General features: G+C 42.1%; 1 protein-coding gene across 7 annotated transcripts; it reads left to right on the top strand.

The window, feature by feature from the left end:
• The first annotated feature begins 50,790 nt into the window (after nt 1-50,790).
• IKBKB (inhibitor of nuclear factor kappa B kinase subunit beta) lies at nt 50,791-129,005 on the top strand. Of its 7 annotated transcripts, none has more exons than XM_010592427.3 (22): nt 50,793-50,953; nt 51,612-51,734; nt 70,754-70,848; nt 71,841-71,958; nt 75,033-75,102; nt 88,652-88,740; nt 90,995-91,084; nt 94,043-94,167; nt 101,616-101,723; nt 102,954-103,083; nt 103,863-104,057; nt 104,931-105,045; nt 106,150-106,273; nt 107,058-107,209; nt 107,383-107,444; nt 108,701-108,822; nt 110,041-110,090; nt 110,199-110,298; nt 110,739-110,886; nt 113,406-113,533; nt 117,659-117,749; nt 118,795-129,005. In XM_010592427.3, exons 2-22 carry the CDS (start codon nt 51,630-51,632, stop codon nt 118,858-118,860), a joined length of 2,283 nt encoding a protein of 760 aa, XP_010590729.2. In that variant the 5' UTR covers nt 50,793-50,953; nt 51,612-51,629; the 3' UTR covers nt 118,861-129,005. The 7 variants fall into 7 exon arrangements, with proteins under 7 accessions (XP_023406841.2, XP_064128849.1, XP_010590729.2 ...); XM_023551071.2 differs by having other exon boundaries at nt 108,686-108,822; XM_003412506.4 differs by having other exon boundaries at nt 50,794-50,953; nt 108,713-108,822.
• Nucleotides 129,006-144,179: the final 15,174 nt, after the last annotated feature.

Raw genomic sequence — 144,179 nt, 5'->3', positions numbered from 1 at the left:
CCTTCTTTTGTTATTTAAATAACCTTAAGGATATTATTGCTAAAAGTATATTTAAAGTTTAATTTAAATTCTGTTTTAAACAACTGACTATCTCTAGGTGGAGTTTGCCTCTCTCCCCTAGTAATAAATCCTCTCACTATTTTGCAACATAGATGAGCTCATTCTGTTAATTTCTCCTGAGTTGTTCATTTACTTACGGGATTTTAAACTGATAAGATTTTGTAAGTGTCGGTCTGGTTAATTCTTTATGCCAACGATGTAAGATTTGCTGTTTGTTAACTTTTACAGTTGCTTATTGTTTGTAATTTTCTTATAGCAGTTTTCTAAATAAAGACCCAGTATGTTTTTCATACTTCAGTATGGATTTCACCTCAACATAAAGAAAACAAAAATCGTCACAACTGGGCCAATAAGCAAGATCATGATAAACGGAGGAGATTGAAATTGTCAAGGATTTCATTTTACTTGGATCCACAATCAACCTCCATGGAAACAGCAGGCAAGGAATCAAATGATGCATTGTATTCGGCAAATCTGCTGCAAAAGACCTCTGTCAAGTGTTAAAAAGCAAAGATGTCACTTTAAGGACTAAGGTGTGCCTGACCCAAGCCATAGTGTTTTCAATCACCTTATGTGCGTGCAAAAGCTCTGGGCAATGAATAAGGAAGACCTAAGAATTGAGGCCTTTGATAGAGGCTTCTCCTGATTCACATAGCTGCAGGGGCTGGCAAACCCAAGATCAGCAGGTCGGAGAGTAGGGCTCTTGCTCACAGGCTGTGAAGATCTATGAATTCCAAGATTGGCAGGTAAGCTGATAGCCCAAGTCCAAAAGCCGCAAGTCAGATGAACAGGAGGCAGCTGCGGGATCCAGAGCTGGCAAAAGCCAGAATGTCGACTTATTTTGGGATGCAGGCCACATGCCTAAGGAAACTCCCTTTCAACTGATGGGCTACTCACAGCAGATCCCATCATGGGGGTGATCACATATAAACACTGAGAATCATGGCCCAGCCAAGCTGACACACAATCTTAACCATCACAATCCTTAACGAGATGGATTGACACAGTGACTGCAGCAATGGGCTCAAGCATAACAATGATTGGGAGGATAGTGCAGGACAGGGCAGTATTTCATTTGGTTGTATATAGGGTCACTATGAGTCGGAACCAACTCGATGGCACCTAATAACAACATGTTTTTCATTTCTATGAGTGAACATGAATGTTTTCGGTAATGTTAAGTATGGTTTAGTTAAACTTAGGGAGGGCCTAGGGTGAGTTCACAGCGATCAAACCAAACCAAACCCCATACTGTTGAGTTGATTCTGACTCATAGAGGCCCTGTAGGACAGGGTAGAACTGCCCCATAGGGTTTCCAAGGAGCAGCTGGTGGATTCGAACTCCTGACCTTTTGATTAGCAGCTGTAACTCTTAACCACTGTGCCTCTTGGGCTCCTCAGAGTGAACTTGGTGCTTGGATTAAACTGAGTCATGTCGATGTAATTCAATCACGTGAACCTTTCAGTCTGCTTACCATGTTCTGATTCATCTCCTCTATAATTTCCAATAATACACATCATATCATGAATTACAGGTTTTTCACTGAGGAGTGGGAGAGAGCTAGTGTATGTGTGCTTCACAGACTGTTCTTAATGAATGATTAATCCCTTCTTTGGACTATTTCACCATGGAGACTTTCACAAACATTGTACTCTAAACTAGAAAGTGTAGTCTTTTTTTTTTTTTTTTTCTTAACCTAAATACTTTTTCTAATGTTTTTATCCCTAGTACTTACTCTTCTACCCAGGCTTTGCCGACATAGTAGGGAAATAAGCTGACGCTTATAGATCAGTTATAGGGCAGACTCTCGGATAAAAGCACCACCATTGTTTTGAGTTTTAAGTCATAACTAGCACAGTTTGCGCTGGACTGTTAACCTAAAGGTTGGCAGTTTGAACCCACCTAGCAGCACTGCAGAAGAAAGGCCTGGGGATCTACTTCTGAAAAGGTTATAGCCAAGAATCTTTGGAGCAGGTCTACTGTATAACACATGGGGTCATCAAGAGTCTTCATTGACTCAACAGCAACAGGAGTAGTGCTCTGGGAAAAAAATGCTTGTCTGTGTTAGTTTAGGGTGAAACACATTATTCTTGTCAGGGTCTTGACTTAGGCACTCTCTACTATTAAAGTCATTTTCTTAAAATGCAACCCCTTAAAATTGCAGCCCCAAATGTGGTAATTTAATCAGTCAAGGATCATCAATAGATGGTGAATCCGTTAGGTGAAATGTTGCCGGTGAACAGAGTATTCTCAAGGCACCAAAGTAACTCCAGAGATTAATTATGAATTACAAAGAAAAAAACATACCTTTATACAAGAGAGATCTGGTGGCCACCGTTTTAATCAAATGATTAAAATTAACCTCACAAAGAACGGGACAACCTGACCTTATGTGCCCCTTAGTGTAATACAGTAGGTACACAATATAATCCCATGAAGTATTCTTTACCAAAATGTCTGGCCTGAGTCTAATGAACCCTGTAGGGCCAACTTACTGTATACAGGAAGTACAGGGGATAGAAAAGAAGTGAAAGGATATCAAGAGACCAATTAGAGAAATCTAGGCAAATTCAGACTGTGGAATATTCCACAAGATAACCATTTCGAACTCATCAAAAAGTCAAGGTAGTCGGGAAAAAATAAAAATGGGAGTATTCTTAGATCAAAAGAGACACAACACATAATAAGCAATTGCAAGGCAATAAAAGCTATAAAAGACATTCTTGGGAGAATTTAGGAAATTCAAGTACTGATTATATATATAGATGCTATTGGAGCCCTGGTGGTGTAGTAGTTAGGAGCTCAGCTGCTAACCAAAAGGTCAGCAGTTCAAATTCACCAGGTGCTCCTTGGAAACCGCATGGGGCAGTTCTACTCTGTCCTGTAGGGTTGCTAGGAGTCAGAATCTACTTGACGGTAATGTATTAATGGATTTTTCTAGACATTATTAAGAATTGTTATTAGTTTTTCTAGGTGTGATTGTAGTTATGTAGGAGATTGTCCTTATTCTTAAAAGATTTGCTGGAATATTTAGGGATAGCCTTTTATGATGTCTACAACTTACTTTCAAGTGACATAGCAAAATATAAACATAAATTATATACCTATATATCTCTATGTATCGATCAATTGATCAGGCTAGAAAGAGAGAAAGAAAATGAAAAAGAGAGCCAGTGTGTGCACAAATGTGGCAAAATGCCAGCAATTGTTGACTCTGGGTGGGGATATTGGGATATTTTCATTCTTTCAGCTTTTCTGTATGTTTGAAAATTTCCAAAGTAAAAAGAGAAAAAAAAAATTATTTTCATTTTTATTTCAACTGCTGTTCTCCACAGTTTAGCTGAATTTTAACTTAACTTAAAAAAAAAATCTTAGGCATGCTTTCTCTACATGGGGAATATTGGTCTAGTTGATTATGTGGAATCAAACGCTAGGATGAAATTTATCGCTCTGAGTATACCTTAGTTAAACCTTCATTTCCTACTTGACTTTTTTGTTGTTTTGTTTTTTGCTTTTGTCACTGCTGAGTTCATGGAGCTATGGTCAGATAAGGCCTGGTGAACTGCCTCACGGTGTGCTTATGCTAGAGCCTTTTCATTTTCAGTGAACTGGAGGACCTTCTCGTTGGTATGCAGCTGCTTGCATGTGTGTGATTCTGCAGATAATTAACAGTACAGCCATGCCCAAGCCTTTATGTGTATGGGCCTATAAAAGCCCACCTGGGCATTTTCATTGCCCTTCTACAATATAAACTAAATTAACAAGAGGAAGCTTTTGTGTGTTATGTCTGTACTGAAGTAGAAAAGCAGGTAATTTACATGTACATAAATCCATGCTAAAAATTTTATATGATGCATTAGTAATTTTAACATTACTTATAGTTTACAAATTAGTCTTTAAACACAGGCTAATGGCTACTGCTGTTGTATGTACTAATCTTTGTTTGATGGTTTAACCAGATATAAAAAGTAATTCACGGAGGCAGAAGGGTTTGCAGTAAACTGTTTTTTACCTAATTAAATTAATTTGTTTGTATTTATTTCTAGTTTACACTTGGCTAATTGACGTGCATTTGTGCCTATGCACATACCTTTGCGAAAGTAAGGATTTATCGATAAGCATTAAGCAAACAGCCTTTATAGATTGCATGCTGCAAGTTCTAGGACTATATTTAGGTATCTATGGCCATATCTAGGAAACCCTGGAAATGTAGTGGTTAAGAGTTAGGCTGCTAACCAAAAGGCTGGTAGTACGAATTCACCAGGCGCTCCTTGGAAAGCCTGTGGGGCAGTTCTACTCTGTCCTATAAGGTCGCTATGAGTTGGAATCAGCTTGACGGCAATGGGTTTGATTCAGTTTGGGTAGCCTTATCTAAGGAGCCCTGGACGTGCTGTGGTTAAGTGCTCGGCTGCTTACTGAAAGGTTGGCGGTTTGAACCCAACCAGAAGCTCTGAGGGAGAAAGATGTGGCAGTTTGCTTCCGTAAAGATTACAGCCTTGGAAACCCTCTGGGGCAGTTCTACTCTGTCCTATAGGGTTGCTATGAGTCAGAATCAACTCAACAACAACGGATTATAGCCATATACGGGTTATAGCATCCTCCTTATTTGATAAGATACCATGTGATCTGGGTGACGTTGAGTTGTACCCTTGTGATTTGAGCACTTTTCTGTATGTATGTCTTGTTGTTGCTGTGTGCTGTCGCGTCAATTCTAACAGCAAACCTACGTAACAGAGTACAGCTGCCCCATAGGGTTTCTGAGACTGTAATCTTTACGGGAGCAGATCACCAGATTTTTTCTCCCTTGGAGCCAACGGTGGGTTCAAACGGCTGCCTCTTTGCAGAGGAGCACTTAACTATTGCGACAGCAGGACTCCTTGTATATATGTTGAGGTTACGTTAAAACAAAACAAAATAAACCTGAATTAACTCAAAACTGAAGCTACTCCTGAAGTTCACCCTTCAGCCAAAGATTATACAGGCCTATAAAACTAACAATAACACACTTGAGGAACATGCTTCTTAGTTCGATCATGTATACGAGATGAAAGGGAACATCTGCCCAAAAGCAATGACTAGAAGGCAGGAAGGGAGAGGACAAATGGACAGATGGAAACAAGGAATTGGGGTGTGGAAAGGGAGATGTTGACACATCTCAGGGACTGCAACCAATGTCACAAGAAGTTTGTGTATAAATTGTTGAATGAGAAAATAATTTCCTCTGTAAAGTTTCATCTAAAGCACACGCACACACACAAAAGAAAGAAAAAATCCTTAATGAGAGAAACCTTGTCATGGATTGAATTGTGTCCCCTCAAAACATATGTCAACTTGGCTAGGCCGTGATTTCCAGTATTGCAATGATTGTCCACCATTTTGTCATCTGATGTGATTTTGCTATGTGTTGTAAATCCTGCCTCTAATGATGTTAACGAGGCAGGATTAGAGGGAGTTATGTTAATGAGGCAGAACTCAATTTACAAGATTAGATTGTGTCTTAAGTCAATCTCTTTTGAGATATAAGAGAGAAGCGAGCAGAGAGACATGGAGACCTCATACCATCAAGAAAGCAGTGCCAGGAGCAGAGTGTGTTCTTTGGATCTGGGGTTCCAGCACAGAGAAGCTCCTAGACCAGGGAAAGACTGATAACAAGGACCTTCCTCCAGAGTCAACAGAGAAAGAAAGCCTTCCCCTGGAGCTGGCACCCTGAATTTGGACTTTGAGCCTACTAGACTGTGAACGAAAAAACTCCTGTTTGTTAAAGCCATCCACTTGTGGTATTTCTGTTATAGCAGCACGAGATAACTAAGAGACACCTGGGGAAAAAAAATCCAAAAAAAAGATAACCTACTGATGAAACCATAGTTACATGTGATCATAGACCAATTAGTCATGAATTCATTGTCATGATGTTTTATTTAAGAGAACCCTCAATGAGATGGATTGATACAATAGCCACAACATTGGACTCAAACATACCAATGGTCATGAAGATGGCACATGACTGCAACATTTCATTTTATTACACATAAGGTCACCATGAGTCAGAGCTCACTCTGTGGCAACTAGCAACAACATATACGTGCAATTTTAGGTTGCATGGTGCTAGAAAGGAAATCCTGGTGGTGTAGTGGTTAAGTGCTACGGCTGCTAAGCAAAAGGTCAGCAGTTCAAATCCACCAGGCACTCCTTGGAAACTCTATGGGGCAGTTCTACGCTGTTCTATAGGGTCGCTATGAGTTGGAACCGACTCAATGGCAATGGGTTTGGTTTTTTTGGTTTGGTGCTGGAAAAGGCAAAATCCCCACGTCTCCTCTGTCACCAAATATATGTTGATCAATCCAAATCAATTTATTATCAATCCTGTCCCCCCCCCTTTCCACTTCTGTTCTGATGCCAGCTGCACATGCAGCAAATTTCTCTGCTGACCCTAATCACCTGGAATTAGGTTAGATCTCACAAACTACAGGGCACAGTCCTCCAGACTGCCAAGTCGGCCCAAAACCTCAAATGCCAACTGCAAGCTTGGGAGTCCCCATAAAACCCTCACTGCTGGCCTGCTGTTAGGTTGTTTGGTGCCGTTGAGTTGGTTCCGACTCATAGCAACACTATGTACAACAGAACAAAACACTGCCTAGTCCTGCACCATCCTCACAACCCTTGTTATGCTTGAGCCCATTGTTGCAGCCACTGTGTCAATCCATCTCGTTGAGGGTCTTCCACTTTTTCACTGACCCTCTACCAAGCATGACGTCTGTCTTAGTCATTTAGTGCTAGAGTAACAGAAATACCACAAGTGGATTTCTCTTAACAAAGAGAAATTTATTCTCTCACTGTCTAGTAATCTACAAATCCAAATTCAAGGCTTCAGCTCCAGCAGGAAGCTTTTTCTCTCTGTCGACTCTGGAGGAAAGTCCTTGTCATCAATCTTCCCTTGGTCTAGGAGTTTCTCCGTGCAGGAACCCTGGTTCCAAAGGACATGCTCTCCTCCTGGTGCTGCTTTCTTAGCTGTATGAAGTCTCCATGTCTGGCTTCTTTTATATCGCAAAAGAGATTAGCTTAAGACACAATCTAATCTTGTAGATGTCATCAGCGTAACTGCTGCTAATCCATCTCATTAACATCATAGTGATAGGACTTACAACACAGGAAAATTACATCAGATGACATAATGGTGGACAATCACACAATACTGGGAACCATGGCTCAGCCAAACCAATACACACATTTTTGGGAGACACAATTCAATCCAGGACACTGTCCTTCTCAAGGGACTGATCCTTCCTGATAACATGTCCAAAGTATGTAAGACGCAGTCTCGCCATCCTTGCTTCTAAGAAGCATACTGGTTGTACTTCTTCCAAGGCAGTTTTGTATGTTCTTTTGGCAGTCTGTGGTATATTCAATATTTTTTTGCCAGTACCACAGTTCAAACGCATCAATTCTTCTTTGGTCTTCCTTATTCATTGTCCAGCTTTCCCATGCATGTGAGACGATTGAAAACATCATGGTTTGGGTCAGGCACACCTTAGTCTTCAAGGTGACATCTTTGCTTTTTAACACTTTAAAGAAGTCTTTTGCAGCAAATTTGCCCAATACAATGCGTCTTTGGTTTCTTGACTTCTGACCTGTTGGCTACAAATTCAGGGGTTCTCTCTATCCAATCAGGATACTAACTGTAAGCTCAGGGGTGTTCAGGCCCCCCTCACTTCTGACCTGCTGGCTCCCACTACTCCCCTGGGTATGATAATAGGCTAGAGCAACTCACAGAACTCAGGAAAACACTACATTTATAATTATAATTTTATTATAGCAAAAAGGGTACAAATATAATCCACCACGACCAAGTGGGATTTATACCAGGTATGCAAGGCTGGTTTAATATTAGAAAAACCATTAATGTAATCCACCATATAAATAAAACAAAAGACAAAAACCACATGATCTTATCAATTGATGCAGAAAAGGCATTTGACAAAGTCCAACACCCATTCATGATAAAAACTCTCACCAAAATAGGAATTGAAGGAAAATTCCTCAACATAATAAAGAGCATCTATACAAAACCAACAGCCAACATCACTCTAAATGGAGAGAGCCTGAAAGCATTTCCCTTGAGAACGGGAACCAGACAAGGATGCCCTTTATCACCGCTCTTATTCAACATTGTGCTAGAGGTCCCAGCCAGAGCAATTAGGCTAGACAAAGAAATAAAGGGCATCTGGATTGGCAAGGAGGAAGTAAAATTATCTCTATTTGCAGATGACATGATCTTATACACAGAAAACCCTAGGGAATCCTCCAGAAAACTACTGAAACTAATAGAAGAGTTTGGCAGAGTCTCAGATTATAAGATAAGCATACAAAAATCACTTGGATTCTTCTACATCAACAAAAAGAACATCGAAGAGGAAATCACCAAATCAATACCATTCACAATAGCCCTCAAGAAGATAAAATACTTAGGAATAAATCTTACCAAAGATGTAAAAGACCTATACAAAGAAAACTACAAAGTACTACTTCAAGAAACTAAAAAGGACCTGCTTAAGTGGAAAAACATACCTTGCTCATGGATAGGAAGACTTAACATAGTAAAAATGTCTGTTCTACCAAAAGCCATCTATACATACAATGCACTTCTGATTCAAATTCCAATGACATTTTTTAATGGGATGGAGAAACAAATCACCAACTTCATATGGAAGGGAAAGAAGCCTCGGATAAGTAAAGCATCACTGGAAAAGAAGAAGAAAGTGGGAGGCCTCACTCTACCTGATTTCAGAACCTATTATACAGCCACAGTAGTCAAAACAGCCTGGTACTGGTACAACAACAGACACATAGACCAATGGAACAGAATTGAGAACCCAGATACAAATCCATCCACATATGAGCAGCTGATATTTGACAAAGGCCCAGTGTCAGTTAATTGGGGAAAAGATAGTCTTTTTAACAAATGGTGCTGGCATAACTGGATATCCATTTGCAAAAAAATGAAACAGGACCCATACCTCACATCATGCACAAAAACGAACTCCAAGTGGATCAAAGACCTAAACATAAAGACTAAAACGATAAAGATCATGGAAGAAAAAATTGGGACAACGTTAGGAGCCCTAATACAAGGCATAAAAAGAATACAAAACATTACCAAAACTGACGAAGAGAAACCAGATAACTGGGAGCTCCTAAAAATCAAACACCTATGCTCATCTAAAGACTTCACCAAAAGAGTAAAAAGACCACCTACAGATTGGGAAAAATTTTTCAGCTATGACATCTCTGAACAGTGCCTGATCTCTAAAATCTATATGATTCTGTTAAAACTCAACCACAAAAAGACAAACAACCCAATCAAGAAGTGGGCAAAGGATATGAACACGCACTTCACTAAAGAAGATATTCAGGCAGCTAACAGATACATGAGAAAATGCTCTCGATCATTAGCCATTAGAGAAATGCAAATTAAAACTACGATGAGATTCCATCTCACTCCAGCAAGGCTGGCATTAATCCAAAAAACACAAAATAATAAATGTTGGAGAGGCTGTGGAGAGATTGGAACTCTTATACACTGCTGGTGGGAATGTAAAATGGTACAACCACTTTGAAAATCTATCTGGCATTTTCTTAAACAGTTAGAAATAGAACTACCATACAACCCAGAAATCCCACTCCTCGGAATATACCCTAGAGAAATAAGAGCCTTCACACAAACAGATATATGCACACCCATGTTTATTGCAGCTCTGTTTACAATAGCAAAAAGCTGGAAGCAACCAAGGTGTCCATCAACAGATGAATGGTTAAAAAAATTGTGGTATATTCACACAATGGAATACTACGCATCGATAAAGAACAGTGACGAATCTGTGAAACATTTCATAACATGGAGGAACCTGGAAGGCATTATGCTGAGTGAAATTAGTCAGAGGCAAAAGAACAAATATTGTGTAAGACCACTATTATAAGATCTTGAGAAATAGTATAAACTGAGAAGGACACATACTTTTGTGGTTACAGGGGGGTGAGAGGGAGGAAGGGTGGGAGAGGGTTATTTACTGATTAGTTAGTAGATAAGAACTACTTTAGGTGAAGGGAAGAACAATACTCAATACACGGAAAGTCAGCTCAAGTGGACTGGACCAAAAGCAAAGAAGTTTCCGGGATAAACTGAATGCTTCAAAGGTCAGTGGAGCAAGGGTGGGGGTTTGGGGACTATGGCTTAAGGGGACTTCTAAGTCAATTGGCAAAATAATTCTATTATGAAAACATTCTGCATCCCACTTTGAAATGTGGCGTCTGGGGTCTTAAATGCTAACAAGCAGCCATCTAAGATGCATCAATTGGTCTCAACCCATCTGGATCAAAGGAGAATGAAGAACACCAAGGTCACACGATAACTAAGAGCCCAAGAGACAGAAAGGGCCTCATGAACCAGAGACTTACATCATCCTGAGACCAGAAGAACTAGATGGTGCCCGGCCACAACAGATGACTGCCCTGTGACAAGGAGCACAACAGAGAACCCCTGAGGGAACAGGAGAATAGTGGGATGCAGACCCCAGATTCTCATAAAAAGACTAGACTTAATGGTCTAACTGAGACTAGAGGAATCCCGGTGATCATGGTCCCCAAACCTTCTGTTGGCCCATTCCCGAAGGAACCGTTCCCGAAGACAACTCATCAGACATGGAAGGGACTGGACAATGGGTTGGAGAGAGATGCTGAAGAGTGAACTACTTGTATCAGGTGGACACTTAAGACTGTGTTGGCATCTTCTGTCTGGAGGGAGAGAGGAGGATAGAGAGGGTTAGAAACTGGCAAAATTGTCACAAAAGGAGAGACTGGAAGGGCTGACTCATTAGGGGGAGAGTAAGTGGGAGTATGGAGTAAGGTGTATATAAGCTTATATGTGACAGACTGACTTGATTTGTAAACGTTCACTTAAAGCTCAATAAAAATTATTAAAAAAAAAAAAAGGATACAAATGAAGAAATGCATAGGGCGAGGTCTTGGGAGGGTTTCCAACATATGGAGCTTCCATGTCCTAAAACGGATGTTCTACCTTCTGACATACATCGATGTCTTTTGCTGGCCAGGAAGCCCATGGAGCTTCCATGTCCAGAGACTTTATTGGAACCTCATTACATAGGCATGACTGATTGACTCACACCCCACGCCACATCCCCGAGGGCAGCTTATGTCATAAACCCTCAGGTGTAGCCTAGAGGCCTCATCAAAGCAGGGCATTGAACCAGTTTGTTCTGGTCCAAACCCCTGCTGAGAATTTGCATTTCTTACAAGTTTCCAGGAGATGCTAAGGCTCCTGGTTAGGGACCAATTCTGAGAACCACTAGTCCAGTAGTGGTTCTCAAAGTTTATTATACATAAGAATCACCTGGTGATCTTGTTAAAATGTAGATTCCAATTCAGTATATCTGGAGTGAAATGCAAATACTCAGCAGAGGTTCTAACCAAAACCAACTGATTTGAAGCCAGTTGCAGCAAAGACACTTCATTCACTGGGGAAGTTGCAAAGTTTTAGCAGTTATCTCTCAGGAAATAAGGATAAAGACCAAATTCTTTGGGTAAAGTTAAATTCATTATCTCACGCATGGTCTTGAAAAAGAACCAGGTACCAGCTATCTATACTTTAGTCTATAAACCGCCTTAACCAATGGGCTAGTATCAAGGAGAAGAATCCTCTCCAACAGGATTGCTGGTTTTCTGGCAATGCTGAGTAAGGAAAGTTAAGATGATATAAACGGTGAGAAGGCTTACAAAGAACATGTGATATGTCCCATCAAATGTGCAATGTATCTTTTTTTTTTTTAATTTTTATTGTGCTTTAAGTGAAAGTTTACAAATCAAGTCAGTCTCTCACACAAAAGCTTATATACATCTTGCTACATACTCCCAACTGCTCTCCCCCAATGAGACAGCCCGCTCCCTCCCTCCACTCTCTCTTTTCATGTCCATTTCACCAGCTTCTAAACCCCTCTACCCTCTCATAGTCTCAAGTGTCCACCCGATCCAAGAAGCTCACTCCTCACCAGCATCCCTCTCCAACCCATTGCCCAGTCCAATCCCTGTCTGAAGAGTTGGCTTGGGAATGGTTCCTGTCCTGGGCCAACAGGTCTGGGGGCCATGACCACCGGGGTCCTTCTAGTCTCAGTCAGACCATTAAGTCTGGTCTTTTTAAGAGAATTTGGGGTCTGCATGCCACTGCTCTCCTGCTACCTCAGGGTGTGCGAAGTTTCTTACCTTCTAAAAATGTAAATAAAACAAATACAGCAAAATGTTAGCATCTTTTTGAAAATTAGTGGTAAATATATGGTTGTCATATTGTTTTCTCTACTTTCCTGAGGGTTGAAATATTTCATAATTAAAAAAAAATCAAATAAAAGAGAAAGGAAGACAATACTTAGGGGACACTGAGCTTCTGTTAATGGTAGTGGAAAAATTAGGAAATGGTTAATGGTGATGGTTACTGAACTGTGCATGCGAAGATTGTTAAAATGGCAAATACTTTGTTAACTATATATTGACCATTATAAATAGACAGAAGAACAGTCACCTAAAGCAAGGCTATCAGTTACTAAAGGTAACAGAGCAAAAAAGGATGAAAATAGGCACCTTGTCTTACAAACGCCTTTTTCATCATTAAAGGTATGATTAATAGAGCCAAAGCATATGAATAAAATTGCTTTGAAAACAAGCATGTGTTTAGATGAAAAGATTTTAAAGTTGGTTTGATTAGTTTCAGTTAACGTCATTATTAGTTATACTAGCAATGGGCTGAAAACTGAAAAAGCAATAATTTACAATTTTTAAAATGCAGTTTATAAACAGAACATAGACTGCTGTGAGCAGTGTTGCCTTGGTTCTTAAACAGTGGTTTAAGATTTAAGTGTTTTGTTTAGTTTCGTTCTGTTTTCTCTAGAAGACAGTATATTCACTTTTGTTTGTGTAAACAAACCCTGTTACTACTCTTGCTCTGGAATGAAGTAAGGCTGTTAATGGTGGAAAGAGTCTACCTTAGAAGACAGTCATAGCCAAAGGCCAAACCCGGGTGATTTCTCAGGTGCTTTGAGTATTTTTAGAATGGGTAGCCAACAATGGGTTGATGATAAAAAATAGTGAAAAGCTTATGAGTTAGGCTTAATTATAAACTCTTCAATACCCAATTCAAAGCTGATTTTTGAGACAACTACAGAGCACTCCTGGGAGGAAATGCTGTGTTTGCATCTGTTTGGCCGCATCATCAAACTAATTAATAACGTGACATGACTTCTATAACTTCTTACCCAATAAAATTTTTTAAAAATATTGTTAGGGATAAGTTAATAGTGTGACCATAAATTAGTGTAAATATTTTAAATAATTAATATCTGAGTAAGCATGTTGTCTTGGTCTGGGTTCTCTAGAAGAGCAAACCCAGTGATAAGTACATATCTTACTCTTACTATATTATTCATAAAAAAAAATTATTCATACCATCTAACATTTATAAGTTTTATCAATATCCAAGTTATCTTAAAATAGTTATTTAATATATCTTCATAACTGGTCTTGTTCCTGGCTGTACATCTACTTCCTATATATGTATAGAGAAAAAAAAATTTTTTTATTTAGAAAGGGAGAGAGAAATTCACTCTAAAGGAATGGCTTACGCTATTGTAGGGGCTGGTGAATCTAAAATCTGCAGGTCACATAACAGGGCAGAGACTTCTATAGGCTATGTCCCAGGAACCACAGGCCAGGCGACGAGAAGAGTGTAGGGTCACAGGGTTGAGAGAGAGAACAAGTTTTTTCAGTACAGCCATTTGCATACTAGAGGCAGGTCATACCCCCAAGGAAACTCCCAGTTCAACTGATTGGCTGATTACTTGAGATTACATCATGGGAAGTGATTACGTTATGTCACATTATGGAAGAGCAGCCCATCCAGTGTCTGCCAAACCATAGCCTAGCTAACTTGACACTTAAAATTAACTATCACACGTGTATGCATAATTTTGGAGATTTCATAATTGACCATGTTATTAAAAGGGTAATACAAATAAAGATTCCTGAAATATGATTCAATTTAACATTTGTTAATAATCTGAATATTTGTATTATTGATCAATGTAGGTTTGAAATATTACTTATCTGACCAGTACTAGTAGATGTAGGGCCAGGAATAAGACTGATTATAAAGAAGTATGAAATAGCTATTTTAAGATAACTTTGATATTGATAAGACATATAAATGTTAGATGGTCTGAATAATACAGGAAAGGGACCATCAGGGTTATTACTATTAAAGCATTAAACATATTATTTCAATTAGGAGTATCCCCAAGTTTCTGGCTCCTAAAGCCAAAAAAAAAATTCTTTAAAACCTGAAAAAAAATACACTGTTACATAAAGTAATAGGAATTAGAAGTTCTTCAAAACTTTCTTAGTAAGTAAGAAGTAATGAGGTTCTCTTAGTAGAATCACAATCCAAAGTTTAGTTTAAATTTTAGTTGTTTAATTTAAATTTTTGTTGTTAGGTGCCATCGAGTTAGTTCTGACTCATAGCGACCCCATGTACAACAGAATGAAACACTGCCCAGTCCTGTGCCATCTTCAAAATTTGTTGCTGTTTGAACCCGTTGTTGTTTGATTTATTGAATGCTGCTTCCATAGGCGTTGACTGTGGATCTAAATAAAATGAAACCCTTGACAATTTCAATCTTTGTTTATCAAGGTGTTTCTTATTGGTCCAGTTGTGAGGATTTTTGTTTTCTTTATGTTGAGATGTAATCCATACTGAAGGCTGTGGTCTTTGATCTTCATCAGTAAGTCTTTCAGGTCATCTTCACTTTCAGCAAGCAAGCTTGTGTCCTCTGCATAAACCAGGTTGTTAATGAGTCTTCCTCCAATCTTTATGCCACATTCTTCTTCATGTAGTCTAACTTCTCGGATTATTTGCTCAGCATATGGATTGAAAACTATGGTGAAAGAATACAACCCTGGCGCACACTCTTCCTGACTTTAACCACGCAGTGTCCCCTTGTTCTGTTCGAATGACTGCGTCTTGGTCCTTGTACACGTTCCTCATGAGCACAATTAAGTGTTCTGGAATTTCCATTCTTCACAATGTTATCCATAATTTGTTACAATCCACACAGTCGAATGCCTTTGCATAGTCAATAAAACTCACGCAAACATCTTTTTGATATTCCCTGCTTTCAGCCAAGATCCGTCTAACATGAGCGATGATATCCCTAGTTCCATGTCCTCTTCTGAATCTAGCTTGAATTTCTGGCAGTTCGCTGTCAATGTTGTAATTACAGTACTTAAAATCAGGAATAACTTGAGGGTTAAATTATAGGAATAGAAGAGAGATTACATGCAAATTTACATGGGTATACTCACATATGAAAGATTGTTTAGTACAATTGAAATGATGTATACATTTTTTACATTCTATTATAAAAACTCTATATAATTAGAAAGAGCTATAATTACTAAATTTGGGCCCATTAGTAAAACAGTAATGCTTGATTAAAAGACAAAGAGTGTGTTATAAAGTTGCCTCAATTAGATTAATAGGAGGGAAAAAGGGAGATTTGTTAAGCCAGCTGGTAGTAATGTTTATAATTCTCATATTAATAAATAATATGACTATAAATTCTTTCATAATTTGAATGAATAATAATAATAATAATATGGGAGTTAAACCATGAGGGATCGTAACAGCTTTTGCCCCAATAAATCCTCATATGCCTGATTTAGTGCTGCTACTTATACTGGCTGCTGCTATTATTGTTGATGAATAAGCAATTTGTGATTTTTTTTAAGTCTTGTTATAAGTATATACCACATATTGTTGTTGTTGTTAGGTGCTGTTGAGTGGGTTTTGACTCATAGCAACCTCACGCACAACAGAAAAAAACACCACGCAGTCCTGGCCCATCCTCACAACGTTTGCTATGTTTGAGACCATTGCTGCAGCCACTGTGTCAATCCATCTCGTTGAGGGTCTTCCTCTTTTTCCTTGGCCCTCTACTTCACCAAGCATGATGTCTTTCTCCAGGGACTACACCCTCCTGATAACATGTCCAAAGTACATGAGATGAAGTCATGTCATTCTCACTTCTAAGATTCTGGTTGTACTTCTTCCAAGACAGGTTTGTTCATTCTTCTGACAGTTCGTGGTATATTCAATATTCTTCTCCAACACCATAATTCAAACGCATCAACTCTTCTTTGGTCTTCCTTACTCAATGTCCAGTTTTTGCATGCATATGAGGCAATCGAAAACGTCATGACTTGGGTCAGGCATGCCATAGTCCATAAAGCTGTGAGGATTTTTTTTTTCTTTATGTTGAGGCATAATCCATACTGAAGGCTGTCGTCTTCATGATAAACAGAGAAAATATTGGCATTGTCAAGGATTTCATTTTACTTGACCCACAATCAACATCCATGGGAGCAGTAGTCAAGAAATCAAATTATGTATTACATTGGACAAAGTTGCTGCAAAAGACCTCTTAAAAGTGTTGAAAAGCAAAGATGTTACTTTGAAGACTAAGGTGTGCCTAATCCAAGCCATGGTATTTTCAATCGTCTCATAGGCATGAGAAAGCTGGACAATGAATAAGGAAGATCAAAGAAGAATTGATGCGTTTGAATTTTAGTGTAGGAGAAGAATATTGAATATACCGTGGACTGCCAGAAGAATGAACAAATCTCTCTTTGAAGGAGTACAACGAGAATGCTCCTTAGAAGTGAGGATGGTGTGACTTCGTCTCACATACTTTGAACATGTTATCAGGAGGGAGGAGTCCCTGGAGAAAGACATCGTGCTTGGTGAAGTAGAGGGTCAAGAAAAAAGAGGAAGACCTCAATGAGATGGCCTGACACGGTGGCGGCAACAATGGCTCAAACATAACAACAATTATGAGGATGGTGCAAGACTGGGTAGTGTTTCATTCTCTTGTACGTAGGGTCACTATGAGTTGGAACTACTCAATGGTACCTAATAAAAACATCATGATATTGCTTATTGGTTCAGTTGTAAGGATTTTTGTTTTCTTTACCTTGAGGTGTAATACCTATTGAAGGCTGTAGCCTCTGGTCTTCATCAGTGTTAAAAATGGATAGGCTCTTCTGCTTCCTGGAAGTTAGAACAGATTAGAAACATAGACATTATCTATAAAACAAACATTCTTTTCAGAAGTAGACTTCCGGGTCCCTCGACAGTCTGGAAGCTCAGCTGAAACCAGTCCTTCATGGGTGACCCTGCTGGTATCTGAATACTGGTGGCATAGCTTCCAGCATCACAGCAACATGCAAGCTCCCACAGTATGGGAAACTGACAGGATTAGCCAGTAAAAACGTTATGAATAGCAGCGGAACATTGTCTGACATAGTGCCAAAAGATGAGCCCCCCAGGTTGGAAGGCACTCAAAGGACAACTGAGGAAGAGCTGCCTCCTCAAAGTAGAGTCGACCTTAATGAAGTGAACAGAGTAAAGCTTTTAGGACCTTCATTTGCTGATGTGGCATGACTCAAAATGAGAAGAAACAGCTGTGAACATCCATTAATAATCGGAACCTGGAATGTACGAAGTATGAATCTAGGGAAATTGGAAATCATAAAAAATGAAATGGAATGCATAAACATCGATGCCCTAGGCATTAGTGAGCTGAAATGCACTGGTATTGGCCATTCTGAATTGGACAATCATATAGTCTACTATGCCAGGAATGACAACTTGAAGAGGAATGGTGTTGCATCCACCATCAAAAAGAACATTTCAAGATCTATCCTGAAGTACAATGCTGTCAGTGAAAGGGTACTATCCATATGCCTACAAGGAAGACCAGTTAATGCAGCTATTATCCAAATTTACACACCAACCACTAAGGCCAAAGATAAAGAAATTTAAGATTTTGTATCAGCTTCTGAAGTCTGAAATTGATCAAACACGCAATCAGGATGCATTGATAATTACTGGTGATTGGAATCCGAAAGTTGGAAACAAAGAAGAAGGATTGGTAGTTGGAAAATATGGGCCTGGTGATAGAAAAAATGCCGGAGATTGAAACATAAAATTTTGCAAGACCAAGGATTTCTTCATTGCAAATACCTTTTTTCACCAACATAAACAATGACTATACACATGGACCTCGTCAGATGGAACATACAAGAGTCAAATCAAGTATATCAGTGGAAAGAGACCATGGAAAAGCTCAATATCCATCATTCAGAGCAAGGCACGGGAATGACTGTGGAACAGACCATCAATTGCTCATACGCAAGTTCAAGCTGAAACTGAAGAAAATTGGAACAAGTCCACGAGAGCCAAAGTATGACCTTGAGTATATCCCACCTGAATTTAAAGACCAGCTCAAGAACAGATTTGACATGTTGAACACTAATGACTGAAGACCAGACAAGTTGTGGAATGACATCAAGGCCATCATACATGAAGAAAGCAAGAGGTCATTGAAAAGACAGGAAAGAAAGAAAAGACCAAGATGGATGTCAGAGAAGAGTCTGAAACTTGCTCTCAAATGTTGAGCAGCTAAAGCAAAAGGAAGAAATGATGAAGTAAAAGAACTGAACAGAAGATTTCAAAGGGCGGCTCGAGAAGACAAAGTAAAGTATTATAAAGACATGGCCAAAGAGCTGGAGATAGAAAACCAAAAGGGAAGAACACACTCAGTGTTTCTCAAGCTGAAAGAACTGAAGGAAAAATTCAAGCCTTGAGTTGCAATAGTGAAGGATTCTTTGGGGAAAATACTAAACAACATAGGAAGCATCAAAAGAAGATGGAAGCTTCTGGGAGGTGGAGCCAGGATGGCGGAATAGACAGACGCTTCTGTTGAGCCCTCTTTACAGCAAAGACCTGAAAAAACAAGTGAAACGAGTATATTTGTGACAAGCTGGGAGCCCTGAGCATCAAAGGCAAGCTTAGACAACGATCTGAGGGGCAGCGGGAGGAAGAGGCCGTTCAAAAGCGGAGAGGAGTTGCCAGACCTGAATCGTGGGGAGCCCTCAGGCACCATTCCTGGAGCAGCAATGGCAACGGCGGTGATGGCGGGCTGGTCCTGGCATTTGGCCGCAGTTTCCTCAGGAAGAAGTAGCCAGCCACACAGCCCACTCACACCTCCAGAACCTGGGGAGAACTGCGCGCTCTCGGCAAAAGCCAAGTACTTGCGTACATTTTACCGCACCTCCCACCCCCAAGCCGGCTTCAGTGGCTGTATCCCTGGGCCTGAGGTAGACCCTGGTGAGCACCTAGAGCCGTCCTCCCAGCCTTGGGGAAGGAAAAAATTTGCAACTGTGGGGAAAAGATAATTTGCTAGCTCCATTAACTGGGGCTGCTCAGGCCAGAAACAGCTCCTGTCCAGGCATAAACCGTCCATGGACCTTGAACACCTTTCCCTTCTGCATGGGCCTGTGTGGGCCTATTTCAGGCGAATGGGCCTATTTCAGGCGAATAAGCCCTTGTTGGCAAACTCCAACCATTTCAGCTGTGCAGTGGAGAGGTGGGTGTTTGACTTTTGACATTGGTTTGCCTGTTAAACAAGGTCCTCACCTACCCACAACAGGAACCTAAGGACTGGTAGCTCCACTCAGGTCACCCAGCCACCCGTGATTCGGGTCCAAAGATAACTGGTACCTCCCAGTCCTTACAACAAAAACTTTGGGTGCCCATGGTCCTTCTGCAGAACCCACCCTCCAGCATGCTCTAGGGAACAGAGACGCGTTTTCCTCAGAGACACTTGGGGGTTGGAACTCAGCCCCCTGCCTTGTTCAGAGCGTGACCCCTGCTGCAATCAGATACCGGTATATACGCCAATCACCCCTGCCCCTCTAAGACTGTAGGACAGAGCCTGTACCACACACTTGATATCAGCTACCTGGAAACCTGAGCTGCATTCATACAAGAAAACTGAATGGACTCCTAGACTGATATACCTGATAACAGCTCTAGCCAGCTGCGGACAGGACACCAGAGCTCCAAAGGCGAAAATAATCAAGCTAGCTCACTCAAGCAACCCAGAGGGGTATACCAAAGCAAAACAAAGCAAGCAGCTACGACACAGTAAGCAAGCACAAACTAATACGATAACTTATAGATGGCTCAGAGACAACAGTCAATATCAAGTCACATAAAGAAACAGACCACAATCACCTCAACGGGCTCTCAAAACAAAGAATCCAGGGATCTTCTAGATGAAAGTGCATTCCTGGAATTACCTGATGCAGAATACAAAAGTTTAATATACAGAACCCTTTAAGACTTCAGGAAGGAAATGAGGCAATACGCAGAACAAGCCAAGGAACACACAGATAAAGCAACTGAAAAAATTAGAAAGATTATTCAGGAACACAATGAAAAGTTTAATAAGCTGGAAAAATCCATAGATAGCCATCAGAAATTCAGAAGATTAGCAATAAAATTACAGAATTAGATAACTCAATAGAAAGTCAGAGGAGCAGAATTGAGCAAGTAGAAGCTGAAATTTCTGAACTCGAAGATAAATCACTTGGCACTAATATATTTGAAGAAAAATCAGATAAAAGAATTAAAAAAAATGAAGAAACCTTAAGATTCATGTGGGACTCTATCAAGAGAAATAACCTATGAGTGATTGGAGTACCAGAACAGGGAGAGATAGCAGAAAATACAGAGAAAATTGTTGAGGATTTGTTGGCAGAAAACTTCCCTGATATTATGAAAGATGAGAAGACATCTATCCAAGATGCTCGTCGAACTTCACATAAGATCTTAAAAGAAAGTCACCAAGACATATTATAACCAAGCTTGCCAAAACCAAAGATAAAGAGACAAGTATAAGAGCAGCGAGGGATAAAAGAAAAGTCACCTACAAAGGAGAGCCAATAAGAATAAGCTTGGACTACTTGGCAGAAACCATGCAGGCAAGAAGGCAACGGGATGACATATTTAAAAATTGAAGGAAAAAAATTGCCTGCCAAGAATCATATATCCACCAAAACTGTCTCTTAAATACGAAGGTGAAATTAAGACATTTCCAGATAAACACAAGTTGAGGGAATTCATAAAAACCAAACCAAAACTACAAGAAATACTAAAGGGAGTTCTTTGGTTAGAAAATCAATAATATCAGGTATCAACCCAAGACTAGAACACTGGGCGGAGCAACCAGAAGTCAACCCAGACAGGGAAATCCAAAAACACAAAGCAAGATTAAAAAAAAAAAAAAAAAAAGCCCAACACAGGGTAATGGAGATGTTATTATATAAAAGTAGACAACATTAAAATAATAAAGAGGGACCAAGAAATGTAATCATACATCTTCCATATGGAAAGGAAGATATGGAGATACAAAGAAATAAAAGTTAGTTTTAAATTTAGAAAAATAGGGGCAAATAATAAGGTAACCACAAAGGAGACAAACTATCCTACTCATCAAAATAAAATACGAGGGAAAAATACAAACTCAGCAGAAACAAAATCAACAACAACAAATATGAGGAAAGGACAATATATAAAGAAAATCTACTCAGCACATAAAATCAAGTGGGAAAAAGAAACTGTCAACACACAAAAAAAGACATCAAAATGATAGCACTAAATTCATACCTATCCATAATTACACTGAATGTAAATGGACTAAATGCACCAATAAAGAGACAAAGAGTGGCAGAATGGATTAAAAAACAAGATCCATCTTTATGCTGCCTACAAGAGACACACCTTAGACTTAGAGACACAAACAAACTAAAACTCAAAGGATAGAAAAAATATATCAAGCAAACAACAATCAAAAAAGAGCAGGAGTGGCAATATTAATTTCTGACAAAATAGACTAAAGTTAAAACCATCAGAAAGGATAAGGAAGGCCACTATATAATGATTAAAGGGACAATACACCAAGAAGATATAACCATATTAAATATTTATGCACCCAATGACAGGGCTGCAAGAACATAAAACAAACTCTGTCACCATTGAAAAGTGAGATAGACAGCTCCACAATAATAGTAGGAGACTTCAACACACCATTTTCAGTGAAGGACAGGACATCCAGAAAGAAGCTCAAGAAAGACACAGAAGATCTAAATGCCACAATCAACCAGCTTGACCTCTTAGACATATGCAGAACACTCCACCCAACAGCAACCAACTATACTTTCTTTTCTAGTGTACATGGAACATTCTCTAGAATAGACCACATATTAGGTCATAAAGCAAGCCTTAGCAGAATCGGAAACATTGAAATATTACAAAGCATCTTCTCTGACCATAAGGCCATAAAAGTGGAAATCAATAACAGGAAAAGCAGGGAAAAGAAATCAAACACTTGGAAACTGAACAATACCCTGCTCAAAAAAGACTGGATTATAGAAGACATTAAGGGTGGAATAAAGAAATTCAGAGAATCCAATGAGAATGAAAACACTTCCTATCAGAACCTTTGGGACTCAGCAAAAGCGGTGCTCAGAGGCCAATTTATATCAATAAATGCACACATCCAAAAAGAAGAAAGGGCCAAAATCAAAGAACTATCCCTACAACTTGAACAAATAGAAAGAGAGCAACAAAAGAAACCCACAGGCAACAGAAGAAAACAAATAATAAAAATTAGAGCTGAACTGAATGAAACAGAAAACAGGAAAACAACTGAAAGAATTAACAAGGCCAAAAGCTGTTTTTTTTGAAAACTCAACGAAATGGATAAACCACTGGCCAAACTGATAAAAGAAAAACAGGAGTGGAAGCAAATAGCCCAAATAAGAAATGAGATGGGCGATATTGCAACAGATCCAACTGAAATTAAGGGAATCATATCAGATCACTATGAAAAACTATACTCAAACAAATCTGAAAACCTAGAAGAAATGGATGAATTCCTAGAAACACACTACCTACCTAAACTAACACAAACAGAGGTAGAACAACTAAATAGACCCATAACAAAAGAAGAGATTGAAAAGGTAATCAAAAAAGTCCCAACAAAAAAAAACCCTGGTCCAGACGGCTTCACTGCAGAGTTCTACCAAACTTTCAGAGAAGAGTTAACACCACTACTACTAAAGGTATTTCAGAGCATAGAAAAGGATGGAATACTACCAAACTCATTCTATGAAGCCACCATATCCCTGATACTAAAACCAGGTAAAGACACCACAAGAAAATGAAATTATAGACCAATATTCCTCATGAATGTAGATGCAAAAACCCTCAACAAAATTCTAGCCAACAGAATTCAACAACATATCAAAAAAATAATTCACCATGACCAAGTGGGATTCATACCAGGTATGAATTAGAAAAACAATTAATGTAATCCACCACATAAATAAAACAAAAGACAAGAATCACATGATTTTATCAATTGATGCAGAAAAGGCACATGACAAAGTTCAACACTCATTCATGATAAAAACTCTCAGCAAAACAGGAACAGAAGGAAAATTTCTCAACATAATAAAGGGCATTTATACAAAGCCAACAGCCAACATCACCCTAAATGGAGAGAGCCTGGAAACATTCCCACTGAGATCGGGAACCTGACAAGGATGCCCTTTATCGCCACTCTTACTCAACATAGTGCTGGAAGTCCTAGCCAGAGCAATTAGGCTAGACAAAGAAATAAAGGGCATCCAGATTGGCAAGGAAGAAGTCAAAGTATCTCTATTTGCAGATGACATGATCTTATACACAGAAAACCCTAGGGAATCCTCCAGAAAACTACGGAAACTGATAGAAGAGTTCAGCAGAGTATCGGGTTACAAGATAAACATACAAAAATCAGTTGGATTCCTCTACACCAACAAAAAGAACGTCGAAGAGGAAATCACCAAATCAATGCCATTTACAGTAGCCCCCAAGAAGATAAAATACTTAGAAATAAATCTTACCAGAGATGTAAAAGACTTACACAAAGAAAACTACAGTACACTTCTGCAAGAAACCAAAGGAGACTTACATAAGTGGAAGAACATACCTTGCTCCTGGATAGGAAGACTTAACATTATAAAAATGTCTATTCTACCAAAAGCGATCTATACATTTAATGCAATTCCGATCCAAATCCCAAGGACATTCTTTAATCAGATGGAGAAACAAATCACCAATTTTATATGGAAGGGAAAGAAGCCCCAGATGAATAAGGCATTACTGAAAAAGAAGAACAAAGTGGGAGGCGTTACTTTACCTGATTTTAGAACCTATTATACGGCCACAGGAGTCAAAACAGCCTGGTACTGGTACAAGAACAGATACATGGACCAATGGAACAGAATTGAGAATCCAGACATAAATCCATCCACGTATGAGCAGTTGATATTTGACAAAGGCCCCCAAACAGTGAAATGGGGAAAAGACAGTCTTTTTAACAAATGGTGCTGGCAAAACTGAATATCCATCTGCAAAAAAAATGAAACAAGACCCATACCTCACTCCATGCACAAAAACTAACTCAAAATGGATCAAAGACCTAAATCTAAAACGATAAAGAAGATCATGGAAGAAAAAATAGGGACAATGTCAGGAGCCCCAGTACAAGGCATAAACAGTATAGAAAACATTATAAAGAACGTAGAAGAAAAACTAGATAACTGGGAGCTCCCAAAAATCAAACACTTACGTTCATCCAAAGACTTCACCAAGAGAGTAAAAAGACTACCCACAGACTGGGAAAAAGTTTTTAGCTATGACATTTCTGATCAGCACCTGATCTCTAAAATCTACATAATACTGCAAAAACTCAACTGCAAAAAGACAAAAAAAACCCAATTAAAAAATGGGCAAAAGATATGAACAGACACTTCGCTAAAGAAGACATTCAGGTAGCTAACAGATACATGAGGAAATGTTCACGATCATTAGCTATCAGAGAAATGCAGATCAAAACTACAATGAGATTTCATCTCACTCCAGCAAGGCTGGCATTAATCCAAAAACACAAAATAATAAATGTTGGAGAGGCTGTGGAGAGACTGGAACACTTCTACACTGCTGGTGGGAATGTCAAATGGTACAACCTCTTTGGAAATCGATTTGGCGCTTCCTTAAAAAGTTAGAGATAGAACCACCATACGATCCAGCAATCCCACTCCTTGGAATATATCCTAGAGAAATAAGAGCCGTTACACGAACAGATATATGCACACCCAAGGTTTATTACAGCACTGTTTACAATAGCAAAAATATGGAAGCAACCAAGGTGCCCATCAATGGATGAATGGATAAATAAATTATGTTATATTCACACAATGGAATACTACAGATCGATAAGAACAGTGAGGAATCTGAAACATTTCATAACATGGAGGAACCTGGAAGGCATTATGCTGAGTGAAATTAGTCAGTTGCAAAAGGACAAATATTGTATAAGACCACTATTATAAGAACTTGAGAAATAGTTTGAGATGAAAACATTCTTTTGTGGTTATGAGACGGGGGAGGGTGGGAGAGGGGTATTCACTAATTAGATAGCAGATAAGAACTACTTTAGGTGAAAGGAAAGACAGCACACAATACAGGGGAGGTCAGCACAATTGGACTAAACCAAAAGCAGTTTCCTGACTAAACTGAATGCTTCGAAGGCCAACTAGCAGGGGCAGGGGTCTGGGGACCATGGTTTCAGGGGACATCTAAGTCAACTGGCATAATAAAATCTATTAAGAAAACATTCTGCATCCCACTTTGAAGAGTGGCATCTGGGGTCTTAAACGCCAGCAAGCAGCCATCTAAGATGCATCAATTGGTCTCAACCCACTTGGATCAAAGGAGAATGAAGAACACCAAGGACACAAGGTGATTACAAGCCCAAGAGACAAAAAGGGCCACGTGAACCAGCAACTACATCAACCTGAGACCAGAAGAACTAGATGGTGCCCGGCTACAACCAATGACTGCCCTGACAGGGAACAACACAGAGAACCCCTGAGGGAGCAGGAGAGCAGTGGGATGCAGACTCCAAATTCTCATAAGACCAGACTTAATGGTCTGACTGAGACTGGAAGGACCCCGCTGCTCACAGCCCCCAGACCTTCTGTTGGCCCAGGACAGGAACCATTCCCGAAGCCAACTCTTCAGACATGGATTGGACTGGACAATGGGTTAGAGAGGGATGCTGGTGAGGAGTGAGCTTCTTGGATCAGGTGGACACTTGAGAGTATGTTGGCCTCTCCTGCCTGGAGGTGAGATGAGAGGGTGGAGGGGGTTAGAAGCTGGAGAAAAGGACACGAAAAGAGAGAGTGGAGGGAGAGAGCAGGCTGTCTCATTAGGGGGAGAGTAATTGGGAGTGTGTAGCAAGGTGTGTATGGGTTTTTGTGTGAGAGACTGACTTGATTTGTAAACTTTCACTTAAAGCACAATAAAAATTATTAAAAAAAAAAAAGAAGAAGAAGAAGATGGAAGGAATACACAGTCATTATACCAAAAAGAATTAGTCGACTTTCAAATATTTCAAGAGGTACCATATGATCAGGTACCGATGGTATTGAAGGAAGAAGCCCAAGCTGCACTGAAGGCATTGGGAAAAAACAAGGCTGCAAGAATTGACGGAATACCACTTGAGATGTTTCAACAAATGGATGCAGTGTTGGAAGTGCTCACTCGTCTATGCCAAGAGATATGAAAGACAGCTTCCTGGCCAACCGACTGGAAGAGATCCATATTTACGCCTATTCTCAAGAAAGGCGATCCAACCGAATGTGGAAATTATAGAACAATATCATTAATATCACACGCAAGCAAAATTTTGCTGAAGATCATTCAAAAGCAGCTGCAGCAGTATATCGACAGGGAAATGCCAGAAATTCAGGCCAGTTTTAGAAGAGGATGTGGAACCAGGGATATCATTGCTGATGTCAGATGGATCCTGGCTGAAAGCAAAGAATACCAGAAGGATGTTTACCTGTGTTTTATTGACTACACAAAGGCATTGGACTGTGTGGATCATAACAAATTACAGATAACATTTCGAAGAATGGGAATTCCAGAACATTTAATTGTGCTCATGAGGAACATGTACATAGATCAAGAGGCAGTTGTTCAGGCAGAATAAGGGGATACTGACTGGTCTAAAGTCAGGAAAGGTGTGCATCAGGGTTGTATCCTTTCACCATACCTGTTCAATCTGTATGTTGAGCAAATAATTCAAGAAGCTGGACTACATGAAGAAGAACGGGGCATCAGGATTGGAGGAAGACTCATTAAAAACCTGCATTATGCAGATGACACAACCTTGCTCGGTGAAAGTGAAGAGGACTTGAAGCACTTACTAATGAAGATCAAAGACCACAACCTTCAGTATGGATTACACCTCGACATAAAGAAAACAAAAATCCTCACAACTGGACCAATGCGCAACATCATGATAAATGGAGAAAAGGTTGTAGTTGTCAAGGATTTCATTTTAGTTGGATCCACAATCAACAGCCATGGAAGCAGCAGTCAAGAAATCAAAAGACACATTGCATTGGGCAAATCTGCTGCAAAGGATCTCTTTAAAGCGTTGAAAAGCAAAGCTGCCACCTTGAAGACTAAAGTGCGCCTGACCCAAGCCATGGTATTTTCAATCTCATCGTATGCATGTCAAGGCTGGACAATGAAAAAGGAAGAATGAAGAAGCAAGGATGGTGAGACTGCATCTTACATACTTTGGACACGTTGTCAGGAGGGATCAGTCCCTGGAGAACGACATCGTGCTTGGTAAAGTACAGGGTCAGCAGAAAAGAGGAAGACCCTCAATGAGGTGGATTGACACAGTGGCTGCAAAAATGACCTCAAGCATAACAAGTATTATAAAGACGGTGCAGAACCGGGCAGTGTTTCGTTCTGTTGTGCGTTGGGTCCCTATGAGTCAACTGACTCGAGGGCACCTAACAACAACAACATAAAACAAACATAAGAAGACTGTGAAAAGAGGAGAGAAAAAGACAGGCTAGGTACCTCTTGGAACCGAAGTAACAACATAGTGGTGAGTTTCCTGAGTTTTCTTCATACATGCCAGACCTGGGGCTGATGACTTAGGCAGCCCAGAAATGCCAATAGGCCTCCCCCCGCCCCTTTCATAATCCTGTTTTCTCTATGCAGAAGGACCAGGAAAGAAGCAGCCTAGTGAGACAGAAAATTTGTAGACAAAAGCCACTGTACTCCAGCCAAACACTACAGAAAAAACTGATCTGACCCCCATCCATGCCGGTAAAGAAAGGCCTAGTGTGGAGGCCTAGACTTCTACCCTTGCCAGCTGTAATGAGGTGCAGCACCTCTTTGCTGAGGGGTGTCAGAGGACATGTAGCAGAGAGTCAGGACTTTCTCCACCACCCAGTGGCAAGGAGGTCATTCCCCACCACTATTTGGTGTTATTGGAGACCATGTGAGAATGGTAACTAGGCACTTCTCCTCCTCGCATTCAGGGAGGTATGGAGGTCTAGTGGGGAGCAGAAATTCCCACCCCACTCGTCAGTAACAAGGAGCCTCCACCTCGTATCACTGTTGGCCGAGTGGGAAACCTGAATTTCTACTCCCACCGGTCTCCATGGTGCAGCACCCTCTTCCCCTGCTCGAGTGGTGTCAGAGGAAGCCAGCTAAAACAGCAAGTTTAAGTAAGATCCAGTGTCTCATAATGTAATACCCAAAATGTCCACAAGCATCAGGAAGATCTCAAACTGAATCAATAAGACAGTTAATAGATGCCAACACTGAGACGACAGAAGTGTTAGAAGTATCTGACAAATGTTTTTAAGCAGAAACCCTGATCACGTAGTGGTTAAGAGCTAGGGCTGCTAACCAAAAGGAAAGCAGTTCAAATCCACCAGGGGCTTCTTGGAAACTCAGCCATCATAAAAATGTTTCAAAGAGCAATTACAAACATGCTGAAAACAAATACAAAGGTTTTAAGACTCAGTCATTTCTAGTAGAAAATAGGAGAATTAATATGGAAATATAAGCTCCTTTGCTTATAATGTAAAACTAGCTGGCTACAAGTAGTACTGGTAAAGCCACGTTGCTAATACTGGTAAGAGAGCAGAAAGAGAGTGGGTAGAATCTGTCAATGTGAAATCCAGCTTAGATCAGATAGCTGATTTACTGGTATCAGGCTAGAGAGGCTAATTAATATGACAAAATAAAGAGCATTCATTTAAAATAAGGACAGTCTAGAGCATCATTCCTGTTGTTAGGATAAAGATTTCTAACACTGAAAAACCATTAAGATCTTAAGGAGAATCAATATTGTAGGTGTTATACGCTATTACTTGTTGTTGGTGGCTGTTATTAAGTTGATTCCAACTCATAGTGACCCCATGAGACAGAGTAGAACTACCCCATAGAGTTTTCCCAGCTGTAATCTCTACAGAAGCAGAAAACCGGGATTTCTTCTGTGGAGCTGCTGGGTGGATTCTAACTGCCAATCATTTAGTGGGCCCTTATGACTGGAAAGGCAGTGCCTCTAACGCGTACAATGCTGCAGATTATGTTTTGGGTAAACCGGCCTGATTTTAGTGTGTCAAGTTCCTTTTACTTCTTTTAATGTTGTCTTAATGTACTCCTGTGTTGGATTAACAATGATTTGAAAAAGTAAATTATAATTTAGTTTTATCTGTTAATTTGTCAGATATCAACGGATTATCCAGTTACACTGGGCTCCTCCCTATAATTGGCCCAGGGATTGGAAGACCCAGGAGATGCAGGAACAGCTGATTCCTAAGCCATCCCAGGTTGGACTACACATCAGCACTAACTTTGTACTCTATTTTATACCCAGCTAAAGAGGATGAAGGAGCCTTGGTGGTGCAGTGGTTAAGAGGTTGGTACTAACCAAAAGGTCAGCAATTTGAACTAACCAGCTGCTCCTTGAAAATCCTATGGGGCAATTCTACTCTGTCCTATAGGGTCACTATGAGTCGGAATTGACTCGATGGCAACAGGTTTTTTTTAAAAGAGGATGAAAACAAGGGAAACCCTCAACGAGCTGGATTGACACAATAGTTGCAGCAGTGGACTCAGACTTAACAATGATCATGAAGATGTGCACAACTAGGCAACATTTTGTTCTGGGCAACATTTTGTTCTGTTACACATAAGGTCACTGTAATGGTTAAGGTTGTGTGTCATCTTGGCTGGCCCATGATGATTCTCAGTGGTTTGGCAGTTATGATGTAGTTTGGCAGCTATGTAATGATGTAATCACTTCCATAATGAGATCTGATATAATGTAATCACCTCCATGATGAGATCTGTTATGAGTAGTCAATTAGTTGAAAGGGCATTTCCTCGGGAGTGTGGCCTGCATCCAATATAGGAGGACTTTCTGGCAAAGCTCACTGGCTTTTGAACTCTCTGGATCCTGCAGCTGGGTCTTGTTCATCTGACCTCCAGTTCTTGAGACTTGAGCTAGCAGCTTACCTACCAATCTTGGGATTTGTCAGCCTCTACAGCCTGTGAGCCAGAGGGCTGCCGTCTAGCCTGACCTGCTGATCTTGGGTTTGCCAGCCCCTGCAGCTATGAGAGCTAGGAGAAGCCTCCAGCCTGACCTGCAGCCTTGGGACTTTCTGGTCTCTACAACCATGTGACCCATTTCCTTGACATAAATCTCTCTATATATTCATATGATGCACTGGTTTTCTTCTCTGGAGAACTCAGCCTGACACAGCCACCATGAATAACAAAGAGGATCTTCTGCTGCACTTAAGAAATTGATCTGAGAGCGTGTTGTTGTGAAAATGATTAACTTTAAGAATACCAAGATGATACTAATTTATATTTGTATACCACCTTTTATACCACCTTAAAACAGGGTATTTTCTCACTTCGTCCTCACACCAACCCTGTGAGCCAGGTATTTTTCTCCCATTTTATCGGTTTAGAGAGGTTAACCTGATGTGAAAACTAGGTCTGAAACTCAGGTCTGCTTTGTACCAGGCCATAGCTCTAAAGAAGCATCCTGAACCTCTGGGTGAGGGCAGCAGAGGCAAGGAGCTGGCCATCCACAGACCCTGCCCGCGGTGCAAAAATAAGATGGTGTTGTGTTTCATTTTGTTTTCCAAATCGCAGCCCTCCCTTTTCCTGTGCCGATGTGTGGGCACTAGAAAGTACCTTGTGTTCCCCATGTCGGCCACTTGGTTGCAGAGCAGTGATTCTCAAACTCTGATGGATTTGGAAATCCCCTGAGCTTGTTAACAGACAGATTTCTGGGCTCCTTTCCCTAGATTCTGATTGCATAGGCTGACAATGGAGCCCATGAATTTCAACTTCTAAGACACCGATGGTCTATGGGGCACATTTTTGAGGAAAGATATAGGCCCTACATTGAAGGGAAACTAGCATGGCCTTCGGAATCAGTAAGATATGGGATCAGATACTGGTCCCCTGTCTGACCTTTCCAGGGCTATGGGAGACCCACAGGAAAATCTCCTACAAATGAATTTTCCCTCTGAAGGGACATCAGTGGGATGTACAGGCTGTGGTCTGTCTGATTCCTAAGCCAGGTGTGCCAAGGTCTGTGCGTCCCTTCCTGAGACAGAGGACACACCTGCAGCGAAGGGGAAGAACCACGCGACATCTGGAAAGGCCTGGCCTAAAGGGGCTTTTAGGGCCCTTGTTTAGAAATCACACTTTCTGTGATTTTATACAAGTCAGGGGTCCTGGTACCGTATGCCCTCAGTACCCCAAAGAAATGAGGAGCACTGTGATTAGATGGCATCATGAGCCTAAAACTTCTGATCTGAAGAAAGTAACAAAGTGGGTCAGGACAGCTCATCCCCTCAGTCCTGCAGGCCGATTATGTTTACCAAGGCTCATCAACAGGGATGGACCACCTGTCGGCTGTGTCCAGGGAGCCACCACCGAAAGGAGTAATAAGATTGGACTTGAAGGGCACAGAAGCCTCTGAGTGCTTGAGAATCACACCGCAGGTAGAGAGCAGGATCAGGGCGTGTTTTATCCGGACACCACTTGGCATGCATTTGATGCAAATGAAAACCAGTTACCAACAAGATAATCCCTACTCTGGTGACCTGATGTGTGTTAGGGTAGAACTATGTCCATAGGATTTTCAATGGCTGATTTTTTTGGACACAGATTGCCAGGCCTTTCTTCTGAGGCACCTCTGCATGGACTTGAATCTCCCAACATTTCGGTTAGTACCCAAGCATGTTAACCATTTGCACTACCCAAGTGAGAGTGAAACCCTGCCTCTAGGAGTCTGGTAGTTTCATCTTATTATGTTCACAACAGAATCAAGTACTCTCGACTCAGAGAGGAAAAGCAGCCCTTAGTTTACCAGGCTCATGAGCCCTGAGCAGTGGATCACTTATCTGGAAAATGTACATAAAACAAACATTTTGGCTAACAATTTGGCAACAACTATTATAATAATTGCTTCTGCATACTTTTTGAACCAACAATTCCACTTCTAGGAATTTCTAGGAAATTCTTGATATATGTGCAAAGATACACATACAACAATATTTGTTGCAACACTGTTATAATAGCCAAATATAGAAAGGTCTATCTGAATTATGATGTTGATGAAGAATATAGAATATACTATGTGTCTTAGTTATCTAGTGCTGCTATAACAAAAAATAGCACAAGTGGATGACTTTAGCGAACAGAAGTTTATTCTCTCACAGTTTAGGAGGTTAGAAGTCCAAAATCAGGGCACCTGCTCCAGGCAATGGCTTTCTCTCTCCGTCAGCTCTTGGGAGAAGGTCCTTGTCATCAATATTCCCCCGGTCTAGGAACTTCTCAGTGCCGGGACCCTGGGTCCAAAGGACGTGCTTTTCTCCTGGCTCTTCTTACTTGGTGGTAATGAGGTCCCTCTCCTCTCTGCTTCATTCTCTCTTTTATGTCTCAAAAGAGAGTGACCCTAGATACAATCTATTCCTGTAGATTGAGTCCTGCCTCATTAACATAACTGTCTCTAGTCCTGTCTCAACATCACAGCAGTTAGGATTTACAACACATGGGATAACCACATTAGATCACAAAATGGTGGACAATGACACAATACTGGGAATCATGACCTAGCCAAGTTGACACACATCTTGGGGGGACACAATTCAATCCATAACACATGAACTGCCAGAAAAATAAGCAAACTTATCTTGGAGGAAGTACAGTGAGAATGCCCCTTAGAAGCGAGTGAGGATGGCGAGACTTCATGTCGCTTACTTTGGATGTGTTATCAGGAGGGACCAATCCCTGGAGAAGGACATCATGCTTGGTAGAATCAGTAACAAAGAGGAAGACCTTCAACAAGTTGGATTGACAATGGGCCCAAACATGCCTACTATTGTGAGGAAGGCCCAGGACCTGGCAATGTTTTATTCTGTTAAACATAGGAAGAAGGGAACTGACTGGACAGCACCTAACAACAACAACGTCCATGGGGAAGTGGTTAATTAAGAAGTAGTAGATCCATCCAATGGAATTTGATGCTGCTGCTAAAATGAGTAAGAACTGACATAACTACATTTCCAAGACATGGTATTAAGTGGAAAAAAAAAATGGCACAAGAGTTCATCTTTGGGAGTGGCCTTATCAGGGTTTTCACTTTCTGTATTGTGCATTTCTGTACTGTTCTTCCCCACTCTCAAGATATATTGCTTTACATTCAGGAAAATAAATGTATTTAAATGGGATAAGTGTGTATCATAATGCTTATACGTGAGATTTATAAAGGTCATAGGAAGCAAAGATCAGGCATAGAGTGAGTGCTTACTGCAACATTGGTAAAAATTTAGGTGCAAGTAGATACTTTCTTATTCTTACTGTAGAAAACCACAGCCTCTCAGTGAGAAGGGCCAGTGGAAAACAACTTCTCAGAAGTTTTTCTACTCTTTGACGCTCTTTACCTGGAACTTTCAAGTTTCCTGCCTAAGGAAGATGAACTGGTTTCTTAGAGCACTGATACTATCTATCATTGTCTTGCTTATCATTTTTGTTAGACAACTCTTCAGTGAAAATCAGATGCTGGTGGGATAGGAAGAGAGACGTTCTCTAGGAAGCACTGATTTTTGCCTTCCAATCCAATCTTATTACTCCTTTCACAGATATCTCTGGTCTTCACACATACCTGCCATAATGCCATCAGATTGTAGTAGGGCAGGTATGCTTCTTCTTCTTCCTTTTTTCTTTATTGCGCTTTAGGTGAAAGTTTATAGGGCACATTAGTTTTCCATTCAACTGTCTAGGCACAAAGTGTTCCATAGCATTGGTTGTAATCCCTACCATGTGTCAGCACTCTCCCCACTTCCACCCTGATTTTCCCGTTGACGTTTGTCTGGTTTTCCTGCCCCTTCCTGCCTTCTAATCTTTGCTTTTGGGCAAATGTTGCCCTTCTGGTTTCATACAGTTGATTGTTCTAGGGAGCATTTTCCTCACCGGTGTTAGTGTTTATTTTATAGGTCTGTTTGTTTATTATTTCGTTGGTGTTTATTTTATATATCTGTCTATTAAAGGTGATCTCGGGGAATGGCTTCAGTTCCAAGTTAGAAGGGTAACTAAGGGACATAGTCTCGGGTTCCTCCAGTCTCAGACCAGTAAACCTGGTCTTTTTTTTTCTTTCTTTCTTTTTTTAATTGTACTTTGGATGAAGGTTTACAGAACAAACTAGTTTCTCAATAAACGGTCATTAAACATGTTATTTTATGACATTGGTTAACAACCCCAGGACATGTCAACACTCTCCTTTCTCAACCTGGGGTTCCTTATTACCAGCTTTCCTGCCTCCTCCTCCCTTCTAGTCCTTGTCCCTGGGCTGTTGTGCCCCTTTAGTCTCGTTAGTCTGTTCTTTTTTTTAATTTGAATTTTGTTCTATATTTTTCTCCCACTTCGTTCAAGACCACCTATTGGGATCCTGGTCAGAGTGATTGGTAGTGGTAGCCGGGCACCACCTAGCTCTTCTGGTCTCAGGCTAGTGGAGGCTGTCGTTCATGTGGACCATTAGCCCTTTTGATTAATTGCTTCCTTGAGTCCTTAGTTTTCATCACTCTCTTTTGCTGTGGACAGGAAGAGACCAATAGTTGTAACTTATATGGCCATTCACAAGCTTTTAAGACCCCAGCCACTACTGACCAAAGTAGGATGTAGAATGTTGACTTTATGAATTATGTTACGCCAATTGACCTAGATGTCCCCAAAGACTACGATCACCAGCCCTCAAGCCTGGTAACTCAGTCCTGTGAAGTGTTTTGTTATGTCTAAGAAGTTTCCCTGACTGTGCTCCATTGTATATGTGAATATACATGTAACGTGTACAAATATGTATGTAGAAATATCCACAGCTTAGTCTATATATGCATGCAGGTGTATTCCCATATGCCCTCCCACAGGTATGCCTCTTTTTAAGAGACCCAGATATCCCCTCCAAATCTGAGCCATGACACAGATAAATGAAGGAGTAAATTTTACAATGGCAAAAGGACTCTACTAGAAGTTCTTTGAAGAGTTATTTTAAACTGAAGCCCTGTCTGGTTCATTTGAAAAGGGGTTTACTTTATAAAAATGTGGTTAATATAACTTTCCAAAAACATCTATTACATAGAGCAAAAATGTTTTTATCAACAGGGACTCTCCAAGATTGGAGTCCCCTGGGTGGTGCAAATGGTTAATACGTTCAGCTGATAAGCAAGAGGTTAGAGGTTCGAGTCCGCTCAGAGGTACCTCAGAAGGAAGCCCTGATGAGTGTCTTCAGAAAAATCAGCCATTGAAAACCCTGTGGAGCACTGTTCTGCTCTGATACACATGGGATCACTAAGAGCTGGTATCTAAAATTAACACGAGTTATAACCTGTAAGATCATTGATTATCCCAGGGAAACCTGATGACACTTTTGAGTCCTAATAAGATGTCAGAACCTAGTAAGCTCTGCTGGAAGGCAGTGCCTTCAAAAAAGCCCTGAAGAGAAATGAGAGGCCGGTGTCTTTTCCAGCATCACTACTAACTTCTCCACAGTCTGGGACAAGTCGCTTCATCTCTCTTCAGTGTCTTTATTTGCAATGATGGGAGAAATAGTTTTCTCCCTGAATCATTTTTTCAAGGAGAAAAAAAATAGATGAATTAAACAAAATAGAGTTCAGACACAGACTTAAAACAAATGAAAATAAAGTTTACGATAAAGGTAGCATTTCGATGTATTGAGAAATAAGACGGATTTCTAAATAAATAGTTGGAACAATAGGAAAAATCTGGAAAAAATAGTGTTGAATGCTACCTTATGCTTCATACAAAAAATAAGTTCCAAATGGATCATTAAACCCAAAAAAGAAACTACAAAAGTACAAAGAGAAAAGTTGGTTGAAATCTATTTATAATCTTATAGTAGGGAAGGCTTGACTAATCAGCATATAAAACCCACAAGCCACAAAATATCCATAAATTGGTTATCATAAATGTCTCAAATTTTTTTCACAGCAAATAATAACAACACAATAAACAATGTTAAAAAATGATAAACTGCTAAAAAAAATTTTGTCACAAGGCTAATTTTCTTAATTTACAAGGAAGGTATGTATATTAAAAAGAACAAAGAGAATAACTCTATAATATTAATGATAAAAGAATTTGACCAGGCCATATAATATGCAAATGTCCAATAGACAAATGAAAGTTACTCAACATCACTCATAATGCAAGAAATACAATTCAAAACCATAATCGAGCTGATAAAAATTAAAAATTTCGATAGTGCTCAGAGATCAAAAGATTTGCTTTAACAGGCTGTCACACACCATTGCTGGGAATGTGTGAATTAGTACAATTTTTTAATCTTTTGAAGAGGAATTTGGAAACATCTATTGCATTTTAGAACACATGAAACTTTTGGTTGCATTTTACCCCTAGAAATTTGCTCTGCAGACACACTCCCAGTGTAACCAAAAGCATATGTGCAAATATTCACAGCAGCACTTTTTTTTTATTGGAATGGGTTTTTTTTTTAATTGTACTTTAGATGAAGGTTTACAGAACAAACTAGTTTCTCATTAAACAGTACACATATTGTTTTATGACATTGGTTAACAATCCCACAACATGTCAACATTCTCACTTCTCAATCTTGGGTTCCCTATTACCAGCTTTCTTGTCCCCTCCTGCCTTCTAGTCCTTGCCCCTGGGCTGGTGTACCCCTTTAGTCTCGTTTTGTTTTATGAGCCTGTCCAATCTTCGGCTGAAGGGTGAACCTCAGGAGTGACTTCATTACCGAGCTGAAAGGATGTCCAGGGGTCCATACTCTCAGGGTTTCTCCAGTCTCTGTCAGTCCAGCAAGTCTGGTCTTTCTTTTCGAGTTAGAATTTTGTTCTACATTTTTCTCCAGCTCTGTCAGGGACCCTCTCTTGTGATCCATGTCAGAGCAGTCAGTCGTGGTAGCCAGGTATCATCTAGTTGTACTGGACTCCGTCTGGTGAAGGCCGCAGTAGATGTGGTCCATTAGTCCTTTGGACTAATCTTTCCCTTGTATCTTTAGTTTTCTTCATTCTTCCTTATTCCCAAAGGGGTGAGAGCAGTGGAGTATCCTAGATGGCCGCTCACAGGCTTTTAAGACCCTAGACGCTACCCACCAAAGTAGAAAATAGAACATTTTCTTTATAAACTATGTCATGCCAATTGAGCTAGATGTTCCCTGAGAGCATGGTCCTCACAGCCCTCAGCCCAGCATTTCAGTCCCTCAGGGAGTTTGGATGTGTCTATGGAGCTTCCATGGCCTTGTCTTGTACAAGTTGGCAACGCTCTTTTGTAGTAACAAAAAACTGATAACACTCTTCCCCAAGAGTATGGCCCCCCGACACTCTCTTTTAACTGAGTACTAAAGTCACTCCTGAGGTTTACTCTTCAGCCAAAGATTAGACAGGTCTATAGGGCCAACAATAACACACCTAAGGGACGTGCTTTGTAGTTCAATCGTGTATGCGAGATTAATTAGCACACCAGCCCAAAAGCAAAAGTCAAGAAGGTGGGAAGGGACATGAAAACTGGATGAATGGAACCAGGGAACCAGGGGTGAAGAAGGGGAGAGTGTTGACACATTGCGGAGCTGGCAACCAATGTCACAAAACAATTTGTGCATTAACTGTTTAACGAGAACTAATTTGCTCTGTAAACTTTCACCTAATTCACTATTTAAAACACAAACTGATAGCACTCTACAAGTCCATTAACAGGTGACTGCTTGTATAATTTATGCTACATACATATAAAAGAATAATGCCCAGGTAAAAATATATGAAGGAGCCCTGGTGGTGCAAGAGTTAAGTGCTCAGCTGCTAACCTAAAGGTCAGCAGTTTGAATCCACCCATGGCTCCACAGGAGAAAGCCCTGTCTATCTGCTCCTGTAAAGATTACAGCCTAGGAAACCCTACGGGGCAGTTCTACTCTGTCACTTGGGGTCACTGTGAGTCAAAATTGACTCCACGGTACCCGGCAAAACAACAGCAACAACAATGTATGGGCTGCTAGCACACTAATCTTGATTATTAAATACCATTCTCCACTAAAAGGAACAAGGGCTCCTTAGAGAAAAGACTGACTCTAGGGCTGGGGCATGGAAGTACAAGAGAAGCCTGGGCTCAGGGTGGATTTGGGCCTGGTAGCTGAATTGCAACACAGCTCAGGCCTCTATATAAAGTTCCCATCTCTACTGGCTTTGTGGCCTTTTCTACCCCTCCTTCTTCTGAACTGTTCACCCTGCTCATTTCTGGGCGGGTAGCTTTTTTTCTTTTTCTCTCTGTTCCTCATTCTTGGCACAGGCTTTGCAGGCTCACTGATTAGCAGTCCTTCCCCGCCACAGCTAAGTCAGCTCCGTATATCCTGGAGCCGACTACACAGGCCCTTCCCAGCTAGGTCAGCCATTTGGTCATCTCCCTGGCCTCTGTCGCCTCTGTATGAGAAATCCAGCCCAACCCCACAGTCTGGACACATCTTGGCAGTTCTCTAGAATTATAGCTATGAAGCTAAATTGAAATTGGCCAGTTGCAAAACCATTGTGGCTGCAGATCTATGGTTGCTAGGGGCTGAGGTTGGGGACGAAGAGAAGGCATTGACAGCAAGTGGATAAGGGAACTTTTCCAAACCAAAAAAAAAGAAAAAACATTGCAGTCTAGTTGATTCCAACTCATAATGACCCAATAGGACAGAGTAAAACTGCTCTGTAGAGTTTGTAAGGCTGTAATCTTTATAGAAGCAGACTGCCACATCTTTCTCCCACAGAGCGGCTCTTGGGTTCAAATGGCCTACCTTTCAGTTAGCAGCTGAGCCACCAGGATTCCTTCTGGGAATTTTTCAGGGTGATGGAAATGTTCTATAGCATGATTTTGGTAATAGTTACAAGGCTATATATAGTTGTAAAAAAAAAAAACTCATTAAATTGTGTACTTAAAATTGGTAGGCTTTATTGTATGCAAATTAAACCACTTATAAACCTAACTTCCTTTAAATGACCAAAAAAAGCAAGAAGATTATCTATGAATTTAAATTATGTGCTATCCTCTGGTAGTGACATGAGTAGGCTTTTACAGTTTCTTTCCCTAAGAATCATCCTTGTAAACCAAACCCGTTGCCATTGAGTCAATTCTGACTCATGGTGACCCCATGGGTTACAGAGTAGAACTACTCCATAGGATTTTCTTGACTGTATCATTATGGAAGCAGATTGCCAGCCCTTTCTTCTGCAATACCACCGGGTGGATTAGAATCATCATCGTTTAGGTCAGCAGCCGATCACCAACTGCTTGCACCACCTTTTTATCATTCTTCCAAGTCCTGCCACTTTTTACCCTCTTTGCCTAACCTCTACTCGACCAGTGGGAATTGGCTCAGATTGGCAGTTAGTGGTAGTAGTAGCAGCAACAGAGAGAAACTAATGTTATTTAGGACCAAAAATTGTCAGTGTTTATTCCTTCTAAGGGGAGGCATAATTCATATCAAATCGCTTTTTCTTAGAGGTTGGTGGCTAAGGCAGGGACAGAGAGTGAAATCAGACAAAGGCCCTTGGTTAGCCTAGGGCTTTAATGAGTCTTTGGTCATGCAAAGGCGGTCATCTCATCCTCTAAAGTAGGTAATGTTGACCTGAGACCCAGTAGCCTGTGAAACAGTGGGGCAGGACAGTCTTTGGTAAACCAGAAGGCCTTGGCAGGTAGCTTAAGGCATTCAAAATTGAAAAAAGTTAGAACACTGTGCTGGCCATCTCAGGCCCCCTGACTGCTGGTTCATGTCCCTGGCTCTAACCAAGGGAGGCAAAAAAAAAAAAAAAAAAAAAACCCAACCCCTTCCCATTGAGTCGATTCCGACTCATAGCTACCTTATGGGACAGAGTAGAACTGCCCCACAGGGTTTCCAAAGAGCTGCTGGTGGATTCAAACTGCCCCCCTTTTGGTTAGCAGCTGAGCTCTTAACCACTGTGCCACCAGGGCTCCCCCGAGGCTAGGAGTTGTCAAAAACCAGAATTGCTCAGAGAAACACCAAAAATGAGTACAGCAATATATTTATTGTGAGTAGATATGATTCAAATCTGCTACCAGACCATGTTGGGAAGACTAGGATGAGGGGACAGTGAAAGTGGGTTATACAGATCATTGTATGTTAATTTCCCAAGAGACAGCATAAAAGCACAGGGCAGGATACAGAAATAGTCACCAAAGACATACCTAAAACAGCTTCTAGTCAGACTCTAGACTTCCTGCTTCTAGAAGCTGGCTGCACATAGATAATTTTGCAAAAGAACCCAATGCCTAAGGCAGAACACTCTCCACTAAGCTGCTTACTAAGCTATTGTTTGACTTGAAGGTCAACCTGTTTCTTCAAGGTTCAGAAGGACACCAAAGGGCAGATAGCCTAGGTAGGTCACCCCAATTCTGTGAACCCAGAAATCTGGATTCTAGGAGAATTAAGATGATTTTGTCAGAGTTGAGGCTGAAGAGAGCTGGCTGCTCTGCATGACAAATTGGGAGAGATCTGATTCTTTGCTGAGTTGCTGAGCAGGAGAGGGGAATGGTGAGGGAAGCTGACTGGGACCAAGTGGTAGAGATGAGGACTGCTGTAGAGAACTTGTCTGATGTTCCATTTGAATTTGTTTGTGGCACAATGATGTACTCCCTTCCATCTCTCCAAACTTTCGGGAAAGTCTGCGAAATACCAAGTCCTTTGAATGATTGTTGAATGAAATCAAGGAAAAGGACTGCCTTCCATGCTTGAGTAAGGAACAGGAATTATAAGCCCAGGACGGCCAAAAGATCCAGAAACTGGTCAAATTCCTTCCATAAATATTTATTGAGCACCTACTATGCAGCCAATAAATGCTTGCTATTGCTTTTATATCACCACCCATCTGTCAGTTTGCTGTACTGGACAGCTTGCTTGTGGATATGATGCTGAAAATTATGCCACTGATATTTTAAATACCAGCAGGGTCACCCCGGTGGACAGGTTTCAGAGGAGCTTTCAGACTGAGACAGACTAAAAGGAAGGCCTGGCAATCTACTTCCAAAAACTCAAAAAAAAAATAACAATTTCTTTGCCATGGAGTCAGTTTTGACTGGTGATAATCCTGTGTGTTACAAAGTAGAGCTGCTCCATAGGGTGTTTTTGGCTGTGATCTTTACAGAAGCAGATCGCCACTCTTCTTCCTCAGGGCTGCTTGCACTACCCGACCAATGAAAACCCTGTGGACCACAACGGAATACTGTCCAATACAGTCGCTGCAATAATGGGCAACATTTTGTTCTGTTGTACCTGGAGTCGGTGGCAACTAAGAACAACAATAATTGTTTTTATAATTACATTGTAGCCATCACTGGGTGATGCTTGAACAGTGAGGAACAGAATAGACAGGAAGCTGACAGTATTGGGGAAGACAGGCAATAAACAGTAAATAAGTAATATATTAGATGTAGTGATAAGTGCTATGAAGGACTAAAATAGAGTATGGTGACAGAAAGTAACTGGCTATGGTGGGGAGGAAGAGGAGGAGCAGAACCAATTTAGAAAGGGTATTTACAGATTTCGCAAAACTAGGAGCTCAAGATGAGAGATGAATAAGAAACACACCACCATTCACCCACCATCACATACCAGCGCCACCACCACTTCCATCAAATTCCTGGAGAGGTCTGAAAGGTGAAAGGACAGGGAGCATTTCATAGCAAGTGGGATGGGATTTGAGCCAATTTCAATTGAATCATGAGGGACAGGGATCTGAGCTGATATCTGGGTTACTGGGTTACTGAAGCTAAGAAAAAACAGCAAAAAGACAGATAACCCAATCATAAAATAGGCAAAGGATTTGAATAGGCATTTCACCAAAGAGGACATTCAAATGGCCACCAAAAACATGAAAAGATGCTCAGCATGAGTTATCAGAGAGATGCAAATCAAAACCACAATGAGATACCATTTCACTCTCATGAGATGGACTGACAGAGTGGCTGGAACAACCAGCTCAAGCATAACAACGATTGCGAGGGTGGCTTGTGTTCTGTTCTGTTGTACATGGGGTTGCTATGAGTCAGAACCGACTCAATAGCACCTAACAACAACAACAACAGAATGGTTAAGATTAAAGCAAAAACAAAAAACAAAAAAAAACCTGAAAATAACAAATGTTGACCAAGATGTGGGGAAATTGGAACAATTAACCCATTGCTCAGCTGCTCACCAAAAGGTTGACAGTTGGAATCCACCAGCCACTCCTTGGGAATCGTATGGGGCAGTTCTACTTCGTCTTAGAGGGTTGCTATGAGCTGGAATTGACTTGATGGCAATGGTTTTTTTTAATTTACTCATTTCAGGTGGGAATGCAAAATGGTACAGTCATTGTGGAAAACAATGTGGCAGTTCCTGGAAAAACGAAAAATAGAATTACCATATGACCCAGTAATTCCACTCTTACCCAAAAGACTTGAAAGCAGAGACTCAAAAAGAGACGTGTACACTAATGTTCATTGCAGCACTATTCACAATAGCCAAAAGGTGGAAACAACCTAAATGCCCACCAACAGATGAATGGACATACAATGGAATACTACTCAGCCAGTAGGAGAAATGAAGTCTTGACACATGCTACTGGAAGGCATTATGCTGAGTGAAATAAGTCAATCACAAAAGTGTAAGTATTGTAAAATCTCACTTATATAAAAAGACAAGAAAAGGCAAACGTATAGTGAACAAAGTTTATTAGTGGTTATCAGGGTCAGGAGGGTGCGGGGGAGGAGGGTTAACAATGATGGAAATATCATGTTGATTAGGGCAGGGGTGCACAGCCAATTAATGTAATTGCTGTCAATAAATGTACAACTGTAGGAAGTTGAATTGGCAAAACTTGTGTGATAGATATATCTATAACAATGCCAAAAAAAAGAAAAAGAAAGAAAGAAAGAAAAGCCGCAGAGTCTGTTTATGCACAGCCAAAAACCTCATGGGATTTAGTTTCTTGGTTTGGAGGTTTAGGGTCATGGTTTCATGGGAAATCCCAGTTAATTGGTCTAATAACATGTTTAGTGCTTTCGTCTTACCTTCTGGTTCACTGTGCAGTGCCCGGGGTCTTAAAAGCTTGCAAGCAGCTATCTGAGCCACAACAATTGGTCTCTACTCACCTGGAGTAACAGAGAGCCAGGAACAGGGGAGGATATGTAATGTGTGGCTGATGGCCTCTATGAACAACTGCCTCCTGTGCCATGAGACCAGGACTGGATGGTGCCCAGCTACTATTACTGAACATTTTGATCAAAGATTCCAGGGAAGAATCCTGATCAAAAGCGGGAAAAAAAAAGAACAGAACTTAAGATTCTCATAGATTGCAGACTTCCTGGAACCACGAAGGTTAAATGAACCGCCAAGACTATTGCCCTGCGACAATCTTTAAACCTTAAAACAAAAATATTCCCTGAAGTCTTCTTGAAACCAGGCAATAGTTTAGCTTAACCAGTAAGGAATGTCTACCTTGAGCATTATGGTCTGTTAACAACTATCTATATGAGATCAAAGTGACAACAACAACTCAAAATGTTAGATAGAAACCTTAGGGGGCAGTGAATTTTTGTTAACGGCGGAGGAACAACTCAGAAAAGGAGGGCGAGAATGGGCAAACAACTTGAAGAATGTAATCAATGTCACTAAATGGTACATGTAGAAACTGTTGAATTGGTATATGTTTTGTTATGTAGATCCTCAACAACAAAATAAAATTTAAAAAAATAACAAATTCAGTTGAGAAAAAAATAACAACACTAATAACTATTATTCAGAAAGGGCTTAATAAGCCCCAAGGTTTGTACAAGCACTTAATTATATTATCTCACTTAACCATATAACCATGAGAAGTAGGTTTTATTAGTCCCATTTTACAGATAGAAAACTGGGGCCCCGTGAGATAAGCTGCCTAAGTTCACAATGCCAAGATAGGGCAGTCAGGATTAAAATCCAGGTCTCTCAGACCCCTGAACCCACGTATGCCCAAATACTAAAGAGTACAGTATCACCAGTCTTTGCATTGGCCAACTCTTTCAGTTAGTCATTTTTATTGAGCACCTATTATGTACCAAGGAGTTCCCGGGTGGTGAAAACAGTTAAGTGCTCAACTATGAAGCTGAAAGGCTGGTGGTTTGAACCCACCCAGAGGCACTTATGAAGAAAGGCCTGGTAACCTACTTCTGAAAGATCACCCACTGAAAACTCTACGGAGCACGGTTCTGCTCTGACACACAGGGAGTCGCCATGAATCAGAATCAACTCAACGGTAACTAACAACAACGATATTATGTACCAGGCCCTGGGTATGCACAGTGAACAAAATTCTTGCTCCCACGGAGCAAAAGTTGGAGCTCAGAATCAGAGGTGAATAAGAAACATACCTGCCAGTTGGTATAAACATAGACTACACCCAACCCATATCTATGGTCTCCTTGACACCACAGCCAAGGGATGGGCAAGTGCTCTTCAGTGACTACTTCCTCTTGAACTTGAATTCACTGGAGTAAAAAAGTGTGTAAAAGTGAAGGGAGTTTACAAAGTGATCTCGTCCTGCAAATCATCACATTCTCCAGACAGGGTGACTCAGGACTCCAAATCCCTAGCTTTCAGTGTTTCACCCTAAGTTTCACGCACGATGGCCTGGCTGGCCCTGCACCTTTGGAAATTTCACCATTGGCCCAGGTCCCGTTCAAGGAGATAGGTGTTGGCTGCATTTTATTTCCCCCCTTCTTCTGCAGCCAGCTCTGTGCTGAGCCCCAAAGGGTCTGGGCCTCATTTCACTCTTACCTTCAGTCTCCACCAGCCCCCCCCGCATCTCCCTCCGACTCCTCCAGAAAGAAGAAAGGCGGATGTCTTCATTCCTTCCAACTAAACAAGTTTTTCCAACGTTTTTGGCAGATGAACTTTTATTTGTTGAAGGATCAAGTCCTGACTTGCAGAGTTCTCAGCAGGGCTGGAATAAAACACTGAACCAGGGCTGACTCTCTGGGAGCTGGGGCGCTAGGGAAATCCCCTCAAACCTGAGTGGGCTACTTTATTGCCTTTGTATCTTTTAAGCTGGCTTCTCCTACTGTGAGTCAGCTCCCAGGTCGTTCTGAAAACAATTTTTTCCTGACTTAAAGATGCTCAGTGATACTCTGCCTGGCCGCTGTTACAGTGAGTGGTAGGTTTCCAAGAGCAGCAGGGTTTTCTCAAACAATGACAAAAAAAAAGGTGAATAAGAGGATAGTTATCTTTGACTTACCCTTAGAACAAGATTTTATTTTAAAAGAAAAAGCCCTAAGAACTGTCATCCTTATCACTAAAGTTTTACACTGTCTCTTTACGGAAGAACCAATTCACAGCTGCTTTTATACTACCTTATCCTTGTGTCAACTTACTTGATGGCTCTCTCTGGATCTGAGGTCACTGGTAAGACTGTGCATCTGATAAAAGTTACACCGTTTGGATCCCCTGTGGCGGGAGGGTCCCCAGGGCTGTGCTAGATACTCACGCTGCTCAGTATTTCTTCGTTACCCAATCTCGCCAGTTACTGAGCAGCCAGCTCCTACTCATGGCAGCCTCGCTGTGTGTCAGAGTAGAACTGTGCTCCATAGGGTTTTCATGGCTGATTTTTGGAAGTAGATCACCAGGCCTTTCTTTCAAGCATCTCTGGGCGGACTCTAACATTTTGGTCAGCATCTGAGCATATTAACCTTGGCACCACACAAGGACTCCTACTCCGTTGTTGTTGCTGTTAGTTGCCTTCAAGTAGGTTCTGACTCATAGTGACCCCATGCATATCAGAATAAAACACTGCCCATTCCTGCGCCATCCTCACAATCATTGCTATGTTTGGGCCCATTGTTGCAGCCACTATGTCAGTCCATCTCATTGAGGGTCTTCCTCTTTTTCACTGACCTACTTCACCAAGCATGATGTCCTTCTCCAGAAACTGGTCCCTCCTGATAATATGTCCAAAGTACGTAAGATGAAGTCTCACTATCCTCCTTTCTAAGGAACATTCTGGATCTACTTCCTCCAAGACAGATTTGTTTGTTCTTTTGGCAGCCCATGGTGTGTTCAATATTCTTCACCAACACCATAATTGAAATGCATCAATTCTTCTCTGGCGTTCCTTATTCATTGTCCAGCTTTGCATATACATGAGGTGATCAAAAATATCACGGTTTGGGTCAGGCGCACCTTAGTGCTCAAGGTGACATCTTTGCTTTTTAATACCTTAAAGAGGTCTTTTGAGGAAGATTTGCCCAAAGTAATATATTTTTTGATTCCTTGACTGCTGCTTCCATGGGCATTGATTTTAGATCCAAGTAAAATGAAACCCTTAGCAATTTCAATATTTTTTCTGTTTATCAAGATGTTGCTCATTGGTCCAGTTGTGATGTGTGGTGGCCCTGCCCTTTAAAAAACCAAAAAACCAAAACCTGTTGGCATCAAGTGGATTCCAACTCATAGGGACCCTACCCTATAGTCACTGCTCAATAGCACACAGCCTCAAAGCAGGAATAAAAAGGAATGTTTTTCTGCTGCAGCTGAAAATATCTTTTGAAACAGTCCGCTCATATCCTCCAGAGCAGGATTGCTAGCAGATGTAGGCAGTGACGTGGACATGTCTTATCTGGACGGAAAAGAGGGTTTAACATGATAAATATCTTGGGACATGATAAAACCCAGAGGCCCCTTCCTGAGCCATCACCCTTTCTTTTTAAAAATCTAGTACTGCATCTGACCTCATCAGAGAGATTTATGTTCGGTTGAAAACCAAGTTATTTTGAGCTGAACAAAATGAGAACTCTTAAAGTTGTACAGTGAGGAAACCTTTGGCATATCAACGATGCCTCCCTAAGTTTCTCATGGACAGTGATTTTTCAGTAGTGACAGAATTAAAGAGAAACCTCTCATGGCATCATATGGGAAAAAACAGACTCTACATAGGGCCCAGCACATACAAACCAAAAAACCAAACCCATTGCTGTCCAGTCTACTCCAATTCATAGCAACCCTATAGGACAGGGTAGAACTGCCCCTTAGGGTTTCCAGGCAGCACCTGGTGGATTCGAACTGCTGGCCTTTTAGTTAGCAGCTTAGCTCTTAACTACTATGTCACCAGGGTTTCCGGTAGTGCCGTGCATATTCTTAGTGCCTCACATATTCTAAATACAATATAGGTACTTGTATAATAAATAAATGAAATATTTTGAGCGCATACATTTCATTTATTTATTATACAAGTACCTATATTGTTTTTGGAATATGCAAGGCACTAAGGGCTTTACCTGGGTGGCACAAATGGCTTGAGCTTGGCTATTAACTAAAAGGTTGGTGGTTCTAATCCACCCAGCAGCACCATGGAAGAAGGTCCTGGGAATCTACCTGCATAAGATTATAGCCACCGAAAACGCTACGGAGCACAGTTCTACTATGAAACACACGGGGTTGCCATAAGTCAGAATTGACTTTATTACAACAGGTTTTTTTTTCTTTTTTTTAAGAGCTTTATAGAAGGTGCTTTACACCACCACCCATCTCTCAGGTTGTCATATTGTGGTGGCCTACTTGTTGCTGTGATGGTGGGAGCAACGCCCCTGGTATTTCAAATACCAGCAGGGTCACCCATGGTGGACCAGTTTTAGCAGAGCTTCTACACTAAGACAGACTAGGAAGAAAGGCCTGGTGAACTACTTCAAAATTTAGCCAATGAAAACACTATGATCACAATGGAATATTGTTAACATAGTACTGGAAGATGAGCCCCCTACGTAGCGTTAACCTTACTGTAGTGGGCCCAAGATGGAGTTACTTACGCTAGCCCCACATTAGCAAACCAAAACCTAGCCAGTTTCTACTCCTGTAAATGCTTGACCTTCTCAGTGTTACCGGAATAAGGTTCTTGCCTCTTACTGGTCAAGAACGAGCAGGTAAGGCACGTAGAGTTTTCCGCATGAGCAAAGCTTTATTGAAGAGGCTTGCAAGCGGTGATATGGAGGGCCTAGAGCAACGCTACCCTCTTAAAGACAGGCCTGAGTTTTTAAAAGTTCTTGGGCGGGAAAAGATTCATGTTTATTCACAGACACAGGCGGGGATATATTAACGAAGGTGCGCACACAGCAGCTTTCCAAGACGGCTCCTGTCTCAGAGCCCTCTGGGATTTGTGGGGTGTCGTGCCTGCTCAGTCTCTCGCTCCCTGGGTTTAATTCCCCGGCTGGGGCTGTAGCCCCTCTCTGCCCCTGGTGGAAGGTCACACAGCAGTCACAGGTGGATGTTCTGCGCATGTCCCTGGGCCTGGTTTTCCCAGCTGCTTCTGAAAGGCAATTTTAAAGAAGTTTGCAAGCTATTTTTTGATACCCTCTCCCATTGTTCTGGGGAATGGCTTTGTTTCTGTGCCCTGGCCCATTTCTTGTTACTTTGTTTCCACATTTGGGGGCCCCTCCATTCTCTGCCTTACTAAGTCTCTAGGTTCCACATTCAACCCATTACCTCCCTGATAGTATAGTCTATTTCTCTTTTACTTGCTTCTCCTTTAACCACCCCAGTCCCTTCGCTATTTCTCAAACGGGCACCCTCCGATCTCAGGGCCTTTGCTCCCTGTCTTACCAGGAGCCAAAATCTGAAACTAAAACCTAAGCTAGCCAATTAGGACTTGCCTGCTGAGTTTAATCTAGTTCAAAATTGCCCCTTTATCCCAAATAAAGAAAGAAAATGCCTGCCAGCCAATTCAAAATTTGCCTAGTGTGTCTTCCTTGTTCCTGTGTGTCTGTGACAAAATAACCCTTTTGCTTTGTCCTGCTCTTCAGAGCGCTTGTCAGACTTGCAGACCCAATTTTCATGAACTGAAAAATAAAGCTTGTGAGTTTGTACGCAAATTTAATATTGTGGAAGCTTTCATTTGTAACAGTTGGAAGGCACTCAAAATGCACAATAACTGCAACAATGAACTCAAATATACCAGTGATCATGAAGATGGCGACATTTGGTTGTGTTATACATAAGGTCACCGTGAGTTGGAGCTGACTGGAGGGCAACTAACAACAATAACAAGCGCTCTACAACTATTTGCTCAAGTAGTTGTTGGTTGTTTGGGTGGACACCTGTTCCTAAGAGTTAAGATCAACCTGCTGGCTCTGTTTAGGTGACAGGCATGTCCTCTGTGCCAGGCACTGCTTTCACCATGAGTTCATCTGTTCTTCTCCACAACCCTGCTGGCATCTCCTCCTGTGACTCTGTGTCCTCCTGCTGCTATTAAGCCGAACTAAATGAGGTTGCTGATCTTTGATCGTTGTTAATGTTTCAACAAAACGACAGTTCTAAATGTGCATTTTTTTTTAAAGGCAATCTCATGCAATTCAACCTAATATTGCCTCCATTTTAAAGAGAAAACTGAGGCTTAGAGCAATTAAGTAACTTGCACTAAAGTTTTAGAGGTAGTCGGTAGCAGTATCTGGATTCAAAATCTAGTTTGCCTCCTTCTGAGCCTCTTAGCACGCTACTTTTAACCAAATATTAAGAGCATGGGCCCAGGAAGGAGCCCTGGTGGCTCAGTGGTTAAGAGCTACAGTGAGCTATGGCTGCTCACCAAAAAGGTCTGCAGTCCGAATCCACCAGCCACTCCTTGGAAGCTCTATGGAGCACTTCTACTCTGTCCTGTACGATCGGAATCCACTCGTAGGCAACTGGTTTGGGCCCGGGAACCAGCTGCTTGGGTTTGAATCTCAAATCATTTATTTACTAGCCCTATGACTTTGGGATAAAAACTTTTCCTCTCTGTGCATCAGTTTCCTGCTCTGTAAAATGCTGACAATAGTAACACAGCTATTATCTAATTTATAGGGTTGCGGTGAGGATTAAAAGAGGAAATCTAAGAGTTTAGGACTGTGCCTGGCACTTAGTAAGCACTCTATAAACTATTATCAGGGTCCTTTAATCTCTTTTCTCTCTTGAGTAAAATACACCAACATACAAAAAACTTCTTTGTCTACTAAGATTAGGACTGAGAAACTCACTAGTAGAGGACCTCATGATAATGCCAAGCAGGTAGGAGATGAGCCTCAGAGTTGAGACTCCCCACATCACTGAGACTGGAACTTTAGTTTAGCACTACACTACTGGATTGGATTTTTCTTTCTGGGGGGACGGGGCAGTCACCCGGGCAGGGGTCGCGGGGGGTACCCAAGCTCCGCGCGGCCGCCGGTGGGCACTGGGAGTGACCCGGGCTTGCTCTGCGGCGGCCCCTTTAAGAGCCGGTCGCAGGCCCACGTGCCGCGGTGACGTCAGAGCAGGAAGTGTTTGAGGAAGTCGCTCTCTGCTGGCTGGGTTAGGATTCCCGCATTTTAATGTCTTCGGGGTGGTGTCAGAGCCCCCGGTTGTGCTGCCCCAGCCCCCATCTCCCCGGCCCGGGGAGCCTTTCCCCTGCCCGGCGTCCCTGCCGACAGGTGAGTCCCGCGGGCCGGAGGGAGCGGAAGCCTTGCGGTGCCCACCTGCGGACCCCGCGTCTTCCTTGCCCCGGTCGGGCTCTCCATCTCCTCACTAGAGGCTGCCGTAGAAACTTTCGTCGAGTTTAAAAATCAGGTGTTTGCCGACATGGAAGTGTTTCCCTTTAGCGGGTTGGAGTTGGGAGGCCCGGGAGAACAGCCTTGGCCAGAGGGGTTCCAGGTGGTTGCTTAGAGGTGGGTGGCATTGAGAGAGAACCGTGATTCTCTGGGACCTTGTAGAGGCGCACGTGACCGTGGTGGCGCGCAGAGCTAGATCCCCTCCCTGCTGCTTTCGGGAGAATGCGGGCACGGAAGGGGATCCCCTCTAGAGGTCATGGGGTGTGGGGCATCACCTCAGTTGAGTGACTTTCCTCTCTACTTCCTTCCACAACAACTGGAGGGCGGGTGAGAAAGACAGAAGTTTACTACCTAAAACTACAAACAAACAAAAAAAACCTGGTTTATTTACAAGATAAAAACCAGTTCAGTTTTTTTTTTTTTTTTTTTTCCTGTCGTATTGAAGGGCAAAACTTATGCCCTGCCTTCTCCATCTCCCTGAGCAGGAACTTGCCCCGTTTTTTCTTAACTTTTTTTGTCCTTCACCCCGAATTACTTACAGAGTTAGCGCAACATCAATATGAGCTGGTCACCTTCCCTGGCAACTCAGACATGTGGGCCCTGGGAAATGAAGGAACGACTTGGGACAGGGGCATTTGGAAACGTCATCCGATGGCACAATCAGGTAGGGCTCTGTGCAGCCTGGAAGAGGCAGGGGTGGGCAGAGGGCTGGAAGAGCGGGTGTCGGGTTCACCTTTACTGTCTCAGGGCACTTGCAGATTTCTGCCCCACGTTGTTCGGGGTAGGTGAGTGGGTTACACTTTTTGCCCTGAGCTTCTTGGGAGAGAGTGAGAAGGGGGATAGGAAGGAGGCATCAGGACTGCTAAGCTGACTCTAGGTTCAAACTTGTTGCCATTGAGTCAGTTCTGACTCATAGCGACCCCGTGGGACAGAACAGAACTGTCCCATGGGTTTTCCAAGGAGCAGCTGGTGGATTCCAACTGCCAACCTTTTGGCTAGCGGCCAAGCTCTTAACCAGTGCACCATCAGGGCACCAACTCTAGGTTAGTAGTTTCCAAATTTTATTGGCCTTAATAAATAATAAAAAAGTTTAAGCTCTCAGCCTCAATTATATGTATTTTAAGTTATTTATACCAGAAAACGAAACCTATTGTTGTTGAGTCAATTCCAACATATGGTGACCTTATAGGACAGAGTAGAACTACCCCATAGGGTTTCCAAGGAGCAGCTGGTGGATTCGAACTGCTGACGTTTTGGTTAGCAGCCGTAGCTCTTGACCACTGCACCACCAGGGCTCCATTTCTGGACTTAAGGGATGGGAAATTGCTCATTTCTTCCCAGGAACCTGGCTGCAGCGAGCAGAGTGGGGCGTTGAGGCTGCTGGCCAGCCATGTCAGACGTTTACTTCAGACGGCCACCCTTCTTTATCACTTAGTTGATAGACATTCCAGGCCCTGCCTGAATCCCATCAGCTCTGAATGGGCAGAGCAACCCCTGGAGGGATGTCAGAGCTGGAGCTGGAGGGCAGAGTACAGTTTTGCAGGTGGTAATATTCTCTCTCCCAATGTGGAAACTAGGGTTCCAACAAACCCTATGGCTGAGGATGCCTGAGAAATACAACTGGCTCAAATTTGTCCTGGTCAGAGTATAGCCAGGGGCCTAGCAGTAAAAAACAGAAGAACCTGATCACTCTACCAAATCAGAAAAAAAGACCCATGGCCGTAGAGTCAATGCCAACTCATAGTGACTCTACAGGACAGAGTAGAACTGCCCAGTAGGGTTTCCAAGGAGCTGCAGGTAGCTTTGAACTGCAGATCTTTGGTTAGCAGCTAAGCTCTTAACCACTGCTCCACCAGGGCTTTGATCATTCTGCAGCCCCACAGAATTCTCGAATTCTGTCATCTCTAGCTCAGAATGACTTCTGTATGCTCTCTAGACTTGGAAAGTCAGGATATTGCAAGGTAGAATTTGTTTCCAGCTTTATCAATATGGGCCTAAGAACGTGTTCCCGTATGTATAGATTAAACCAAAAAAAACCAAACCCGTTGGCCATCGAGTTGATTCCGACTCATAGCAACCCTAAAAGACAGAGTAGCACTGCCCCATAGGGCTTCCAAGGAGCAGCTGATGGGTTCGAACTGCCGACCTTTTGGTTACCAGCTGAGCTCTCAACCACTGTGCCACCAGACCCCCGTGTATGGATTAAAAACCAAAAAAAAAACAAAAACAAAACACATTGCCGCTGAGTCCCTTCTGACTCATAGCAACCCTAAAGGACAGAGTAGAACCGCCCCATAGAGTTTCCAAGGAGCACCTGGTGGATTTGAACTGCTGACCTTTTGGTTAGCAGTTGTAGCGCTTAACCACTTTGGCACAGTTTTCTAGAATTACTTCCATCCCCTGCTCAAAAACCTTAATTTGTTTTTTATTTTTACAAAGCCGAACTCTTCATCCTGTCGTTTGAGGCTCCTCCACAGTCAGGTCCCACCCTGTCTTTCTAGCCTCTCCTCCCTCTTGGCTCCTGACAGGTTGGTTGGCTGAGTCCTTTCTCTGGGACAAGCATCCTTCTCAACGCCTTGACATAAATTCTGCCCGTCCGTCCCTCCGGCACCAGCTCTAGGCCACCTCCTCCGTAAACCCATCACAGGCTGCTTCATTCCATGGGAATTCGTTTTTCTGTTGAATTCCTTCAGCTTCACTCAGTTGGCATACCTCATATGCTGCCATTTTGTCTGTGTGTAGCAGTGTGTCTTGTCAGGTTCCTAAGTTCCTGGTCAGCCAGGGCTGTGTCTGGCTTTGGACTGCTTTCAGTTGACCCATAACACCTTTTATCACATTATACATGTCATAGGTGCTCAGAAGCATCCCCTTAGCCTACAACTATTTATTGAGTGCTATGAATAGCATCGGGGCTCTAAACAGATCTTTTTGGAAAAGGAAGAGATATTGTTCAACTAATTATAAATGTAAACTCACAGCTGTGGTAAGTGTGGCAAGGGAAAGGGACACAGTGCATTGAGACCTTATTCTGGGAAGTGAGGCCAGCGAAGGGTTCCCTAAGGAGGTGACAATTGAACTGAGACCTGAGGGATTGGTAGAAGTTAGCCAGATAGAGAAGGTAAGAAGCGAGTTCCAGGCCAAGGGAGCAGCCAGTTCGGTTTGTGGGGGGAGCTGGAAATGGAGTAGTCCTGGCAAGTAAGCAGAGCTAAAAGGACAATGTGACCGGAAGGGAGAGTGCAAGAGGAGGGTACGGGTTCAAGGGGAGGCTGGAGTGGCAGAAGGTAAGAGACCCTGCAGGGCCGTGAAGGTGGCTGATGAGGTTTTGTTTTGATCCTAAGAGCAATGGAAGATGTTGACTGCAGGAACAGATCAGAAGGGGCCCAGGCAGTCGTGTGCCAGGAAGTCAACTCTGAAAAAACACCCTGATTCATAGTGTTTACCTGTCTCCGTGGGGTAACTACTGCCAGCATGGCTGATTGCAAGCCATCAGCAGTTTAACAGTCAGCTCTCACCAAATTCCTGAATATTTACTTATTTTTATTGTGCTTTTTTTGTGCTTTAGGTGAAAGTTTATAGAGTAAATTAGATTCCCATTCAGTAGTTTGTACGTAAAGTGTTTCCTGGCCTTGGTTTCATTCCCTACAATGTATCAGCACTCTCGGCATTTCTGCCCTGGGTTCCCCATTTCTGCCCTGGGTTCCTCATTTCCTTTCGTTCTGCTTTTCTACCCCTTTCTGCCTTCTCGTGTTTGCTTTTGGGCAAATATTGCCCTTTTGATCTCATATAATTGGTCATTCTAAGGAGCACATTCCTCTCAGGTGTTATTGTATATTTTATGGGCTTGTCTATTGTTTGGCTGGAAGTAGTCTCTGGGAAGGCTTCAGTTCCAGGTCAGAAGGGTGTCTTAGAGCCATAGTCTTGGGGATTCCTCCAGTCTCTTGTTAAATTAGTAAGTCTGATCTTTTTCGTGAATTTGATTTTTTTTCTACATTTTTCTCCTGCTTTGTCTAGAACCCTCTGTTAAAGATCCCAGTCAGAGTGGTTGGTAGTGGTAGCTGGGCACCATCTAGTTTTTCTGGTGTTGGGGTCCTGTAGGCTGTGGTGCATGTATTCTCTTAGTCCTTTGGACTGATTGTTTCCTTGAATCTTTGATTTTCTTTACTCTCCTTTGCTCCAAACTGGAAGAGACCAATAGTTGTGCCTTAGTTGGCTGCTTTCAAGCTTTTAAGATCCCAGATGCTACTCACCAAAGTAGGATGCAGAACATTGTCTTTATGAGCTATGCTGTGCCAGTTGACATAGATGTCCCCTGAGGCCTTTGCCTTCGAGCCTAGGAACTTCATTCCCTGACGGGTTTGGTTATGTCTAAGCTTTTTCCCTGACTATGCCCTTTGTGTGCTCTATTGTCTATGTTAATATATGAGGAACACTTACAGTTGTGTGTAGACATGTCCACCACCAAACCTGTACCTGCCGGTGGGTGTGCTCCCATACAGCCTCCCACACCTCTTGGCATATCTATCTGTGTATCCATTCGTCAATTGTTTGTTAGTACTATTGAAGTCCTTGAATATTCAGCTGTCAGCTCTCAGGAGCTGGTGCTAGCTGTCTCCAGGACACCACTGGCTCTGCCCCAGCAATGTGGGGAGACCAGTTATGAGGCTTTTGGAGATGATGAGGTTTGAACTGGGCTGATGGTGATGAAGATGGAGAGAAGTGGACAGATTTAAGAGATATTTTGGGGGTAAAAGTAACAGGACTTAGTGATGGAATGGAGTCCCAGGGTGCTACAAAGATTAATACACTCAGCAGCTAACCCAAAGTTTGGAGGTTCACATCCACCCAGAGGTGTCTTGGAAGAAAGGCCAGGTGATCTACTTCCAAAAAAAATCAGCCATTGAAAACCCTATCAAGCACAGTTCTACTCTGACATGGGATTGTCATTCGAGCCGGAATTGACTCTATGGCAGCTGGTTTGGTAGTGATGGAATAGAAAAGGGGGGGAGGATGAAGGAATAGTCAGGTGTTCACAAACGCTTAGTGAATGCTTGCTGCTGAGTCCGGCTCACTCCAGAAAGCCCTCTGCCATCTTCCTGGGTTATTCTTCAGTTTGGGTGCTTATGGGAGGATCTTTAATCAGTGTCTAAGATCAGAAGATGAACAGTATACTCTTGGTTGGCTATCCCCTTGTTCAAAACTTTTTGAAGAAACCCAGCTGGGATACAGTGGTTACTTGACTGGTTAAATTATTACGATTATACTTAACATAGCAGTAGTGTGATTTTTCCTGATACTCCATGTGCTTTATCTTGGCAACAGAAGGGATATTATTTTTAGTTTATTCCAAGAGGAATTATGTGAAAGAGCCTGAGTCTTGGTATCCTCAGAGAAGTGGTCCATCATAATCAGATTGCACATTTATTGACAACCTACTGTGTGCCAGCCTTGGGGCTAGGTTTGTTAAATGCTTTATCTCCCGTTCTTACAGTGACTCTAAAAGGAGGGAATTGTGTCATTATCCCCATTTTATAGATGAGGAAACTGGAGAGCAGAGAGGTTAAGTAACTTGCCCAAAGAGGCTAAGCTAGAAATGATGGAGGTGGAAGCTGAACCTACATATATTTGAATCCTAATCTCATACTTTTCAGTTGTGCACTGTGGTTTCTCTATGGTGAGGAACCAAGATTGGGGACATTTCCAGAACATTCTTAGTACTCCTTAGGCACTCCTTTGTTCTCTGCAATCAATCTAAACTTTTTTGAAGCACTGAAGGAAAAAACCTTCTTTTGGAGAATAAAATACATACACCTTCTTGATTAACCAGAGAACTTCAAACGGAAAGTCTCCTAGTGGGGAAGAGCAGCATAACAAATGACCCCAGCTCTGTTTTCCTGAGTTTCTTTGATTTTCCTATCAAGCATGGGCCTTGCCATGCCTTGGTGCGGTGTTGTTCCCTTAAATCTCCAGCCCAAGCGCCAGCACAAACCATCTATACTGATGGTGTACTACGGAGGCAGATATTTTCAATAAGACCTTTATTAAATACAAAGGAAGAAGAAAAGGAGATAACCTGAGTGACCTTAGCCTACAGCACCTTTTGGGAGTAAAGGAGGAAAATACCACCTGACTTGTAATCACACAGACCTGAGTTCAGATCCTGGCTCTGCCCCTTGTTAACTTCATGGCCTTGGACCACAGCTTCCCACATGGATTATGGGGTTGCTAAGATACTGCTCCCTTCAGCATGGTGGGCAGGACTTGGGACAGTTGCCCTCTGGAAAAATCTGGAAATCTCCCAGGGTGCCTTGCCTTTTCTGTAATATTCTCTGTATACTTTGATGTGAAAGAGACTGGGAAGCACTTTCTTGGGTCATACAGGATACTTGTGAGGATGAAAGGAGGGGATGTATGCAGTAGGTGTTACAAGGATATAAAAGGTAGGGTAAAGGCGTTGTTATTAATTGGAGTTCCTGGGTGGTGCAAACGGTTAATCTGCTGGACTGCTAACCAGAAGGCTGGTAGTTTGGATGTATTCAAGTAAGATTAATGCTTAGAGATGTATTAAGTCTATATATAAGAATGCATCGTGTGGAAATAACGATTACCATTTATTGAGAATCATGTCCCAGGGTGTTGCCAGGTGCTTTATCCATATTAACTCTTTTGGGTGCTCAGAGGTGAGGGAAGGCTTCTTGGAGGAAATGGAACTTAAACAGAATCTTGTGGTAGGCCTTAGACTAAGAGGAGAAGACAGTTAAGATGGGTAGAGCTACATCTAATACAGGACCAGAGAAAGGGAATTATAATAGCTGTGACTTACTCAAGGTCTGCTATGTATCAGATGTACCTTCTCATTTTGACTGACAACACTGGAAGGGCAGAACCATCTCCATGTTATGGATATAGACCTGGAAGCGTAGGGGGTGGGCCCAATGTCACACATTTACCAGGCGAAGGAGGAAGGAGTTAGATCCTGACCTGCTTCGCTCCGGGCCCCTGTGCTCTGCTGTGGGTGCGGTTGAGGCCTCTTGCCTATTGTAGTGTCTGTGCTGTAGGGAGAAGGATTAAGGAAGTCATAGCCCTCTCAACATAGACCAGCAGCACTGAGGAAAGGGTGTGTGCAGTCACTTGCTGAGTCAGTTTGAAGCTGCAGCCGGTCCCTGGACCTTTTGACCCTCTGGCCTGAGCCCTGTGTCTCTGGACCCAGCTTTGGCCCTCTTTTCTGAAACATTCATCCTGGATGGCAGAGTCTGAGAAGGAATGAGGTTATTGCTAATTGCCTTTCTTTATACTACAGTTTCTGTTGGGTGGTTGCCATGATAACAGGAGATGAGTCTTTCTGGGCTAGGGGTCTGAACGTAGCTCTTAGCTTCATGTGAGTTTACCCTGAGTCATTAAAAGAAGGCTCACTTTGGGTAGCTGGGCTAACACCTCTCATTCCCCATGCTCATTCTCCCAGCTTGCTTCTGCTATAGCACCTCTTTTTTTTTTTTTTTTAAATAATTTTTATTGTGCTTTAAGTGAAAGTTTACAAATCAAGTCAGTCTGTCACATATAAGCTTATATACTCCCACTTACTCTCCCCCTAATGAGTCAGCCCGCATAGCACCTCTTAGTAGCTGTCAGAAGTCTGAGGACACACTGCCTCCACTTGTTTTTATACTTTCTAATGCACTGACATTTATGTGCACATTGGATATTTTTATGTACAAAAGGCAAAGAATTGCAAAGAATCTAAGGACCTTCATAATGAACTACTTTCTTTTTTTTCGGATGGAAGTAGAACTTTTTTTTCCCAATTTTTTAATATTTTTATTGTGCTTTAAGTGAAAGTTTACAAATGAAGTCAGTCTCTCATACAAAAATGTATATACGCCTTGCTGTGGTGTATATATGGGACAGCACACTCCTTATCTCTAACTTAGGGGCTACTGCAAATGGTATTGATTTGGCGATTTCCTCTTTGATGTTCTTTTTGTTGGTGTAGAGGAATCCAACTGATTTTTGTCTGTTTAAATGAGTTGGAATTCACTTGACGGCACTGGGTTTGGTTTTTTTTTTTTTTTGAATCTTGTATCCTGAAACACTGTTGAACTCTTCTATGACAGTAGTTTTCTTGAGGATTCTTTAGGGTTTTCTGTGTATAAGATCATGTCATCTGCAAATAGAGATAGTTTTACTCCTTCCTTGCCAATTTGGATGCCCTTTATTTCTTTATCTAGCCTAATTGTGCTGGCTGTGACCTCCAGCACAACGTTGAATAAGAGTGGTGATAAAGGGCATCCTTGTCTGGTCCCCATTCTCAACGGGAATGCTTTCAGACTCTCTCCAGTTAGGATGATGTTGGTTGTTGGCTTTGTATAAATCCCCTTTATTATGTTAAGGAATTTTCCTTCTATTCCTATTTTGCTGAGAGTTTTTATCGTGAATGGGCGTTGAACTTTGTCAAATGCCTTTTCTGCATCCATTCAGATCATGTGGTTCTTGTCTTTTGTTTTATTTGTATGATGCATTACATTGATTGTTTTTCTAATGTTGAAACATCCCTGCATACCTGGTATGAATCCCACTTGGTCATGGTGAATTATTTTTTTGATATGTGGTTGAATTCTATTGGCTAGACTTTTGTTGAGGATTTTTGCACTTAAGTTCATGAGGCTTATATGTCTGTAATTTTCTTTTTTTGTGGTGTCTTGCTTTTGATATCAGGGATATGGTGGCTTCATAGAATGAGTTTGGGACTATTCCATCCTTTTCTATGCTCTGAAATACCTTTACTAGTAGTGGTGTTAACTCTCCTCTGAAAGTTTGGTAGAACTCTCCAGTGAAGCCGTCAAGGCCAGGGCTTTTTTGTTGTTGTTGTTGGGAGCTTTTTAATTACCTTTTCAGTCTCTTCTTTTGTTACGGGTTTATTTAGTTGTCCTGCCTCTGCTTGTGTTAGTTTAGGTAGGTAGTGTGTTTCTAGGGATTCATCTGTTTTTTCTAGGTTTTCAAATTTGTTAGAGTACAATTTTTCGTAGTAATCTGATATGATTTTTTTAATTTCAGTTGTGTCTGTTGTGGTATCACCCGTCTCATTTCTCATTTGGGTTACTTGCTTTCTCACCTGTTTTTCTTTTGTCAATTTGGCCAGTGGTTTATTGATTTTGTTAATTTTTTCAAAGAACCAGCTTTTAGTCTTGTTAACTCTTTCAGTTGTTTTTCTGTTCTCTATTTCATTTAATTCTGCTCTAAAATGTTATTATTTGCTTTCTTGTGGAGCCTGAGGATTTCTTTTGCTGCTCTCTGTTTGTTCAAATTATAGGGATAATTCTTTGATTTTGGCCCTTTCTACTTTTTGTATGTGTGCATTTATTGATATAAATTGACCTCTGAGCACTGCTTTACCTGTGTCCCAAAGGTTCTGATAGGAAGTGTTTTCATTCTCATTGAATTCTATGAATTTCTGTACTCTCTTCCTAATTTCTTCTATAACCCAGTTGTTTTTGAGCAGAGTATTGTACAGTTTCCAAGTGTTTGTTTCTTTTCCCTCTTTTGCTGTTATTGATTACTACTATTATGGCCTTATGGTCAGAGAATATGCTTTGTAGTGTTTTGATGTTTTGGATTCTGTTAAGGCTTGCTTTATGACCTAATATGTGGTCTATTCTAGAGAATGTTCAATGTGCGCTGGAAAAGAAAGTATACTTGGCTGCTGTTGGGTGGAGTGTTCTGTACATGTCTATGAGGTCAACTTGTTTGTTTGTGGCATTTAGATCTTATATGTGTCTTTACTGAGCTTCTTTCCGGATATTCTGTCCTTCACCGAAAGTGGTGTGTTGAAGTCTCCTACTATAATTGTGGAGCTGTCTGTCTTACTTTTCAATGCTTTTAGAGTTTGTTTTATATATCTTGCGGCCCTGTCGTTGGGTGCATAAGTATTTAAAATAGTTACATCCTCCTCGTATATCGTCCCTTTAATCATTATATAGTGTCCTTCCTTATCCTTTATGGTGGATTTAACTTTAAAGAGTCTATTGTGTTAGAAATTAATATTGTCACTCATACTTTGTTTTGATTGTTGTTTGCCTGATACATTTTTTCCATCCTTTGAGTTTTAGTTTGTGTCTTTAAGTCTAAAGGGTGTCTCTTGTAGGCAGCATATAGATGGACCGTGTGTTTTTATCCCCTGTGCCACTCTGTCTCTTTATTGGTGCATTTAGTCCATTTACATTCAGCATAATTATGGATAGGTATGAATTTAGTGCTGTCATTTTGATGTCTTTTTTGTGTACTGTTGACAGCTTCTTTTTCCCACTTAATTTTTTGTGCTGTGTAGTTTATCTTTATGTATTGTCTTTTCCTTTTATTCGTTGTTATTGATTTTGTTTTTGCTAAGTCTTTATTTTTGCTTGTATTTTATTTTGATGAGTAGGATTGTTAGTCTCCTTTGTGGTTACCTTAATATTTACCCCTGTTTTTCTAAGTTTAAACCTAACTTTTATTTCTGTGTATCACCTTGACTTCTTCTCCATGTGAAAGATCTACGACTACATTTTTTAGTCCTTCTATATTGCCAGAAGCCCTGGTGACGTAGTGGTTAAGTGCCACGGCTGCTAACCAAAGGGTTGGCCGTTCCAATCGGCCAGGCGCTCCTTGAAGACTCTATGGGTCAGTTCTACTCTGTCCTATGGGGTTGTTATGAGTCGGAAAAGACTCGACGGCACTGGTTATATTGTTTTAATGTTGTCATCTTTTACGTAATGATGTCGCTGTTTCCCTGTTTTGAGCATTTTTTTTATCTTGATTTATTTTTGTTATTTTCCTAGCAGAGTTGACACCTGGTTGCTCTGTCCTGTGTTCTAGTCTTGCCTTGATACCTGATATTATTGATTTTCTAACCAGAGAACTCCCTTTAGTATTTCTTGTAGTTTTGGTTTGGTTTTTACAAATTTCCTAAACTTCTTTTTATCTGGAAATGTCCTAATTTCTCCTTCATATTTGAGAAACAGTTTTGCTGGATATATGACTCCTGGTTGGCAATTTTGTTCCTTCTGTGCTTTATATAAGTCATCCCATTACCTTCTTGGCTGCATGGTTTCTGCGGAGTAGTCTGAGCTTATTCTTATTGACTCTTCTTTGTAAGTGACTTTTCATCTGTCCCTAGCTGCTCTTAAAATTCTCTGTTTATCTTTGGTTTTGGCAAGTTTGATTATAATATGTCTTGGTGACTTTCTTTTGAGATCTACCTTTTCTGGAGTTCATTGAGCATTTTGGATAGGTGTCTTCTCATCTTTCACGATATCAGGGAAGTTTTCTGCCAAGAAATCTTCAACAATTCTCTCTGCGTTTTCTGTTATCCCTCCCTGTTCTGGTACTGTAACCATTTGTAGGTTATTTGTCTTGAATTGAGTCTCACGTGATTCTTAGGGCTTCTTCATTTTTTTAAAATTCTTTTATCTGATTTTTCTTTGAATATATTGGTGCCGAGTTTTTTTTTTTTTCAATCTCACTAATTCCACCTTCCATTTCCTTAATTCTGCTGCTCTGACTTTCTATTGAGTTGTCTTATTCTATGATTTTCTTGTTAGTCTTCTGAGTTTCTGATTCCTGTCTCTCTATGGATTCTTGCAGCCTATTAAATTTTTCGTTATGTTCTTGAATAACCTTTTTAATTTCTTCACTTGCTTTGTGTGTTCCTCAGCTTGTTCTGTGTTTTGCCTGATCTTGTTCCAGATGTTTTGAAGAGTTCTGTATATTAATCTTTTGTATTCTACATCTGGTAATTCCAGGAGTACACCTTCATCCGAAAGATGCCTTGATTCTTTGTTTTGAGAGCTTGTTGAAGCAATCATGGTCTGCTGCTTTATGTGATTTGAATTGACTGTTGTCTCCAAGCCATCTATGAGTTATTGTGTTAATTTATTTTATGTTTGCTTACTGTATACTAGCTTCTTGCTTTATTTTGTTCTCATATGCCCAGATAGGCTGCTTGAGTGAGCTAGCTTGATTATTTTTGCCTTTGAAGCTCTAATGTCCTGTCATCAGATGGCTAGAGCTGTTGCCAGGTATATGAGCCTAGGAGTCCATTCACTGTTCTTGTATGGATTCAGCTCAGGTGTCCAGGTAGTTGGTCATCAAGTAAGTGGTACAGGCTCTGTCCTACAGCCTTAGAGGGGCAGGGGCAATTGGTGTAGGCACAGGTATCTGGTTGCAGCATTGGGTCACGCTCTGGACAAGGCAGGGGGCTGACAGCTGTCCCGAGTATCTGTGGGGAAATCACAACCCTTTTCCCTAGAGTGCACAGGTGGGTGGGTTCTGCTGGGATACCATGGGCATCCAGTGCTTTAGGTTGTAAGGAATGGGAGGGACCGCTTGTCCTTGGACCCCTGTCACGAGTGGCTAGATGACATGGGTAGAGCTACCAGTCCTTAGGCCCCTGATGTGGGTAAGTGAGGACCCTGTTTAATAGGCAAAGTGGTGTCAAAATAAAAAGCTCACCTCTTCACTGCACAGCTGAAACAGTTGCAGTCTGCCAACAAGGGCCTATTCTCCTGAAATAGGCCCACACAGGTCCATGGAAGGGTGAAAGGTATTCAAAGTCTGTGGACTATTTGTGCCTGGACGGGAGCCATTTCTATCCTTAGTTCCCCAGCTTAGTGGAGCTGGCAGATTATCTTTTCCCCCAATTATGAATTTATTCCTTCTCCAAGGCTGGGAGAATGGCTTAGGGTGTGCAGCAGGACCTATCTTAGGCCCAGGAAATCGACATCCAATGAAGCCAGCTTAGGGGCTGGAGTTGCGGTAAAATAAATGCAAGTAACTGAGCTTTTGCTGAGAGTGCCATTCTTCTCTGGTTCCAGAGGTGTGAGTAGGCTGTGCAGTTTGTTGTCTCTCCCTGAGAAAACTGTGTCTGGAAAGCTACTGCCGGTCCCTCTGTGGTCACTCCAGGGGATCCTTCCTGAGGGTTCCTGCTGAGTCAGGTCTGGCAGCTCCTCTCTGCTTCTGAACCATCTCTCTCTTGCCCTGCCTCTCAGTCTGTTTTCTAACTTTGCCTTTGATGTTCAAGGCTCCTGGCTTGTCATATATATAATTATTTAACTTGTTTTCTCGGGTCTTTGTTGTAAGAGGGATCACCGGAAGCATCTGACTACTCTGCCATCTTGACCCCACCTCCGTGAATTACTTTCAATATAGATGATATTATTGGCTCGTTTTTCTGTTTTATGAAAGCAAATGCATTTTAAATTTTGTCCCACATGAGGAGTCTCTGTAGAGCCCTGGTGGCATAGTGGCTAATAGCTACAGCTGCTAACCGAAAAGTAGGCAATTGGAATCCACCAGGCACCCCCTGGAAACCCTATGGGGCAGTTCTGCCCTGTCCTCTAGGGTCGCCGTCAGTTGGAATCCACTTGATGGCAATGGGTTGGGATTTGAGGAGCCCACTTACTAGGTGTTAGGAACAGTTCAGGCCATGTCTGGGTTTCCACAGAACTGAAGTGATACTCTAGGGGCTTCAGGCCAAATCAGTTGAAGCAAAGCCATCCATTGATGTTTGAATTTCATTGCTGGTAAAGCTCAAATTCCCCAGGGTTTCAAAAGCAGTATTCATGATCTGCCTTGGTAGTGTTTAATTGAGTTTTGCTTTCTAGAGCAGGTATGTTTTTAGCAGCAGAAAGCCATTCTGTTTGGGTTCCTTTGTCAAGAGAAACAGGACTTATGGAAGAATGGGAATGTTTTACCATACTTCCTAGAGTCAGATCAGGGCTGCTGTCTAAGCAGAACTTGAAGTGAATTTGCAACTATGTATCAGACATTCCCAGGAAGTCAGGACGTCCCTGCAATTGTAGGACTGAGCTGAGCTATCCACAAGTTTAAGTTTTGGTCCCTATGCCCAGTTAGTTATTCTAAGACTTGTTTAGTATTCATATGGCTAAGGTCTCTCTTTTCAGTTTGAGACCAGAAAGAACTTTTCAATACAAAAATTTCTTCCTGAATTCCGGGTTGGGCCAGGTGACAGCTGTGTGTCAGTCCATTGTTTGTGTTGCACAAAGACTACGATTATGGAGAGTATGGCCAGACAGATTACCTAATGAGGTATTTCCCAAGTCACTTAATACATTTATCTTTTGGATCTGATTATCCATCATGTTTTATGAAGGAAGCATACTATTTGTGGTAGGCAGAATAATGAGCACCCGTAGCTGTTTGGATCCTAATCTTTGGAATGTGTGATGTGTTTGATTCTGTGACAAAGGGGAATTAAGATAGTATATGAAATTAAGGTTACCTATAAAAAAAAAAAAAATTTTTTTTTTTTTATAAGCTCACCTTAGATAAAAAAAAATAGCTAATCCTTATTATCTGAGTGGGACCAGTGTCCTTAAAAGTATCCTTAAAAATGGAAGAGGGAAGCAAGAGAGTCAGTGTCAGAGCGATGCAGTGGGAGAAAGACTAGATGGGCCATTGCCGACTTTAAGGATGGAGGAAGGGGCCAGGAGCCAAGGAATGTGGGTGGCCCTTAGAAGCTAGAAAGGGCAAGGAAATGGAGTCTTCAGGCCCCAAAAGAAATGCAGCCCCTGGTGGCACCTCGTTGGTTTTAGCCCCATGAGACTCATTTTGGACTTTTGGCCTCCAGAACCGTGATTAATAAATTCATGTTGTTTTAAGCCACCAAGCTTGTGGTGATTTGTTACAGTAGGAATAGAAAATGAATAAACTTTTCTGTGTATTGAACTTAAAATAGGTGTAGATTTTTCAGTATCTTGGTTTAAAATCTGAGAGTCATCCTGAGGTAACAAAGCACGAGTTACAGTGTCTCCTCCTAAACTGTTACTTACCGTAGAAACATTGTATGATGAATAAATGGACCCTCTCAAATGTTACAGCTTGGTCCTGGCTCTCAGTCTTTGTAGAATTCTGCATTCCACAAGTCTGCGTTTCTCTGGGGCCCCACCTGACTAAAAGCAAGTGTCTGTGAGAGCATGGGTCTAAGCAGCTGTTGATGGAGTTAACCATCCAACTAGGCAAATATGTATGTGTCTGAACGCTGCTGAAAAGTGAAATTGGAAACCAGATTCACATTAGTTTGAGAGCAGATGATACAGAGGAATCAGGAAGCTTGTGGGCTAGAGAGTATAAAGTTTTGTAAGACACAACACAAGCCTGCACGTTGCTTGAAAAAATGTCATTCTTTTGACATGTTCCATCATTCTTGATAATTGTAGGGTGGACTTGAACCCAAGTTCACTTGTATGACTGTATGAACGGATTCAGTAGCATCAGGGCTTATCATATTTGTAGGTCAATTCTCCTTCAGAAAGAACCTCAGAGTCCATGCCAAACATCAGGGTTCTTATGGACAAAGGAAGTGAATGATACTTGTGGTAGAGCCTTGGTTATCAATCCATACTACAGGAGGCTGGACCAAAGAGGATGTTAGAGTCACAAATGTAGGCATGTGGCAGCAACATGGATGAAGCTTGAAAACATTATGATACATGAAAGAAGCCAGTCACAAAGGATCATGTATGTTTCCATTTCTATGGAATGTCCAGAATAGGCAAATCCATGGAGATAGAAACTAGACCGTGGTTGCCTAGGGCTGGAGGATATGGGTATGAAGTGTTTTTTTTGGTGTGATGTAAATGTTTTAAAATTGATTGTGGCAGCCCTGAGAGTATGACCCCCAGACACCCTTTTAGCTCAGTACTGAAGTCGTTCCTGTTATGGGTCTGTTCAGATTTTCAACATTGTTTTGTGTTCGTTTGGGTAGGTAGTGTTTCTAGAAATCTATTTCCTCTAGGTTTCCAAATTCGTTGGAGTATAGTTTTTCATTAATACTTTGTCATGATCTGTTTTATTTCAGTTGGGTCTGTTGTAATGTTCCCCATTTCATTTCTTATCTGGGTTATTTGCATCTTCTCCTGTATTTCTTCTGTCAGTTTGGTCAGTGGTTTGTCGATTTTGTTGATCCTTTTAAAGAACCAACTTTTGGTTTCGTTGATTCTTTCTATTGTTTTTCTGTTCTCTATTTCATTTATTTCTGCTTGATCTGTATTATTTCCTTTCTTCCAGTGGCTGTGGCCTTCTTTTGCTGTTCTCTTTCTGTTTGTTCGGGTTGTGTAGCTAATGGTTTGATTTTGTCACTTCTTTTTTATTGTGTGCATCTGTTGCTATAAATTGACCTGTGAGCGCTGCCTTTGCTGTGTCCCAAAGGTTTTGGTATGATGTGTTTTCATTCTCATTTGATTCCAGAAATTTTTTGATTTCATCTCTGATTTCTTCTGTTACCCAGTGGTTTTTAAGCAGGATGTTATTCAGTTTCCATGTACTTGATTTTTTTTCCTTGCTCTTCCTGTTGTTAATTTCTACTTTGATGACGTTGTGGTCAGAGAAAATACTTCATATTATTTCAGTGTTTTGGATTTTGTTGAAGGTTTTGGCATGTCTTTTAAGGCCCCTTCAGTGCCATTTGAATGTCAGCACTTAGTAGATTTATGATTCTTTTCAGCACAAAGTTTCATAAAATGAGAAAATGGTTTGTCAGGGCCTCTTGGACGTCCTTCGGGGGGGCAGCAGTAGACTTTTGGGACAGTTTTGAAGTCTTACTGTGAGATTGACTACACCACCCTGTAGGCCATGGCTCGTCCCCAGGTGCATGTTGAGTACGGGGCTGTCTGGCAGGATCTTGCTGCAGCTGTGCAGGATATGCAGGCTGTGGGAATGCACAGCCTAGGTCAGCTTGCTTACCCACGGCAGGATCCGCTCCCAGTCCAGTGTCACCAGAGCCACTCCCAGGGTGGCTGCTGCCTCTCAGCCATTCTGGAGGAGGAGGCTGCAGTGTAGAGGTGACTCCCCTTGTTGGCTGCTGGGCATCTGGAATACCTGAGACCAACACTGCAGCCTCAGAGCCTACTCCCCCTTACTTTTTTTTTTTTTAATTTTTGTTGTACTCTAAGTGAAAGTTTGCAAATCAAGTCAGACTCTCATACAAAAATTTATAAACGCCTTGCTATATACACCTAATTGCTCTCCCCCTAATGAGACTGCATGCTCCTTCCCTCCACTCTCTGTTTTCGTGTTCATTCGGCCAACTTCTGACCCCCCTGCCCTCTCATCTCCCCTTCAGACAGGAGATGCCAGCATAGTCTCATGTGTCTACTTGTTCCAAGAAGCTCATTCTTCACCAGTATCATTGTCTATCCCATAGTCCAGTCTGATCCCTGTCTGAAGAGTTGGCTTTGGGAATGGTTCCTGTCTTGGGCTAACAGAAGGTCTGGGGACCATGATCTCCAGGGTCCTTCTAGTCTCAGACCATTAAGTCTGGTCTTTTTACAAGAATTTGGGGTCTGCATCTCACTGCTCTCCTGCTCCCTCGGGGTTCTCTGTTGTGTTCCTTGTCAGGACAATGATTGGTCGTAGCCGGGCACCATCTTGTTCTTCTGGTCCCAGGCTAATGTAGTCTCTGCTTTAGGTGGCCTTTTCTGGCTCCTGGGCTCATAATTACCTTGTATCTTTGGTGTTCATCATTCTCCTTTGCTCCAGGTGGGTTGAGACCCAATGAAGCATCTTAGGTGGCCACTTGCTAGCATTTAAGACCCCAGGTGTCACTCTTCAAAGTGGGATGCAGAATGTTTTCTTAATAGGTTTTATTATGCCAATTGACTTAGATGTCCCCTGAAACCGTGGTCCCCAAACCCCCGCCCCTGCTACGCTGGCCTTCAAAGCATTCAGTTTATTCAGGAAACTTCTTTGCTTTTGGTTTAGTCCAGTTGTGCTGACCTCTCCTGTATTGTGTGTTGTCTTTCCCTTCACCTAAAATAGTTCTTGTCTACTATCTAATTAGTGAAAATCCCTCCCCCCCTCCCTCCCCCATCTTGTAACCATCAAAGAATAATCTCTGTTTAAACTGTTTCTCAAGTTCTCATAATAGTGGTCTTATACAGTATTTGTTGTTTTGCAGCTGACTAATTTCACTCAGCATGTCTTCCAGATTCCTCCATGTTATGAAATGTTTCACAGATTCATCGTTGTTCTTTATCGATGTGTAATATTCCATTGTGTGAATATACCATTATTTATTTATCCATTCATCCATTGATGGGCACCTTGGTTGCTTCCATCTTTTTGCTATTGTAAACAGTGCTGCAGTGAACATGGGTGTGCGTATATCTGTTCATGTAAAGGCTCTTATTTCTCTAGGATATATTCCAAGGAGCGGGATTGCAGGATCATATGGTAGTTCTATTTCTAGCTTTTTAAGGAAGCCCAAATCGATTTCCAAAGTGATTGTACCCCACTAGCAGTGTGTAAGTTTTCAGTCTCTCCACAACCTCTCCAACATTTATTAGTGTTTTTGGATTAATGCTAGCCTTGTTGGAGTGAGGTGGAATCTCATTGTAGTTTTGATTTGCATTTCTCTAATGGCTAATGATCGTGAGCATTTCAAAGCCTCCCCTGTTAGTCTGTCGCACATGGCTCCTGGATCCTGACTAGAACACCAAGGAAAGGGGATGAGTTAATCCTCATGAACCAATCGCCCAGTTATTCACAAACACTTGCTGATTGTCTTTTCTTCAGCTCAAGAAACATTGAGGGCATTGTGTTAGATACTGCGTGGAGGTTAAGGTGCGTAAAGATAGACAGGCTATAGTTTAACAAAGAAGAGAGAAAATAACCCTGTTACCCTACGGAAAATAGCTCTTGTGGGTACGTACGAAAGTGAAGAAGTTAAATGCTGTGGGAACAAAGAGGACAGCAAGATCCCCTTGAGCTGGGAAGACCATGGTGCTAGTGCCTATGCACCCCTGGGTACAGAAGCACAGACTAGAAAAGCACAGGACCAGAACCAGTGGTTTCAGATCAGCTTGCAGCATCAGATGCCTGGTGTGAAGTCACAGGAGAGTAACTGGAAAGTCAGACTGAAGCCACACTTGGGAGTCGCTACATGACATGGGGTGTGCCCTTCAGTAGGTTTATTGAGCACCTGCTAAGGACTGGACGCTGATAGGTGCTCAGCTTCATGACAGCCCTGAAAGGTGGATGTTATTCCCATTTTACAGATGAAGAAACTGAGTCAAACCAAGTGTCTGCCCAAGGTCGTGTAGCGCGTATGTGGCAGAGTTGGAATTTGTATCAGCCCATGTTCCTTCTCTGTACTGTGCTTACATTTTCTCTGGAGAGACAAAACTCTTGCATGAAACAATGAGGACACTCAATGTGGCACTAATTATTAGAGTGAACCATGTGAAAGTACCATTTTTGTAGGTCAAAAATATCAGCAGTATCAAATATCAGCCATGTCATATGGTTAAGCCTAATTCAGCAGGAGTGGTTTGGAATAGAGAGAAACCCGTCTGTGCAGGAATGGTTAGAAGACGTTTCATGGAGGAAGTAGGAATTGAGCAAGACCTTGAGGGATTTGTAGATTCCAGATGGATAGAAATGAAGAGGGAGAAGGGCAGGTGCAGAGACGGGGGTGACCAGAGGAGACCAGCCTGAGCACGTGGCAGGTGCTGGGGATCCCTATCAGTGGGTAGATATGCAGCTTCAAGAGTGAGCAGAGGTGATTGCATTTGATGCTTCGGACCCTCGGGAGTCACTGTAGGTTCCGCTGCTGTAGACGGTTTCTGATTTGACTTGCGGCTGTGTCTGTATATTTGATCCTTCATTCCGCCGATCCTCACCACGCTCCCTCTGCAGGAAACAGGTGAGCAGATTGCTATCAAGCAGTGCCGACAGGAGCTCAGCCCCCGGACCCGAGAGCGGTGGTGCCTGGAAATCCAGATCATGAGAAGGTGAGGGCCCGAGTGCACAGAGCCAGGGATGGAGCCACCACACGGGTGGGGGCTGTGGGAGCAGAGCGGCCATGGGACGTTGAAACCTGGAGGGAGCTGCTGAGCTTCAGGTGTGTAGTACAGCTCCAAAGTCTGTTACATGTAGAAAAGAGAGTCCTAAATCTTAGTCCCTCACTCAGGATGCCAGCCAGACTGTCCAAATAGATAGGATACTCTCCTTCTTCTAAGGACTTCTAAAGAAGGAGGTACCTTAGTGACATTGAAGACTAACACCAGGCCTTGTCAAGGGCTTTTGGTCAACTTTATTTGTCATATTGAGTAATTCAAAGTAGCCATCAGGGTGAATTTTTCTTTGCCAGCAGAAACCCTTCTCTTCCCCTGTATTTCCAATTCTAGGGTGGTATGTGACTCCACTGCTGCCCACCTGTTGCTGACATTTATTCCTCCAGTGTGGGGACAGTCTGTCAGTCGCTGGTGGATGCCGTTCTCCCAGCTAGTGAGGCGTTTAGGTAAGCGCCATAGAGCCAGCTTGAAGGCATCACGCAGGTGCTCCCTCTGCTGCTAACCTCTTAAAAAGCGGGGGCGTCACCTCGTTTGCATACACACCCGCTTCATCGTTGTCGTCATCGTCATCGCAGTGATCCACACTCCAGTGGCATGAGATTGAAGGCTTTTTACTGTCTCTGCTTTTGGAAGCAGTTTTGAAATACAATGAGGATTTGACATGGGGCACTCTAAAGAAAATTGAGTTACACGTGATGTACACACAGTCACCACAATCCCATGCTACTCAAAGTAGAGCTGGGTCAGTGCTGACTGGCCTGGGCACTGAGGCCACCATTCTGAGACCTGTGTCTTCCTTTATTCTAGCGAGCCCTTGGTTATTCCAGGCCTTTGTTGTGAGGCGGGCTTGGCTAAGACGTGGAAAAGGGGTGTGGGTAGCTTGAGGCAAAGCTCAAGTTCTGTTCTCCTTGGTTTCTGCTCCTTCCTAGGCTGAATCACCCCAATGTAGTGACTGCCCGGGATGTCCCTGAGGGAATGCAGAACTTGGCCCCCAATGACTTGCCCCTGCTGGCCATGGAGTACTGCCAAGGAGGAGATCTCCGGAAGGTGAGGCTTCTGGGCAGCTAGGTGCACATCCCATCTCTGAGCGGGGATGGGGAGACGGTGACACCTTTCACTATTCCCATCATCAGGAAGCTAAGAAACCACAGTGACCCTGGTGCGATTGCTTTTACTTTTGCAGTTCCCCTCTTCCATGCCCCGTGTGGGGTGATGTGTTCATGTGACTCAAGAGACTGAATCAGAAACTCTTATGAGAAAGCCAGGGAGGGGCTTTGTATACGTTCTGCACAGTGATTACTAAAAGGACAAGGAAAAAATTATGACCAAATCTTGTCCGTGGGGAAAGACTGGACAAGTTCCAAGACAAACCTGGGCTCCCTCGGCATGTTAGGGCCATTTCTGCCTTTCAGTGTTGGTGCCACCGCTGTCCTTATTAGGCAGCATTTCCTTCCACAGATGTGGCAGCAGCACACACACCCCCGGAGTGGGGTAGCAGGAAGGGCGCTGGCCTAATCGTCAGGGTGCTGGGCTGGGCTTCCAGAGCCACCACTGACTCACCTTTGGGCTCTGCCTTCTCCTTTCTCACCACTGTAGCTTCTGATTTCTAGAATGTACACTTCAGGGTGTGTGATGCGGTCCTCTGTCACCTCAGGAGCAGCTCTGGGTGTCTGCCTCCCAGGTGTCCTCTAAAATAGGATCACAGAACCTGCTTTTACACCTTGCTTCATTTGAGTGTCAGTAACACTGCAAGGTTGGTAAGACAGATAAGGTTCCCACCGCAAGGATGGTATCATGGCCCAGAAAGGTTAGCTCAATTACCAGGCTTTACACAGTGGAGACCTGGTCGCGTAGCGGTCAAAGAGCTCGGCTACTGACCAAAAGGTCGGCAGTTCAAATCCACCAGCCGCTCCTTGGGAACCCTATGGGGCAGTTCTGTTCAGTCCTTAGGGTTGCTGTGAGGTGGAACTGGCTCTACGGCACCTAACAACAACATAGCTGGTAGGGTCAAGCTTGGGTCACGACCCCCATGAGCCCAACCGTGGGCTCCCTCTCCCTCTGTGAAACAGAATAATGCCATATAGCATTTTGAGAAATAAAAGCTGTAAACAAAAATGCGTTCTTTTTGTACTGAAAAAGAGGGTAAAAAGGAGGAGGGCATCCCTAGGTAGTGTAAACAGCCAGCGTGCTCGGCTGCTGACCGAAAGGTGAAAAGATTGGAGTCTACTCAGAAGTGCCTCAGAAGAAAGGCCTGGCGATCTCTTTGTGACAAAATTAGCCATTGACAACCCTGTGGAGCACAGTTCTGCTCTGACACACGTGGGGTCGCTGTCGGCTGGAGCCAACGCCAGCTGGCTTCCGGGAGGGAGCGGCAAGTGGGGACGCAGGACCGTCTGCCCAAGTTTTTCTGTAAGCTTAAAGCTGCTCTAAGACACAGCCTATTAAAACAAAAAATAACACAAAAAGGAGGTGGCTCTGTTAGTGCAGTTCTCCCTCAACTGTTCACTGTAGTCTAGAGGAAGGTCTAGGATACTGGGAGGAGGATGTCCGTTTATTTCATCTTTACGTGGCACTTCCCCGGATCCTGTGTCACAGACATTTCTCTTCTGGGCTCTTCCACTTTCTTCCTAAAAGGAAACTTTCCACGAAGGTTGATTGGCTTGTGTGGCTTTCTCCCACCGTGGGAGGTGGGTGCGTACTGGGAGTGGGGCAGCGTCACAGCAGGATGTGAACACAGTCCTTGGCATGGCCCACAAGCAGGGGACTGATAACCGATGAGAAAAGGAGAACTTGACAGCACTTCGATTCTCCTCGTGTTTTCCTAACCTTTGATGACCATTCAATTACTAACTGCAGTTATGGAAAGAGATAAAACCATGTTGTAGTCGAACGCGAGGTTCTTAGGGAGTTGTGTGGGAGGTCGGTGGGATGTAGCCAGATTACGCGGGGCTCTGAAGCTGGGCAGAGGACTTTCAACTTGATCTTCTAGCAGCAAAGAGCCAATAAGCCAGAGAAGAAGTTGAAAATTCTAACATGATTGATGTGGTTTTGATTACAGGCTGATTTGGGGGGAGGCAGGAAGCCATTGTATCCTAAGGGGAGCACGTGCCTAGAGGAGAGCCAAGCGGGGAGGGTGCTGCTGCCCAGAGCTCTTAGGTCTGTTGTTCTCCAAATAAGGTTGCCTGTCTTTCTCTCTTTTGCAAAGTTTACAACCCATACCCATGGACACAAGGACAAGGCTAGCCAGCACATGAACGAACGTGAAAGCCAGAATTGGTTTAAAGAGCTAAGACTGTGTGCCTTGTAGGTGAAGAGGCTGCCGAACGTTCATGAGAACAAATGTTCGTTAATGCCTGTGAAGCTCAGCTGAGAAGTTATTGTCCTTGTCGTCCTCATCTGAGGCTACTTCCAGCAGCATATTGAGGCCCTCGACAGGTTGAGAGGGCCAGTAAGGGCAAGGCACAGGGGTTAAGTGTTTGGGTCAAGCATCAGATAGACTTGGTTTCAAATTCAGCTCTGCCCTCTAATAGCTGTGTGAGCAGGCAAATCACTTAACCCCTCCAGCCTCAGTTTTCTCACCTATGAAATGGAAATTCCAGAAGTGCTTACCTCGGGTGGTGGTGGTGAGGCTTAAATGAGATACTGCAGGTAAAGCTTTAGTGAGCTAATCCGCAGAGTTTAACCTAGGACCTGGCATGTCCTGAGTGCTCAGTAAATAGTAGCTACCATTGTCATCCCCCCAAAGTGGCAAGGTGATCCCTGGGAAGTGGTCAGAGGGTGATATCAGTGAATGCCTTCTATCCTGTCCTGTCAGTGGGGTTTCCCGGAGCAGGTGACGACTCGTGGCTGAGCTTTGACTCTGGCCTGCCTTCTTCAGTACTGCAGCAACAGATGAGACTTGAAAATTCCAGAGCTTAGAATGACTCAGACGCCTCCAGCAGGGACCATTACCATGAGAGAAAGCCTCCGAGGTTCCCACTACCACTTCCTCCTCCACCCCAGGGTCAATTCCTGCCAGTCCCTGTCCCCAGGCCTAGGACTTTGGCTGGTGAAAAACACTCTGTGGACTTACTGGTGGTTTGTGACACTTAGTCTGATGCTTCCTTTTCATTTCTTGACAGTACCTGAACCAGTTTGAGAACTGCTGTGGCCTGCGGGAAGGAGCCATCCTCACTTTGCTGAGCGACATTGGTAAATCCAGCCCCAGAAGGCAGGCCGTGGCCTACAGGGCGAGCACACGGTGCCCCTGAGAGCCCTTGTGCACAGACAGAGCCATTTCAGTCCTCTGGTCTTTAGAGCGGGTAGAGTGGGGCGTCAGCAAGAGGCTAGTCAGGCAGGCACTGAATTCAAATAGATTTCCCTTCCTTCCTGACTAAGTCATGCAGCGAGTTATGATATATATAGAATAACAGATTTCCTTTTCCATTAAAAACTCCACTCCCTACTTTCCTGGAACAGCCAGCGGTGGAATAGGTTGTCATCTGAATGAATTTTGTTCTTGGCATCAAATTTTTCCACTCCCACGTTGGCAGTTCTGTTGCACACTGCCGGTGTAGGGGAACTGCCCTTGTGTACTCCTTTGATGCTGTTTGCGGATGAAGGTATCCACAGCACTATCTGAGGAAGTCAGGGTGGCTTTGGGAAGGAGAAGAGTAATCTCAGCCTGCAGAACTCAGGCGGGATCTCCTAGACCCAGGAGCCCCTGCTCCAGGAGGTAACGTGGAGGTGGACCTCCAGAAGCTGATAGTCGGCGGTGACGCCAACATAGGGAAACAGACATCAGAAGTGAGAAAGGGACTTGGCCGGGGCCTTTTGTGTGTGTGTGTGTGTAATGGAGCCTTCGTGGTACAGCAGTTAAGAGCTGGGCTGCTAACCCAAAGGTCAGCAGTTTGAATCCACCAGCCGCTCCTTGGAAATCCTATCAGGGCAGTTCCACTCTATCCTATAACGGGTCGCTATGAGTCAGAATCGACTTGACGGCAATGGGTTTGGTGTGTGTACCTCTCCAAGATTGTTGGTATAGCTTGAGATTTGGGACCTAAGGTTTAAAGATACCCAGAGTTCATCTCTGAATGTTTGCTGCCACATTGGGGAGATGATATCATTATCATTTCTCGTCCATCTCAACCTCTTTGGAGCTGTTTTTTCATTTTGTTTGCTTAAACTTTTTTTTTTTTTAAATGTCAAACATATATAAAAGTGTAAAGGGTAGCACAGTGAAACCCTCCTTGATTCGGTTGTTAACGTTTTGCCACATTTGTGAGGCTGTATTCTTTAACCCTTGGTCTGCAAGCATAGGTAGCCCTCCAGTCTTTAAAACACGCCGCTTCACTAATACGGGCCTGCCCCTTCCTTACTCTTTGCCTCTTAGCAGGAAAGGGAGAAGAAATGAAGCAATGACGTTTAAAGTTAGGCTTCAAACAATTTGGTACGTAAAATTCCCGTCTTACTCTAGATCTTCTCTCTTTGTCCCTTTGAATGGAGCTCCCAGCGAAGGCAAGTCGTCTGATTTTATGTCCTCTGATTTTAGCGGGTATCTCACCACTGGCCAAATTGATTCATTGTGCGTTGGCCCATGTGTGGGTCTACTGAAAGAGCCCTTTGTCTCCCTTTAGGACCTAATACCTAGAGGAGCTAATCCGTAAATCATGAATTCCACCTGTTTTCTTGATACCATGCCACAAGGCTCACCTATCCGTGTCTTGCTTAGATATTTCCTTGATTGTGTCTTTTACCCCCGTGGCCACATCATTAACTTGTTCTCTGTTGAGTTGGCAGAGAACAGCAGGGGCAATCCCAACAAAGGGAAAGGAGTGCCCGCACTTGGAACGGACTGGAAGAAAATATGCTCAGGAAATGCTTCAGAATACAAAAGAGTTATGGTAGATGAGCTCCAAGAAAAACTCTGGGGCTCGAGCTCAGTCATGAGGACCTTGCAAAGGAAATAACCTGGTTAAATCTTGTATACAAGATTTAGTAGGTTGGGAGCATTCTTTTGATCTTCATTGGCAACTTTTATTTGTCTTTGGTTAGAGCTTCTTCCAGTCTTTTTTTTTTTTTTTAATGTCATTTTCTCAAATGTTTTTCTTTCACTTACTGGATTATTTATTCATTCCATAAATAGTTAAAGTCTTTAAATTATTGCCTCAAGTATACGTAACTGACTGCTTCCTCATGTAACTTTTTACTTCCTCAAGTAATTTTCCACTGATATTAAAAGAACCTTCCACTGGTTGCATGTTCTTTTGGTCTGGGTACATTCTGAGCCCAGTTGACTTGTGTGGTAGTTTTCATATTATTTATTCAAATTGTGTGTGTGGGTGTGTTTAAATCATATGTAAATCAGAATAATAAGGTAAGCTTTCAAGTGTTGTTCAGCCTCTCCTTCCGTAGTGTATGAGTAGTAGTAAACTGCTTTGAGTCACTGATTCCCTGTCTTTCCTCTCTGTGCCCCCGAACTGGAAATAATCAGGCTTTGAAGCACTAGTAGGAGTCCTGTAAGTGGCGAACACACTTGGCTGTTAACGGAAAAGTTGGCAGTTCAAGTATACCCAGAAGCACCTTGGAAGAAAGGCCTGGCAATCTACTTCTGAAAAATCAATCATTGAAAACCTTATGTAGCACAGTTCTGCTGTGACACACATGGAGTCACCATGAGTTGGAATTGATTTGATGACAACTAGTGTTTCCGGCAGTACATGCACACTAGATAGAATTAAGCTTCTTTAGTCATTTCTGTATGTCCAGCATCTAGAACGGTAGCACCTACTACATGCAGCTGCTCAATAAATATTTGTCAAATGCCTGAATTAAATCCCAAAGGAAATGAAAAGAAGTAAAGACCTATTTTTGAAAAGCAGATGTCCGCATATAATTAACACTCCCAGGTTCAAATGCCAGCTCTTCCACTTGTTAGCAGTGTGACCCTGGGCATGTTAGGTAATTTTTCAGAACCTCAGTTTTATTATTTATTAAATGGGAGCATTACTGATGTCATCAAAATTGTTATATGAGAATAAAATGATATACATAAAGCCTGTAGCATAATGTCCTGTTCCTAGCATAATATCCAGTAAGCAAATACTAGTTCCTTTCTCATTTTCTTCCTGCTCAAAATTTGGCTGAAAAGCTGGGGAGCATGTTTTTCCCTGGAGATGCAAAGAATCCCTTTTGAGTTAAGTTCGATCCCCCTAATTTGGGTTGGGACCAGAGGCTGGGAACCAGTGAACTGGGGTAGGTGGTTGTGTTATGGGATTCTCTCCCTGGCATCGGTGCCCCTGCCTGAGATGCAGTCCCATCTCAGTCACCTTTGGGATGCAGTCGCGTCCTCTGATTCTGTGGTTGTATCTGAGGGGGCTGGTAAGCCTGTACTTTATTTTCGTTCCCATTTCTGACATGTGTACAAGATTTAACCAGTTTATTTCCTTTGCAAGGTCCTCCTGACTGAGCTCGAGCCCCAGAGTTTTTCTTGGAGCTCATCTACCGTAACTCTTTTGTATTCTGAAGCATTTCCTGAGCATATTTTGTTCCAATCCGTTCCAAGTGCGGGCACTCCTTTCCCTTTGTTGGGGTTGCCCCTGCTATTCTCTGCCAGGCTAACTTCAGATAAGCGGCAGAACCACACCCTTGGCTGCTGGGGCCAGATTCAATTGCCTTCTCTTCTGCGTTAAACCTGTTTGTCCCTATTTTCCTCCGTACCACCCACCTCCCAGAGACGCCTACTCATGGCAGTGTCAAGATAATAGACAGATTTTTCCAGACAAGTTTATGTAGGGTTTTTCCAGTGACGATTTAATTGCAGAGCACATATGAGAAAACGAGTAGATGAGTTGAACCCCCGTTTCCTCTGCCAGGGCAAGCCTATTAAACCGTTGCTCTTATGCCAGTAAGAGAGGCAGGAACAGGTGCAGAGATAGCCAGACGCGACCCTAAAATAGCTCAAGGAAGTTGTATATAAGTGGATTCTGTTTAAACAGGCTTGCTCATTATCCTTTGGAAAATATATTGGAGTGTGTTTCCTTCTGCCCACAGAGGAACAAACTCCTGAAACACTCACTCTACGAGGGTCCAGCGGCTGCACTCTGGAGGCCCGTATCCCCAAGGCCAGCTGGGTGGACCAGGACCCACTAATGGCTTTATCTGATCGTAGCATTGGTCTTCCTTGGTTCTCCAGGTGCCGATTTGCTATAGTGACTGACTGTGCAGTCCTCTGAGCCTTCAGGACATAACCCTTCCCCAGGGCCTCCTTTTTGTATCTGCTTTATTCTCGGAGTTGCTATCTCTGACCCTATTGGAGTTGCTCCTAACAGGCATCAAGTACTTCAACATTAAAAAGCAGAGGATTCAGAGAACACACGCCCTTAGGGAAGAGAGTTCCATTCCAGGAATCAGAAAATTGGGCTCTCTATTTAGAGTGTGGAGACCTGGTGGCACAATGGTTGAGAACTACAGCTGCTAACCAAAAATGTAAGCAGTTCAAATCCATCAGCCACTTGTTGGAAACCCTATGGGCCAGTTTTACTGTGTCCCATAGGGTCGCTATGAGTCAAAATGGGTTTTGGTTTAGTTAGAGTGTGATGCCCCTGGGTGGTGCAAAAGGTTAACGTGCTTATTTGTTAACTGAAGGTTGGCAATTCTGGTCCACCCAGAGGTGCCTTGGAAGAAAAGCCTGGTATCTACTTCCGAAAAACCAGCCGTTGAAAACTACGGGGTAGTTCTACTCTGGCACGCATGGCGTTGCCATGAGTCAGAATCCACTTGACAGCGACTGGTTTATTATTTAGTGTTTCCCTTACCACGCACACGGATTGCCTTGCTTATTCTATCAGGTACCTCAGCCAGAACACACTGTTGATTTATAACAAGAGATGACCTCAGGAATTTAGATCATTCGTATATAAAATACGTTGGAAAGCATAAATATCCAGATTAATAAACATAATACTACTAAAAGAGAAGACAACTGGATTTTAGTCCTGGCTTCTCTGCTTTACCAGCTCTGTAACCATGGGCAAACTTTCTGGGCCTAAATGTTCCTCAGCTTTAAAATCAGGGGTCTGTGGTTGGTGGTTTCTGAGGGCCCTTCTAACTCTAAATATTTCATTTTTCACATAACTCCTTTTCAGAATGGCTGCCCCAGAATGCTTTTGATGTCTGCTCCAGTATGTGTCCCAGCCTGACTGTTCCCCACAGGCTCTCCCACCTCTCCCCCTGAGTACTATCTGTTTTGTTTTTTTATGGCTTTCACTTTTTTTTTAAACATTTTATTGTGCTTTAAGTGAAAGTTCACAGAGCATATTCATTTCCCATTGAAAAAAATTATACACGAATTGTTTCATGACATTGGTTACAATCCCTGCACTGTGTCAGCACCTTCCTTCCCCCCGCCCCCCGCCCCCCGCCCCCCGCCCCCCTTGAGTTCCCCGTTTCTGTTCGTCCGGTTTTCCTGTCTCTTAGTGGCTTCCTTTGCCTTAGCCAAGTTGTTCTGACTTCCCCTGTATTGTGTGATGCCTTTCCCTTCACCAGAGTTAACACATGTCTACTATCTAGTTAGTGGTTTCCGCTCCCTGCCCCTCCTCGGTAACCCTCAGAGATTGTTTCTTTCTGCGTGTAGCCCTTTTCTTGAGTTTTTATAATAGTGGTCTCATACAGTGTTTGTCCTTTTGTGATTGACTTATTTCACTTAGCATAATGCCTTCCAGTTTCATCCATGTTCTGAGATGTTTCATGGATTCATCATTGTTCTTTATGTTTCCACAGGATTCCATTGTGTGTATGTACCAAAATTTGTTTATCTAGTCATTTGTTTTTTTTTTTTGTTTGTTTGATTTTGTTTTTAAATTGTGCTTCAGGCAAAAGTTAACAGGGCAAATTGTTGTTTTTAGGTGCCGTTGAGTCGGTTCCAACTCATAGCGACCCTATGCGCAACAGAATGAACCATTGCCCGGTCCTGCACCATGCTCACAATTGTTGTTATGCTTGAGCCCACTGTTGCCACCACTGTGTCAGTCCATCTCGTTGAGGGTCCTCTTCTTTTTCGCTGACCCTCTATCAAGCATGATGTCCTTCTTCAGGGACTGGTCCCTCCTGATAACCTGTCCAAAGTATGTAAGATGCAGTCTCACCATCCTTGCTTCTAAGGAGCGTTCTGATTGTACTTCTTCCAAGACAGATTTGTTCATTCTTTTGGCAGTCCATGTATATTCAGTATCCTTCCCCAGCACCACAATTCAGAGGCGTCAGTTCTTTGGTCTTCCTTATTCATTGTCCGGCTTTCACATGCATATGATGTGATTGAAAATACCATGGCTTGGTTCAGGCGCACATTAGTCTTCAGGGTGACATTTTTGCTTTTCAACAATTTATAGAGGTCTTTTGCAGCACATTTGCCCAAAGCAATGTATCTTTTGATTTCTTGACTGCCACTTCCATGGGTGTTGATTGTGGATCCAAGCAAAATGAAATTCTTGACAACTTCAGTCTTTTCTCTGTTGATCATGATGTTGCTTATTGGTCCAGTTGTGAAGATTTTTGTTTTCTTTATGTTGAGGTATAATCCATACTAAAGGCTGTGGTCTTTGATCTTCATCAGTAAGTGCTTCAAGTCCTCTTCACCTTCAGCAAGCAAGGTTGTGTCATCTGTATAACACAGGTTGTTAATGAGTCTTCCACCAATCCTGACGCCTGTTCTCCTTCACATAGTCCGGCTTCTCAGATTATTTGCCCAGCATACAGATTGAATTAGTATGGTGAAAGGATATAGCCCCGATGCACAGCTTTCCTGATTTCACGCAGTATCCCATTGTTATGTTCGAATGACTGCCTTTTGGTCCATGTACAGGTTCTGCATGAGCACAGTTAAGTGTTCTGGAATTCCCATTATTCGTAATGTTTTACATAATTTATGATCCACACAGTTGAATGCCTTTGCATAGTCAGTAAAACACAGGTGTACATCTTTCTCATATTCTCTGCTTTCAGCCAAGATCCATCTGACATCAGTAATGATATCCCTTGTTCCACGTCCTCTTCTATATCTGGCTTGAATTTCTGGCAGTTCTTTTTCAATATACTGCCACAACCATTTTTGAGTTATCTTTAGCAAAATTTTACTTGTGTGTCATATTAATGCTATTGTTAGATAATTTCTGCATTCTGTTTGACCACCTTTCTTTGGAATGGGCACAAATATGTATCTCTTCCAGTCACTTGGCAAGGTAGCTGTCTTCCAAATATCTTGGCATAGACAAGTGAGCACAGAACACACCCTGAGAAAACTCCCTTTTCAACCGATCATATGATTACGTTACATCAGATTATATTGTGGAAGGTGATTACGTTATGAAACAGCAGGTAGAGTAGTGTTTAGCCTAAGCACTGGGAACTATAGTCTAGCTAAGTTGACTTAAAATTCATAGTTTGTGATTCTCAAAACCCACTTTTTCCATCTCTCTTCCTTTCATACGCACTGTTCCTGTTTAGAATGATGTTCCCGTACCCCACCCCCAGTGATCCAAAGTCTTCTTATCTTCCAGAGCACAACTTTAGACCTGCCCTCTCCAGAGGCACTTCCCTCATTCACAGTGATTCTGCCCTTCATGAGATTCTTCTGCCCTTACTCCCTCCACCACTCATTTGATTCTTGGTATCATTATTACTGTTCCGTGTGATTTTTGCCTGTGCCTTGAAACTAAAGGTTGACTTTTGGAACTTGGGGCCAGTTGAACAGGACCGTTTATGTAGTAAGTGCAGAAAACACTTTCATTCAGTGGCACATTTTCCATGATACTCAGCAGATAGACAATACTCGTTGAATGAATGAGAGAATGAACACTTTGCATTTTCTCTCATCACTTGGCGTTACTGCCTTGGAGGCTAATTTAGTCAAGAAACCTCCAGCTGGACTAAATCTTCCTCCACACGTCCACACTTGGTCTTCTAGTTTGTTTTGTTTGGAAAGTCAGTGACATCAAGGTGGCTAGCACACAGTAGGCACACAGTATACTTTTGCTGAATGAAGGAACATCCTGTTGGTGACTGCCGTTTCTTTCTCTTAACGTCTCAGCTTTTTTTTTTATTGTACTTTGCATGAAGGTTTACAGAACAAACTAATTTCTCATTAAACAGTATACATACTGTTTTATGACATTGGTTAACCACGCCACGACATGTCAACACTCTCCCGTCTACCTTAGGTTCCCTATGACCAGCTTTCCTGTCCCCTCCTGCCTTCTACTCCTTGCTGCTGGGCTGGTGTGTACCTTTAGTCTCATTGTGCTTTATGGGCCTGTCTAATGTTTGGCTGAAGGGTGAGCCTCGGGAGTGACTTTATTGCTAAGCTGATAGGGTGTCTAGGGTCCATACTCAGGGTTTTTCCAGTCTCTGTCAGGCCAGCAAGTCCGGTCTTTCTTTTTGAGTTAGAATTTTGTTCTACAATTTCCTCCAGTTCTTTCTAGGACCCTCTATTGTGTTCCCTGTCAGAGCAGTCAGTGACGGTAGCCGGGCACCGTCTAGTTTTACTGGACTCAGTCTGGTGGAGGCTGTGGTAGATGTGTCCCTCAGTCCTTTGACTTAATCTTTCCCTTGTATCTTTAGTTTTCTTCATCTTCCTTGCTCCCAAAGAGCTGAGACCAGTGGAGTATCCTAGATGGCCACCCACAGGTTTTTAAGACCCCAGAATGTCTCAGCCTTTTGATCCACTTATCTTTCTACTTCATTATAAAATATATATCAAACAAAAATGTTTCCAAGGAAACTAACAATCCTTTTAAAATTGTGGTGTAGTTAGCAAGGATTAATGGGCCCAACCCTTATAAAATTGCTTTTCTACGTGGAATTCTAGCTGATCCTATATGTTCCTTAATTTATGGTTTATATCTGTAAAAATATGCTGGAGCTGTGGTTTGGAGTTTTGGTTCGTCAATAAGAACTATAGAATTGTCACATGCTTTAATTGTACAATCGTGTTTGCCTCATGAGCTCAGAGAAAAGCTGAGGTAACAGCTTACGTGCTGTTCCTGATAAGGGTAATACAAAAAGACTGCTATTTCCCTGGGGTGGTTCTTTAACTTGGACCTTCTTCGTGCAATAATAGTCTGTCCAGGAAGTACCACTGCATAGTTTCAAAGCTCACAGTGTCTCTTCTCCACTGGCAGTACTCAGGACTGATATTCTTCTAGAGATAACCCCGTCTTCAGAGTGGGTGTCTCTTACAACTCTTTTGTATAATTGGAACATGAAAAATTAACTTTTATGCTTTCTGGTGTGGTTTTTTAATTTTTATACACATGTACTATTACTACTGTCAGGGGGTTAGATTTTTTTAATTTTTATTTATTTATTTTTTATTGTACCTTAGATGAAGGCTTACAGAACAAACTAGTTTCTCATCAAACAGTGAGTACACACATTGTTCTATGACACTGGTTAACAACCCCACGACATGTCAACACTCTCCCTTCTCAACCTTGGGTTCCCTATTACCAGCTTTCCTGTTCCCTGCTGCCTTCCAGTCCCTGCCCCGGGGCTGGTGCGCCCCTTTAGTCTTGGTTTGTTCCATGGGCCTGTTCAATCTTTGGCTGAATGATGAACCTCAGGTAGATTTTTTTTTAAATAAAATTCTAAATGCTAAAGTGTGTTTTTTCTTAATCTCAGTATCTGATTTTCACCCAATTTAAATCAAATTTAGATTCTCTTGGCTTCAAACTATTTTAATTCATTTTATGATACTACACTTCAAGTACCATTTTGTAAAACATAGTGCAGTCAGACCAAACTAAGCTTTTTAAAGACAGGTTTCTGAAGGGAAGCCATTGAAGAAGTTCTGCCTCTCAGAATTTTGACTATTTTAGCCATGTAAGAGCCATTCAAATCCAAGAAAATATATATAAACTTACCTGAAAAAGCAAACAAACAAAAACCAGTTGCTGTGGAGTGAATTCTGTCTCATGGCGACCTCGTGTGTGTCAGCATGAAGCTGTGCCCCGTAGGGGTTTGATTGGTCAGAATAGATCTCCAGACCTTTCTCCTGAGATACCTCTGGTTGGACTCGACCCACCAACCTTGCATTTAGTAGCCAAGCACATTAACCATTTGCATTGTCCAGGTACTCCAACGATACCTGAAGAAGTCTATTCTAGACTATTAAGTTGACAGTAAATTTGTTGAGAATAAACAATTACTCTGAAGTAAGAATTAAAGTTTGTTATGTACATTTGCTTAAAAATAAAAATAAACAACTATTAATACTAACCTGTGGATTCTGTTACCAACTTGAAATTCCTCCTCGCTGAAGATGTGGTGATACAACTCTTAATCAATGTGGCGTAGAGAATAGTTCTTTCAGGCTCAGCTGGACGCCCTTGCCCTCATTCAGAGGGCTTCTTGTGGCATCTCACCCACTGGCGTCCATGTTACTTGCACTGAGATGTTTACGTCTAACTTCCAGGGCTTTGTCTTAGTCTGGACTTAGACGCTTGTTCAAAATGCAGTGAGTCTCGATTTTCATATATTCTGCCTTTGAACAAACTCACACTTTCATATATTCTACCCTGATACTCTTCAGCGGCTTGTCCTATGCCAAAGCTGGTCTTTTGTAAATCAGTCAATGAGCAAATATCTCGAGTTACTGGATGGCAGCGCTCCCTGCCAGCCAGCAGCTCAGTTTCAGCGGTAGCACCATCCCTCTCTGCACGGTTGTGTTTGGGGTTATTAGAACACTCTATTAGACTTTAATTGTTTTATAAAAATAGGAAAACAAAAACGAAAGTGCTGATAAGAAGCATTAGCCTTTTAAAAGCTAACACAGTTGAGAACAAGATGGAACGGGCTTTTTTAGGCATGTTGAGAGCAGCGAGTCTTTAACTTCATTTGGACTTTCATTGGACCCAAGCCAATCTGTTGTGTTCAGTTAACGAAAAGAAAGAAGAAAAAAAAAGGCACAGGTATGAGATGTTGGAGCTATATGGTCACAGGCAGGGCTGAAAAGGGTAGATGTAATTAGAAGTTTTGTAACACAGTTGAATGTTCTGAAATGAAACTCCTGTTTTTAAGATATGGCTGTTGTTCAGCTCTCTCAGTTTGACTTTGAGATATGTTTTCAGGAAACATTCAACATGAAAGTCTTTGTTTTTGTTAAAACCAAACCAAACTTGATGCCATCGAATCAATTCCAACTCATATAGGACAGAGTAGAACTGCCCCAGAGGGTTTCTGGGGAGCAGCTGGTGGATTGAACCGCCAACCTTTTGGTTAGCAGCCAAGCTGTTTAACCACTACGCCATTAGGTGCCATCAAATCGATTCTGACTCTTAGTGACCCCATGTGACGGAATAGAGCTGCCTCATAGGGTTTCCTAGGCTGTAATCTTTTCTCCTGAGGAGCCTCTGGGTAGGTTCAAACTGCCAACCTTTTGGCTAACAGCCAAGAGCTTACATGTTTTATCACTTGGTTTTTGAGGAAGGCTTTGCTCCTCCTCTTCCACACAGTGCTGATCCTCTCTGCTCAGCAGAGCAGACAGAATGTCTACCCAGGGCTGCGGGTCTGCCCACCTCCCTGGTTGGCTCTGGCCACATTCTCACTCTGACCGGGTGAGTTTGTATGTGTGTGGTGCCAAAGGCAGAGTGTGTTATGTAACTCCTCAGTAGTGGTGGTATTGCTTTTTAGTTTAATTTTTTTTTTTTTTTTTACAAAAGATCATATCATTTACTTGGAAGTACATCATTGTCATCCCTCTGAGCCAGATAATATAATCCTAAATAATTTTAAAATAGAGCCATGGTATTTTATAATGTGGACCTACCGTAATTCGTTCAACCATTCCCTGATGGATGACTTTCAGTTTGTTCTAGTTTTTATCACAGCCCATGCTATGCAATGAGCATCTTTATATGTGTTATGATGCTTTTAATTTTCCAAGCTAGATTCTCAGAAATGGAAATAATGGGACAAGCAATATGTGTACTTTAAAATTTAATAGACGTTGCCATATTACTTTCTCAGAAATATATAATTTTACTCCTTCCAGCAATATAGGGGAGAACCCTTTGTCACCTGAAATTCTTTCTAGTTGAAGAGGTGAAAAGACATTTCATTGCTTTAATTTGCATTTTCCTGACTACTAGTGAGCTTGAGCAACTTTTCACATAATTGTTTACCTCCCAGCAGTTCATTTGTGTTTCTTCTGTAAATCACGTCTTCATATTCTTTGTCCATTTTTCTAGTGGATTTTTTTTTGTTGACTTGTAAGAACTTTTTATATATTAGGAATGTTTACTTTTTGGCATATGTGTTATAGATGTTTTTGTCCCAGCCCTTTTATTTGTCTCTGACTTTGTTATATCTTTGGTCATAAACTTTTTGAATATTTTGACACTACTTTTATTCTGTGGTATTTTAGACTGTTGCTAATGTGAATGGGATTTTTTTCTTTTCCATTCCAACAGGTTATTGCCGACATTGAGAAAAGCCATTGATTTGTATACAGTTATTTTGTTTCTAGACACCTTATTGAATTCTTTCCAGTTTTTAGACTATTGGGTTTTCCAGACATGGAGTTATATCATGGAGCCCTGATGGCATAGTGGTTGAGAGCCTGGCTGCTAACCAAAAGGTCAGCGGTTCAAATCCACCAGCCCACTCCTTGGAAACCCTAGGGAGCAGTTCTCCCCTGTCCTATAGGATCACTATGAGTCGGAACCGACTCGATGGCACCTAACAGCGACGACAGTTACATCATCTCCAGACAGAGAATTTTATGCCTTTTCAATACTTAAACTCCAATTTTTTTCATCTATAGTACAATTCTAATTAATAACCTCTATTAAAGGTATTAAACCTCTCTTACGGGTAAAAAGCATGTCCTGAACTGCAGATAGCTCCCCTGTTGTAGGCGCCATGACCCTCCTTGTGTTACATCATCACATTTCCTCTCCATGGCCAAAGCTGTGGGAATCAAAGGACTTCTCAGCCAATATTGGGCAGACTACCTCCCTCCCAACTAGAGCCCAAGCTTTGAAAGTTGGGGATCACGTCCTTTATTTTCTTTGTCTCGCAGAACGTAGCAGAGAATTGGGCACATAATAAATACATGTTGAACTGTCAAACATGTTGCATTTGTTTCTATTCTGTCCTTCCAGTGCTTCCTCCACTTCTCCCTTGAAGCCAGCTTTGATTCTACCAGGCTCAAGAGCACATGACCCATGTACTCTGCCCAGAGGGCCTTTCTCCCTTGCCCAGACGGTACAATTTTGATTTGAACCACTAGGCTAGTGGTTCTCAAACCTTATCGGTATCTGCATCAGCTGGCAGGCTTAAAACAGATTGGAGGACCACCCTCAAAGCTTCCCATGCAGTAGGTCTGGGATGGGGCTTTAGAATTTTCATTTCTAACCAGTTCCAGATGCTACTGGTCTAGGTTATACAATTTGAAAACCATGGCACTAAACTATATTTGATGACCTTACGGGTGCAAGGCTAAGACTTCTTTGCATGAAGAAGCTAGCAGTTATCTAAATTCTGCTGGCATAGTGAGGTCCCCGTCTCACAGAGTTTATTCACTTCACTGCCTTTACCTGAGGAACATCCGCCCAGGTCCCTTCCCTCTGCCGTGAGTTTCTGCACCAGCAGTCACCAGCCATGTGTCAGAGGGCACACAGTATTGATCTTTTACAGGAAGGTTAGCAGAGTCTGAAATGAAAAGCATTTTTGAGGTTCACGAAAATTTTCCTTTCCACTCTCTCAGCCTCTGCGCTTAGATACCTTCATGAAAACAGGATCATCCATCGGGACCTAAAGCCAGAAAACATCGTCCTACAGCAAGGAGAGCAGAGGGTGAGACCCCCGGGGACTGACGACACCCTGCAGGGCCACCTCGGGAGCAGGAACGTGCTCTGTGTGTTTGTGTACATTCCTTGAGTGAAGCTTTGATTCTCTGGTGGTGCTTTTTGAATTTGAATAAAATCCAGTGAGAAGTTCTTCCTTGCAGATTGAATGGATCACATTGTTCATTGCCCAAGTTGCAGGAATCTGATAAGGAAAATGTTTGTCTTCCTACCTGGGCCTCCTCCCCTTCTAGACCTTTGGGACCAGCATTTCTTGGAAACAGACTTTTTGTTTGGCATTTGTTTCAGAGCCTTTTTTTTTTTTTTTTTAATTTCTAGAGTTTTTTTGGTTAGAGTAGTTTTAGGTTTATAGAAAAATTGAACAGAAAGTACAGGGAGTTCCCATGAACACCTTGTCCTTCCCTTGCCCCCTCCCCCCTTCCGCCCCAGTTTCCCCTGTTAACATCTTGCATCGGTGGGGTACATTTGTTACAGCTGGTGAACCAATACTGATAATTACTATTAACCAGAGTTCATAGTTTACATTAGGGTCACTCCTTGTACAGTTCTGTGCGTTCTGACAAATGCTTAATATCATGTAGAATAGTTTCACTGCTCCAAAAACCTGTGCTCCACCTATTTATTGCTTTTCCTCCGCCAGCCCCTGGCAACCTATTACTGTCTCTATAGTTTTGCCTTTTCCAAAGTATGTGGCTTTTTCAGAGCAGCTTCTTTCCATTAGCAGTGTACATTGAAGGTTCCTCCCTGTCTTTGTGGCATGATAGATCATTTCTTTTTATTGCTGAATAATACTCCATTGTGTAGATGTACCACCATTTGTTTATCCATTCCAGAGCCTCAACTTTTTTTTTTCAATTTTTATTGGGCTTTAGGTAAAATTTTGCAGACCAAATTGGTTTCCCATTGGATAGGTTGTATATAAAGTGTTCTGTGACGTTGGTTGCATTCCCCACAGTGCGTCAGCACTCTCCCCATTTCTGCCCTGGGTTCTCTGTTTCCTTTTGTCTAGATTTTCTACCCTTTCCTGCTTTCTCATCTTTGCTTTTGGGCAAATGTTACCCTTTCAATCTCGTATAATTGATTGTTTTAAGGAACATGTTCCTCTTCGGTGTTATTGTTTATTTTATGGGCCTGTTTGTTGTTTGACTGAAGGGTGGTCTCCGGGAATGACTTCAGTTCCAGGTCAGAAGGGTGTCTTAGGCCCATAGTCTCTGGAGTTCCTCCAGTCTCTGTGAGACCAGGAAGTCTGGTCTTTTTGTGAATTTGATTTTTTTGTTCAGCTGTTTTTCTCCTGCTTTGTCTGGGACCCTCTGTTGTGATCCCAGTCAGAGCAGTCAGTAGTGGTAGCCGGGCACCATCTAGTTCTTCTGGTCTGGGGTTAGGCTGTGGTTCATGTGGTCCGTTAGTCCTCTGGACTAATTGCTCCCTTGAGTCTTTGGTTTTCTTCACCCTCCTTTGCGCCGGACAAGGTGAGACCAATAATTGTATCTTAGAGAGCCTCACGTTTTGATGCTAAAGTGGAAACTAGCTGTATGTTGGTGCTGGATATGGCTGAGAAGAGGCATTTTGAGCTGGCGTTGTCCACCCTGGGGCTCTTTGTGAGCGCATCTTCCTTGGCCCTCTTGAGTGGCTTCCCTGCTTAGCATTGTGGTATTAACCTCTCCAACCGAATGACACCATGGTCTTTCACCATGTCGTTTGTTCAGCTGAGGGTAATGAGCAAGGGCTCAGCTGAGCAGAGTGTAGTAACTGTGGGTCACCTAATCCCTCCTGATACAGTTCCCATCAGCATTCCAGGCCTGACTGTGACTATCACAGCACTCACCTTTGTTCCATTCCCTGCTCATTCTTGCCGGTAATTCTGAGATTTGAGATCTAAAGATATTTACTGTGAAGGGACTAGCCCGGTCTTCCAGGTTATAAAGTCTGGTTTTACCAATCTTGAGGGCTGACTCATGGTCTGTTAATTTTGAACTCCTCTCGATATTGGTGGTAGAGCAAGGGGGTACATATGTCTAAGCATTTTTAGTATTTGTTTTCTTTTGCCCTAAGGTTGAGGCTGTTTGTTCTCATATGTTGAAGTTGTTTATTCTCATATGTATTTGGTGGCTCTTGGGAAATTAGGATCTGATATCATCTAGGAATTTGGAAATATCCTCTTCTCTAACAGCAAACAATTGAAATACTTATAGGACAATGTATTTTCATAACCCTCGAATGTTCTCCCTCACCCTTTTTTTCAGTTAATACACAAAATTATTGACCTAGGATATGCCAAGGAGCTGGATCAGGGCAGTCTTTGTACTTCCTTTGTGGGGACCCTGCAGTACCTGGTAAGAAATGGGGTTTACATGTTTGCTTATCAGTTTGTTTCTGATGCGTGTGTTTGTGTAGCTTCTCTTTTCGCACCGTCTAGCACCTACGTCTTGGCTAGCTTTTTGGATGTTTCCTGTATATGTAGGAATTGCTGCATGAAGGCAGACACATCACCCATTTACAGCAGCCTCTTTTGCCTCTGGAAGGATACAGTCATCTCCAATATCAAAAGGGCTAGTGTGCCCTTCCACAGTCCCATAAGGTCTCTGTGCTTCAGTATTTTACCTGGAAATAAAGGTTTAGACTAGTTGCATTGCTGGTCTGTAGAGGCCAGTTTTCATGAGGTGTCTCAGGAGCTATTGAGGAGGCTGAGCTCTGAGCTCCCCACTCCTCCGTTACATAATTTAGTCTGAATATTGGGGTTCTGCTTGAGTTCTTCATTCAAGAAATATGATTGAGTGTAGTCTATGTACCAGGCACTGTGTTAGGCACTGGACACAGTGATAAAAACACAGTTATGGCCTTGGCCTTTGGGGACTTAGAGTTTAGCACGGAAGCAGGCATTACCCTAATACAGATAGCTAAGAAACTGCAAGGGTGATACATGCTATAAAGGAAAAGTGCAAGACGCTGTAAGAATATGTATTAAAAGGATCTAACCTAGTCTGGGACCTGAAGGATGAGTAGGTGAAAAGGGATTGGAGGTGGGGTTGGGGAGAGGAAGTGGTTAGAGGAAGTTCCAGGCAGTTGGGTAGCAGAAAGTACGTGTGGAATGTAGAGAATAGGAAGAGAGTATCTTGAATTAATGCTGGAGAGAAGTAGGAACGGATTTTTCTTGGCCATGTTGCAGATTTTAGACTTTATCCTAAAACCTCTGGAAAACATTGAAGGGTTTTAAGTTAAAAGGATCAAGTTTACCTGTTTGAAAGACCACTCTTGCTACAGTGTGGAAAGTAGGTACAGGTAGTTCCTGACTTGGGACAACTCTGTCGTAAGTCATTTCTGATGTAATCGAATACCTCTTTTTTTTTTTTTTTATTATTGCCTTTTATCATCAGTATCGTTACAGATCTTATCTTTATTTGTCTTTGGGAGTTTGCGTGAGAATGAGAACATCAGCAGACTGTGCGCTGCAGCACTGTATGTAGTACATATTACTCACAATAAAATAAGAAAAAAAAACGAGGTATCCGAGTTATGTCAGTTTGGGCGTCAGTGCTGTTCTTTGTAACTTGAATATGTCAAAAGCCAGGAACTACGTGTAGTGGGCAAGTAGGTAGGAGGCTATCGCAATAAGCTGGTTCAGAGCTGGTAGTAGCAGTGAGGATGTACAGAATATTAGATTCAAGAAATGCTGAGCTCTGAGCTTCTGTTAAGGGTGATGGAAAAATTGGGGAACAGGTACAGGTGGTAGCTGAACAACATGATGGATATAATTAATAACACTAAATTGTACACGTGAAGATTGCTGCAATGGCAGATGTTTTATTATGTATGTATTTACTACAATTAAAAAAAAGAGAGAAAAGTGTAAGACACTGCAATGATGTTCCATTGAAACCAGTGTTTTTCACAGGGGTCCTGACTTGGTAGTGGAATGTGAGATCGCAACCAGCACTAAAACAAAGAGAGCAGAAGATATCACAGTGTATTGTATATAGAAGGATAAATCCTAGGACATGAAATTTTGTTTCAGTTGTTGAAAAAAGAAAAGAATGCAATGGAAATCGTAAGAAAAAAAAAGTGCATAGCAGAGATATTCAGGAAGACTTGGTAATTACTTGCAAGCAGGTGGTAACAACCAGTAAAATTTTGGTTAAATAAAGGAGTCTGCACTTAAAAAAAAAAAAAGTTGAAAGCCACTAGGCTAGATGAGTGTGCGTATCCTATCTAACTCCTAAGTTAAAAAAAAAGAAAGAAATTGTTTGACATGTTTTTGAGGGTATTTATATTTCCTCTTCTCTATACCATCAACTGTGGGCTCTGTCAGTTTATTACCTGCTTTCTGGAATAGAGGCTTCACAGAGTGGTGACCCATGGGAGGCTGTGATTCAGGCCTCTCGGTCTGTACGTAGGTCCTGCTGAGCATCCTTTGAGACCGTCATCGGCTCAGCAGCTACTCAGCGAGGGGGACCCTGTGCTGTGACCAGAATGCTGGGTCAGTTTGTTCACTCACATGAGCTAAATTAGCCCTGTCCATATCCAGACATGGTAACTGACCTGACCATCCCCAAATTTCTCCTCATCATTTGAACTCCCTGACCTTTCCATAAGTGTCACATCTCCAGCCATACCATGCACATCCATGCCTTTGCTCATAATGGTCCTTTCTAGAAGCCCTTCCTTCTCAGACCAGGCCTGCTCGCCCCTGTGCTTTGTAGCCTTCTCCGTCACCCCAGCTCTTTCTGCTTCTGCAGCAGTCATACATCCGGCTTTCTCCTGCCTGGTTGTGAATATCCCATCCCATTGTATGACCACACATTACTTGGCTCAGGAAACTCGGTCAGTGTGCCGATGGCATTTAGTGCACCATCGTGCATTTAGTGTGCACAACCTGGTGTCATTTTCCTTTGCTGTATGTGGTGTACCTCGTACTGCCTCATCTGTACACAGTGCCTACAGCTGTGTTGGTTTTCAGTAAGTGCTTGAAAATGCTGCAACCCTCACTTTTAGAGGAGAGAAATGAAGCACAGAGGAGGAAACTTGATGTACTCTGGTCTACCTAAAAATAACCCCTAGGGGCCCTGACTCCCTAGCCTTTCTGTTGCATTTAATGGGAGTGAACAAGGTAGAGAAAAACTAAACATGCTCCAGGTGGTCACCTTCTCACCCTTGAGCTGACATACCGGTGCACCCCAGGATGGAGCCAGGAGCGGGGGCGGGGGACACAGTTAGGTGGGCTGGGCACCCCCTCCTGCAATGGCACCTCAGAGGGAGGCGCAGCTCAGGAGTGTCCCCGCGATACGCTGTTGCAGGCCCCAGAGCTGCTGGAACAGCAGAGGTACACAGTGACGGTGGACTACTGGAGCTTCGGCACCCTGGCTTTTGAGTGCATCACCGGCTTCCGTCCTTTCCTCCCCGACTGGCAGCCTGTGCAGTGGTGAGTGAGAGACCAGGCCCAGTACCCAGGCGGGAGGGCATCCAAAGGAAGGAGCGTATCCCTCTATTTTTGTTCGCCTCTCTTCACCTGTCCCATTTCACTAGCCAGGCCTGAGAGATCGGTGGGTTGTCTCCTCTGAGAGGAAGGCCTGTTGGGACCAGGCAGATGGGCAGTCAGAGCACTGACAACCTAGAAAAACACAGTAATGATTAAGCACTGCGATGGAGTTTGACAACCTGAGCATTTTACTGGAAATGTAATACTATGTAAATGACATTTGCCCTATTTTCAGTAGTAATAACAAGTCAGTGCCTTCATGGGTATTGTTCCAGTGTCTGCATTGTATTGAACGTACTAGGTATGAATAAACAGAAGTAAAAGATATGTATATGCACGTGACAGATAATAAGTAATATTTACTTGGAAATTTATTGTTACAAATTTTACTACACCAGAATATAAATGTTTGCTTCAGAAACATAAGAAAGTGGTTTAAAATGAACACCTAGTAAGTAATAATAATTAAAAAAAAAAAAAGAATTTCTAATAAAAAAACCCAAAGGAACTGGAAAAACTTTTGAAATAGAACAGTCAAACTGGTCAGGCATTAGACTGAAATCTCTTGACAGTGTGATGTTTTGAACACCTGAACTAGGTTATGATTCTGCTAGTTAGATGTGTATTTCAGCCTTCTGTCTTCTTAAAACACAGGTCGCAGTTGCCATTAGAAAAACTGGGAAGAGAGGAAGTCATTTTTAAATTTTCTTTTTTAAAACTGTGTGTGTGTGAGGCACTTTGCTTGTGACATCATTAACTGTTGGCAGCAACCCTGAGGAGTAGGTCTGGTGGCCTTGTTTTACAGCAGCAGCTGAAATGTGCTGAGAAAGTTGTTCGAGATCAGTCTCTAAGGAGGTGGGATCCAGATTAACATTTGCTTATTAAATACAAAAAAAATTTAAAAACCCAAAGGATACAATTACAGTTTTCAAGGTTACTGTATATTCTTTAGCTTTTTTTTACTGATGATAAAAGTAATGCATTTTTTATTTTACACATGTGAATCACTATAGGAAAGCATAATTTAGAAATTAACACCCTCCGCATCAGTTAGTCTTCATTCAAAGTTGTCCCTTCAGAGGCCACACAGTTAATTTAAATGATGTTACTGTTGCTCAAAACATTTTTTTAATAATTTTTTTAACCGTTAGTAAGTTCAGATGGCTCAAAATTAAAAAAGTATAAAACAATATACACTGAAAAGTCAGTGTTTTATACCAGTCTCCTAGCCACCCAGTCCCCCCTCCCCCCGCCCCCCCGCACAGGCAACAGGTATCATTGAGTTTTGGTACACTTCTAAGGTCTTTTATACATACATAAGCAAATTGGCACATAATCGTTCATTTATGCCCCTCACCCCCTTTTTTATTGTGCTTTAGATGAAGTTTTACAGAGCAAATTAGTTTCTTATTGAACAATTAATACACATATTATTTTGTGTAATTGGTTGCCAACCCCGTGATGTGACAGCACTCTTCCCTTCTCACCCTGAGGCTCCCCAATTCCTTTTGTCTAGTTGTCCTGTCCCCCCTGCCTTCTCATCTTTGCTTTTGGGCTGGTGTGCCCATTTAGTCTCATATACACGGTTGAACTGCATGTGTCATTGTTTGTTTTATAGGCCTGTCTAATCTTTGGCAGGAGGATGAACTTCAGGAGTAACTTCGGTACGGAGTTAAAACGGCGTCCAGGGGTCATACTCTTGGGGTTTCTCCAGCCTCTGTCAGGGAATTTTTTGTGAGTTTGAATTTTGTTCTACGTTTTTCTCCAGCTCTGTCAGGGACCCTCTATTGTGATCCTTGTCAGAGCATTTGGTGGTGGTAGCTGTAGGCAGGCACCATGTGCTGGACTCAGTCCGGTGGAGGTTGTGAAAGTTGTGGTCCATTAGTTCTTCGGACTAGCCTTTGCCTCGTGTCTTTGGTTTTCTTCATTCTCCCTTGCTCTAGATGGAATGGGACCAGTAGATGTATCTTAGATAGCCACTCAAAAGCTTTAAGACCCCAAGCTTATTCACCAAAGTAGGCTGCAGAACATTTTCGTTATAAACTATGTTATGCCAGTTGAACTAGATGTCCTCTGAGACCACGGTCTCCCACCCTCAGCCCAGTAACTTGGTCTCTCAGGACGTTTGGGTTTGTCTGTGAAGCTTCTGTGGTTTTGCCCTAGTCAGGTTGTGCTGACTTCCCCAGTATTGTGTACTGTCTTACCCTTCACCGAAGTTGCCACTTACCTACTATCTAGTTAGTGTGTTTTTCCCTCCCCTCCCCCCCATAACCATCAAAGATAGTTTCCTTCTGTGTGTAAACCATTTCATGAGTTTTTATAACAGTGGTCTCATACGCTATTTGTCCTTCTGTGATCGACTTTTTTCACTCAGCGTCATGCTCTCCAGATTGATCCATGTCATGAGGTGTTTTGCAGATTCATCATTGTTCTTTCTCGTTGTGTAGTACTCTGTTGTGTGTGTGCGCACCCTGGTTTGTTGTTTCCCCCTTTTTACACCAGTGGTAGTGTGATGGGCACCCCGTTCCACATGTGCTCTTAGAGCAGTTTTACACTCTGAGAATTTCCTTCAGAGCCAGTTCATCTGCAACACACACAGAAGTGCTTTTCTTGAATCTAAAGAGCACTGCATAGTTTCATCACCCCTCATTTCTACCAGGTTGACTTTGTTTTGTTTTTGAGTTTTGGAGACTATGGAAACAATCGAAAAACAAGAAGCAACTATAATCACACAACCTGGAAGCAACCACTATAATATTTTTGTGTGTCTCCAGTCTCTTCAGTGTGTGCGTGTGTTTTATGCTTTTTACGATATTCTCAGTTCCTGGGTCACATAAAGAATTAGGCATCAGGCTGCTAACTGGAAGGTTGGCGTTTTACACCCACCCAGTAACGTCTTGGAAGAAAGCCCTGGGGATTTGCTTCCGGAAAGATTACAGCCAAAAAAAACCCTGTGGAGCTCAGCTCTACTCTGTAACACATCAGGTCATCGTGAGTCGCAGTCGGCTTGACAACAACAGGCTTTGTTTGGTTATGCATACTCTCATATAACCTGCTTTTCCAACTTAATATTGAAAATACTTTTCCTTTATTTGCCTGGAACAACAGAGGAAGGAGAGCCAGGAATAGGAGGAAGCTGTGGAAGGTGTGGCAAATTGCCTCCATGAACAACTGCCTCCTTTGCCATGAGACCAGCAGAACTGGGTGGTGCCTGGCTACCATTACTGAACATTTTGATCAAAGATTCCATAGAGGAATCCTGATCAAAAGGGGGAGAATGCAGACAGAATTTCAAATTCTCATAGACCCCAGATTTCCTGGAGTCAGGAAGGTTAGATGAACCCCTGAAACTGTTGCCCTGAGATAATCTTTAAGCCTTAAACCAGAACTGTCCCCTGAAATCTTCTTAAGACCAAACAGTGGTTTAGTTTAACTTGTAAAAAATGTCTGCTTTGAGCATTATGTTCTTTTAAGAACTATCTGTATGGAATCAGACTGACAACAGCAATTCGAAAGATTAGGTAGGAACCTTAGGGGGCAGTGAATTTGCTGTAACAGGGGAGGAACGACTCAGAAAAGGAGGACGAGAATGGCTACACAACTCGAAGAATGTAATCAGTGTCATTAAATGGTACATGTAGAAACTGTTGAATTGGTGTATGTTCTGCTGTGTATATTCTCAATAGCATCAGCTAAATAAAATTATATTAAAAAAACACTTCTATGTCATTATGTTTTTCCACATTATGTTTAATGGCTGTATTCCACTGAGTGGCTGTGCTGTAGTTGATTTCACTTATCCCCATTTTTGGAAGCATAAGTGGTTTATGATTTTCACTTCTTGAAATGCCACCAAGAATAACATCTTTGTAGGGAAATCCATGTACATCCACAATTATTTTCTTAGGATAAATTCCTAGAAATGGAATTAACGGATCAGAAAGTATGCACATTTTTTTTTAATGCGTGCTAACAAGCGGCTCACCAGCAAGGTTGTATCAGTATACACTTCTACCAGGAATACACCACGCAGTCCCTTTCACCACACCACTGCCAACACTGGCTATTACCATTTTTCTAAATACCTTTCTGGAAGTAATAAAAAACATTAACTTTTTCAGAGAACAAATATTTACATCATAAGGGTGTGTATTCGTAAGAACGAGGTAAGGCCTCTGCAATCAATTCCAGAGGAGTAGACGGCACTGGGTTAGGGTTATGTAATGGCAGCCCAGTTCAGTCAGCATTTCCATGCCAGACATTAGTAATGCTACCATGAATGAGGCAGTGTTCCTGCCCTTGAGGTGGCTGGTGAAATGGCAAGAGTATGCCCTCCTGTGGTGACTTTAAACCAGGCAGTGCTCATTTAGCTACATTAAAAAGAAAAAAACCCAAACCCATTGCAGTCAAGTTGATTCCAACTCATAGCGACTCTATAGCGACCCTATAGCTACCTAGCTCTGGGATATTGAATTAGCTCATTAACTTGTAGTCACATCTTATAATGTATCCATCATAAAATTAGCTTTAAAAATCTTCACTGCTTTTAAGTATCCAGGGAACTGTTGTATTTTTTCAGTTCAAATATTGAACTTTTCCATTATTTATGACAAGGCAAGTTTACCCTTTCAAGACCCCATTATTTCTGTGTTGAATTTTTTTGCCGATACCATGTGTTTTCATTAGTAGAATCATGCTGAATTGTTCGGTGTGTCTAAATTTTTGGTAGGTAGTATGTTTTTTTCTTGCCCCCTTTCACAAGCCAAGCCTCCTGAAAGGGTTAGTATCCATTAAAATGGAAGAATCAGTGCTATTTGAAAATATATCCGTAATGGCTTAGTGTCTTTGTAGTCAGTCTGTTCCCTGTAGAACCAGCTCCCTAGAACTTCCCTCATCAGTGATGGAAGGTCAGTTGACCACGTTCCGATGAACTTCTAGGAAACTCAATAAGGAGCTGCTTTGTGGACTAGTTTGCCTCTCTTGTCTGCTATTTAATGTCATAGGCAACTATTTCCCTTTCACTATCTTGTCACAGATGGCCGGTAGATAGTAATTTCATGACAAATGCGATTTGGCCTTTGTAATTCTATCATAAAGCTACTTTGAAATACATTTTGGTACCAACCTAAGTAATAAGCATTTTATTTCACATATCCTTTTTAAAAAAAAAAAAAAAAACTTCCCATTGACAAATTAAGTTTTTCTCTTAGACGATCATGTAACTTTTATATAATCAACAGTCCTGGAGCACCTGACTTAACAATAACCCCAGTTACAGCAAGAGCTGTAAAGCACTGCCATCCACCAGCTCTTCTAGATTTCCCCTGTACTCCAGGTAGGCCATTTCACCCCTTGCCAATGAAAAGTGTTTGGGGCTAGAGCATTTTTTTATTTGAATTTCCTGAGTGTCTTTGAAAAGGATGTGTTTGGGTATTCAGACCCAGTAGAAAGAACACCAGACTTCTGAGTTGAGTCCAGTTCTTCCAGTCTCTGGTTGTGTGACCTTGGGCAAATTACTTTGTGTTCATTTCCCTATCCTTAAATTAAAAAAAAATTTAATGTCTACCACATAAGGATTATCATAGCAAATAAGAGGATATCAAATCCCAGGTGCAACATTAGAACCAAAGTATTTTGTTATCTGTGAAGCATTATTCAAATTTAAGTTATCAGCGAGAAGATTTGAAACTGATTAGATTAAAAAATTTTTTTTCCTTTAAGTACTATTTCAGATGCATCAAGAAGTTCACCAAATGCCACATACTTTTGTGGTTACGAGGGGGGGGAGGGAGGGAAGATGGGAGAGGGTTATTTACTGATTAGTTAGTAGATAAGAACTACTTTAGGTGAAGGGAAGGACAATACTCAATACACGGAAGGTCAGCTGAAATGGACTGGACCAAAAGCAAAGAAGTTTCCGGGATAAACTGAATGCTTCAAAGGTCAGTGGAGCAAGGGTGGGGGTTTGGGGACTATGGCTTAAGGGGACTTCTAAGTCAATTGGCAAAATAATTCTATTATGAAAACATTCTGCATCCCACTTTGAAATGTGGCGTCTGGGGTCTTAAATGCTAACAAGCGGCCATCTAAGATGCATCAATTGGTCTCAACCCACCTGGATCAAAGGAGAATGAAGAACACCAAGGTCACACGATAACTAAGAGCCCAAGAGACAGAAAGGGCCACATGAACCAGAGACTTACATCATCCTGAGACCAGAAGAACTAGATGGTGCCCGACCACAACTGATGACTGCCCTGACAGGGAGCACAACAGAGAACCCCTGAGGGAACAGGAGATCGATGGGATGCAGACCCCAAATTCTCAAGACCAGACTTAATGGTCTGACTGAGACTAGAGGAATCCCAGCGGTCATGGTCCCCAAACCTTCTGTTGGCCCAGGACAGGAACCATTCCCAAAGACAACTCATCAGACATGGAAGGGACTGGACAATGGGTTGGGGAGCGTTGCTGATGAAGAGTGAGCTACTTGTATCAGGTGAACACTTGAGACTGTGTTGGCATCTCCTGTCTAGAGGGGAGAGGAGGGTAGAGAGGGTTAGAAACTGGCAAAATTGTCACGAAAGGAGAGACTGGAAGGGTTGACTTATTGGGGGAGAGTAAGTGGGAGTATGGAGTAAGGTGTATATAAGCTTATATGTGACAGACTGACTTGATTTGTAAACGCTCACTTAAAGCTCAATAAAAATTATTAAAAAAAGAAAATACAAAGAAACAAACAAAAAAGTTCACCAAATGGAAAACGTAAAATTTCTTCTATCCTTATAGTATTTGTTGTTGTATATCGTTTAGTTGATTTTGATTCATAGTGATCCCATGTGACAGCAGAACTGCCCCATAGGGTTTTCTAGGCTGTAATCTCTATGGCAGCAGATCACCAGATCTTTTTCCCACATCCTTAGAGGAAAGTACAAATGTACATGCATATGTTTGCATATTTAATGTAAATGTATCAGTAATTTTGCTTTGGAAACCCTCATTTTAGCCTCTATCAAAACATGGGTGTTCTGTATTAGATCAGATAGCAGGTAGGAAGGATGATAAGGCAAAACCAAGGATGAGATAAGGAGTCACCAGTACAGCCCGCAGAACTCTGGGTATAAGGTGATTAATGATGCTACCAAAGACTGTTCTTCAGACTCTTCATTCAGGCAGTATTGACCTTCTTCAGCTCTCAAAGAAACAGTCCAACCAGTATGCAAATGAAGGGATTAATCCAAAAGGTAAATATTCATCTGGGATATAGTCTCCTGTACAGGTGTAAAGTGGTGTGTTGCAAATGTAAAATGATTTTCCACCACTAAGTGATTTAAAGGTTACAGTTAAGATTCCTCAACACAGGACGTAGTCATCCTGATTCCTGTCTGCAGGCATTCAAAAGTCCGGCAGAAGAGTGAGATGGACATCGTTGTGAGTGAAGACTTGAGTGGAACAGTGAGGTTTTCAAGCTCTTTACCCTACCCCAATAATCTTAACAGGTAAGGCACAGTAACATCACTTGGCTACATGTTTTTCTTCCTCTTTTAGAGATAGAAGGCTGGGGTGACTTCAATCCCTTTTTAAACAGGTGATGGGGATCTCATCTGTGACTAAGAACTTGATGTAATTCACTTCAGTCTTAAGTGTAGAATGGATTCCTATTCATCATACCCATTTAGAAATCACCTCTTTTCTAGCTCATGTAACAATTTATCTGTACCTCTTATTATCCTTAGTAGCTTCTACCTTGTATTACATTCAGTTTTGCATAGGGTTTATCCCTTCTTTTTGAGGGTAAGAAATTATACCTTATTTCTCTTTGTACTCCTGATGTGGCCCAATGCTTTGTCATAGTCAACAAATACATGTTTGTAGTTTGATTGAACAGCGTTACAGTCTAGTCTTAGGGCCAGAATACAAGCAGTTAAATAATAATACCAGAATGGGATAATAGTACAAAAGAAAGCTACAAGGTAATTGCCCACAATTGAGTAACTACCGGGAGTACTTAGAGGACGAGGAGACAGTTATTGTGGACTAGAGCTCTGTGGAATGACTATTTGGATGAGCTGAAACTTTCTGGAAGAGTCTGGAAAGATATATAGGACATGGATAGATGAAGAGGAAGGAGGAAGGAAGTTCAAGGGGGAAAGATCAGATTGAGCAGAGGCACATTTGAGGAGATAGTGAGTAGCTCTGTTGGCCTCAGTAAAGAGTTTGGGTGGAGGAGTGCCAAGGGATGCTTTTGGTATGTGTATTGGGGACACACTGTGCAAGGCCTTGAGGCTAGGGTAAGGGGTTATGAGGGGGCGGTTAATGATCAACCTGGCAGCTCAGGGTCTAGAGTGTTGTGGGGATCATGTGAGGTGGCGTGGGCCTATGAAGTGCACTTAAAAAGGTTAACGCTCATTGATCATTCTTACACAGCCAGTTGGAGGTCAGTCTGCTGACCCAGTGGTTGGGAAATCCCTGACTTGGGGAGCTATTTTTCGCAGATCAAGAGTGAGGCAATAAGCACCTAAATGATTACATTTTTTGAAAGTACTTAAACATTTTTTTCTTTCCGATTGACCCGTCTGTTTTTTCAATAATCATTTATTGGCCGCCATCTTGTATCTAATGGTGAACCACATGGGAGGTTCTCACTTTTAAACTCCCACATAATGGCAGCTTGAGATTGGTGTTGGAGGTGTCTCCCCTACTCTGCTTCTCTGCTTTTACTGGCACAGTGTGCTGGCACAGCGCCTGGAGAAGTGGCTGCAGCTGATGTTAATGTGGCACCCCCGGCAGAGGGGCACAGATCCGCTGTACGGGCCCAACGGCTGTTTCAAGGCCCTGGACGACATCTTAAACTTGAAGGTGAGTGTGGGGCCAAGTTAGCCCTGAGGCAACAAGGTCAGGTCTCAGGTGGGACATGATAAATGCATGAGAAAGAAATTCATGGGAAAAAGCAGGTCATAGACCAGCTGACCTAACGGGAAAGCGTAGGCTCCTGTGAGAATGTCTTTGTGCGTAAGTGAGAGGACAGCACAGTAGGGCTGATTGACGTTGGTCTCTAGGGCTGTACTGTGGACAAACAGGAATACTGAAGAGCAGAATACGTGAACCATGGCACCCAACTCCCTTCCTCAAGCTAGGTGCTTGCTTCGTGTGGGCTAGGGAAATTTTGGAAGTAGCAGAGGATCTAGGCATATAAAGGGGCATATCTGTTGTTGTTCCCAGAGCCCTGGTAGTGCAGTGGTTAAGTTCTCAGCTGTTAACCAAAAGGTTGGCAGTTCAAATCCACGAGCTGTTCCTTGGAGACCCTATGGGGCAGTTCTGCTCTCTCCTGTAGGGTCGCTATGAGTCAGAAATGACCAGATGGAAATAACAACAGAAAAACCTGTTGCCGTTGAGTTGATTGTGACTCATAGTGACCCTATAGGACAGAGTAGAACTGCCCTATAGGGCTTCCAAGGCTGTCATCTTTATGGGAGCAGATCACCGAGTCTTTTCTCCTGAGAAGCAGCTGGTGGGTTTAAACTGCCAACCTTTTGGTTAGCAGCCGAGTGCTTGACTGTTATGCCACAAGGGCTACTGATAAAGGGACATCTCTGTAAAGATGGATTTTTTCAAGTCACATTTGGATTGCGTTGCAGCTGGTTCATATCTTGAACATGGTCACAGGCACCATTCATACCTATCCAGTGACACAGGATGAAAGTCTGCAGAGCTTAAAGGCCAGAATCCAGGCAGACACGGGAATCCCAGAGGAGGACCAGGAGCTGCTGCAAGAAGCGGGTCTGGCGTTGATCCCCGACAGGCCTGCCACGCAGTGTATTTCAGATGGCAAGGTGAGCCCCTGGCTTCTTGCAAACTACCCAAAGTCTTTTTCCTGGCTTTGCCTCCAAGGAGACTAATCATGCTTTCAGATTTTAACTCTATTTTGTCAAGCAGTCGGTTAATCACAATGTGCCTGATAAGATACACTAATCACTTCACGTTTGACTTGCTAACTTCCAGACCACTTACGGTGGCTTTCCTTTGCCTTTGTTGCCAAAACTATGCTTTATCCTTATGAATCAATCAAAATGATTTATGTACAGAACTGTTAGGCACCTCATTGGCAACCAAAGCAATACAAGACACGGTCCCTGCCCAAAGACAGCTTAGAAATTAATTGTGGATATAATGTTAGTGTATAAGAAACAATCGTTGGATAAGGACATATACAGTGAACTTCCGAATTAAACAGTAAAGACAATCAGAGAATAAAAAGGAATATAAAACAGTTGTAAATAAGGTATGTGTTCAGATAATAAAGAAGCTCTCACGGCCAGTGGTTATGTTTTTGGCTGTGAACCAAAAGGTTGGTGGTTCAAACCCACCAGCTCCTTCATGGGAGAAGGATGTGGCACTCTGCTTCTCCTAAAGATCACAGCCTTGGAAACTATAAGGCAGTTCTGTTCTGTCCTCAATGGTTGCTGTGAGCTGGAATTGACTCAATGGCAGTGGGATTTTGTTCAGATAATAAATGTAAAAGGAGCGAGAAGTATGAGTGTAGGCTGGAGCCATGAAGAAAGACTTCATGGATGCTTAGCATTTGTTGGCCCTAAGACTATGCTATTGGTGAAGAGAGGGAAATGCCCTGACATCTCTTCATTATTAGATGGAAAGGGGAAGAGGTGGGTCAAATGAGATATCATTTTGTTCTTGTCTCTTTGCAGCTAAATGAGGGCCGCTCGTTGGACATGGATCTTGTTTTTCTCTTTGACAACAGTAAAGTCACCTACGAGACACAGATCTCCCCTCGGCCTCAACCTGAAAATGTCAGCTGTATCCGTAAGGACGTGGCTGTGTTTATAAAACATAATCAGTTATTATGCTTGGGGTGAGGCAGGCAGGAGACGTGCCCCAGGGAAGGGTCCACGTCAGGGAGATGAGTTTACCCTGCCCTCAGGGCTGCCTTCTCTTAGGATGGTCAAGAAGTAGCCGAGGCAAAAAACGGTGAAAGAAGCCTTTGGTTAATTTCAACCTCGTAGGTAGGACTTTAAACGGGACAGAGAGCACTGCCACTGAACTTGAATCAGATGACTGTTCTGTGTGTTTTTGAAGTTTTATTTGTATTTTAATAATTAATGCATATGATACCAAAAAGTACCAAAGAATATACATTGAAAAATGTCACCCTCTTTCACCAGTTCCCCAGGCAGTGAGTTCTCTTCCAGAGAAACGTCTGTTATCAAATTCTTGTGTATCCTTCCAGGAACGTTCTGTGCACTTATAAACATATATACGTAGTCTTTTTTCCCGTAAACAAATAAGACACAATACATACTGTTCTGTGCTACCCGTCTCGTTATACAATAGATTTTGGAGATTTCCTCTATTGGTACATATAGAGCTGCCTGATATATATATATATATATTTTTTTAACACTGATTAGTGTTGTATTTTATGAATGCCAGATTTCATCTTAATACATTGCCCACTCCCCTCTCCCTACTTCCCCCTCTCTCCTCCCCACACACCTTAGAATAAACAGATCGAGGCTCTGAAGTCTTAGAGATCTTCAGTTAATTGTTGAGGCTATATTTTTATAAAACTTCTCTTTGACTGCAAATTTTGGGAACGTAAGAGTCTGCATTAAAAATGTATGGGACTGTGTACCTAATGTATGTCTCCACGTAGTTCATAAAGTGTTTCTTCAAATCAAATCAACAGCTATTATTGACTGTGTGCTACATGCAGGTGCTATCGTGGGGTACCAGAAAATGTATGAGACAGTCTTTATGGGGTAGCCACGCATTAACACCTGAAAACTTACGAGAGTATGGTCATTATATAATTTTTGAAAATATAAAAGTACTAGCGATGTCGCAAGGCAGGACATGGTAACTGTAGGAGAGCTATTCTCTGAAAAGTGCTTATGTCTGTGTTTCCAGTTCAAGAGCCCAAGAGGAATCTCTCTTTCCCCCACCTGAGGAAGGTGTGGGGCCAGGTCTGGCACAGCATCCAAACCCTGAAGGAGGACTGTAACCGGCTGCAGCAGGGACAGCGAGCTGCCATGTACTGTGCCAAGCATTTTTTTTTAACTTAATTTATTTAAAATTGCTCAGTGGGTTTTGCCCCAGGAAGGTGGCTGAGCCAGGAGCTCAGAAACTGCTGTTAGGAGAGACAAGGGGGAGACACTGGTTTGGATGGGCTGGCTGGATTAAGGGAGGTCCTTGCAGAGCTGACAAGGCGAGTGCGGTTAGTGCAGGGAGGAGCAGCTCAGAACGTGGGGTTGGGCTGACTGAACCACGGGCAGAAATGGAATGTGGTGAAGCTCGTTGCAAGTTGGGTTAGCAAAACTTATCAAATTCTTGTGCCGGGGACTTACCGACTCTTTCCCCAGCTTATTGGCTAGTTTAGATTATTGGCTGTTTGTGTAGTTTCTTGTCTAATTCCAGTTTTGGTGTAGAACCTCACACATTGCTGTGGGGTAGGGATTGTCCATGTGGTTATAATTGGCTGCCATTATTATTATATTATTAGAGGAACCTGTAGTTGGCATTTGAGGGGGTTTTGTTGTTGTATGGGGCTTTGGTGGCACAGCGGTTAAGTGCTCAGCTGTGATCCAAAAGATCAGTGGTTCGAACCCACCAGCCGCTCCATAGAGAGAAAGATGTGGCAGTCTGTTTCTGTAAAGATTTCAGCCTTGGGAACACTATGGGGTGGTTCTCCTCTGTCCTGTAGGGTGCTATGAGTAGACAGCAATGGGTTTGGTTTGGTTTTAGTTTTGTTGTTGTGTAGGAAACAATATTTGGGTCTCAAAAATGCCCCAACCTTCTGTTTCTTGTGACCCCTTCAGGATGAATCTCCTCCGGAATAACAGCTGTCTTTCCAAGATGAAGAATTCCATGGCTTCCATGTCTCAGCAGCTCAAGGCCAAGTTAGATTTCTTTAAAACCAGCATCCAGATTGACCTGGAGAAGTATAGTGAGCAAACTGAGTTTGGAATCAGTGAGTGTCACTCTTTCCAGTGAGCTTGGAGAGGCCATTCCTTTCTCTCTCTCTCTCTTTTTTCCTCTTCCTGCATTTTGTTTTCTTATAATCTACTTTTGCCTGGTTTTGTTTTGATTTTGTGGTGTTCTTGTTTGGTTTTTCATTTTATTTTTCCAAATTTTTTTTTCCAGCTTCAGATAAATTGCTGCTGGCTTGGAGGGAAATGGAACAGGCGGTGGAGCTCTGCGGGCGGGTAGGAGACTGATTTTAGATTTACGTACTTCCCCAGGGGATGAGGCTTCTAACTACCATTTCCCACCTTCTCACCAATACCGGGTAGACCTTGTATGTCAAAACTCAAGTTTTCCTCACCATGCTGTTTGACCTCAACTAGGACTTGCTAGGAAGAGACAAGGAGAGTTGCCTCAGTAAAGGGGGCTCCATCATGGCCAGATTTAAGAGTTAAACAGGTGGACAGAGACGTTCTGGATTTACACAAGGAGCAAAATGTTAAGTGCCCCTGGGGGAGGCCTAGACCCCTTCTTTTTAGAAAGGGCTTTGGATGGATGGTCAACAGCCCATCTTGTCTAAGGTTTTTGCCTACTTTTTTTGGTGCTAAATCCATGGGGATGGGGGGGAAGTCTAGGCAGAAAGGGCAGGGTAAATTAAACGTCACTGAAAAATGTTAATTATGAAGGCAAGTAAAGTGTAACTTAGTAAACCTCACAGAAATTGAAGGCCCTGGGCTCTAGGTTTTTTTCCTAGATTCTTTTACTACGTTCCTTTGTGAACCTGGGCAAGTTTACGTCTGTGTCTTAATACCTATTTCTAGAAGTCAGTACCGATGAGTGTATGTGTGCTTAAAGGTGGTTGTTGTATAGATGATACCTTATTTAACCATAGAGAGGAGTGAGTGCTTTGCCTCCTCATAGCACTCAGATACATAGATGATGAAATAGAGAAGTGCAGGCCTCCACACATGGGATGGCTTTGGAATAGACACATTAAGAGGAGAGAAAGTAATGTGCATTGGGTATCTTCTATATGCCAGGTACTTTACGTACTGTATCTTAACCACTATGAAACCCCGTTAGAAAGGAGCCCTGGTGGTGTGGTGGTGTTAAGCATTTGGCTGCTAACTGAAAGGTCGGCAGCCGCTCTTCAGGAGAAAGATACGGAAGTCTGCTTCCATAAAGATTACAGCCTTGGAAACTTCGTGGGGCAGTTCTACTCTGTCCTACAGGGTTGCTATGAGTTGAAATTGACTCAGCAGCAATGGGCAGACCCTATTAAAAGCCTGTTTTATGGAAGAAGAATTTACAGCTCAAGGGCTAGGTAACTTGTCCAGGTGTCACATAGCTAGAAAGTGGCAGGTGCAGATTCAAACCCTGGTCATGTTGCTCGTAGTCAGGCAGCTAGAGAATCTTTATGTTTCAACGGGCTTGGAGGGTTTTCCCTGCAAATCTTGCATCTCAGAATGCTTTATTGTGTCAGTTGACATTAGCACAGCATTTTTATCAGGAAAATGAAGTGAAACATCTCGTGGAACGGATGATGGCACTGCAGACAGACATCGTGGACTTACAGAGGAGCCCGATGGGTCGGAAGCAGGGAGGGACGCTGGATGACCTGTGAGTACCTTCTAGGAGGGGAATCACAGTCTACCCCTTACTCCCATGCCCATCTGCCCACACACAGAGGACAACCCAGCTGGAGTTTCATATGTGTGTTAGGATTGTCTGGGCTTTCCAGCGTGGTTATTATGGAAGCTCAATAAGATCTGTCCCCTGTCCGGAACGCTTCTCTGGTTAATCGTCTCTGCATAGTCCAGAGATTGGCCAAGGCAAGCCTCCATCATTCCGAGCCTTCGTTTCCGTATCTGTGAAGTAGCAAGAAAAACTGTCTGACTTCACAGAGTCGTGAGGATCAATTCAGATACTGCATTTGAGAAGTAGTTTGTAAGTTATAAAGGCTGTAGAATGTAAGCAGCCACTACCGTTACATCTGGTGTCTCTGCTTATCCAGCCCACTCAACCAGTCCCAGCCCAAACGACAGGAAGGAGAACAGAGAAGGAAGAGCATGGCTGGCAAGTCTTAGGAGTTTGGATCTGGAGACTGTTCATTTGAGTCTTTGTCAGGCACTTGGCGTTGGCTGCAGAAGAGGATGAGGCACCCGGGCAGATCAGTCCCTGTGGGCAGGAGATAACATGAAGCCCCCAGTGTTGCCTAAGGAAGGAACCAGGCAAGCTGGGTTGGTCTCTCAAGGACTGTGTCATCGGGGCTCAGCAGTGTTCTCTGATGCGTTTATTAGGATTCTTACGACCAGACACCTGAACATCAAAAATTTGATTGTTTATATTCTACGCTTTCTAATTATTTAACGCTTTACTAGCCTCTAGCTTTCAAGTGAAAGTCCTCTTTTGAAATGTCAGCCAGTCTCACCCGTGTTAACGGGCAAAAGGGACATGTGTTTGTGTCCACTCTTTGGCTTGAGTTGTCAAGTAGGAGCAATCGTCTCCGAGCGCTTGGGTCCAGTGATGGTAGATGAGATCACTGTCATAGAAGCCATGCAGAAGGAGAATTCAGAGAGATAGCATGGAGACCCTCCTTTCCTTAAGATTCCCTGTGACTGAGCCTTGGAGATGTTTGGGTTTTGATAATGAGGGGGAATATTCCCTATGTTCACATGTAATATCGCCAGAAATAATAGCCTGTTCACATCAAGAAAGGCATATTGCAGTCTTGTCTCTAGAAATCACTCATTCTGCTGGCGGGAATTAACAAACTGATGCTTCCCATAACTTACTTGACATCAAATCTAGACAGAACTGTCCCCTTGTCTATTTCAGAGAAGAGCAAGCAAGGGAGCTTTACAGGAGACTAAGGGAAAAACCGAGAGGTAAGTGAGGTTTTATGCCTGCCTTGGGTTCCATATGATCTCATTTATGAGGCACTGGCTCTCTGCCAGCTGCTTTGAGGAACTGTGCAACTCTGCTCTTTTTTCCAGACCAACGGACTGATGGTGACAGTCAGGAAATGGTACGGCTGCTGCTCCAGGCAATCCAGGCCTTTGAGAAGAAAGTGCGAATGATTTATACTCAGCTCAGGTACAAGCCCCACTTTCCCGCTTGGGGGTGGAATGTGGAGAAGCAGTAAGGCTGCGTGTGAGACTGTTTTCCTCACTGTGCTCAGATTTGTCTAACTGCCTGAAGAAACTGGCTGACTGGAAATTTATTAATTGCTGGGGATTATGTTCTCCTGGAGTCCCTGGGTGGTGCAAAGAGTTAACGTGCTCAGCTGCTAACCAAAAGGTTGGCAGTTTGAGTTCATCCAGAGACACCTTAGAAGTAAGGCCTGGTGATCTACTTCTGAAAAGTTAGCCACTGAGAACCCTTTGGAGCATAGGTTTACTCGGACACACGTGAAGTCACCATGAGTCACAGTCAACTTGAAGGCATTTGGTTTGGTGTCTTTTGTTTTGTTTTTGGTATATCCTGCTTTCTCCAACTCAGATGCCATTGGAGTTTGTCATGTGTGTTCTTCACAGTAAAACTGTAGTTTGCAAGCAGAAGGCTCTGGAATTGTTGCCCAAGGTGGAAGAGGTAGTCAGTTTAATGAATGAGGATGAGAAGACTGTGGTTCGGCTTCAGGAGAAACGACAGAAGGAGCTCTGGAATCTCCTGAAGATCGCTTGTGTGAGTAGTCCCTTAGCCAGGCCCAAAGTCCTTGGCCTGCAGCCTCTGTGGGCCTTCCCACCTCTGCGCTGATGTCACCACCCTACAGGGCAGAACCCTGAAGCCAGTGGCAAACCACCCAGCTGCTGCTGCTGCTCATTTTTCACTTCTCTCCTCCTTGACTTAGGGTCATGGGCAGAGTTAGTCAGGGAGGTCAGAGGAAGACCCGCACCACTTATTTCTGTTTACGCATGTCAGTGTGACCTGGTTGATCCTCGTCTGTGTCTGTATTGCCCTAAGTATCGTAATCCATACTTTGCGTACACGCCATCTAAATACAGCTATGCGTCCATTGAAACTTGCTCAGGGAGAAAAGTAAAGCAAAAAGAAAGCCAAGGACAGAGAAAGAAGAGCCAGGTTAAAGGGGATGGGAGCCAGAGTTGATTGGGAGCGTGACCCCCATTGTCAGAACCGCAGAGAGGTTGAAGAGGATGAAAAGGGTGCAGTCTGGTCATTGAGAGCTCCTGAGAGCAGTTTTGATGCTGTGGTGGCAGTGGACGCCAGAATGCAAAGAGGTACAGATTGCAGGGAGTGGATGACTTTTCTGAGAATTTTGGACCCAGAGGGAAGGAGAATTGCTTAAGTTGGAAGGAGGATACAAGGATGACTTGAGCATATTTACAGGCCAGGCAAAAGCACACAGCCTACCAGGAGAGATTAATAACATCAACTTGGAAGGAGGCAATTGATGAGCATGGTCCCAGGAACAAAGGAGAAGTTAGGACCAGGAACATAACCAGAAGGAGTTATCCTGGGAAGGAGTGAGTGACATCTCTTCTTGTATGAAAGGAGGAAAAGGGAAAAAAGAGAGATGAAAAGTAGAGATTTTAGAAGAGAGGGAGATTGAGGTATTCAAAGTTGATGGCCTGATCTGCCATCTGCTTTCATTCAGCATTTGAGTGTGACTTAATGTGTCCAACCCTGTGACGAAGACTGGAGATAAAGTGGGGGCGAGGGGAGGCATGGCACCTGCCCCGGGGCGCTCTGACCTGGTGAGGGGCACAGATGAAGAAAGGAGCAATAATTTGGGGCAGGAAATGCTGTATTGAAAGCATGCGTTGTAGTCTGAGTGCAGAGGAGAAATGCCGGCTTCCCTATTAGAGGTGAGGGAGCAACTGGAAATATCCACAAGGGGGTGACATTTCCATGGAAGAGAGAGCCAGAGTCAGCTCCGTGGATACCTGGGAGTTGGGGACATTCCAGGACAAAGACATTGTTTTATCAAAGGTCTGGAGGCATCAAAGAGCATGGTGTGTTCTGTTGTGGCTCACAGGATGAAAGTAGAGAGGCAGACAAGGGTTAGCATATATAGGCTGTGCTTTATTTTGAAGGCTTGAGGAAACATGGTAGGATTTGTTTCTTCCTTTAATATTGAAGCAAGTTAAATAGGGGAATAAGATCACATTTGAGTTTTAGAGATTCAGTGTGATAGCAGCATGGAGACCAGATTTGAGACTTGGGCAGAGTCACCACTGAGGGTGAAGGACCACTCAGTGGGTAGCCCCTGTGGTGCACAGGACAGGTGAGGGGGGCTGGTGCTGGGGAGGGGGACTAAGCTGACTGTAAGAGGGCTAGACAGCACAGAATATGATCTTCTTCTGCCACAGCTGGGGGCCCAGGGCAGGAGGGACGAGGGGGATGACTGAGTCCACGGATGAGGATTGGCAGGGAAGGTGCAGCAGAAAGGGGAGGAACAGGGCAACAGTGGGTGCTTGATTGGCTGGTTGAAGCATGGGCCTTGATGTTCAGCTGGAGGAGGAGCCGGGAGGGGTTCCTCAGGCTGAGGGAACTGGAAGGGGTTGAAGAAGGGCAGTCTGCAGTGAGGCAGAGAGCAGGGCCAGTGAGAGAACACTCTGTGAGGGGACAGACAAGTGTGGCTGGAGAACTGGGGGTAGAGGTGGTTTTCAATGATGAGGCAGTTGGAGTACAGGCGTGTGTATGGGCTGCAGATGCGAAGCACAGATGAAGTGGCTGGAGAAGAAAGCAGGAGCTGTTGGTTTAAAATCCGGGCTTGGAGGGCAAATGCTGCAGCACCAGCCCAGAAGGCCAAACATCTGGGTTTTCTTCTCAGCTGTGCCGCAGATGGTGTGATTCACAGAAAGTCATTTATAACCTTTCTTGTGTGTCTCGCAGGCTTCCACTTGAACAAAAGTAAAAACACCTTCCTTTTCTTTCCTTGTAAGAGCATATTAAAGAACAAAACGAATGAAATAAAGCGTATGATATAAGTACGCTAATCTCCCTGTATTTAGAATTTGTCCTCAAAAAGTGTGCCTATAGCTAGAGAAACACTTTCTAAGCCAGCATGCACAATGTCAGCGGTTGTCACGGATAGAGATGTTGACCGATCTTTTCCAGAAGAATAGCTAGTGTCTTGCAGCCAAATGACTCATGAGACAATGTTATGGTACGAATGCAAAATTTGAATCATCTCTTTGCTCCAAAATTTTGATTACTTTCTTTTTGGCCTGGTCCTTCAGAGCAAGGTACGTGGTCCTGTCAGTGGAAGCCCAGATAGTGTGAATGCGTCTCGTCTTAGTCACCCTGCTCAGCTGATGTCTCAGTCTGCCACTGCCCCTGACAGCTTAGCTGAGTCAGTCAAGAAAAGGTAAGCAAGGTTAATAGTGCCAAATGCAGTACAGGCAGTCTTCAAGTTACGAATGTCCGACTTACGTGCAACCCGAGTTATGAACCAACCCCTGTAAAACCTATGATATTAAAAACTTGAGGTACGTACAATGGTTCATAAGAACAAACGGGTGCTTCTTTGTGACGTATATCAAAATATTATTATTACTGTCTTATGTTAAAGATGTTTTGGTGTATCTGAAAGTGGTTCTTTAGTATTTTTGGTGCATAGAAAGGTAAACTATATACTAAGACAAACCTTTGACTAACTGATGGTAGATACAAACCGTACCTAACTGTTCCAACTAACGGCCAAATTCGACTTGAAGACAGACTTAGGAGCGGAACTCGTTTGTAATCTGGAGCCTGTCTGTATTCATGGGCGTATCACGGAGTCATGGTTGTGGAAATGTGTGTATATCACTGAAAAACAGGCCATTTCAGCTGTTGAGTTAATTTGTGTGTACTTTCCTTTGTTATAATTTTTTTTTTATATATGCCGAGCACTGTGGGGACAAAAGTGAGAAATATATTTTGCTCACATAGTCCCTTATAACTTGCTAACTGAACAAGTTACTTGTTCAGCATTGCATTAAAAATTGCATTACTGACTGTTAAATGAGAAAATTGAAAGCGCTGGTCAGTCACACGCTATTATAGCCCATCCATCATTTTCTGTTCTTCACGAGTGGATTCCCTTCAAGGGCATCACCTCTAATCTGCCACCTCTTTAAGTTACCAAGTTACTGTTTTTTCACCCATTGCCTCCCGTTCATCCTGTCCTTCCCCTTCCTATTGCTCGGAGCACTGTGACAGACGTGAACAGAACAATGGAGTCCTTTCCTGACGAGGCTTTCTGCCTCCCTGCTTCCTGACTGTTACTGCCTCCAAGTTAATCTTCACAAAATACTGTTTTGATCAGATCAGCCCTTGGTAACTAATAATGTCTTTCTACTCCCTACAGAAACCCTGGTGGCATAGTGGTTAAGAGCTATGGCTGCTAACAAAAAGGTTGGCAGTTTGAATCCACCAGGCACTCCTTGGAAACTACGGGGCAGTTCTGTTCTGTCCTGTAGGGTCGCTATGAGTCAGAATCGACTTGACGGCAATGGGTTTGGTTTTTGGTTTACCCCCTATAGGATCAAGTCTAAACTTTTTCAGGCACTTGCAGCCTCTTCGGTGTGGCTCTCCAGGCTGAGCCCCCTCCCACCAGTCTCCTATAAACTTGTTCTAGCCCAATGGTTTTTTTATAATTTTATTTTGTTGTGGTTGAGAATATACCCAGCAAAACGTAGACCAGTTCAAGTTTCTACCTGTACCATTTAATGACAGTGAGTGTATTCTTTGAGTTGTGTAACCGTTGTCACCCTCCTTTTCTGAGTTGTTCCTCCCCCATTAACATAAATTCACCACCCCCTAAGTTTCTCATCTAACCTTTTGAGTTGCTGTTGTGAATCTGATCCCATATAGATAGTTCTTAAAAGAACATAATGCCCAAGGCAAACTTGTTTACTGGTTAAGCTAAACTGTTATTTGGTTTTAAGAAGACTTCAGGGGGTATTTTTTGTTTAAGGTTTAAAGATTATCTCAGGACAGTAGTTTCAGGGGCTCATCTAACGTTTATGGCTCCAGGAAGTTTGGAGTGCATGAGAATTTGAAATTCTGTTCTGCCTTTCCCCCGCTTTGATCAGGATTCTTATATGGAATCTTTGATCAAAATATTCATAATAAAAGCTGTGCACCATCCAATTCTTCTGGTCTTGCGGCAGAGGAGGCAGTTGTTCATGGAGGCATTTAACCACACGTTCCACCTCCTCCTCCTATTCCTGACTCTCCTTTCTCCTGTGTTGCTCCAGGCAAGTGGAGACCAATCGTTGTGCCTTGGATCGCCGCTTGCAAGCTTTTAAGGCCCCAGGCACTACACATCAAATGGAGATAGAACAGAAACACTAACCATGTTATTAGGCCAATTAATTGGGATGTCCCATGAAACCATGACCCTAAACCTCCAAACCAAGAAGTCAAATCCCATGAGGTTTTGGTTGTACGTAGCCCAGTCATCCTTAAAGTCTGATCCCAGGCCAGCAGCATGAGCATCATCTGGGTACTTCCTGGAAATGAAAATTCTCAGGCAAGGCCTACTGGATCAGAATCTTAGGGGTAGGTCCAGCAATCTGTGCTTTAACAGCCCCTCTGGTGATTCTCATGCACACTAAAGTTTGAGAACCACTGCTATAGCCAAACTCTGACTCCTCAGGTGTTCATTTCCAAAATGTAGTGGTCCATCCAAGAGCCCTGGTGGTACAGTGGTTAAGCACTTGGCTGCTAACCAAAAGGTTGGCAGCTCAAACCCACCCAGTGGCTCTATGGGAGAAAGACCTGGCAACCTGCTCCCATAAAAAAAATCCAGCGGGGCAGTTCTACTCTGTCACACGGGTTGCTAGACAGCATCTAACGACAACATCCCGTCTGCAGTGCATATCTGCTTCGCTTGCTTTCCACCTTCCTACTCGGACCTGGGTTATCAAACAGGCATTTATTCAGCACCTTCTATGTGCCAAGCTCCAGGCACTAGACATGGTTAAGTCTAGTTCCCATAGGTAAAGCCATAGGCAGAAAGTAGACCAATGATTGCCTAGGACAAGGGGGAGGGCGAATGGGAAATGACTGCTAAGGGATACAAGGTTCCTTTTTTGGGGTGATGAAAATGTTCTAAAACTAGATTATGGTGATGGTTGCACAACTCTGTAAATACTAAAACCATTGAATTTATACTTGAAATAGGTAAACTTAATAGTATATAAAGTATATCTCAATAAAGCTTTTTAAAAAATCCAGAAACTTGTAACATATTCTCTTCTGGTACTTAATTACACAGGACCTTAGATTGTTAATTATCTCCCCAACCTACCGTAAGTTCTTAGATGAGAGTAACCAGGTCGTGCCTCTTACGTTGCCCTTTGGAGCTGGCACTGAGCCTTTAAACTGGCTCAGAGCCCCTTAGATGAGGCTAAGCAAAAAGGTCCCTTGTAGTCCTTCCATCAGAGTAGGGTGTGTTGCAGGATGAGCTGAACTCCAGGTCACTGTCTTCCGTATTTGGCATACTCTCTCCAATGATACCCTCAAAGCTCTAAAAGAAGGTCCTGGTACCACAGGGTGATTCTTGTCTCTCTGTGCCTTAGAGCGGAGGTTAGAAACGGGCGGTGGTTGGTTTATTACACTCTTCTGTTTGTTTCTACGGCCTATTCCCAATAGGAAGCATGCCGTATATATAACCAAACATGGATCCGTTCACAGTTTCTACATGAACAGTTTGATAGCATTGGTTACATACTTCACATTGTGTCACCGTTCTGTCTTTACCCATATTGTTTCATCACCATTTATTTAGGCTGTTTACACTCATATAGATAATTGTTTGTAAGAGTGCTGTGCACAAGGCAAACATTCGTTACTAATTGGGCTGAACTCCAGTTTAGCGATGACTTCGTGGGATAGTTCTGGGACAAGGTTTAAACATGACTTCCAAGCATTACATTCAGGGGATCCCCAGTCTCAATGGACCAGGTAAAGTCAAAAGCATCTTCAATCTTAAAAAAAGAGAGAGATTGGATTAAATGAAACCGATTCCCAGAACTTGTTTCTCGGCAGATCTCAAGGAATTATGGGAACTTGGTGAATTGCTTGGTCTAATTTTTTTTCTCCCATTTCAAAAATCAGAAAGTAGGTGATTTGGGGATATTCATCTTTAGGTTTTGGCAATTCGGAGAGAATTAAATTGAGCTATATAGTTTTTTTTTTATATATATATATAGTTAAGTCAGAAAGAGCTCGTTTACTTTTTTTTTTTTTTTTTTTAATTAAACAGATTTATTTGCTTTTTCACATTTCAAACAGCAATGCTCATGACTGGATTGGGGCTCCTGGGAAGTACTTCACTAGATGACTGAAATCACTAGCCAATGACTTGGTGTTTTAAGACACACAGGGTCAAAATTGTTATTTAATTTTTTTTTAAATGTCAAAAGTTTTTCATATTTTTCAACAGTAGTATTCTGATAAAATAATAATGACTGCTTTCTAATAATTTGATCATTTTCTTTAGTGAAGAACTGGTGGCTGAAGCGCACACTCTCTGCTCCCAGCTAGAAAATGCGATGCAAGACACCATGAAAGAACAAGGCCAGAGTTTTATGGTAACAACCCACATTATCCCAGCTATTCTTCCGCAAAAGAAAATGGAAAGGCAGTTCAGTGTTACCCTTGATCACTATACGCTTAGGATTTTCTAGTACATATTTGTTATCCACGATAATAACAATGGCTGCCATTTATTGAATACCTACCCGTAAGTACTTTATGTGCGTTATCTCACTATACCACAGAAGAAAGTAACGTTATTCTCAGAAGGCCATGCCCCCCCACCCTGCAACTTGGTACCATCACTGAGTTCCCATGTGTGTTGAGTACTGTCCTGGACTCTGGTGCCAAGGCCAGAAACTGTCACGGCCACGCCCCTCAGGGACTCAGAGCTTCGCAGTAAGTAGTACTACTTATGTGGAGGCAAATCTGAAGAAAAAGTGGTCAAGGTACAAGTACGTTAAGACAGAGCTCAATTTGCTGAGATGACCCCAAATCATTCCCTTAGATCTTTAAATGGCCTTTTCCTGCTAATATAATCATGTGCTAAATTCCTTCCTAATTTCTAAAGTTTTCACAAGAATCATAGGGGATGGGTACCACTGCTAAATTGCAGTCGCCCCTGATTTATTCAAGTGTCATTCTCCAGTTTGTGGATTTTCTATATCTCTTATTGATTCCCTTCTTCCTCCTAGCACTATATATTTTTGATCGTTTCACTGCTTATTTGCACTTATGTCAGAGGCGGGGGCGGGGCAGGAAGAAAGGAGAAATGGTTTCAGCACGCTGTTTAATCTAGTGAGGTTGGAAATTGACAGCTAAAATTAGGTCCTCGTACCGCTTACCCATAAAAAAGTGCTATGGCTACAAGATGTATTAAAATTGTTTTTTCAGCCATCATAGTCACAGAACCCCAGGGACCCTGAGCTAGTCCAAATAAAAGATCATGTACGGTTTCGAATGTGTAGCTTTAGCTCAAGGGTGTCCTGTAATAACGAGACTGTTATTAAGAAGAGGGCTTAAATTTACTTCTGAATTGAACTGGTTGTCCCCTAAATGGAAAATGGCTGCCGTATTTTTAATATGCCTGTTGATTTCCAGGCTCTGGACTGGAGCTGGTTAAAAGCGGAGGAAGCAGAGCAGAATAGCCTGGAGCAGGCCTCGTGATTGTGTGGGTGGCCTTGACCACCTGATGTGGGGCTCCCTGGCCTGAGGCTCACGCAGTGGCCCGTGCTACAGTGATGTCCCGGAAATCTTCGGCCCCCAGGTGGGGATCTGCTGACTTCCCCCAGCAGTCGTGACACTCACCCTGAACGAAGGGTGTGGCCCTCAGTGGGCAACACTGGACACCTTGTCTGCACATCCGGAAGGTGTCCATTGCAGAGGCCCAGCACACTTTGATGCCATGTGACACGCTTGGCAGAGCCACAGCAGCACTTCCTCTGCTATGGAGAAAGTGCTCCAACTACTGTTTGCCCCACAGACCACCAGACAGATTTCGAACTAGAATGTTTCAGGACAAAGTTGAAATGGCACTTGGCAGCAACCTGTCCTCTACTGACCCATCCCGATCAGAGGCTCTGATCTACCTTTTCACTCTCATCTTGCAGCTAAGAGTTTCATCTGGATTCCAGTTCTCTTAAACAGACTTGTCAATCATTGATTTGGCCTGGCTCCATCCTGTCTCTTCCCCTTTTTACTTCACTGCTGCTGAAACTTTTATCTGCTGCTTTGATGGTGTGCTCCTTTCAGCAAGGCAGTAGCGAGGCTATGTACTAGAGCCAGGATGGAACAGCGCCTGCCTTCCTTTGGGTCTCAAAGATTACCTGGGAGGGAGAGTTGTCATGGAGAAGAAGGAAAGAAAAAAACGGAAACTCTGTCAGCCACTAGGCCACTGACCACAGAAGCCCACACCTCCCTGTCCTTGCTCAGACATGTCTGTGCGTGTTGGGAGCAAGGGGAGGGGACTCCCTGCATCTCACGTCATCCAGCAGTATTATTAAATTGATTTATTTTAAAAAATAGTTTCTATCTTTTGTAATGTGATTCAGACACTTACATTATGTTCTACAATCCATTTTTAAAACACCCAAGATTAGGACTTCTGAACTCAAAAGCCAATTTAATCAACAATTTTATGAAATTGAATAGTGCCTGGATCGTAAAGAGTGTGGTAAACCTTTTTTCACATCTTCAACATTTTACAGAACTTCTTTCCATAAAAGCTAGGAGCAAAACAAGTTCAGATGATCACACAGAGGTAGGTCTGGTTGGAGAAGAAAGTTGGAGTAGAGGAGTTTCACAGCATGGGTTCCATGGAGACAGCATAAAGGGGACCATGGTAAAGGAAGTTTAGGAAATGCTTCATGCTTTCATTCTTTCTTGGAGATTCACATTGTACACTGGTATATTAAAGTATCTAAAAAGTCCTATTACAGAGAAACTGGTTTAACTGTGTGTAAATCCACTGTTTACCAAACTCATTTGACCATGGAACCTGTTTTTTTTTTATTTTTTTTATTTCTCTCTGTGTGTGTAAGATTAATCTTCCGTAGAATTGGAATTTGATGAACCATCGTTTTGGAAATAGTAGAGAGGGACATTGTGGGAAATAAGACCACAAAAATAGACTGAATGGAGGGAATGAATTCTGGGCTAAGGGCCATGGACTTGTTTTATAGGTTGAGCATTCTCAGCAAGAAAATGACATGACCAAAGCAGTGGTTTAAGAAGATTAATATGGCTGGGATGTGCCAACTGATTAAAAAAGTTAAAACCCTGGAGGTAGGACTTCTACTTGAAAAAAGATGGAGCAGATATTCTTTTTCCCTATTCCTCCTGATAAGAACAGCTAAACTCCTTGGACAAAAGACAGACTGGCTCAGGACCTTGGGACCTGAGGAGCAACATGACAGTGAGTTCCCTGGATTTTCTTTGTGCCTCATATATCCCAGACTGGGTTCTGGAGAAGCTGGCCAACAAGTGGAGACAGAAAAGCCTTCTTTCTCTAGCCGTATTAGTGCCGTATGGTTGCTGTAACAAATTAGCACAAAGTAGGTGGCTTAAAACAACAGAAATTTAATCTCAAAAGTTCTGGAGACCAGAATTCTGAAATCAGGTATTCCTTGAAAGCTCTAGGGGAGATTCTGTTCCTTGCCTCTTCCAGTTTCAGGCAATCCTTGGTTTGTGGCCGTGTGTCTCCAGTCTCTGCTTCCTTTGTCGCATCACGGCCTCTTCTGTCTGTTAAATCCACCCTGGGTGTCTCTTTTAAGAACATTTGCCATTGGATTTAGGACCCTTCCCTTAATCCAGGATAAATGCCTCTTCTCAAGATCCTTAACTTGATCACATATTCAGCCATATAAAGTAATATTTACTCTTTCGCTATATAAGGTAATATTCACAGGCCATGGGGATTAGGACATATCTTCTTGGGGGCTACCATCCAACCCATTACAGTCCACCCTCTGGCTCCCTCAAAATTCACGTGTGTCCCACATGTAAAATACATTCATCCTATCCCAACATCTCCAAAAGTCTCAACCTGCAGTCCAAAAATCTCATCCAAATCCCGTCCAAATAGAATCAGTTCAAAAGTTCCAAATCTCATCATCCAAACCAGATCTGGGTGAGACTCTGGCCATGATCCATCATGGGGCAAAATTTCTCTATCTAGAGACCTGAGAAAGTAGAAAACAAGTCATCTGCTGCCAGAATACAGTGGTAGGTTAGGGGTATGACAGACATTCCCATTCCAAAAGGGGGAAATTGGAAGGATTAAAGGGCTCACAGTCCCAAATAGGTTGGAAATCCAGCAGAACAAATACCATTAGATTTCAAGTCCTGATAATTCTCTGTGGAAGCTTCACCTTCCAGGCCCACAGTGGCTCTATAGGCCTCTGAGTCTGCACCCATTGCCTCAGCACATACACCTCTGACTTCTGCACCTGTGGCTCTGCCCTCAGAGTCATTCTTTTTCTTAAAGGGTAGCACATATTTGAGGACTAAGGCGTGCCTGACCCAAGCCATATCATCAGTCACCTCATATGCAGGCAAAGGCTGGACAGTGAATAAGGAAAATTGAGGAAGAATTAATGCCTTTGAATTATGGTGTTGGCAAAGAATATTGAATAGACCATGAACTGCCAGAAGAATGAACAAGTCTGTCTTGGAAGAAGTACAGCCGGATTGCTCCGTAGAAGCGAGGATGGTGAGACTTCCTCTTACGTACTTTGGATGTATTATCAGGAGGGACCAGTCCCTGGAGGAGGACACATGCTTGGTAAAGTAGAAGGTAAGTGAAAAAAAGGAAGACCCTTAAAGAGATGGATTGACACAGTGACTGCAACAATGGACTCAAACATAGCAGCAGTCGTGAGGATGGCACGGACTGGGCTGTGTTTCATTCTGCTGCACATAGGGTCACTGTGAGTCACAACTAACTCGATGGCACCTAACAATAAGAAGCATATGTTTGCAGTTGAATAGCTCCGTCAGCTCATCTGCCTATAGGATTTTGGAAGTTCATCAATCTTACCATTTTGTTCTGTCTTTGTCTCTTTTAATCCAAGCTGGCAGTGTTTCTGCTTATGTAACATTTTCAAAAACCTTTGGGTCTTCTGTGTATGTCATGGGGGTACATGCCATTAGACAAGAGGGTCTTCCACAGATCTTTGCTGGATAACCCCGTCTCTATTCCTGGTTTTTGCTGAGATGGTTGAGTGGGTCCATGAGTCACACACCTAGTCTCTTCAGCAGAAGGTGTTGCAGCCACACCATTAGTCTTCTCTCCAGAGCATGCTTTCCCAACAGTGAATATCTTAATTTTAGCATCCTTTGCAATCTGGAGAGGCACAGAACCTCCAGAATCATCAAGTGCTGGTTCTTTTTTGTTTAATAGTTTCTTCCTCAGTTTATGTCTTTCCTTTTGCATTTTACAATAGGCAGCAAATAGAAACCAGGCCACATCTTCATAATTTTGCTTGGAAATCTCAAACATCCAGCCTCATCATTTACAAGCTCCCCTTTCCACACAACTATAGAACGAATTCTGCCAAGTTTCTGCCACTATATAACATGGATCAATTTTCCTCCAGTTTCCAAAAATGTGCTTCTCATTTCTCTCTGATCCCTGCCAGCAGTGACTAATGTTCATATGGCAATGTATTTATTCTCTAAGATGATAAAAGTTTTCTCCACCATACTCCTCACTTCTTCTGAGCCCTCATCGGGAAAAAAAAAACAAAACCCAAGGAGGCGGTGCCAAGATGGCAGAGTAGTCAGACGCTTCCTGTGTTCCCTCTTACAACAAAGACCTGAAAAAACAAATGAATTGATTTATATATGACAACCTAGGAACCCTGAACATAAAGACAAAGTTGAGGAGTCAGACTTTGCGGTGGGAAAGTGGGGGAAAGACAGGTTCAGAAGCAGCGAGGATTTGCCAGACCTGACCTGGCCAGCACCCTGCAGTCTGGATTGGCTGATGCACATGGGCTGAGGCACACAGTAGTGCTCGGGACATGTTTCCCACATCGGGAGAAACCGAGCAGCTGAGAATCTGCACGAGCCTCCAGAGCCAGGGGGAGGTGGCTCTGGATCTTGGAAAGTTAAGTGCAAGTGTCTGTCCTATTGCATGGGATCAAAATAACCCTCCCCCCTCTGGGAAGTACCTTTCTCCTATTCACTCTCCCCTTCCCCACTCTGCTGCAGTCCTGGTCTGGCATTAGCAATTGCTACGCACTGGGCTGAAAGTGGGACCCGTTGCATGTCCCAAGCCATTCTCCCGGCTTTGGAGAGGGAACAAATCAACAAACAGGAAAAAATCTGCCAGGTCCCCTAAGCCAGGACCTCAGGGCATGCACAGCCCCTTTGCCTAGGCACAGGCATAAGGGGTCTGTGAACTTCGAATGTCTTTGACCCCTGTTTAGACCTATGTGGGCCCATTTCAACAGTGTAGGCCATTGTTAGCATAGTACAACAGGGTATATACCTGAAGCCTATTTTCAACTGCAGCTGCTGGGGGTGGGGGGTGGCAGATTTGTGACGTTTGAAACTGCCCTGCCCATTAAGCAGGGTCCTCACCTACCCACATCAGGGGCGTGAGGACTGGTGGCTGCAGCCCTTCCAGCTAGTCATCCACGACAGGGGTCTGAGATGAAGTGGTGCCTCCCAGTCCTTACAGCCAACAGCACTGGGTGCCCAAAGTCTGGCTGCAAGACCCACCCACCTATGTGCTTTAGGGGACAGGGACACACTTTCCACACAGGTACTCAGGGACAGCCATTAGCCCACTACCTTGCTCAGCACATAACCCTCTACTGCAACCAGATACCTGTGCATGCTCCAATCACCCTACATAGGCCTAGCACTGTAGGTGAGAGCCTGCCCCACGCACTTGGTGACTGACAACCTAGACAGCTGAGTTGACTCCACACAAGAAAACTAAAACTCCTGGGCTCACACATACCTAGTAGCAGCTCTAACAACCTGGTGACAAAGTGAGAGCCTCAAAGATACCAACAATCAAAGTAGCTCACACAACCAGCCTATTTGAGCATATTAAAACAAAACAAGAAGCTAGGACACAGTAAGCAAACATAGTAACCTATGGATGGCTTGGGGACAACAGTCAGTGTCAAATCACATAAAGAGGCAGACCTTGATGGCTTCAGCAAGTGACCAAAACAGAGAGCCAGGAAACCTCCCAGAGAAAGAGAAGGTCTTGGAATTACCAGAGGTAGAATTCAAAAGATTAATATACAGAGCTCTTCAAGAGATCAGGAAGGAGATCAGGCAAAATGCAGACCAAGCCAAAGAACACACAGACAAAGCAATAGAGGAATTTAAGAGGGTTGTAGAAGAGCAAGATGACAAATTTAACAGTCTGCAAGAATCCGTAGAGAGACTACAAATAGAAATCCAAAAATTAACAAGTTTCAGAATTAGACAACTCAATAGAAAGTCATAGGAGCAGAATTGAGGCAATGGAAGTCAGAATTAGTGAGATTGAAGGTAAAGCACTTGAAACCAATTTATTTAAGGAAAAATCAGATAAAAGAGTTTTAAAAAAATGAAGAAACCCTAAGAATGTGGGACTCCATCAAGAGGAATAACCTATGAGTGATGGGAGTACCAGAATTGGGGGGCGGGAAGGATTAACAGAAAATACAGAGAGAATTGTTGAAGATTTATTGGCAGAAATGTTCCCTGATATCTTGAAAGACAAAAAGATATCTATCCAAGAAGCTCATTGAACCCTTCACAGGGTAGATTCCAAAAGTCACCAAGACATAATCAAACTTGCCAAAACCAAAGATAGAGGATTTTAAGAGCGATTAGGGATAAACAGAAAATTATCTACAAAGGAGAGTCAATAAAACTTAACTCTGACTACTCTGCAGAAACCATGTAGGCAAGAAGACAATGAGATGACATATACAAAGCCTTGAAGGAAAAAAATTGCCAGCCAAGAATTATATATCCAGCAAAACTGTCTCTCAAAGATGATGACAAAATTAGGGTATTTCCAGATAAACAGAAGTTAAGAGAATTTGTAAAAACCAAACCAAAATTATGAGAAATAGTAAAGGGAGTCCTCTGGTTAGGGAATTAGTAACATCAGATGTCCCAAGACTAGAACACAGGACAGATCAACCAGATATCAACCCAGATAGGGAAGCCACAAAAGTAAGTCAAAGCTAAAACACTGAGAATAGGAAAATAGAGACGTCAATATGTAAAAGATGACAACATTAAAACAAGAGGGACTAAATAATGTAGTCATAGAACTTTCATATGGAGAGGAAGTTAAGACAATATCAAGAAATAAAAGATTGCTTTAAACTTAGAAAAATAGAGGTAAATTTTAAGGTAACCACAAAGGAAACTAACAATTCTATACATCAAGATGAAAAAGAAAAACAAACTCAGCACAGAAAATTAAGTGGAACAAAGAAACAACAACATACATACACAAAAAAAACACATCAAAATGACAGCACTAAACTTATAGCTGTCAAAATTACACTGAATGTAAATGGACTAAATGCACCAAAAAAGAGAGAGTGACAGAATGGATTAAAAAAACGTTATCCATCTATGTGCTCCCTACAAGAGACACACCTTAGAATCAAAAACACAAACTAAAACTGTGAAAGGATGGAAAAAAAAAAAAGCAAACAACAATCAAAAAAGAGCAGGAGTGGCAATGTTAATCTCTGACAAAATAGACTTTAAAGTAAAATCCACCACAAAGGATAAGGAAGGATGCTATATAATGATTAAAGAGTCAGTATATCAGGAGGACGTAACCATAATAAATATTTATTCACCCAACTATTGGGTTCCAAAATACATAAAAGAAACTTTAACACCATTGGAAAGAGAAATAGCTCCAAAATGATAATAGGAGACTTCAACACACCACTTTCAGTGAAGGAGAGAACATTCCGAAAGAAGCTTTATGGAGACACAGAAAGTCTAAGTGCTAAAATCAATTTGATCTCATACACATATACAGAACACTCCACTCAACAGCAGCCATGTATACTTTCTTTTCCAGTGCACATGGCACATTCTCCAGAATAGACCATATATTAGCCCTCAAAGCAAGCCTTAACAGAATCCAAAACATAGAAATACTCCAAAGCTTCTTTTCTGACTATAAAGCCATAAAAGTAGAAATCAGTAAGAGGAAAATGAAACACAGGGAAACTGAACAATACCTTAGTCAAGGACGGAATAAAGAAACTCATAGAATCAAATGAGAATGAAGACACATCCTACCAGAACCTTTGGGACACAGCAAAAGCAGTGTTCAGAGGTCAATTTATAGCAATAAATGCACAATCCAAAAAAAGGACTGGGTCAAAACCAAAATATTAACCCTACAACTTGAACAAATAGACAATAAAAAAAAAAACTCTCAGACACCAGAAGAAAGGAAATAATAAAAATTAGAGCAGAAATAAATAGAGAATAGAAAAACAATCAGAAGAGTTAAGACCAAAAGCTGTTTCTTTGAAAAGATCAACAAAATTGATAAACCGCTGGCCAAACCAACAAAAGAAAAACAGGAAAGGAGCAAATAACTCAAATAAGAAATGACATGGGTGATACCAGAAGAGACCCAACTGAAACTAAAAGAATCATCACAGAATACTCTGAAAAACTGTACTCCAACAAATTTGAAAACCTAGAGGAAATGGACAAATTGCTAGAAACACACTACCTACCTAAACTAACACAAACCAGGGTAGAAAAACTAAGTAAGCCTATAACAAAAGGAGATGATGAAGAGGTAATTTTAAAACTTCCAACAAAAAAAGCCCTGGCTCTGATGGCTTCACTGGAGAATTCTACCAAACTTTCAGAAAATAGTTAACACCAGTACGACTAAAGGTATTTCAGAGCATAGAAAAGGATGGAATACTTATGAACTTATTATATGAAGCCAGCATAACCCTGCTACCAAAACCAGGTAAAGTCACCACAAAAAAAAAAATTTCAGATCAATATGCCTCATGAACATAGAGGCAAAAATCCTCAACAAAATTCTAGCCAATAGAATTTAACAACATATCAAAAAAATAATTCACCATGACCAAGTAGGATTCATACCAGGTATGTAGGGATAGCTCAACATTAGAAAAACAATCAATGTGATCCATCTCATAAATAAAAGATAAGAACCACATGATCTTATCAGTCGATGCAGAAAAGGCATCTGACAAAGTCCAACATCCATTCATGATAAAAACTCACCAAAATAGGAATAAAAGGGAAATTCCTCAACATAATAAAGGGCATTTATACAAAGTCAACAGCCAACATCATCCTAAATGGAGAGAGTCTGAAAGCATTCCCCTTGAGAACGGGAACCAGACACGGATGCCCTTTATCGCCACTGTTACACAACATTGTGTTGGAGGTCCTAGCCAGAGCAATAAGTCAAGAAAAAGAAATAAAGGGCATCCAAATTGGTAAGGAATTTGGATCCCTATTTGCAGATGATATGATGTTGTATACAGAAAACCCCAAAGTATCCACAAGAAAACTACTGGGTGTAACAAGATTTCAGCAAAGCATCAAGATACAAGATAAACATACAAAAATCAGTTGGATTCCTCTACGCCAATAAAGAGAACTTTAAAGAGGAAATCACCAAATCAATATCATTTACAGAGCCCCCAAGAAGATAAAATACTTAGGAATAAATCTAACTGGAGACATAAAAAAACCTATGCAAAGAAAACTACAAGACACTAATGCAGGAAACCAGAAGAGACCTACATAAGTGGAAAAACATACCTTGCTTATGGATAGGAAGACTCAACATTGTGAAAATGTCAGTTCTAACAAAAGCTATCTACAGATACAGTGCAATCCCTATCCAAATTCCAAGAACATTTTTTAATGAGATGGAGAAACAAATCACCAACTTCATATGGAAAGGGAAGAGGCCCCGGATAAGTAAACCATCCCTGAACCTGATTTTAGAATCTATTATACTGCCACGGTAGTCAGAACAGCTTGATACTGGTACAACAATAGATACATAGACAATGGAACAGAATTGAGAGTCCAGATGTAAATTCCTTCTCCTATGAGCAGCTGATATTTGACAAAGGCCCAAAGTCCATTAAATGGGGAAAAGACAGTCTTTAACAAATGGTGCTGGCATAACTGGATACCCAACTGTAAAAAAAATGAAACAAGACCCATGCCTCACACCATGTATAAAAACTAACTCAAAATAAAATCTAAAACAATAAAAATCATGAAATTAAAATAGGGACAAGGCTAGGAGCCATAATACATGGTATAAACAGAATACAAACCCTAACTAACAATGTAGAAACGCCAGAAGAGAAACTAGATAACTGGGAGCTCCTAAAAATAAAACGGTTATACTCATCAAAAGACTTCACTGAAAAAGTAAAAAGACAACCTACAGATTGGAAAAAAAATTTTTGGCTACGACATATCCGATAAAGATCTAATCTCTAAAATCTACAAGATACTGCAAAACAAAAAGACAAATAACCCAGTTAAAAAATGGGCAAAGGTTATGAACAGACACTTCACCAAAGAAGACATTCAGGCGGATAACAGATATGTGAGGAAATGCTCAGGATCATTAACCATTAGAGAAATGCAAATCAAAACTACAGCGAAATATCTCACCCCAACAAGGCTAGCAGTAGTCCAAAACACACATACAAAAAAAATGTTGGAGAGGTTGTGCAGAGACTGGAACACATACACTGCTGGTAGGAATGTAGAATGGTACAACCACTTTGGGAATCGATTTGGTGCTTCCGTGAAAAGTTAGAAATATAGAACTACCATACGATCCAGCAATCCCACTCCTTGGGATATAACCTAGAGAAATAAGAGCCGTCACAATAGGTGTATGCACACCCATGTTCATTGCAGTACAGTTTGCAATAGTAAAAAGTTGGAAACAACCTAGGTGCCCATCAGCAGATGAATGGATAAGCAAATTATGCTACATACGCACAATGGAATATTATACAATGATGAAGAACGATGATGAATCCAAGAAACATCTCACAACATGGATAAATCTGCAAGGCATTATGCTGAGTGAAATTAGTTGCAAAAGGACAAATGCTATATGCGGGCAGTATTTGAAGAACTCAAGAAAAGGTTTAAACACAGAAGAAAACATTCTTTGACTAACTGGCATGACATAGTTCATAAAGTCAATGTTCTACGTCCTACTTTGGTGACTAGAATCTGGGGTCTTAAAAGCTTTCGAGTGGCCATCTAAAATACAACTATTGGTCTCTTCCCATCTGGATCAAAGGAGGGTGAAGAACACCAAACATTCAAGGAAGAAATTGGTCCACAGGACTAATGGCTCATGAGAACTACAGCCTCTTCAAGCCTGAGACCAGAAGAACTGTTCTGACCAGGGAACAATAGGAGTCCCAGTTAGACTGGAAGAAAAACGTAAAACAAAACTCAGATTCCTAAAAAAGGCTAGACTTACTGGACCAACAGAGACTAGGGGGACCCTCAAGACTATTGCCCTAAGACAGCCTTTGACCTTGGAACTGAAGCCACTCCCAGTGGTCACCTTTCATCCAAATAATAAATTGGCCTATAAACAATATCACCTGTGAACACTGTGCTCCCCTAAATAATCAACTCTATGAGACCAAATGGTCTGTGTTTACCTGAAAATAAAAATGAGACACTAAGGAGTGGAAGAAAAGCTAAATTAATGGAAATATAACAAAAAGAATGGAAATAACAACAATGCTGACACGCTGTGAGAAATACATCCAATGTCACAGAACAAGTTGTATAAAAATTGTTATGTGGAAACCTAATATGCTGTATAAGATATCCCCTAAAACAATAAAATATTAAAAAAAAAAACCAAGGCCAAGTTCACTCAGATGTTAAAAACATCTGACAAGGATTTTAAAGCCACCTTCTTAAAAATACTTCAGTGAGCAATTACGAAGTCACTTGAGACAAATGAAAAAATAGTAATTGTTGGCAAAGAAACAGAAGTTCTAAAGAAGAAGCAAGTGGAAATTTTAGAACTGAAAAATACACAACTGAAATAAAAATCTCAATGGATGGGCTTAACGGCAGCATGGAAAAAAAGATTCTGTGAACTCGAAGATGCTGTTAGGTGCCGTCAAGTCAGTTTCGACTCATAGCAACCTTATGCACAACAGAAGGAAACAGTGCCCGGTCCTGAGCCATCCTTACAATCGTTGTTATGCTTGAGCTCATTGTTGCAGCCACTATGTCAATCCACCTTGTTGAGGGTCTTCCTCTTTTCCACTGACCTGTACTCTGCCAAGCATGATGTCCTTCTCCAGGGACTGATCCCTCCTGACAACATGTCCAAAGTATATCAGACACAGTTTCGCCATCCTTGCCTCTAAGGAGCATTCTGGCTGTACTTCTTTAAGACAGATTTGTTCATTCTTTTGGCAGTCCATGGTCTATTCAATGTTCTTCACCAACACCACAATTCAAAGGTGTCAGTTCTTCTTCGGTGTTCCTTATTCTTTGTCCAGCTTTCACATGCATATGATATGATTGAAAATACTATGGCTTGGGTCAGGCCCACCTTAGTCTTCAGGGTGACATCTTTGCTCTTCAACACTTTGAAAGGTCCTTTGCAGCAGATTTGCCCAATGCGATGCGTCTTTTGATTTCTTGACTGCTGCTTCCATGGCTGTTGATTGTGGATCCAAGTAAAATGAAATCCTTGACAGCTTCAATCTTTTCTCCATTTATCATGATGTTGCTCATTGGTCCAGTTGTGAGGATTTTTGTTTTCTTTATGCTGAGGTGCAATCCATACTGAAGGCTGTGGTCTTTGATCTTCATTAGTAAGTGCTTCAAGTCCTCTTCATTTTCAGCAATCAAGGTTGTACCATCTGCATAACGCAGGTTGTTAATGAGTCTTCCTCCAATCCTGATGCCCTGTTCTTCTTCATATATTCCAGCTTCTCGTATCATTTGCTTAGCATACAGATTGAACAGGTATGGTGAAAGGATACAATCCTGACGCACACCTTTCCTCACTTTAAACTAACCAGTATCCCCTTGTTCTGTCTGAACAACCGCCTCTTGATCTATGTAAAGTTTCCTCATGAGAACAATTAATTGCTCTGGAATTCCCATTCTTTGCAATGTTATCCATAGTTTCTTATGATTCACACGGTCGAATGATTTTGCATAGTCAGTAAAACACAGGTAAACATCCTTCTGGTATTCTCTGCTTTCAGCCAGGATCCATCTAACATCAGCAATGATATCCCGGGTTCCACATCCTCTTCTGAAACTGGCCTGAATTTCTGGCATTTCCCTGTCGATATACTGCTGCAGCTGTTTTTGAATGATCTTCAGCAAAATTTTGCTTGCGTGTGATATTAATGATATTGTTGTATAATTTCCACATTCAGTTGGATCACCTTTCTTGGGAATAGGCATAAATATGGATCTCTTCCAGTCAGTTGGCCAGGAAGCTGTCTTCCATATTTCTGGCATAGACAAGTGAGCACCTCCAGCGGTACAACTGTTTGTTGAAACATCTCAATTGATATTCCATCAATTCCTGGAGCCTTGTTTTTCACCAATGCCTTCAGAGCAGCTTGGACTTCTTCCTTCAGTACCATTGGTTCCTGATCATATGCTACCTCTTGATATGGTTGAACATCAACTAATTCTTTTTGGTACAATGATTCCGTGTATTCGTTCCATCTTCTTTTGATGCTTTCTGTGTCATTTAATATTTTTCCCATAGAATCCTTCACTACTGCAACTCGAGGCTTGAATTTTTTCTTCAGTTCTTTCAGCTTGAGAAACAGTGTGTTCTTCCCTTTTGGTTTTCCATCTGCAGCTCTTTGCACATGTCATTATAATACTTTACTTTGTCTTCTCGAGCTGCCCTTTGAAATCTTCAGTTCTTTTACTTCATCAATTCTTCCTTTTACTTTAGCTGCTCAACATTTGAGAGCAAGTTTCAGAGTCTCCTTTGACATCCATCTTGGTCTTTTCTTTCTTTCCTGTCTTTTCGATGACCTCTTGGTTTCTTCATGTGTGATGTCCTTGATGTCATTCCACAACTCGTCTGGTCTTCGGTCACTAGTGTTCAACGCAAAGACCAGACAAGTTGTGGAATGACATCAAGGAACTTGAAGATGTAACAATAAAATTACTCAATGTGAATAACACAGAGAAAATAGACTGAAGAAAAAAAAATGAACAGAGCCTCAAGGACCTGCTTGAGGTATAAAAGCTCTAATATTCATGTTACCTGAGTCCCAAAAGGGGAGAAGAAGATGGGACTGAAAAGTATTCAAAGAAATAATAACTGAAAACCCCCCAAATTTGGCAAGTAAATAAATAAATAAATAGACTTACACATTAAAGAAGATGAGTGAACTCCAAACGATACAAACCCAAAGAAATCTGTGCAAAAATACATCATAGTCAAGCTTCTGAAAACTAAAGACAAAAAATCTTGGAAACTACAAGAGAGAAACAACACATTACTTATAGGAGAAAAACAATCTGAATGAGAGGTTTATCATCGAAAACCATGGAAGACAGAAAGAAGTGGCACAACATTTTTCAGGTGCTGGAAGAAAAGATGGCATTGGGTTTTTTGGGAGAGAAAAGAACCGTCAACTCAGAATCCTATCTTTAGCTAAAATACGTTGAAAGCGTATTCAGGAATACCTCCTGACTGAAGGGGAAATCATGACATTCTCAGAAGGAGGAAAACTAAGAGAATTTATAGCCAGCACACCTACCCTAAAAGAATGGCTAAGGGAAGTTTTCTAAACACAGAGAAAGTAAAAGGATTCTTGACATATCTGGAAGGAAGAAAAAAATAACAAAAGGGGCAAAAATATGGGTAAATACAGTAGACTTTTTCTAGAGTCTTTTCAATTAATTATGTTTGGTGGTTGAAGCAAAAAATGACAACACTATGGTTCTCAATATATGTAGAGAAAGTATTTAAGACAATGTTGTTTCTACACTTTACTTGAACCAATACAATGACTTGAATCAGTACAGTAGACTGATAATGATACATAATGCAGTACCTAGAGCAACCACCAAAAAATGCTGTAACTCAAAACTACTGTCAAACAGATATACTCAAAACCACTATAAATCAAAATGCAAGTCTAAAAAATGTTCAAGTAACCCACTGGAAGGCAGGAAAAAGAAAACGAAGAGAAACACAAAGTAGAGAGAACAACAAAAAAGCCCTAAATGTCAGACTAAGCCTTAAAATATCAATAATTATATTAAATGCAAATGGTCTAAATGCACCAGTTAAAAGACAGAGATTGGCAAAGTAGACTGAAAAAAAGGTGACCCAATCATATGTAGTCTAGAAGAAACACCAAATATAATGATACAGGTGGGTTGAAAGTAAAACGATGATTATAGATACACACATACATGCACATACACAGTGTAAACATTAATAAAAATACAAGTGGCTATATTAATACTAGAAAATACAGACTTCGGAGCAAAGTAAATCAGAGACAGAGAGAGACATTACATAATAATAAAAGCATCACTCTGCCAAGAAAATATAGCAATTGTAAATGTATATGCACCAAAGAACAGAGCTACAAAATATGTGAGGCAAAAAAATTGATAGAGCTGAAAAGAGAAATAGAGAAATTCACAGGTATTGTAGGAGGCTTCAGCACTTCTCTCAACAACTCATATAACAAGTAGAAACTTACCAAGGATATGGGTGAATCAACAACATTATCAACCAACAAGATCCCACTGATATGTATAGAGCACTTCCCCAACAGCAGCATACAGGGACATTTGAATATTTTAGATTTTTTTTAAAACTTCCATTGTTGAGAATTTGACAAAATAGACAAAGTAGATAAAACAGTATAATAAAACCCCATATTCCCATTTCTCGGATTCAGTAAATATCAATTTATGACCAATCATGTTATTTCCTCATCTCTTTATTTATGAAGCAAATCTCAGACATCATATCATTTTGCTCATATGCATTTCACTATGTATCACTAAAAATAAGCCCTCTTTTTTAAAAGCATAACCACACACCATTAGCATACCCGTATCAGCAGGGAGTTTTTAAAAAAGTAATTTTATCAAGGAAAGGTTAATACAAAGAATTATGAACTATAATAGGAGGATGGCTACTAAGGGGTAAAGAAAATGCTTAAGAATACAGGAATAGCAGATATAGAGGGCAGCCACTTCCCCAAAGGCTCATGAAAGATGCTCAGAGAAGAAAGAAATACGGAGAATTTCACCTCCCTCCTGGGCTGAGATCCAGACTTCATTGGAGAGGGTGCAGCTGTGGCTTACCACTGGATGGTTGAGAAGTTTGCTGAGGTGCTGTACTGGGAGAACTTGCTAAGAAGCTGCTCCCTGGGATGTTGGGTAAGCTGTCCATGCAGAGATGCTGTGCCACAGAACTCACTGGGAAACCACTCACAGGGGTCACCTTTTGGGATGTCAGGGAAAGCTTTCTGCTGCCTGCCACAAGCTCCAGGAGCTTGCCAGTAGGAGCACGTCAGAACCGAGAAGAGCCTCTTTTTCCTCCAGCATCCTTCCAACACCCTCTACTGACAAAGCTTCACATTGTATCAGCTGGCAAGGGAGGAATGTTCCAGTATCACAAGCTGGGTAATGAAAGGTACATTTGGAATTGAGGCACAATAGATTGGTCACCAGCACAGTCCACCCCTTTGGGTAGTTGACTTCCATATGCAGCCTTTACACACATTTAAACTTCCATACAACAACAACAACAAAAACTGTTTCCACCACCACAACAACAAAAAAACTGTTTCCGCCTAACAAGATGCAGCTATCCTTCACAGAAGTGAAAATTTTCTCATTCTCTTTCCTAAATGAAGAGATGCACAAACCCAACAGTCATTATATCCACTGCTAAAAAACCTGTTGCTGTCAGTCAGTTCTGACTCATGGTGACCCCATGTGTTACAGAGAACTTCTCCATAGGGTTTTCTTCGCTGTAAACTTTATGGAAGCAGATTGCCAGGTCTTTCTTCTGCAGTCTGTTGGGGGGTTCAAACTGTCAATCTTCAAGTTAGTAGATGAAATGCAAACCATTTGCATCACCTGAGGACCATTGGTATCCATTACTAGTGGTATTAATTGCTCCTCAAATTCAGTCAGTGTCACACAGAACATTCTACTACCTAAAGACTAAATAGTAAAAACCTTCTACAGCTTGTATAAAAGAAAACCCAGTGCCGTCGAGTTGATTCCGACTCATAGTGGCCTTATAGGACAGAGTAGAACTGCTCCATAGAGTTTCCAAGGAGTGCCTGGTGGATTTGAACCACCGACCCTTTGGTTAGCAGCTATAGCACTTGTATACAATATAATATTGAGATGGAGAACAAAATGGTTAGTATATACAGATAAGCACATATTTTTACCTCATGATTCCCAGACCCATGTATTGTGATTATGGGAGAGAGAACACCATATAATGATCTTTGATTCAAAGCATATGCTGCATCCTGTAAAACAAAAATCTATCTTTTCAGGATGTTGTGTCTCAACAGGTGGTGTATCTGAGTCTTCATTAAGGCATTCCAATTTTATTTACCCCAGCCACTTCCAGATAATATGGTATGTATGTGGTTGTTCCACCACTTCTCTGTCCTATTTTTACCAACTTCTGCGGTCTGAAATTGATCAAACATGCAATCAAGATGCATTGATAATTACTGGTGATTGGAATGTGAAAGTTGGAAACAAAGAAGAAGGATCAGTAATTGGAAATTATGTCCTAGGTGATAGAATTATGCTGGAGATCAAATGATAGAATTTTGCAAGACCAGCAACTTATTCATTGGAAATACCTTTTTTTAACAACATAACTGGTGATTACACATGTGGACCTCACCAGTTGGAATACACAAGAATTAAATCAATTACATCTGTTGAAAGAGATGGAGAAGCTCAGTATTACCAGCCAGGACACGGCCAGGGGCTGACTGCAGAACAGACCACCAATTGCTCATATGCAAGTTCCAGTGGAAGCTGAAGAAAATTAAAACAAGTCCATGAGAGCCAAAGTGCGACCTTGAGTATATCCCACCTAAATTTAGAGACCGTCTCAAGAATAGATTTGATACATTGAACACTAATGGTCAAAGACAAGACGAGTTGTGAGATGACGTCAAGGACATGATATATGAAGAAAGTAAAAGATTATCAAAAAGACAGGAAAGAAAGAAAGACCAAAAAGGATGTCACAAGAGACTCTGAAACTTGCTCTTGAAAAGGTAGTGTAGCTAAAGCGAAAGGAAGAAATGATGAAGTAAAAGAGCTAAACAGAAGATTTCAAAGGTGGCTCAAGAAGACAAAGTAAAGCATTATAATGCATTGTGCAAAGTCTTGGAGTTAGAAAACCAAAAGGGAAAAACATGCTTGGCATTTCTCAAGTTGAAAGAACTGAAGAAAATATTCAAGCCTCAAGTTGCAATATTGAAGGATTCTATGGGCAAAAATTGAACAACGGAGGAATCATCAAAAGAAGATGGAAGGAATACACAGAGTCACTCTACCAAAAAGAATTGTCAACATTCAACCATTTCAGGAGGCAGCATATAATCAAGAACCAACGATACAGAAGGAAGAAGTCCAAGCTACACTGAAAGTATTGGTGAAAAATAAGGCTGCAGGAATTGACGGAATACCAATTGAGGTGTTTGAACAAATGGATGCAATGCTGGAGGTGCTCGCTCATCTATGCCAAGAAATTTGGAAGACAGCTACCTGGCCAACCAACTGGAAGAGATCCATATTTGTGCCCACTTCTAAGAAAGGTGATGAAATGAAATGCAGACATTATCAAACAATGTCATTAATATCAAATGCAAGTAAAATTACATGGAAATCATTCAAAAACAGTTGCCACAGAACATCAACAGGTAACTGCCAGAAATTAAAGCCGGATTCAGAAAAGTTTGCAACAATGGGCTCAAGCATAACAATTGTGAGAATGGTGCAGGACTGGGCAGTGTTTTGTTCTGTGGTACATAGGGTCACTATGAGTCGGAACCAACTTGACGGAACCTAACAACAACATGTGGTTGTGTTATTGTTAGGTGCCATTGAGTTGACTTTTGACTCAGCGACCCCTTGTGACAGAGCAGAACTGCCCCCATAGAGTTTTCTGGACTGCAATCTTTCAGGTGCAAGATCGCCAGGTCTTTTCTCCTGCAGAGCGGTTCGGTAGGTTTGAACCACCAACATTTTGATTAGCAGCTGAGCACTTAACTGTTGGGCCACCAGGGCTCCTTATGTATGACCAGTTAATTCCATGATCATGAGCCCATTACTGCATTTCCTTAGCTGTGAAATGAGTTCTGTGATGGTTAAGATTGTGTGTCAACTTGGCTGGGCCAAGATTTTCAGTGATTTGGCAGTAGGATGGTGTACTCACCCCCATGATGGGATCTGCTGTGAATAGCCTTTCAGTTGAGAGGGAGTTTCCTTGGTTGTGTGGCCTGCATTGAATGTAAGTGGACATTCTGGCCAGGCTCATGGCTTTTACTTGCCCTGGATCCTGCAACTGGTTCTGTTTGTCTATGTATTTATACACTTTACTGGTTTCGCTTCTCTAGAGAACCCAGCCTAAGACAAGTTCCTTGATCAGAAGCAATGCTACAGAGAATGAAATTCTGTAAGTCCATAGATGGTGGAGTCCACAGATGATGGTGCTGGCAGAAGCAGACAGGGGAGGCAAATCCATATCCAGAATATGTATCTACTCCAGTGAGGCTGGATCCCTGCCCCTTCTGTGATAGGAGAAGCCCAATGTAATCTGCCTTCAGGTGTCTGACTAATCTGCTGGGGGAATGGTGCTCTATTGTGGGACTTGGTGTTAGTCTGTTGTTGGCAGTCGCATTAGCCAGGTCAGCCTTGGTGAGAGGAAGTCCATGATGAGCCCATGCATAGCCTCCATCCCTGCCACCACAGCCACTTTTTCATTGGACCATTCAGCAAGCACTGGGGTGGTTGGGGAAAGAGACTGAATAACATACACACACACCATGTCATTTTGTCCACCTGATTAAGAACCTCCTTTGACATGGATGCCCCTTGGTGGTCATTCACAAGAGACAAAACTATCTTCAGCCTGTGCCCATTCTGAGATGTTGTCTTAGTTTCTTAATGCTGGTATAACAGAATATACCACAAGTGGATGTCTTTAACAAACAAATTTATTTTCTCACACTTAGGAGGCTAGAAGCCCAAATTCAGGCACCAGCTCTCAGGGAAGACTTTGTCTGCTCTGAGGAATGGTCCTTGTCTATTTTCAGCTTCTGTTTCTTGGTTTCTCGGTGATCTCCATGTGGCAATCTTCTCCCAATTGTACTTTCTTGCTTCTGTGCCTAATTTTCTTTTATATCTCAGAAGTGATTGGCTTAAAACACAATCTACACTAATACGGCCTCATTAACATAACAAAGAAAACCCTATTCCCAAATGGGATTCCATCCACTTGTATAGGGGTTAGGATTCCAACACATATTCTGGGGGGACGCAATTCAGTCCATAACAGAGGTTCATCCACATGCCTATTCTCCAGACTTCCTCGTCACCAATCTTCCAATTCTGTTCCTTCCAAGTCTCTGATCATCAGGTCAACCCATTCATGAGTCAGCCCATCAACCTAGGACTCTGCTCATCACTTGATTCACTCTCCCACTCCCAACCACTCTTGGTTCACTCCTTTGTATTACGTATGAATCTTTCCAGTTCTCCAAGTAGTAGGTCTTTCATATTTTTTACTTCCTCTTCCTCAATTGCCCTACTCTGCCCAATCAGATAGACATTCAATTGTTCCAGTTAGGAGCCCTAAAAATGTACTTAGGGTTTTATTCCAAATTATTTTTCTCTGGGTTTAACCATTTGTTAAGATGGTGACCAACTTGTCCCAGTTTTCCCAGAACTTTCCTGGTCTTAGCACTGAAAGTACCATTTCTCAGGAGACCCCTCAGTCTCTGGCTAACCAGGATGATTAAACACCTACATCATGATGTGTCAGTATCCTCTTCCTCTATAATTTGAAATGTTTACACTGTGGATATTCAATAAATGTTTATTGAGCACCAACTATGTGGTGAACAAGATTAAGGCAAGTCCCTGGTGCTGAATACAGTTAACTCATTTGGCTAAGTGAAAGGTTGAAAGTTCAAGTCCTCCCAGAGGCACCTCAGAAGAAATGTATGGTGATCTGTTTCTGAAAGATCAGCCATTGAAAATCCTATGGAGCACAGTCCTACTCTTACACATATGAGGTCACTATGAGTCGAAATCAACTCCATGGCAACTGGTTTACATGAAGCTCACATCTTACCCTGGTGGAGGAGGGCTAGAGCAAGAGGTAGATAATAGGCAAGTAACACGCATGTGAAAGCTTAAAATGGTTTTAAGTGCTATGAAAAAACCAAACATAGTAATGAAATAATACCTGGGGATTATTCAGGAATGTGACAAGTATGTGACTACCGGAATGAGACTTGAATGATGATTAGAAGGTGGCCAGGCAAAAGCTTCACAATGAGGCAATGACTCTGAAGCAGGTACAAGCTTGTGTCATGTGGGAAAAGTGCCCAGAAATGAGGCAGGAGATAAACCACATTAGGCCTTGTGGAACATGGAAAAGAGTTTGAATTTTATTCTAAGTGAAATTAGATGATATCTGTCTTAGGCTAGGCTCTCCAGAGCAGCAATACCAGTGAAACATATGTATACATTAGAGAGAGAGAGAGAGACAGAGATTTATCTCAGTGAAATGGCTCATGTGGTTGTAGAGGCTGGCAAGTCCCATGTTCATCAGTCAAGGCTTCAGGCTGGAGGCTTCTCCTGACTAACATAGCTGCAGGGGCTGATGAACCCAAGATCAGCAGGTAAGACGCAAGCTGCTGGCTCATGCACTACAGAGGCCAATGAATCCCAAGACTGACAGGCAGTACAGCAGACCGCTGGATTATATCCCAAGAACCAAAGGTCAGATGGTGACGAGCTGGATGCATAATCCAGAGTAAGCAAAAGCCAGAAAGCTTTGCCAGAACGTCTATATATATATTGGATGCAGGCGACACCCCCAAGAAAACTCCCCTTACAACTAACTGGCTAATCACATCAGGCCACATCATGGAGGAAATTACATTATATCACAAAATGAAAGATAACTACATCATTACATAACTGCCAAACCACAGAGAATCATGGTCCAACCTAGTTGATACACAACCTTAACCATCACAGTATCTAAGTAAATGAGTAACATACCCTAATATGTTTTGAAAAAATTGTTCTTGTCATATTTGGAGAATGGCTTGTAGTGGGGGGCAAGAGCAGAAGCAAGGGAAGCCCACTTAGGAGGTTATGGCAATAATGCAGAAGAGAGGTCGTTGTATCAGACTAGGATAGTGGCAGTTGAAGGAGCCCTGGTCGTGCTTGGCTGCTAACTGAAATGTCAGAGGTTTGAACCCACAAGCTGCTCCGCTGGAGAAGGATGTGGCGATCTGCTTCTGTAAAGATTACATCTTTGGAAACCCTATGGGGCAGTTCTACACTGTCCTGTTGGGTTGGTATGAGTTGAAATCAACTCGACGGCAATGGGTTTGATATTCAACAGGTAGAGGTGATGCAATTCAGAACATGTATTCTGGGCACAGAACAGACAAGACTTGCTGATGGATTGGATGTGGGGTATGAAAAGAGAGCAATTAAGAATGACTCCTATAATGTGTGGCTAATTGCCCCCATAAACAACTGCCTTCTTTCTCATGGGACCAGAAGAACTGGATGGTGCCTGACTACCATTTCTGAACATTTTATATCTACACCTACTCCTCAGGTATTGACCATCTTGTTATCCAAAATTTCATACTTGATACAGTAGTAAAAAATTTACTATCTGACTTTTTTGTGCATTAACATCATATATCTGGCAGTAACAGATGCCAAAGTGTGAGGCAATAGTAACACTGACCGTAATGGTTAAGGTTATATGTCAACTTGGCTGGGTCATGATTCTCAGTGGTTTGACAGTTATGTAATTGGACAGTTTATGTAATGATGTAATTTGCCAGTTGTGTAATGATACAATTATCCTCCATTTTGTGATCTGATGTGGTCATTCTCCATTTTCTTCTATTGTCAATAAGTGATACATATAGAATTTATTTATATATATGTATTTTTTTCATTGTTGGGAATATATGCAGTGGAACATACACCAATTCAACAATTGCTACATGCACAATCCAGTGACAACTCTTCAGGTTGTGCAACCATTCTCACCCACTGTTTCCAAATTGTTCCTTCCCTGTTAACGTAAACTCATGGGGCCTAAGTTTCCTATCTAATCGTTTGAGTTGCTGTTATCAATTTGATCCCATATAGATAGATCTTAAAAGATCACAATGCTCAAGACAGACATTCCTAACTAATTAAGCTAGACTATTGTTTGGTTTAAAGAAGCCTTCAGGGGGAATTTTTGGTTTAAGGTTTAAAGATTATCTCAAAGTGATTATATCATGGATTGAATTGCACCCCCCCCCCACCAAAGTATCTGTCACCTTAGCTGGGCCATGAGTCCCAGTATTGTGTGATTGTTCACCACTTTATGTGATTTCCCTAAGTTTGTAAATCCTATCACAATGATGAAATGAGATGGATTAGTGGCAGTTATATTCATGAGATATTTAAGATTAGATAGTGTCTTAAGCCAGTCTCTTTGAGATAAAAGAGAGAAGCGAGCAGAGAGACAAGGGACCTCCTACCACCAAGAAAGCAAAGCTGGGAGTGGAGCGAGTCCTTTGGACCTGAGGTTCCTGTGCTGAGATGCTCCCAGACCAAGGGAAGACTGATGCATTACAAGGCCTTCCTCCAGAGCCGACAGAGAGAAAGCCTTCCCCTGGAGCCAGTGCTCTGAATTCAGACTTCTAGCCTACTGGAATGTGAGAGAATACACTTCTCTTTGTTAAAGCCATCCACCTGTGGTATTTCTATTATAGTCGCACTAGATGACTAAGACAGATTATTTTGGGGGTTTATCCAGCTTCCATGGCTCCAGAAAATTTGGATTCCGTGAGAATCTGAAATTTTCTTCTGCATTTTCCCCCTTTTGATCAGGATTAGTCTATAGAATCTTTGATCAAATGTTCAGTAATGGTAGCCAGGCACCATCCAGTTTTTCTGGTCTCATGGCAAAGGAAGCAATTGTTGGTGGAGACAATTAGCCACACATTGCATTTTCTCCTCCTATTCCTGATTTTCCTTCTTCCTCTCTTGCTCCAGATGAATAGAGACCAGTTGTTGTAAACTGAATGGCCACTGGCAAGTTTCTAATACCCCAGGCACTACACAATGGACTAGGAGGTAGAACGGAAGCACTAAACACATTAATAGGCCAGTTACCTGGGATGTCCCATGAAACTATGATCCTAAACCTCCAAACCAAGGAATCAAATCTCATGAGGTGTTTGGATGTACATTAGCAACCTCTACACCTACCTCTTTTTTTTTTTTTTTTTTTTTGCCATTTTTGACCATCTATCACACAACTTTTGCCCATTTGACTTTTTTACATATGTACAACTTATTGACAATAATTGCATTAATCAACTGTGTAACCCGACTCTTAAGCAATGTGATTTTTCCATCAATGTAAACTGAAACTTAGTGCTCCATGAGTACTCACTCCCCCTTCCCCCCCCATCCCTGCTAAGCACTAATAAACTTTGTTCTCTATACATTTGCTTTTTCTTGTCTTTTTATATAAGTGAGGTCATACAATATTTGTCCTTTTGTGATTGACTCATTTCACTCAGCATAGTATCTTCAAGCTCCATCTATATTGTAGCATATATCAAGACTTCATTTCTCTTACTGGTTAAGTAGTATTCCATTATATGTATGTACGACATTTTGTTTATTCATTCATCCATTGATGGGCACTTAGGTTGTTTCCATCTTTCGGCTATTGTGAATAGTGCTGCAAACATCACTGGTGTACCACTATCTGTTTGAGTCTCTGCATTCAGTTCTTTTGGGTTTATACCTAGGACTGGAATTCCTGGGTCATATGATAGTTTTATCTTTAGTTTTTTGAGGAAACACCACACTGTTTTCCAGAACAGCTGTATCATTTTGCATTCCCACCAGCAATGGATAAGGGTTTCAACTTCCCCACATTCTTGCCAACATTTATTATTTTCTTGGTTTTTAAACCTTAGCCATTCTAGTGGGAACATTACTGAATGTTTTGACCAAAGAGTCTGTAGAGTAACTCTGATCAAAAGGGGGAAAATGCAGGAGAGAATTTCAGATTCTTATGAAATCCAGATTTTCTGGAGCCATGAAGGCTGGATGAAATCCCAAAACTATCGCCCTGAGATAATCTTTAAACCTTAAACCAAAGATATCCCTTGAAGTCTTCTTTAAACCAAAAAATAGTTTAGCTTAATTATTAAAGAATGTTTGCCATGAGACTAGTTCCCTTTTAAAGGCCTGTATATATTGGCTCAAATTGACAACAGCAACTCGAAAGGTTATACAGGAAGCTTGGAGGGCAGTAAGTTTGTTAATGGGGGAGGAACAATTCAGGAAAAGTCAGGTGGGAATGGTTGCACAATTAGAAGAATTTAATGTCACTGAATTGTACATGTAGAAGTGGTTGAATTGGTGTATGTTTTGCTGTGTTTATATATATATACGCACACACACGAATTTAATTTTATTGTGCTTTAGGGGAAAGTTTACAGCACAAATAAATTTCTCATTCAAAAATTTATACACACATATTTTTTGTGACATTAGTTGAATTGTATCAGCACTCTCCCTTTCACTTTCTACCTTGGTTTCCCTGTGTCTATTCGTCCAGTTTTCCTGACCCTTTCTGCCTT

This window comes from Loxodonta africana, chromosome 19 (genome assembly GCF_030014295.1).
Source record: "Loxodonta africana isolate mLoxAfr1 chromosome 19, mLoxAfr1.hap2, whole genome shotgun sequence".
Classification (NCBI taxonomy): Eukaryota; Metazoa; Chordata; class Mammalia; order Proboscidea; family Elephantidae; genus Loxodonta; species Loxodonta africana.
This window is presented reverse-complemented; position numbering and strand designations above follow the sequence as displayed.

Coding starts and splice junctions, on each gene's coding strand:
- IKBKB (XM_023551071.2), top strand. CDS start 51,630: ATGAGCTGGTCACCTTCCCTGGCAACTCAGACATGTGGGCCCTGGGAA. Junction 88,741..90,994: donor TACAGCAAGGAGAGCAGAGG/GTGAGACCCCCG, acceptor CCTTTTTTTCAG/TTAATACACAAAATTATTGA. Junction 110,299..110,738: donor ATGATTTATACTCAGCTCAG/GTACAAGCCCCA, acceptor TGTTCTTCACAG/TAAAACTGTAGTTTGCAAGC.